General features: G+C 50.4%; 3 protein-coding genes and 2 long non-coding RNA genes across 10 annotated transcripts; 2 read left to right on the top strand and 3 right to left on the bottom strand.

Annotated features, from left to right (window-relative positions):
- Window positions 1–12,333: 12,333 nt before the first annotated feature.
- LOC118355223 (uncharacterized) lies at window positions 12,334–39,728 on the bottom strand. 5 transcript variants are annotated; one of them, XR_007411771.1, is made up of 4 exons: window positions 39,188–39,728; window positions 32,040–38,969; window positions 31,293–31,426; window positions 12,334–12,994 (listed from the first exon to the last, which is right to left on the bottom strand). It is a non-coding gene; the product is annotated as an uncharacterized LOC118355223 (long non-coding RNA). The 5 variants fall into 5 exon arrangements; XR_004817264.2 differs by lacking the exon at window positions 12,334–12,994 and having other exon boundaries at window positions 29,680–31,426; window positions 32,040–32,230; window positions 33,090–38,969; XR_007411770.1 differs by lacking the exon at window positions 12,334–12,994 and adding an exon at window positions 29,680–29,874.
- MAPKAPK2 (MAPK activated protein kinase 2) lies at window positions 24,171–69,611 on the top strand. 2 transcript variants are annotated; one of them, XM_025429740.3, is made up of 10 exons: window positions 24,171–24,844; window positions 64,360–64,499; window positions 64,590–64,654; window positions 64,827–64,906; window positions 65,378–65,504; window positions 66,131–66,206; window positions 66,610–66,734; window positions 67,096–67,181; window positions 67,317–67,397; window positions 67,957–69,611. In XM_025429740.3, the coding sequence occupies exons 1-10, from the start codon at window positions 24,506–24,508 to the stop codon at window positions 68,098–68,100; spliced, it is 1,263 nt and encodes a 420-aa protein (XP_025285525.1). In that variant the 5' UTR covers window positions 24,171–24,505; the 3' UTR covers window positions 68,101–69,611. The 2 variants fall into 2 exon arrangements, with proteins under 2 accessions (XP_025285525.1, XP_025285526.1); XM_025429741.3 differs by lacking the exon at window positions 24,171–24,844 and adding an exon at window positions 39,751–39,864.
- A 29,312-nt stretch (window positions 69,612–98,923) lies between these two features.
- Window positions 98,924–103,530, bottom strand: IL10 (interleukin 10). Its single transcript, XM_025429742.3, has 5 exons — window positions 103,038–103,530; window positions 102,148–102,207; window positions 101,732–101,884; window positions 100,737–100,802; window positions 98,924–99,728 (listed from the first exon to the last, which is right to left on the bottom strand). Exons 1-5 carry the CDS (start codon window positions 103,203–103,205, stop codon window positions 99,636–99,638), a joined length of 540 nt encoding a protein of 179 aa, XP_025285527.1. The 5' UTR covers window positions 103,206–103,530; the 3' UTR covers window positions 98,924–99,635.
- On the top strand, window positions 101,185–115,583 carry LOC112648301 (uncharacterized). Its single transcript, XR_003128898.3, has 4 exons — window positions 101,185–101,878; window positions 102,061–102,485; window positions 109,808–110,091; window positions 114,090–115,583. It is a non-coding gene; the product is annotated as an uncharacterized LOC112648301 (long non-coding RNA).
- A 13,110-nt stretch (window positions 115,584–128,693) lies between these two features.
- On the bottom strand, window positions 128,694–129,897 carry LOC125755389 (39S ribosomal protein L45, mitochondrial-like). The gene has a single exon (XM_049112044.1). The coding sequence runs from the start codon at window positions 129,893–129,895 to the stop codon at window positions 128,942–128,944; it is 954 nt and encodes a 317-aa protein (XP_048968001.1). The 5' UTR covers window positions 129,896–129,897; the 3' UTR covers window positions 128,694–128,941.
- Window positions 129,898–140,787: the final 10,890 nt, after the last annotated feature.

Genomic DNA, 140,787 nt, shown 5'->3' on the forward strand with positions numbered 1-140,787 from the left:
ATGAGGGTGCCCGGCTCTCTCTCCGGAAGAGGGAAAGGGGGGCGGAGGGCCCCCCCCCGGAGACTCCAAACACACCTGTCCGGAGCCGCGGTCCGGAGCCACACTGCATCCGCGCCCCGTGCGCTGCTCACGCGGCCTTCGCGACCCTCCCTCCGCCCACCCAGCTCCCCAGGGGCCAGGGGGTGGGGGTACTTCCACCTGCAGGGCTGGGGGGGCCGCGCGGCGACCGCTGAGACTTGGGTGCAGGGGAAGCCCCGCCCGCCAGCTCTGCCGCGGGGGGGTCGGGGGGGCCCGCATCCCCCGCCTGGACCCCCGAGGGTCGCAGGAGCCCGAGCCGCTTGCAGGGAGAGCCTGGGGCACCTGCAGCTCCAGCGTCTCAATCCCGCGCGGGGCGGGGAGAGGCGGGGAGGGGCGGCTCAGGCCCGAGGGAAGCGGCCCCCGGACCTCCCCCCACCCCGCCACCCCCCCCCAGGGGGGGTACCATGGGGCCCCGCGTCCTGGCCCCGGGAGAGGGCGACAACCCCAGGGGGGCAGAGGGGTGGAGCGGAGCAGAAGACACACACAAGGCTTAATCTGGCCAAAGCTGTTGTTTCCAGGAGGCCTAGGTGCGCTCGCACACGTGCACACGCGCACACTCACCCCCCTCGCGTCTTTGCCGTCGCCCAGTTGTGTCCACCTGCGTGCATTCCCGCCCCGGCTCCAGCCCTCTCTCGGTTCAGACCGCCTGCATTCGATGACCTTCAGGGGTACACCTGACTGCCCCCCCCCCCCCGCGACTCGGGAGGGAACACAGGGCAGCGGCTGCTTCTCCGGTCTAGGACTCAGTTTCCCTTTCAGCGGCTGGTTTTGGATCTGGCTCTCAGGGCCCCCTGGCAATCTAGGGCAGCACGCAGAGAGAGGCTCCCAGGAGGAGAATTTTTCCTGAAGTCGGGGAACTAGGTGAAACGATTCGTCCAGCTAAAGCCCTCCTCGTTCTGATCTAAGCTCCCAGCCGAGAAGCTGGGGACCCCTGAGCCAGGAGACCCGTTCACTCAGGTCCTGCCGGTGAGAAAAGTGCCCCCGTGTATCATGGTGCACCTGTGCGCTGCAGTGGGGGTCTGATGGCCGGCTGGGGGTCACAGGGAGCCAGAAAACTTGCTCCCTGAAGGCTGCCACGGTGCTGAGGAATGGGGAGACCCAGACAGCAGCGAGTCCCCAAGGAGCCTGAACTAGATTCCAGTTTGGGGTTTGGATTCCAAACCCCAAGAAGGTTACTCCGAAGGTCGGGGACAAACGTTCACTTTCTCTGGCTGGAAAACTGAAGACGCTTGGGGGGTGTGGGACGTATGCAGAAGCATGTAAGTTCCGGGGAGGTGATCAATATATTTGATTCTGAGCCAAGGTAGGGCCCAAGCACCAGTGCGGAGCAGCCACCTGGAGGACGCGCCCGCAGAGGATCTGGCTAGGCCACGGGGTAGACAGGACACCGGGTCTAAGCCCCACTCCAGGAGGAGTAATTGGGAGAGTCCGGTGAAGAGGCTATTTCCAAAACTGGGGCAGGGTTCCAGGAAACTAGGAAGGGACGGGGAAGCACCCAAGGGATGGCCACATTGGCCAAGGGAAGGGATCGGCAGGAGGCGGCCGCTCCGCAGAGGGCCTTGGGGAGAGGAAGGCAGGCCAGGCGGGAAGAGGCGAGGGGATGAGCCCGCTGCCCTCTCCGCTGACTCCCACTGTCCTGCTGGCCAAGCCTAGCTCAGAGCCAGAGTAGAAGACACTGGTTGGTGTGCTCCTCAAAGGCCAGACCCAGGGCCCGGGGCCCAGTGGAGAAGGGTGGGAAGTGGAGCCAGAGGGACAGGGCATGCGCAGCGCAGTCTCAAGGATCCTCAGAGGGCCACTCCATCAGCATCAAAAAACAATCTGGAGGCACAAAACGTGCACCAGCATTATGCTGCCCACTGAGGATAAAACCTCAAGGACTGGTGTTCTAGCTGGGAAGCTGGGAGCAGGAGTGCTCCGGGAAGCCTTCCTGGAGGAACTGGGAACCTGAGATGGGGCTCAGAGGTCAGGTGAGCACAGGGCCAGGAGCACTTGCTTTCAAGGTAGCAGAATGGCCCTTGGTAACTGTGTCCGCCCAGCGTCAAGTTTCAGATCTTCCAGGGCAGAGGTTTGACGTAAGAGCCTGGGGGCAAAAACACTGCCTGGCTGGGGCTGTCTCACTCCACACGTTACTTCTCCCCTCACGTGGGAAAGATGGTTTTCCGTGCCTGCCTGAACTTTCTGAACCCTCTTTCCCGCTGCATTGTCGCAAGGGCAGATTCCCTCCACCTCCACCGGTGATGTCCTAACCCAGCAAGCAGATCACCAGTAAAAATTCGCTGGGCTCCATGCAGGGATCTCCCACCTGGATGGGTAAAACACACTCCTTGCTCTCAAGGAGCAAATATTTTACAGAGACGTGTGAAAGGAAAGGAAAAAGAAAAGAAAAAAAGAAAAGAAAAGAAAAGAAATCACTAGAATTTGGTCAGAGGAATGATGAAGGTATTTTCTAAGTTCTAGAGCCTCACAGCAGAGACTGTGACTGATTCCGAGGAGTGTTTTAAAAAAAAGGAAAAAGCAAAAAAAGGCATCGAAGAGGTAAAACACTGCAGTCCATCCGGGAGTCAACTTTGCTAGGCAGAGAAGGGAATTCCTGGTGGAGGACTTGAAACATGTGGCAACAGCAAGAGGTGGGAAAGCGTCGGGAAACACCCAGTGTGGCTACAACACAGGGTGGCAGGAACTGAATCTGGTGAGAAAAGTCCGGGCTGATTTAAAGGAAAGTTAGGGATCCAGTTGTGGAGTTTATTAGTTTAGCAGATAAATAAGAAACTGAAAGGAGTTTTCGTGTAGGGTAGGGGAAAAACATGGTGAGTTTTCTTCTTGGGGAGAAAGTAGTTTTCTGGGAGGACACAACATTTGTGCAAATGCAAGTAAAGGAAACTGAGCCCAGGGATCTGGACCTCTGCTCCACTCCTGCCTCCTCTCCACATCTCACCCCTTCATCCGAACTCCTGTCGTCTCTCTCCAGAATTTTATTCCTTAAAATTGCTTTGCAGTCACCCTTCTGACTTGGCAGCAAAACAAACAAACAAACAAACAAAAAACAAGGCGAAATAGACGAGCTGGTCTCCTCCAGGATGCGTGGAACAAGAACCCCCAGGAGGATGTTTCCCATCCCTCCTGGTTTTACCCCATCCTCACCTTTGATGACCCAGAGACTGGCATGGAACCCTAACTGGAGCAGATGGCCTCTGGGACTTAGGACCTGCCAGTCTTAGAATAACCAGCCAACTCAGGGCTTTTCAGGCTCCCTGGGGTTCTTTCCAAACTTTGTGGCTATTCCTTCAGGTCTTAGCTGAAAAACACCAAAAATAGGCCAGTTCTTTTCAATTTAATTAGCCATTTCTCTGAGGACAGCAGATGGAATGAAGCGAAGACAGATGCATTGGGGGCAAGGAGGATTGGGAGTAGATGCTAAATGGGGTTTCTCATGAGCCCAAATTCACCCCCACAAAGGGTGCTTCTAGAATGAGGAGCTCAGAGGCGGGCTAGGGGGCCCTAGGATGTGGACTCGTAGGCCAGGGGTCTAAGTGTTGCTCTCAGGCCCTGCCTGGGAAGTGGCCCTGAGGGCGGCAGCAGGTGCCTGGGTCTGCTGGGCAGGAGAGAGGAGCCCCTGCTCCCTTGGTAGGGGCCAAAACACGGTCACCCCTGAGGGGGGCTATCTGCCCTCAGGTGGCTCCTGTCTCAGGGATGCTGGGGATCCAGCAGCCAACAGCCGCCAAGCCAGGTGCCGGAGTCTATCTGGAGTTCTTTCAGGGTGGGGGAAACAGGCGGGTGCCAGGGACAAGATGACCCTGCACGCCTCCCTTATCTAAAACGGAGTGATGTTTGCTAAGTGAATGCAGGCCAAGCTGGCCCAGGGGAGGGCCCAAATGCCCCTGAGGGCCTTAGGAGGTCCCTGCCTTGGGAGGCGCCTCTCCACTGGGCAGAGACCACCCCAGGTGGAGCAACCGCCCCCTCTAGTGGTGAGCATGGTATAAAGCTACCCAGAGGCCGCACTGTCCCCTGGCGCCTTCAGTCTCTAGCAATTTCTCTCCCAAAACTTGGGAGAAAAAAAGAAAAGAAAAGAAAAGAAGAGAAGAGAAGAGAAGAGAAGAGAAGAGAAGAGAAGAGAAGAGAAGAGAAGAGAAGAGAAGAGAAGAGAAGAGAAGAGAAGAGAAGAGAAGAGAGAGAAAGAAAAGAAAAAAAGAAGAGAAAGAAAGAGAGAGAGAGAAAGAGAGAGAGAAAGAAAGGAAGAGGGAAAGAAAAGAAGGAAGGAAGGAAGAAGAAAGGAGGAAAGAAGAAAGAAAGAAAGAAAGAAGAAAGAAGAAGAAGAAAGAAAGAAAGAAAGAAAGAAAGAAGAAAGAAAAAAAGAAAAAAAGAAAGAAAGAAAGAAAGGATGGACTGCAAGTCCAGGCTCGAGTCCCTCTAGCTTCCCGGTCTTTCTCCTGACTGCTGCTATGGTCCTGAGCCAGAGCTTCCTCGAACCTTCTGGACTGACACGTTCCGGTGGAAAAAGCACTGGAGCTCCTTCCAACGAGAGCCTGGAGTGAGTCACTTTTCCTTTTTTGCTCCTTGGAGGAAAAGAAACTACCTGTTTGCATCTCTTCGTTCAGACCTAGCCCTTTCCATACCTGCGACCCGGAGCTGCTAGAAGCATGGCCTTTCCTTCCCCGGGGAAGGCCGCTGCCTGCCCGGCGTCGTGTGGCTGGGCAGTGGGTGCTGTCCCCTGTCGGCAGCTGCCCGCACTGTCCCCTGGGCCTGGACCTGAGACACCCCTCGGGGCTCAGTCCCTCGCGGCTGCCGGGCTCCTTCCACCATTGTGGGGAAGTCACCTTTTCCAGCCGCCCAGGGCTGCTGGCCAGGGAGGGTCAGGGTGACCTGGTGACAGTGGCACTCGGGCTGGAAAGACTTGGTCCTAAGCCTGTTTTGCCTTTGTTATCGTTACTTAACAGGCTTTAGGATTTATATTTATTTTTAGGCACCTTACTTGAACATTCCTTTTATGTGCACTGTGACGCTTCAGGTATCAGATGCTGGAGGCTGGGGGCGGGGGGGCAGCAAACCAGGACCATTGTTGCCTTTAGGGAAACAATTTGACTATGGTTTGGGGCTGTTTCCACAGGTAAATTAGGGCTTTTGCTATAGCTTGCTTCCTTCCTTCCTTCCCTCTCCTTCCTTCCCTCCATCCTTCTTTGTACCGATAGCTTAAAACTAAAACACAAAAGGAGTGGGGTGAATGGTCGTCTGCACGGCCAGTGCTTGGATAGGGACACATTGAGGAGCTATGATGCATACTGTGCTTCAAAATTGTTCTCAAGGGGCACCTGGCCGGCTCAGCCTGTGGACTTGATCTCACGGTTGTGAGTTCAAGCCCCATGTTGGGTGGAGAGATGACTTAAAAATAAGATCTTAAAAAAATTTGTTTTCAAGAGTTTATTTTGCTAACTGTACCTTTAGACTTTTTTTTTTTATCGTGGTAAGCTGCATGCAATACAAAATGGACCATGTGAACCATTTTTAAGCGCATCGTTCACCTGCCATCAAAGCGCTTTTGCATCGTTGTGCGACCATGACCACCGTCCATCTCCAAAGCTATTTCACCATCTCAAGCTGAAACTCTGTCCCGGGCCTGTCTTTGACCCTCAGACTTCCCAGTGTCTTCCCCTTCCTCTGCTCTCCCTAGCCTGGCCAGACCAGTAGTCTGGGCCCTTTCCCTGGGGGTGGGGGTGGGTGGAGGTGGGAATCACTTTGATACTGAGAACAGCAGAGAAGGGGGCTGTGGCTGCCTCAGTTTCCTACAGCTGTTGGACTTTCTAGCCAGAAGGGACCTCTAGGGGATCCCTTGAATACCCCTTCCCCAGAGCAGAACCACAGCTACTCCATTGCCTACCTCTGTGCCTGGTCACTCAGCTAAGACTTGTTTAATGAATGAATGACTCTGGGAAGATAACCACTATCCTGGGAAAGGACACTTTCTAGATGGTTGCTCATGGTCATAGGAAGATGACAAGGCATGTCCTTTGGGGTCAGAAAGATCTTTGTCCCTTCCTAAGGATGTGGCTAGATTTTCCTCTGTTAAGCCGCAAATAGAAATAGCCATTCTTACCTTATGGGATGAGGCTTGAGGAGGCAGAAACACAATTCTGCTAGTTGTCTCTCTTCCACCGACTAGGGAATCTCACAGGTGCATCTCCAGAAAGGACTTCTTTCTCAACTCCAGTTCCATTTCTTACTGGCTTTTTTTTGGTCAGATCCTAAGAGAGAGAAGCTTCCCCGTTGTCTGAGCTCTGACCTTTTGCCTTTTAGAGCTGGGGTTCTAGTACTTAGAAGATGTGAAAGGGGAGTCTTAGTTGCTTTAACCTGAAACTGAGCCTCCCAATTTCTATGTTATTGGACGAGGTTGTGGTTTATTGATGTTACGTGTTCTCTTCCCTCCCCTCGGCCCCCATCAACAATTACTCACACAGGAAACTCCTCTCATCCTCTACGCTAAACTATCATGTCTTTTACTATTTCCGAATCTCTAAGAACTTGACTATGTTCCCCTGGGACAGAGGACAGCACTTACTACGGGCACCCAGGTTTTAACAGTAACTGGGTCCTGGCACTCATTCTCCAAAATCCTTCTTTTCATCCATCCCTTCATTCCAATTACTTGGTGTCTTTATTCTCACCTCCAAATTCTTTTATTTTTAAAGATTTTATTTATTTATTCATGAGAGACAGAGAGAGAGAGAGAGAGAGAGAGAGGCAGAGACACAGGCAGAGGGAGAAGCAGGCTCCATGCAGGGAGCCCAATGTGGGACTTGATCCCGGGTCTCCAGGATCGGGCCCTGGGCTGAAGGCAGCCCTAAACCACTGAGCCACCAGGGCTGCCCCCCACCTCCAAATTCTAAGATGAGGCCACAGAGTAAGTAATTTGTGGAAATTAAGTGATCCAGCTAAAATCTATAGGCTGTATGACTCTGTCTATCCTATGAAGTAGTTGGAAAAGTTAAAACCCAAAGGAAAGGAATACACTTCCTTTTAAAATTGATATTCATGGGGCATTGTGTTTACTCAATGATTCTGGGAGTCGCATGGACAGACAAAATCTGCAAACCTGATAACAGAGATTTTATTTTTATTTTATTTATTTATTTATTTAGATAACAGAGATTTTAAAACAGTATTTCAGAATAGCCTCTACCCTCATTTCTGTCATTGCTCTCTTTGACACAACACCTGCAGATGAAACGTCTAAAAATGGTGCTTGTGACTTTGTGGCCAAGCCTCAGAAGATCCCTATCTACTACTGCACTAGGGAGTTTGGTCCATTTCTCTAGGATCTGGGGAGCTATTGAGAGATTTTGGAAGCTTTAGAATAATGTGACCAGCTTTAATAATTAAAAAAAAATTAGGGGATCCCTGGGTGGCTCAGCGGTTTAGTGCCTGCCTTCGGCCCAGGGTGTGATCCTGGGGTCCCGGGATCGAGTCCCACGTCAGGCTTCTGCATGGAGCCTGCTTCTCCCTCTGCCTGGGTCTCTGCCTCTCTCTCTCTCTCTCTCTCTCTCTGTCTCTCATGAATAAATAAATAAAATCTTAAAAATAAAAATTAGTGGGGCAATGTTGAAAGAAAAGATTGGAAAGAGAAAACCAGAAACCAGTGAGGAAGGTGGTACGTGCCATAATCCAGATAGAAGATGGTGAAGGCCCAAGGTAGGGAAGTGTCATGGAAGCAGAGAGGAAGGCAACTGGTGGAGAGGAGGTGGGCAGAGCAGGAAGTGGTCACTGAGTGTCAGGGATGAGAGACAACGAGGACCACCAGCTTCTGCTTTTGGCAACTCTGGATTGTGATGCCTTCTCTGAGCAGCAGAATGAAGCTGTGTGTGTGCATGTGCATGTGTGTAATGAAATCAGTGACGTAGATGATGAATTTAAGGTGTCTGGGAATACCTAGTAATGAAAGTCCACCATGGGTTTGGATTCAAGGGAAATATTTGGGCTGGATTTGTAGATTTAGGGGGCCTGGGAACAGGTTTAGTGGAAAAGTAGTAGGGAATGATTGGGAAACAGTCACAGGAGGAGCCCTAGAGAACACAGACCCCTCAGGGACGGGCAGGGGAGAAGAGCCATTGAGGGCAACTGACAAGTGACCAGGGATATAGAGGTCAGTGCCATGTCCCGAGAAGGAAGGCAGGACAGAGGCTGGGGAAGAAGGGATGGCTTGGAACATCAAATCCAGCCAGGAGATCAAAGTGAGGGTGAGAAGGAGACACAGGGTGGCAGGGACACTGGCATGACCTGGGGAGAGTTGAGGAGACAGGGGATGGAGTGGCCACAGGCCCTGCAGCTCCGTGCCTCCCCACCCCATGAGCCTGCTAGGATAGGGAAGGGGGGATGCAGAGATAGGGGGCAAGGGTAGGCTGGGCCAGAACCCAGGGCCAGGAACTTCCACAGGGTACAGGATGGGGGAAGGAGGGAGGCCACTGGTGTCAAGTTACCTGCTCAAAAACCATCCCTCTCTTGGGGGGCGGGGGTGGGGGGGTGGGATAGGCGCCTTCCCACCCTGGGAATTCCAGGGCCCTTGGTCCATGGTTGGCTCAAGATGGGTGTGTGATCTACTTCTGGTTCTCAAGACGTGAGGGGAAGTCGGCTGAGGTTCTCTGGGAGCTATGCTTTCCCTTGATGGGTACCATAGTCCCAGGAGGGGGGATCCCTTTAAAATGTGTTGGGACTCTTCATGTCCCCCCTGCCTCTTCCCTTGCTCTGTGGCCAGGGGATGGGGATGCCTTGCAAGCGTTCCTGGGCAAGGCCGCGGGACAGTCGCTGAGGACAGCAGGGCAGGAGCACGGGAGGACCGGGATCCTTGGTGGTATTGCTGAGGTACCGAGCACCCTGGAAGCCCTTCCCTTCAGTCCTATTGAGAAACGATTGGCTTCATTACGGACGAAGCCATCACTGGTAACCTGCGCAGCTGGATGCGTCCCCACTGCAGAGGCAGTTGTCTTGTTCTGATCCTGAGATAATTTATATAAAAATTTATATAAATTTTTATTTATTTGTTTTTTTAAGATTTTATTGATTTATTCATGAGAGACACACACAGAGAGAGAGAGGCAGAGACACAGGCAGAGGGAGAAGCAGGCTCTCTGCGGGGAGTCCGATGTTTAGGGCCTGGAATCCCTATTAGGGAGGATCAAAACTTTGTTCATCTTCAGGGTTTTCTTTTTTCTTTTTCTTTTTTAAAAATTTTATTCATTTATTCATGAGAGGCACCCAGAGAGGTCGAGACACAGGCAGAGGGAGAAGCAGGTTCCCTGTGGGGAGCCTGATGCGGGACTCGATCCCGGGACCTGGGGTCACGCCCTGGGCCAAAGGAAGATCCTTAACCACTGAGCCACCTGGGAGCCCTGCATTGGTCTTTAAATGAAATCAAGGTACCGGTAACACTTTTTAAAATAGCGAAGTCAAGCATCTCCGACTAGAGCTTCTTGTCTAAGGCAGCAGTTCAAAGCCATCCCTCTTTAAAACAATCCTGAGCTGCGGTTCCTCTGGGAGGGGTAATGACATTAAGGACATCAAGTCTGTCTTTCTGGTTGAAAGCAGGTCAAACAAGCCTCCGTGCACCCTTTCAAGCAAAAAACACCCATTAGTCCCCTCCGTGGCTTCTCCTCGTTGTTCCCGCTCCTTAGTGATCCAACTGGGAGGCGCATCTCCCCTAATCCTTTTAATTGGGCCACATTGTGACCGTAAGAGAAGGTAGGACTTTGGATGTGGTGCTTCCCTCTGGGGATGTAGGCGGAGGAGCTGTGCTCTCTGGACCAGGGGCTGGAGAGTCAGGGCCGGGTTCCAGACCATGGGCCTGACAGAAAAGGAGAGATGTGCAAACAAAGGAGGCAGGGGAGGAAATACCCACAAGGCCCAAACTGCTTTTCTCAGGGCTCCTGAGGGAGGTGCAGCTGTCTGGGAATGGGGTGCCCACCCTGGAGAAATGTATAGCCTGCAAGAGGGAAGACCCTGAAGTGTAACCAATAAAGACCTAAGGGTAAGAAGCAGAGGATTGGAAACAATAGGGGTTGAAGTGGAAGGGGTGCAGTCAGCAGGTCCGGGAATATTCTAGGTGAATGGAAACCAGGCCAGTAGCTGGGGAGAAGGCAGAGAGGGCAGGATCCAGGAGGCCTTGCTGGGATGGGATCACTGTAGACTGCCAACCTGTGAGACGCAGGCTGTGAGGGATGAACACGAGGACAAATCTAGCCCAGTGCCAGGAGAGATCCCAGAAATCCCCCCGGATCCGGAGTGAAAACTAGCCTTTTTTTTTTTTTTTTTAAGATTTTATTTATTTATGAGACCAGCCTTTCTTTTCACTGTGGGGTACCTTCCTCAAGAAAGCCACACCCAGACACCCAAGGTATTTGGGGGTCAGCTGTGTTTTCCCCTTCCCCTCTGCTTCTTTTGGGAGCTGGGCCCACACCAGGGTAGGATAACAGAAGACAGCACCAGAGCTAGCTGTGCGCCGGGATTCTGGGAGGTTCTACGCAGGGCCAGCTTTGTGGGAGTGCGACCCATAGTCACCGGGAGATCTGGGCACCCAGGACCTGGTGCTTGGCTTAACGCTCTGCTGCTGCTTTTTTGAAATTTTCAGTAAGTTTTTTTTTTTTTTTTTAAGATTTTGTCTATTTATTCATGAGTGACACAGAGAGAAGCAGAGACACAGGCAGAGGGAGAAGCAGGCTCCCTGTGGGGAGCCCGATGCGGGACTCCATCCCAGGACCCCAGGGTCATGACCTGAGCCAAAAGCAGATGCTCAACTGCTGAGCCACCCGGGCACCCCTCATCTTTTTTGTTTTTTTTTTTTTTTTTTAAGATTTTATGTATTTATTTGAGACAGAGAGAGTGAGAGAGAGAGCACAAGCAGGGAGGAGAGGGAGGAACAGACTCCCGACTGAGCAGGACCCTGGGATCGGGACCTGTGCCCAAGGCAGACCCTTAACCGACTGAGCCACCCAGGCGCCCCGACATCACCCCCTCTTACCCTAGTGTAACTAGTGCTTCAAAGTGTCTGTGTGGTGTTTGTGTGTGTCTTTGTTGGTGTCTGAGAGGGATGTAGTTTTTTTAAAAGATTTTATTCATTTATTTGAGAGAGATTGAGAGAGAGAGAGAGCGCAGGGTGGGGATGCAGAGGGAGGGGGAGGGAGAAGCAGACTCTGCGTGGGGCCTCGGGGCTGCACCCCAGGACCCTGAAGTCTCGGGCTAAGACCAAGGCAGACGCTTAACTGCTTACCTGACTAAGGCACCTAGACGCCCCAGAAGGTGATTTTTGAACTTTAATTAATTAGAGGTTCCCTTGTTCTTTTTCCCTTTACCTGCCTTTTTTGTTCTTACAAAAATGACTCTTGAACCACTTGCTTCCGGCCTCCCTCCCTTTCTCTTCAGATCCCCAAGGGGAGGGCAGGATCTAAAGGAAGAGTATGACACTCTTGTCATCAAGATCATAATCTGGCACTTCCCTCCACTCCCATCTGAGTCTTGAGAGCCTGTAACGTGTTCAACCTTTGTCCTTAGAGCACAGCTCTTGACTGGAGGTAAAAAATTGAAACACTGGCCCAACACCTGTATTCCACGCACGCTTTTCCTGACCAAAGTCTGGAAGCTGTTCCTCCTCCCCCTCCCAATCTGAGATGTTCCTAACGCTGTTCTCAGTTAAGAGGACACTCTCTTATAGTCCTAGGGTTTCAAGCCTGCGGGGACTGCACATTTTTTCCTTAGCTGAAATACTTGTGGTTTTTCCCAACAACTTTGCAAGTTCCCTGTAGAGCTGGAAATTCCCTTCTTGATTACAGCTCTTGATGGATGCAGAAGCAGCCTGGCCCGGTCCCATCCTTCCTGCTGACCTGCTCGCTGTGTGTCTCCAGGAGGTCGGCCTAAACTCTCTGGGCCTCAGTTCACAAGGCTTTCCTTAACTGGGGCAGAGTGGAGAACGGGGAAGAATAGCCATTTGGGGAGCTACCAACCCACTTAGATTCCTCCTTCTGGAAAAAAAAAAAGAATGAGCTTAATAATTTCCATTGCTAATTACTGTCCCCCACCCCCACCCCCACGCCTGCCTCCACTCCCAGCTGTGGATTGACAGAGCCGATAAGCCGTACTCCCCCCCCTCTCCCACTCAGACACACACACTTCTGGCAGGCCCTAGATAAATAGGCAGAGGCAAGTGTGCAGAATTATTATTATTATCATTATGATGATTATTATGCTTTCAGTATGAGAAACAGGAAGTGAAACTGACTAAAATGTCCAATGAGAACCGCCTGGCCCTGTCTCTGCAGCCACCCCACAGGCACAGAAGAAGCCAGCCAAGGAACACTGTGGGCTGGCCATAGGCTCTGTCAACCTCCAGCATGTATGTGTGTGTGTGTGTGTGTGTGTGTGTGTGTGTGTGTGTGTGTGTGTCTTACAAGGATCGTCTTTAAATAACTAGTTTCCAGGACTTGTGATCTTTCAACCTTATTCTGATGCCCAAGCTTCCTCCTTCTTGTAGATGTCCTCAGGGGCCTTTCTTACTACCTCCTTCCTCATTTCCTAGAGAGAGCTTCCCATGGCTGTCAGAAGATGTTAAAGAACAAGTCCTGTGATTAATGGGTGCCTCTGTACACACCTTGCCAGCTGAGGCCAGGTCGGAGCCCGACACCTTTCTCTGCAGCCTGTTTTGTCCCCATGGCAGAGACGCTCCCGGGGCCAGAGGCCCTTCTTCCCTCACCCTTTAGGGGAGCCCTGTTTTCTCTCCTGGCCTGGCCATCTGACACTCCATCTGCTTGGCCGATTATTCACATCCTTTGTCTTTTTCGGTAATCGATTGTGAATAAATGGTAGTCAGGAAACACGGCGTCAGGGCCAATGTCATTATCCCACGATGACATTTCCATTTGCAGCACTGTGGTCTCTGGAAATTCTGAAAAAGAGTGAAAATGACCCGATTTTCATACTACCTTGTTAGCTCAACTTCCCAGGGAGAAAAGAGCAGACGGCGACTTGGGGAGGAGACGAACCAAGCTGGTGTTTCAGAAATACCTTCTCATTTGGACAACGTTCTGGAGACGGCCAGAGGGAACAGATGAGGAAAATGCATCAGGGAGAGGGAGCAAAAACAGAAACAGAGCGAGCCGGATGCTGGGCTCTTGTGCTAGCGCTGGGCCCATGTCCTTTTACGGCTTTTGTACCAAGATCTTGAGCCAAATTAGTAGCGTATTGGTTTGGGAAAACCACAACCATCTAAGTCTCGTTAATATTTAATAAGGGCCCAGTGGAGCCCAGCCAGGGGTTGCCAATGAGGTCACAGCCGGGTAACTGATAGTAGAAGAAAACTCTAGGATAGAGCCCTGTACCCCAAGCTCTATCTTTGGGGGGGTCACTTCCCAGCTGGCCCTGCTCCCTGTTCAGGAGACTGTGGTACTTGAGAAGACAGTGTTGGGTCCCAGCTTCCTGTGTTCAAACCCCCATTCCAGACCATTCTTCAGGTCACTAAAATTCACTGGGCCCCAGTTTCCTCATCTGGGTCCCTGGAAGGATATTAATAGCACCTGATTTATCAGCTTATTGTGGGAGTTGATTGAATCAACACATGGAGAGCACTTAGAACCCCACCAGGAACATTCTAGGCATTCAGCAAATGGGAGCTATTATCATGATGGGTCTCTGTGCGCCATCTGCCATCCTCCATTCCATCCACCCAGCAAAAATATAAACGTCATATTCTGTGACATGCATGAGGCAAGTCACTAGGGATGGAAAGTTTGCAGAACATAAGTCTCCTCCATGGCTTTACTGTCTCCCCAGGATTCTGTTATTCTGTTGCGTGCACAGTGAAGAGCACGCAATAGGTGGTATCATATTGGCTCCCATTCTTCCTGGTTCCTTGACCTTGACCCTGTTCCTTGCCTGTTTGCCTTTGTTTACTTCTTCTGCTCCCCTGATCTTTCTCTTCCCAACTTCGTAGGATAGGTCCCAGGTATCTCAGCCAAGGAAGGCCCCCGGAGTCCTGCCAGGCTCTCTCTGACTTGTCCTGGTGAGGGAGGCCTGGGAGGGGCAGGGCACAGGAAGCTTGCTGCTCTTTCTACTCAGCAGTTCTCTCTTCCCAGGCCTGGGCTCCTCCACACACTCTCTGGGGAAGCTGGAGGAGGGCTACTAGGCTTTGTAATAACCACACGTCTTCATGGTAAACAAGAACCAGATTCCTGGGGAGTGACGCGGGCGGGAGCCCTGTGGCCAAGCAAGGGAGCTGTGTGCAAGGGAGCAAGGGACTTGAAGAAACACCTCTACTTGGCCCTGACCTGTCTGTGGAAGGCCCAGGGAAAGGCTGCACACCCCCGCACTTAGCAGGCATACCCTGAGTTACAGGGGCCTTCACACTGAATGGCTCTGCAGACTCAGGTTCTGGCATCCTGGCTCACACTCACATCCAGGGAGCATCTGGCCCTGTCTCCCCTTTGTCAGGATTTGTCCCATCCTCTTTCCCTACTCCTGACCCATGAACTCCTGCCCTTGGTAGTCATCCCCCACCCCCTGACCCTTGTATGAGGGATTGTACTCTTCCTCCCTGATGCCAGGAGAAGCCTCACACTCCAAGGAGGACGGCTTGATCCCAGGAACCCAAGAAAGAAGGTTGCCATGAGGTGAGCTGGCCCACGAGCTGCCCGGGCCTTCTGACTTCAGGCGGCATGGCTGATCCAGGGCTTTCCTTTGAACAGTGTTGACTTTGGAATTTAGGATCTGCTGGGCCAGGATTGAGGCCAAACACCATCCCTGCTAGTTCCTAGGTAGAAGGCTGGACTGGCTTCAATACCATGAGAAGGCTACCCTAGAGCTGAGACAGCTTAGGAGGGCTGAGGATGGGAGGGAGCATTTGACTGTAAGTCTTTCTGAGCTTTTGCATTTCATTCCATGTGAATGTATTAAAGATTCCAACACTTAAAAAAGAATTCTGTAAGTTTGTTAACTTCCTGTATGTTAGGTATTAGAGGAGTCCCTTGGTCCTCTCCTCATGGCAGAAGGGATGGTGAGACACACAACTGCATCAGGGACACTTGGTTTGGATCCGACTTCAGGCTTAGAAGGGGCTGTCACAGGCAGGTGGCTACTCAGGTTTGAGATTTTGAGTGTCTGAATGACTTGGAATGTTACGGTGAAGGAGAGGCATTGTTGAGTGTGCTGGTCCAGGAGCAAGGACGTACCTGTTGCCCCCCTTTGATCCCTCCAGGCCTGGAAGGCCATGACTCTCCCATCTGGTGGACAGCAGGAGGCCTCCTCCACCCAGGGAAGTCAATGGGGCAGGCTATTTGTCCTGCTCTGTTACCTTGGTACCTGGGAGCTCACGGGGAGGGGATGGGTCAGTGCCAGCACCCTGAGGACCAGTGTCTTCTCTGGCAGATGCCAGAAGCCACTTCCATTTTCCAGGTATTGTGTATTTGTCTTAGTACATTGTTTCTTTAAAAACGTTTCTCTCCTTTTTGTTCCTCATCCTTACATTCATATAATATTTGAAATGTGCATAGCACTTTCACAAACATTACCAATGGCTCCCTAGTGCCCCTAGTTCAAAGCCTTAGTGGAATTTCTAGCCTTTGTTTCTGCCTCCCACCTCACAGAATCCTATATTCTGGCCCATACTTAATTCTTTCTTTTTTCCTTTCTTTCTTCTTTCTTTCTTTTCTTTCCTTTCTTTCTTCTTTCTTCTTTTTCTTCTTGTAGTAAGAAATGCCCAGTGTGAACTCAAGACCCTGAGATCAAGACCTGAGCTGAGATCAAGAGACAGACACTTAACCAACTAAGCGACCCAGGCACCCCAACTACCTGTTGCTTCTAAATGGGCCATGCGATTTCTTGTTTCTTTCCATTCTGTCCTTCAGTGGCACCTCTTTCTCCAGTGTGGCTTTCTTCCTCTGCCTAGAGATTTCTTGCCCATCTTTAGATGCCTGAGTCAAATGTCACATCTCCAGTGAGGACTTTTGGGTGAATCTGTCCTGTTCATGAGCTCAGGAGCACCATGCTTAAACCATCTCAAGGGTACACCTGTTAGGATGGCTATCACCAACACCCAAACCAAACCAAAAAACCCTGGAAAGTAACGAGCAATTAGTTACATGGAGAGAAATAAGAACCCTTGGCATCTGCTGGTGTGGATGTGGAAGGACACAGCTGCTATGGAAACAGCACAGAAGGCAGGTCTCAAAAAGAATTAAACGGAATCATTATATGATTCAGCAATTTCACTTCTGGGCATAGACCCCGGAGAATGGAAAGCAGAGGCTCCAGCAGATATTAGCACACGCATGTTCACAGCAGCATTATTCACAACGGCCCAAGTGTGGAAGCAAACAAGTGTCTACTGAGGGAGGAATGGAGAAACAGAAGGTGGTGAGTACACACGATGGTGCATGCATACACAAGAGCCTTAAACAAAGAAGGAAATCCTCCCACAGGCTATCACGTGGATGACCCTCGAAGATGTCGTGCTCAGGGAAATAAGCCAGTCACAAAAGAACAAATACTGTATTATTCCACTTGTATGAGTTTCCTAGAGTAGTCAAGTTTACAAAGATAGAAAGTAGGATGGTGGGTGCTAGAGGCTGAGAGGAGGGTGGGAGTTGGGAATCAATGTTTGATGGGTATAGAGTATCAGTTCGGGAAGATGAAAAGTTCTGGAAATGCATGGTGGTGATGGTTGCACAATGTGAATGTACTTAACGCCACTGAACTGTCCACTGAAGAATGGTTAAAGTTATAAATTTTATGTTATGGGCATAAATAACCATCACCATATTTGTATAGACATATAAAACTCCTCAAGGCACTCAATGTCGGGCAGGGGCCTCTAGGCATTCCCATGCCCAGCACAGTCCTTGGCACTAATTTGTGCCCAGTCCATGTTTACTGATATGAGAGGGGCACAAGGTTGATGGTGGGGGAGCATCTGCAGGCAGCTCTCAGGCTGGCCCACATGCCAACTCATCTCTTCCAGCATATCCAGGTTTCCCTTGCACCTGCTGCTCTAGCTCTCTACCCAGCGCCCTTGGGGAGATCCCTTGCCAGCATCAGTGAGTGAGCCGAATGACAGGGACTTGCCTGTAACATGTGCTATATAGGTCACACAAAAGGAAAAACTTACTTTCAGTGTTATAATGAGGCACCGGAAGTTCTGAGAGTATAAAGTTTTTAGGGTCACACACCTACCTATCTCTATGATGCTATGAGTTGTGGTTGTTGGAGGAAGGAGACAGATTAGGTGATTGCCTTAGGTCCTTTTCATCTCTACAATACTACAGCCTTCATAACCTAACAAGATATGTGGGAAAAAAGAAATTAGCTCTGACCTCTGTCATGAAGTGAGCAAAAACCAAACAAAATATAGTATAAATGCCACATGTGCCTCCTATATTTAGGTTCTTCCCCAACAGCTTATACATGCTAGGATCCCAAACTCATGAGTGTCTCACTGACTTTATTCATTGCCTTTACCTCGCTTAGAGGGAGAGTCTTTGGGAATAAGAGTAAATTGCAGGTTGCAGAGCGTGTTTGCTTCTCCTGAGCCATGCGCACAGGCTGGGATGGCTTCCCCAGAGTGGCCTGGCAGGTGTCAGGTAGCTGGACCACGTACAAGAGCATTTAGGAACACAGACTCTGACATATGTGGGAACAGCATGAGTCTGAGGTCTGGTTCTTTCCACTCTAGTGTGGTGACTCCGGCCGGTAACTTAACCTTCTGAGCGTCATGTTTCTAATGATCAAAATAGCAGAAATAATGCTACTTGCAGCCTTGCTGAGAAGATTGAAGGAGATCCTTGGCATTAGGATCTCTATTGCAGCATCACAGCTCACATTTATAGAGGCCAATTCCTACGTGCCAGTAACAGTTTAAAATACTGCATAGTATTTAGGGAATACTTAAGGAATTATCTATCACCCCCTTTCATTATAGAAATGAGTGCTGAGGTTTAGTTAATGTGGTAAATGGGAAGTGGTAGAGGTGGGATTTGGGCTCAGAATTTGATTCCATGATGCTCTGCTGCCTAAGAATTATGTTCTCATGTGAAGCTAGTATCATTATACCCATTATACCCTCATATCACTAACCATTCCACACGTGCACACACACGCTCATGTACTTCTTCTTCACCTCTCTTATCCTCCCATTTCCATTTACTTAAGTGAGGGAGGGAGGAAAAAAAATCCAGGGGACACAAGATCACCAGGCAAAGATGAAATGACCTTTTGAGTTGACACACTCTGGTTGTGTTCCTGGATGACAAATCCCCTTTTCTTTTCTCTCTTCCTCAATTCATTCTCCAGGCCAAATGAGTATCTGAGTTGCAATGGATGTGCCCAATATAGGTTAGACTGGAGGGACAAAGCTTTTGTTTAAAAAAAAAATATTTGTTTATTCACAAGAGACACACACAGAGAGAGGCAGAGACACAAGCAGGCTCCATGCAGGGAGCCCGACGTGAGACTCGATCCTGGGTCTCCAGGATCACACCCTGGGCTGAAGCCAGCGCTAAACCACTGAGCCACCTGGGCTGCCCAAGGGACAAAGCTTTTAATACAGAGACAACAGCTTGAGGCTGCCTTGAATGTGGTAGATTATGTACTTCTTTCCCCTCCACTTCCCATAGTAAGCTGCAGAATTATAATTAGGCATCTTCTAGTCCTAATTGGCCCCATTTGTAGTCCCTTTGGACGATGTTATATCTGTTGATGTGCAGAGGCTAAGTTTCCATTCCCCTTTGGGTACTTCCTTCTTTCTCTTTCCATTCCCATTCTTCCCCTCCACTGTAGCTGCTCCCTACTGTAGCACTTAACTGTCAAAGGTTGGGGTACAGACAGGGTATGGGGGGATGGGGGAGCAGATAATTTCTTCCCCTCTGGGAAACCCTCAATAGGGCATTCTTTTTAAATTTTTTAAGATTTTATTTATTTATTCATGAGAGACAGAGAGAGAGAGAGGCAGAGACATAGGCAGAGGGAGGAGCAGGCTCCATGCAGGGAACCTGACGTTGGACTCGATCAGAGGTCTCCAGGATCACACCCTGGGCTGAAGGCAGCGCTAAACCACTGAGCCACCGGGACTGCCCTCAATAGGGCATTCTTGGAGGCACTTGCTTTGGGTAGAATTTTTTTTCCATGGATTAGCTCTTAGCACTTTTAAAGATTTCAGAAATTTTTGTGACGAATGATTCTTATATGTCATCCTCACATTGAAGACTCTTTCATTTTATCAAAGAATTCTCACCCTATGATAATTATTATCAGCCTACTATCTCTGTAGGCCCCAAATAATTTTTCTTCCAAAGGGTGAATTTTCAGTGGACAGATCTTTTCCTGTGAATCCTTTTTGCAATATTCTGCTTTTTGCCATACTAGCATTAGATACCAAATCTAGTTTATCTGTGTGCATATGCATATCTAGCAGCCTATGGATGATCCTATCTCATCAAGAGCATGCTATCTGAAAAGTTCCAAGAAATCCACCTCTATAGAGTCCTACCCACCTTCATCCATTTGTAATATCACATCATAGTAAAATAGGAGATCTTTACTCCCTGATGATGTGAAGGCAGGGAAGGGGAAGCTCGGAGAAGAGAGATTGCCATGGAGCCATGATTTATCCCATAATATAACCCAGCTATGCAAGTTAACATAGACCTAAACTAGAAGATTGAAGGAAACTGAGATGTGGGAGACTTAAAGTTTATCAAAAATGGAAAGTATAGCTCATAACTCTTTGGGCCATTCCTGTCCAGAAATGGCGGACACTGTATTTCTGAAAACAAGAAGGATGTGTGGGTATACATTTGCTCAGGGTTTAGACTGGGAGATATGACCGTGGACTTCAGGTCAGAAAAACCTGGGTTCTGTTCTTTACAAACTCTGTGACCCTAGGAAAGCTATTTAATTTCTCTAGGATTCAGTTTCCTCCCTTAAAAAAACAAATAAATGAGAATAACAGTCCACACCCCATAGGGCTGTATAATAGTTGGGATAACTAATAGTTAAGGTTAGTTGTGAATGATAGAAAACCTGGTATATCAGTTACTATAATAAGAAGGACATTTACTACTCTTCTATAGAAAAGTCTGGATAAGTGGTCTAGGGCTGATATGACAGATGTATGCTCACCAGGACATAGGCTGCTCTTATCACTTTGTTCTATCATCCTCAACCCATGGCCTATACTTCATGATCCAAGATGGCTCTTCAGGCTCCAGCCATTAAATTTTCATTCCAGCCATCATGGAAGAGAAAAGAGGAGGAGAAGGAAGAGGACCTACCACTTCCCCTCAACCCCTTCTATTTATAAGTCATTGGAACTAAATCTCATGAATACAACCAGCTTTAATGGAGGCTGGGAAATCCAATTTTTACTCTGAGAAGTCATGTGCTTAGCTAAATATTGGAAGTTCTTTACTATCAAAGACGGGGAAATGGGTACTGGCCCAAAAAAACTAGCAATCTGCCACAGATCTTTATGAGACTTAAATGAGATGATGCAGATGGAGGGCTGAGCACAACGTAAGCACCCAATCATCGTCATCATCATCCTCACGAGAAAGTGGGGAATACTTTGAAACTATCCCCAGCTGTTTCTTTATTTTAACCTCATCTTATTAATAATGTCACTCTTACCGACCTCCCTTCTCAGACACTATCAGCTTTATCTTTTTTGAAGGTCAGACACCTATACCTTATGAAATAAAACGATGTAAAAGGAAAGCAAGGGAACAGCGAACACAGGATTCAAGATAATGGTTGTCTTTGGCTGGGGAAACAGAGGTGGTTGGGGTGGGGATGGAGGAACCACCTAGTCATTTCATTGTCAAAGCCCTAGTCTTTATTTTATTTTGGGTAGGGGATTCACGGGTGCCTCTTGCATTATTAAAAATAACTGATAACCAACTAAAAGTGGAGGTACCTGGAGCCACGATGAGGCTGTATCATGATCAAGGATTCTAATCAATCTGACTCTACGCATATAAGGTCTTTAAATTGTCTTTGCGGGCACGGCATTGTGTGGCTTATGTCCCTGCAGGTCAATGATAGGCAAAAATAGTACTTTCTATCTGCATAGACTTTTCACTTTCGAAGTGCTTCTACACATCAATAAAAACTGCTTAAGAAGTTTATTACACATCATTGAGAACGTGGCATTGTACAAATAGGACTATGGACTTCTGTGTCCTAAGGGAAAATAGTTTCTTTTTTTCTTACGGTAGCTCTATGAGGTCAGCAAGACAAATGTGTTATCACTTGTCATAGATGAGAAAGAAGGAACTGAGAGGGCAAGAGACTTCAGTGAGGTTATGACTAGTTGGTCTGCAAAGGAACTTAAGACTGGATCTCTTGCCCAGTGCTTCTCCCTTTATCCCAGCTCACTCCCAGTTATAATGCCTCCATTAGGCATTTATTCCGTGCCATATGCCAGGCACATTGTGCTGATGTGTTTGTGTTCACGTAGGTGTGTGTTTTCTGGAGGCTGTGTGGTTTATGTAGTCTCTGTGCACACGCACACGGCCATGCCCTAGGAGTCCTTGTGTGCCCCAAGCCTAAGTGGTCCATGTAACTCCTAGAGGAATCCCCAGCTGGGGTTTCAGTTGTCTTATTATTCCTAGCTCACTGGGCTTCAGCATCTCTCCAGAGCCCCAGCTAGTTAGGAAGGTAGTTTTGATATCAGGGACAGATCCCCAGGCAGGGGGGCACGGGGCAGAGGAACCAGCCAGCCATGCTTCAAAAATAATAATAATACTTCCTGATAATTTATAATTTATGAAGAGTTCTCATAAATACGACTTCATTAAATTCTCACTCTGCCCCAAAAGTAAATGTCATTATTTTTGTCATTTACTCAGATACAAAGAGAGGATAGATGGCTTGCTGAGGGTACCTCCACTAGAGGATGGACTTGAGCTCAGGTCATTTGTCTCTAAACTCTGTGCTTTCCTATCTCTGAAAAGGCAGAGAGCTAATCTTCTTTCCAGCCATGTGGAGAGAAGCCAGGTGAAAGCTCAATGCCAAGCAGTAGGAAGCCCCCAGTGACACTCTCTGTGGGCAGAAAAAGACCAACTCAGAGCGTGGAGCAGCCCCAGACCAGACAGGGACCTTCAGTCAGCAGAGAGAGAGACTGAGCAGTTGGAGCTTTCCACCTCCCCATCCCTGGCTCCTTCCTTCTCCGTCCCTGGGCATCTCCCCTGTGTGCCTTGGGGGAGGTGAGAGCCCCACTGCAGCACTGGAGAGGGGAAGGTGGTTTCCAATCTCTGTGGCCTTAGGCAGTCTCAGTGTCTTTGAAGAGTGAGGGGTGGCAGGGCGGGGAACTCTAACCACATCCACGCTCAACTACTGCAGCTGGAGGTGAATCCCTCCCCCTCCAGCTCCCAGACCTGGGTCTGCACCACTTTGGCCATGCCATTCCCTTGCACCCTTCTGTTTTCTTCCCCACACATTAACACTACCTGCCACTGAGAGGCTGAGCATGGAACCTTGTACACAGTCAAGTTGTACACTGAATAAGCCCTGCTTTGGGGCACCTGGGTGGCTCCAAAGGTTAAGCATCTGCCCTTGGCTCGGGTCATGATCCCAGGGTCCTGGGATCGAGTCCCTTATTGAGCTCCCTGCTCAGCGGGCAGTCTGCTTCCCCTCTGCCTCTCCCCCTGCCCCCTGCCCCGTGTGCTCTCTCTCTCTCTTAAATAAGTAAATAAATAAAAATCTTAAAAAAAATTAACGCTGCTTCGAAAGAGCTAATATTTATGTTAGGGGAACTGTTTTCTTCCCAGCCCCACGCGGTGGACTCTGCGGTCCACTCCGGGAGGCCCTCCCAGAAGGCTAGCCTTCTGCTCCACCTCTTGCTCCGTCCCAGCCTGGGGTCAGTCCTCAGGGGGCCCCTACCCTCAGGCTATTCCCTTCTTTTCTCCCTGAGCTGGATCTCCCTGGAAGAGGGAGCTCTGGAGTGTTGAGGGAGGACACATTAGGGGCCACGTGTGGCCACAGCCCAAGCCCTATTTTTAATTTTGCCTTATCAGTAGTAATCAAGCTGAGGCTTTGTCTTCACCTGTCCGGTTCCTTTGTTGTATTTCTCAACTGTCCCACTAGTCAGAGCAGGAGCGGGTCGGCAGGGGGTGTATTTGGTATCATCCCCCACACCCTCAGCACGTGCAGAGGCCCTGGGGCGGCGTATGCTTAGGGCCTCCCCAGCCACCTGCCCTGACCCGGGCTACTGCAGGCCCAGCTAGGTCCTCGGGATCTTTCCCAGAGATCCGACGCCAATCTGGATTCCAACCCGACTTCTGAAAAATACCCGCTTCTCCTAATGGTGTAGGTTCAGCGACTAACTCTTCCCTGCCGGGGATCAGAACCTAGTCCCCAGACCTCCCTTTGGGCCACAGAGTCCTCTCTGAGTCTCCCCCGCCCCCCCCAAAGGTGCTGCTATCCTTTCCGCTGGGTTAGAGGAGCAGGTGGCTTGCTCGGGCCCTCCGGGAAGGCTGAAGGTCAGTCTCTCCTGTTCCCATTCAGTTTCCCTTTTTTTTTTTTTTGTAGCTCATTTACATAAAAGAAGTTCAAAGTTACCATTGCTACATTGTTGGCGGTTACCCCACGATCCACCTTTTAAGGGCAGAGCGATACACCGATGGGAAGAGAAATGCAAAACTCAGAGGCGAATGAACGTCGCGAAGCGATTGCCCGCGCGCTCACCCGGTCCCCGGGACCCCGGGCTTGTCCGCCGCCGCCCCGCCCGCGCCCGGGTCTCCCGCGGCTGCTGCCCGCCGGCCGCCCGCCCGTCCTCCCCCGTGGCTGCTGCTTCCCAGAGAGACGGACGGACGGGGCAGAGCAGAGGGGATCTCGGGGCTCCGGGGCGCCGCTCCTCGCACACGCCTGCCTGCCTTCCGCGCGGCTCCGGCGGGCGGCCAACCGCGGTCTCGGGCCCCGCGCCCCGGCGCCCCGCGGCACCTCGCGTCCTCCCCTTTAAGGCCGGCCCCGCCCCCCGCCCCGCCCCCGCCCCGCCCCCGGCCCCGCCCCGCCCCCCCGGCCCGGCCCCTCCGACCCTCCCCTTTAAGGCCGGCCCCGGACGCAGACGAGGCTGTGACGCGGCCGCCGGCCCCCGGGCTGGGAGCATCGTCGCGCGGCCGCTTCCCCCCGGCCGGGCCCCGCCGTCCCGCGGCCGCCGAGCGCCAGGCCCCCGGGGGGAGGCTGCGAGGGAGGCAGCAGGCCCGGCGGGCGCCAGCGGCGCGCGGCGGGACCCACGGAGCCCCGCGGCCCGCCGAGCCTGGAGCCGGGCCGGGCCGGGGCAGCCGCCTCCAGCCCCGAGCAAACTTGGCCGCCGGGCGGGGGGCGGCGGGGACCCGGTCCCGAGCCCGAGGGGGGGGCGGCCGCCGGGCCCCGCGCCCCCGCGCCCGCGCCCGCGCCCCCGCCCCCGGGCACCATGCTGTCCGGCTCGCAGGGCCACAGCCCGCCCGCGCCGCTCCCCGGCCCGCCGCCCGCCCCGCCGCAGCCCCCCGCGCCCGGCCCGCCCGCCGCGCCGCAGCCCCCCGCGCCCGCCCCGGCGCCCGCCCCCGCCCCGGCCCCCGCCCCGGCCCCCGCCCCGGCCCCGGCCCCGGCCCCGCCGCAGTTCCCGCAGTTCCACGTCAAGTCGAGCCTGCAGATCAAGAAGAACGCCATCATCGACGACTACAAGGTCACCACCCAGGTCCTGGGGCTGGGCATCAACGGCAAAGTTCTGCAGATCTTCAACAAGAGGACCCAGGAGAAATTCGCCCTCAAGGTGGGTCCGCGGGCCGCGGCGGGGCGGGGCGGGGCGGGGCGGGCTCCGAGGGGCTCCCGGGGACCCCCGGCTCCGGAGCGGCCGGAGCGCACCGAGCCCCGCGGGACCCGGCGTCGGCCGGCGGGTCGGGGCGCCCGCGGGGTGCGGGGGGGTCGGGGCGATCGTGGGGGGCGGGGGGGTCGGGGCGATCGTGGGGGGCGGGGGTGTCGGGGCGCTCGCGGGGGGCGGGGGGAGTCGGGGCGCCCGCGGGGGGCGGGGGGGTCAGGTCCGCGCCCGCCACGCCGCCGACCGGGCTTCCGGTCACCTCCGGGTGTGGGTGGCGGGACCGGGAGGGACCCGGGAGGTCCCTGCCGTGGTGGGGTTGCAGCGGGCCCCAGCCGGGGCGCAGGCCGGTTGGCTCGGGGACCCCACTTCTGCCAGCTTCACGCCGGCCCGAGGAAGTGACTTTCGGGGGCTGTGGTTCCCCATCCTCTCCTGCCTCCTTTCTTTCCCTCCGCGGGCACAAAAGGCCCCATTACTCATTGAGCCGGTTGGTCGCGGAGTTTGGAGAAGTCGGATCAGGGGTTGCTTTAGCCTCGCTCCTTATTTGGGAGCCGGAATGTGTGATTTCACTTCCCTGGGCCTCCGGAGCGCGGCCGAGCCGCCGTGGGGCGCGCGGGCGGGGGGGGTGCGGGCCGGGGATTCCGCGGGGCCGCGGGGGGGGCGACCCCGAGCAGCCGCTCCGACCTGCGCCCGCCGCTCCCGGGGCTGCACCGCGCCTGGGCCGTGCTGATTCCGCAAATCGGAGAGGGCGCCGGAGCCCCGGACACGGGATTGGTGGACGTTATCCTCGAGCTGGGGAAACCCAACCTCTTTTTTTTTTTTTTTTTTTTCTAAGGGGGTGTGGTGGTTGGGGTGGGGATAAGGATTTAAGTGAGAATACCCGCTTCAGGAGTTAAACAGAATGGACTTGGAGGTCTTGATGCCACAGGTGGGTCCCCCGTGCAGTGTGAGCCAGGGTTCGGGGTCACTAAGAAGGTTTTCCCCTCCGACAGGTTTCAGATCAAACCACATCTCTAAAGGTGACACATCAGGCCTGTTTCCCCTGGGGCGTCTTAAATGATTGGAGGAGTAGAAAAATACTTCCTGTGTTATATTTTTCTCTTCCACCTACCCCCCCCCCCCCCCCAGCTAGCTGTGTTTAAGTTCTTAATACAAAACTCAGATAGGTGTGATGGGTGGAACTGTTGGAATATATAATTAGATGTAATAAAACTCTGGCACTTTGCAGTTGCAGAGGGCAAGCACAGCCAGTGTCCAGATTTTAAGGCCTCTACGGTGATTTTCTTGCTGCTCGCATCCTCCTTTTCTGGGGGAGGGCTTTCAGCTAGTCTCAGCGTTGTCAGAATTTAGGTTTCGACTCCAAGCTCTTGCCGTGGGCTTTCGGTTGTTGTGCCTTAGACCACTCTTTTCCATACTCACAAGTGGGGACAGGTGGGAAGAGTGGTGGTTTACCTGTGGCTCTGACCTTGAGGAGCGGAGGTGAGTGGAGCTGTTTGACCACAGTTAACCTGTACCGGTGAGGAAGTGACAGACGTTGTTTCTGGGAGAGTTTTCTATTCCCTCTGAGAGGCCATCTGCCCTCACCCGTTGGCAGTTTGGGGACGATGGCTGTTCATCCCCTTGGATAGTTGGAATATTGCATAAAGACTTCAGAACAGAAACTCACAACTTCTTCCTTTATTCTATTTCATGACACGTAAAACCATAGGCTAAAATGTTTTAGGTTGGCGACTCAGATCTCTATCGTAATTCAGGTTTCTATTATTGTAATTAATAGAGAGATTTGGACGTTTCCCTCCTGTAAATCGTTCTGAAAGGAAAAATCCAGCAGCAGTCTAAGTAACACTCATAATTCATCCTGCTCAGGTTAGAAGTCAGTCTGTTTTGACAGGCAGTCTGCTCCCAGATATTATAAGTTGACTCAACTGTTAAATTGTAGATTCCCACACATCTTTGTGTAAAAACTTAATAATAGAGGAAGAAAGAAGGTATGAGGCATTCAGAGAGTGACAGCAGTGTCAACAGTACTTCCATATCCAAATATTGGCTAAGACATAATTACAGCTTGTGGGGGGAATCTGGGCCAAAGAACCCTATTTGAGACATACACCAAAGAGATTTCTAGATCTTGAATCTTGATGAACTTAACCTCAGATGCTGAGTAGTGAAACGATTTTCAGAACCAGGAGTGCTTTGATTATAAAACGAGGGAGGCGGATGTTGCAGGCGAGGACGGATTACCCCACCTGGAAGGTGCCTGAGGAAAAAGGGACCAGACCTCTACTCTACATCCAGTGTCAGGCCGTTCCTGAGGATTTAGGGCAGGAGCTATAGGGCTGGAGCTGGGCCTCGGGGGGCTTCTGATCTCTGCTGTCTCACAGCTCTGAGAGTGGATGGGAGGTGATGGCTGCCCCGGATGCCCTGCTCCTTCTGTGGTCTGATGACCTCTTAGTCCTCTTAAGTGAAATCAGTGCTTTTAAAAAAAAAAGTCCCCACTTAACCCTGCTGCTTCTCTACCTCCACCTCGGAGAGCTAGCATTTCAGGGCTTTTAGTGGGTGCTGTGACCTCACCTCACCATCTCTCCTGGCTGCTCTTGCTAAGTTCTGAGTCATACTCATACTTTGTCAGAGTCGAAAGGGACTTCAGAGGTCATCTCCTCTAAACCCCCTCTTCTTGCAGAGGAGAAAACCAAGGCCCAGAGCAAAAACTTGCTTGAGGTCATAGAGCCATGCACTTGGCAGAGGCAGGATTAGAACCTGGGGCGCCTGACTCCCCATCTCAGACCTCTTCCCACTTCATAACTGCAGTGACGTCCGCAGGCTCGGACCTGGGGTTGGCTGCTGCTCCAGAGCTCCCTAAGCCCGAGGAGCTGCCCTCTTACCCTCGTGGCTCTTGGCGAGGGGATGCCCGGTGGGTATTTATTGCCTCTCCAGCAATAACTCCAGAGTTGGGGTGGCGGGGGGGGGGGGGTGGCAGCTTATATACCAACTCAGCAGGTTCATGAATTTTATTTTATTTTATTTATTTTTTAAAAAATTTTTATTTATTTATGATAGTCACACACACACACACACACACACAGAGAGAGAGAGAGAGGCAGAGACACAGGCAGAGGGAGAAGCAGGCTCCATGCACCGGGAGCCCGACGTGGGATTCGATCCTGGGTCTCCAGGATCGCGCCCTGGGCCAAAGGCAGGCGCCAAACCGCTGCGCCACCCAGGGATCCCGGTTCATGAATTTTAAATTGGGTAATGAACTTTTAAAAAAAATTTTTTTTTTACACCACCTCCACCCCTTGGAGGGAGCGTTTGATAGAAATCGTACTTATTATTTTTTTGTATAAGAATGTGGGAATTCTCCTAACTCTTTCTTTGGTAAGGACACCTAGTCTCAATCCACTTGTGTAATAATTGGTTGTACTCCCCGGGGGGTTCCTCAGCTGCTTCCTGCTGCTCTGTGTCATGGTGACTCTTGGGTATTAGCTGAACAAATTTAATTAAAGCTGGCACCGTTGTCCCTCTCTGCTGTGTGACTCTGATTAGTTGAAGCATATTATTGCCGTACAAAATATAGACTGTTATCATACCTTATCTCTGTTTATCTTTCCATTGCGTGGATTAGAGAAAACAAGGTCCTGTGATGTCGTCTCCTTTCCTTTCTCCTATGGTTCTCCCTCCCTAGGTCACTTTGTGTCACTGTGGTGTGGCTTCCTATGGTGTTCTGAAGGGGAGATAATCGGAACCTCCCGTGGTTGTTCTGGATGCAGAGGGGAACACAGGCGCTCCCACGGCCCCGAAGTACAGGCTGCATCCTGCTCAGCACACCTCATGCTGAGCACCTCCTGGGGAGCAGGATAGGTAGCCTGGCTGTGTGAGGGGCAGTGTCCCCAAATTGTCTTTGCTGGTTGGAATTACATGGGGGGACAGTTTCATTGACTAAATTGGCCTCTTTTCTTTTAAAGAAAGAGAGGTGGGGGAGAGAGAGCCTCAAACAGGCTCCAGGCCCAGTGTGGATCCCAAGGAGGGGATCGATCTCATGACCCTGAGATCATGACCTGAGCTGAAATCAAGTCAGACACTTAACTGACCGACACCCAAATCAGTCTCTTTTAAATCCACTGTGGTTATAGGTTGTTGACATTTCGCTGAGCATCCTACCATATGCTTGGTGGTGTAGAGGATACAGAGATACAGACGTAAAAAATGCCTTAAAATTTAGGGGGTCAAGAAACCGATTTGGAGAAGGCAGGATTAACAGATGGATTCTGCATTGTCCAGTATGGTTGCCAATACCCACGCACAGTTATTTAAGCTAAAATTAATTAATATAAATTAAATAAAAAATCAGCCAGCCAGCTTTCAAGTGTTGAGAAGCTACGCACGGCTGCTGGCTACTGAACGGGATAGCTTGGAAGAATAGATTCATCCTCGTAGAAAGTTCTACTGGACTGTGCTGATCTAGAGGTGAAACTGTGTGGTTGGGGATAGAAGAGTTTTGGAAGGGAAATCTGTGAGGAGCCTAGGAGCCACGGAGGGCTCATTGCTGGGCCTCTGAAGTTTAAGCAGATTTGTAGGAGGGGCTGGTGACCCTGGCCCTGAGGGGAGAACAGGAGACCAGGTGGGCAGGGAGCGTGTAGGGCTGCTGGCCCAGAAATGAGGCGAACCTAGCTTTGTATTAAAAGCAGGCTTTACAGTATTTGTGGGGCATGAAGTAAACTAACAGGCTGTTGTAAAGAAGGGTGACAGATCACAGAGGTTCAGACCAGGGAGGTCTAGTTTCTGGTTTCAGAGACCCCCTCCCTCTCGTGGGGCCTTGGCGCCCGCTGAGGCAGGATCAAAGGTGGATCAACGTAGGGTCCTTTTTCACTTGTGAATTCTGGGCTTTGATGGAGCTTGAAAATAGTTTCCAGCTAAGATCTGGGATCAGTGGCTGATGGAAAGGGGGAGAAAAGCAGCCCCAGGCCTCGGGACCAGATGTTGGTGGGTGCCTGGGAAATGAAGAGGCTCCTTTTCAGGGGGGCATGACGGTATCGGGGCCCACGATTAACATGTTTTGACTGCTTGGGACCAGAGGAGTCGACTCATCATCAGTTGACGATTCTCCCTAAGAAGCAGGTGCAGGGATTCAGGGAGAGGTCTGGAGGGGCCAAGCTTTGGGACTGCAGATTTAATCCCTGGCCAGCTCCTGGGTTGGAGGAGAGGCCAAAGCTCCTGTCACCTGCAAATCCCAGGAGGAATGTCAGCCACAGTGGGGAAGGACAGGGCACTGGTGTCTGCATTGGAGTCCTTACCAGGAGGCCCTCAGGGCTCTGATTCAGAACTCTCCCTGATGGTTGGAGGTCTTGCTTCCTCTCTTCCACTTTGGGCCCTTCCAAGGGCCACATAGGGTCTCTTTTTCCCTGTCTTTCCCGGACTACATCCTTGCAGATGCTTCAGTGTTCCAGGAGGGAGGGGCGGGCAGGGCAGAGTTGTTCTTAGTGTTCCAAGGGGCCGCAGCTGCTCTTGGTAATGATTTAAGGCCCGTGCGGAAGAGTCCCATACCTCATTGCACCTTAGAGCTGATGACACTCCCTGGGCATCTTTCTTGACTCCTTCCATCTCACCAGAGTGGGAGGTGAGGCCAGGCAGGAAGGGTTCCCAGGTCTTACCCTTGGTCTTCATCAGGGATGCAGTTCCCTGGGATCTTCCCTCAGTCTCGGTTCCCGTGATGTTTTGGTTGCTACAGGTAGTAGTATTGGGACTGTGGCCCTTGCAGGGCAAAACTGAGCTGAACTAACTGCTCCCTGGGCTTTTTCTACATAGGTCACCTTAATGATGGGGACATTGGTGGAGAGAAGGGGCCATGCCCCTGGGCAGCTTACCGTACACCAGGGGTAAAACCTAAATCAGATTTGGTACCTTTTCTCATCATTAGCTGGATACTGATATTTTGCATTTTAGGATATATATGGGTACAGATTTATGAAGATGAGTCTGTTATTACTGGTCATGTACTAGCTAAGAAAGGAAAAGATGATGTCCAGTGTATGTGCCCTGCTAACTGGTCATGTGACCTTGAACAGGTCAGTTAAATTTCCCAGGCTTTGGTGCCTGTGTCTGAGGTCAGGCTCCCAATTGCTCCTGAGCACTGGCATGGGTGGGGTGGGGGGGGGGTACGGGGTGGAAGGCTGTGCCCAACCTGCTCCCTGTCGGACCATCAGCAGTGCCGGGGCCAGCGGGGATGCCCCTATGATAGGCTTGATGCTGGGCTCCACGGTAGCTGCGTCCAGTTAATTAATACTCATCGCCGACCAGCTGCTCCTTCTCTCGTGGGAAGACTTGGCAAGCGTTGGCAAGCGTTCCAGCGGGCGCCTCGGCGGAGAGCATGGGCTGTGTAACTCGGGGCGGGGCGGGGGTCTCCTCTTACCTTGAGGGCAGAAGAATCCTAGTGTCGTGGGGTCTCAGGGTGGAGAGCAAGAACTCTTCGTGTTCTGGAACTTTGTTCCCATTTGAGGTGTGGGTCCAAACAAGGCTGCGGGGATTGGCTGTGCAGGCTGCGCCCTGCAAGGGGGCGGGGGTGAGGGCTGTAGTCTGACCTGCTGTCCACTAGTCTGGCTTCGTGTTGCCTTGGGGTGGGGCTCGTCCCAGTGGGTGCCTCCCTCTAAGTCACCCAGAGATATGGTGGGGGCTGGGGGCTGTTCCCAAAGCCCATGAGGAAATCGGGATGTACATCCAGATAGCACTCCCCCCCTCCCCAAGGTTATGTAAGACTAGAGACCAGAAGTCCGGAGAAGCAAGAGGAAAGACAGATGCCTGGGGATGCCTCTTTCCTTCTCTTCCGGCTCACTTGGTGCCAAAGCCGTGGTTTCAGCCCAGAAGCTTTGGCTGTGGGGTCCCGTGGGCCAGGCCACCCTGCGTGGTTGGAGGAATGAGACACCCAGGGCAGAAGGGGATGAGGTTGTGCTCAGCCCCTGGGAGTGCAGCCTTGGGCTCCTGGTTCTCCGACCTAGTAAACATCTCTGGGTGCAAGCTGGTGGGTGGGAGAGGCTGGGACGAGGCCCCAAGGTCAAACCCTATCTGTTAGTCGTGTTCCCCTCCAGCACCGGCCAGGCTCTGTGTTTATTCTGCTAGGAACCTGAGCTGCCCAGAAGGGTCATGTGAAAGGGCATCTTACTCTGAAGGGACGGACGTTCCAGGCATCTCCGTGGCCAGCGGCCATCTAGCGCTCATCTGGAAGGTGAGGGGTGGTGGCCCAAGGCAGACGCTGGGTGGCCACCATTCCAAGGCTTTCCTGTCTCCTAGCAGATGAGGGGAACAAAGGGGGCCTTCTCTCTGCGTGACTCGGCCCCACTGATTCTTTTGAACCTAGAGCAAAGGTGAGGGGGACCTACTGATGAGCCCCTGCTGGGGACCTACTGACAAACCTCTGCCTTCCACCCCTCCGTGGCAGGTGATGGCGTCAATCACCTCCCTGCCATTGTGATGATCCATATTGTCACTAGGCTCCCAGCCTACACACGGGACATTTGCAACCTGGCCTCCCGCCCAGGGCCTAGAATTGTTACTCAGCCCCTCTGTCCCAACAGCTAAAAATAGACCTGCCACTGGTGCAGTCTCCCCTCGCAGCCGGGCCCTGCTGTCCGCCCCAGCCTTCCTGTCCCTGCCACACTGCAGAAGACGGAGTCTCTCTTCTAGCTCGATATCTCCCCCTGCGGCCCCTTCTCTTGCAGCCTGAGCTTGGTGGGTGGTTGGGGCCAACTGCCTTTCCCGAGCCCTGGGAGGGAGGCATGGCTGGGGCTGCTCCAGGTGGCGGATCTCACTCCTGGCACTCGGAAGAGCGATAAAAGTGATTGCCCCCAACCACCTGCCAAGCTCAGGCTGCAAGGGCAGGGGGCCGCCGCTGTACAAGGGGTACAAGGGCCCGGGGAGCTGCCCTGCTTCTCCATCGGGGGGAGGGCTAGGGGGAGGGTGTGGAAGCTCATCAGAGTCCATGAGACTTTCCCCGTGCTTGCCTCCTGCCCTGGCTGCCTGCAAGGTACACTGGCAAGCAGGCCTCCCTGCCGCAAGGTGTATGGCTGAGTTAGGAGGCCCTGCCCCTACGTGGGGCTGTCCCGGGCCCTCCCCCGACTGCCCCGTGACCGCCTGCTACCTGCCCTAGGACTCCTGTCCCTGTCCCGTTGCTCAGCTATAATCTTCCCCCCTGCTGTGTGGGGCTTCGGGTTACCACGCTCAGAGATGTGACCTCATACTGTCCGCCTCCAAGCGTAACTGGGCCCTGGTTACTGGGCCCTGGCTCTTGGGCCCTCCTTCCCGAGTCAGGCATGGCTCCTCCAGCCTTTTCAGCTTTGCCACCTGCAGGATATCACAGAGAACACCGGTCTCTTCTGTCTCCTGACTGTGGGGGCAGGGTTGTTGCTGATCCATGTTCATCGAAGCCCAGTGGGGTGGCCTCTTCCCTTCCTGCCTGGGGATCCTGGGCAGGCGAGGAAGCAGAACAGAGATGCTAGGTGACAGCATGATAGATACTGGGTGGACCATTTCTTTTACCTTGACTTTGACATTCTTTCTGATTTTCCTAATCCTTGGACAGGTGTTGGTACTAACCATGCAAACAAGGGTTCTGCATCTTTTTTTCTGAGACTGAGGTTTGTTTGGGAGAAGAGGTGTGTGAGGGAGGGTAATAGGAGCTGAGGTAGGTCTTGGGGGGCCCTCTGGCTTCAGCTCGAGTTACATACTGGACTGTGTCTCTGTGGACTGCTTTCTCCTGTCTGTCCCCCTGGGGCCTCATTTTCTCTGCGGGGAGAGATTTATCTGCCAAGGCCCATTGGCTTCTGAAGGGAGGAGTTGGGTGTAAATTGCTAAGAGTTTATTTTTAACTCTGACAGAAGGAGCCCCTGTCCTTGGAGTAACCATACCCTCCCTCTTCTCTGTCCCGGGCCTCCTCCTCTGGCTTCTGAAATTCTTAGAGGAAAGCTTGCAGATTCTAAAGGCCAGGCTTCAGGGGAGCTGGGGCAGTGAAGCCTCTCCAAGTGGAGGATCTGCCAGTTGCTGGACAGGCCAGACTTCTGTAGAGCTCAGAGGACCCTGGGGGGAGGGGCAGGGAGGTGGAGGGGGAGCCCTGGGCATTGGAGGCCACAAGTGTGGAACTTAGAGCATCCTAGGAATGCAGGTGGACTGGTGTAGAGGCCATAGGGGCCTTGGACCGACTCGCCAGCAAATGCCAGCAAAGGAGAAGGTAGCAGGGGTCATCTTGCGCCCTTCAGGTGCCTCTGTCCTCATAGGCACCCGGAGCTCTGAAGGGGAGAAGGAATCGGGGACAGAGCCAGTGCATATAGTAGCCTGCTTTGGAAATGCCTGTGTTTACAGAAACACTGAAGTTTAATTATTCCCTCCAACCGCCGGGCTCCTGAGTGTCACATCCTTTCCACTGGAGCTGGTGTGGGATCCTCAGGGACTTCATACAGTCATGTGACCCCCCAATGTCCCCCCTCGCCTGGCAGGGTGCTGGTCACCTGGGCTCCCTGCGGGGAGGAGGAGGGGTACCAGTGACCCTCGGCCCGCATCTGGACCCTTCTGATTTCATGGACTTGTTTTGGTTACCTTGCCTTAGGTTTTTAAAAGGAACAGAGACTGGGGTTTGAGGTGTAATGAGAGCAAGAAGGAAGGGAGAGCCGGAGGTGGGTGGGGTGGGTGGGGTGGGGTAGGGCCAGGCCAGAGAAACGCGTGGCTGCCTCTGAGAACCTCAGCTGGGGAAGGGAGGTCTTGCCCCCTCTGTTCCTTGGGGGATTACTCTGCCTAAAGCCAGCTCTGATCATGCAGCTTCCCCGCTTAAACCCTTCAGTGGGTTCACTCTGCCTGTAAAATACAGGACATTTCCGGATCCTTCCCTGATGTGACCCAATCTGTTTTTTTGTGGGTTTTTTTTTGTTGTTGTTGTTGTTGCTGTTTATTTTCTGAATACCTGCTGTGTTTCAGCTGAAGTGCCTTACCTTTGCTGTTTCCTTAGTAGGGCCCTGCCTCCCTCTCATTCCCCACCCCCATCACCTTTGCTCACGGGATGTATGCCATCTGTCCACCTGTATCATCTTTGCCTCCCTGCCCCACCCCTCTCTGTATCTAGCTACTCCACCCTGTACAAATGCTGCCACTTTCACGAAAGCCTTCACGCTAGAAGTGGCTCTCCCCCACCTTCCCTGTCAAGCTTGCCAAGACACTCTTCCCCTGTTTCAGTCTGTCTCCACGTTCAAGGGGGCTCTTCTAGATACTGGATTGTAAGTCCCCGAAGATTCACATCTTCGATATTTATATATCCTCTTATTTCCATGTGACTATATACCCTCTTTAAAAAAAAGATCATGGAGTATTTTGGCATCGTGCATCATACCTAGCTGCCTAATAAAGGTGTGATCGCTGAGTAATAGTGGGCGCTACCTGCATGAACGTAAGGTCCTGATAGTGATCCTCAGGTGGAGGGGGGACAAGAGGAGCCGATCAGGGCGTGGAGCAATATTGGGCTAGGCTCTCTGAGATTGAGCCAGGGGCCTAGTAAAGCCCCCCGCCCCCCACCCCCCGACCGTGTCCGAACCTGTTCTTCCTCTTATCTGCTAAGAAACCATTCATAGCAGAACAGTCTTCTGGGCATTTCTTCCCTCCACACATTCGGATCTGCTGACTCAAGCTGGCACCTTCTGTTTCTACTAACGGATTTCTCGTTCTTGTAAGGGCCCTGACCACAGTTTCCCATTGATGCCTCTTCTCTTTCTCCTCCCTGCTCCAGAGCCCCTCCTTTTCCTGTTCCACTACGGAGATGATCCTTCTGTCTCTCAGAGAATTTTAACTGAGAGCGGGACGGATGTAGAACTAGCCAGCTCTCCTCCAGCTCTTGGCATCTTCTAGTTAGCTCCAGACAAAGCAGAGACACACAGATGCGGTCCAGGGTGATGTGACGGCTGGCCTCGCTCCTGCGTGTCACAAGGAGATGCGTATTGAGCCCCAAGTTGCCAGGTCTGAGGTCAGAGGTTTGAATTTCCATGGGGCCACTTAATTCCATGCCACAGATTTGTAGGAGAAACAGATTGGGACTGGTATCTGAGCGCCCTGGCTTGTGTGGTCCTCAGCAGGTCCGAGAACCTGTCTGGGCCTCACTGTTTCCTCATTTGTGAATCACAGGGCTCGGGCTTGATCTCAGACTTGATTGTAGAGGACTCCTGCCTTGAATGAAGGGTTTTCTGTATTACTGTTCCCGCACTGCTGGGAAAACAACCCTATGCTGGGAAGAAGGTGGGCAGCCCAGGTTCCGGGCAGCAGGGACCGTTCCTCTCTACCCTCACCTTCTGCAGGCCAGTGTTCCGTCACCTTTCCCAGGGCTGTAGTATTTTTATTCATTCAGCCGTTGAGCCAGTGTTTATAAACATTTATTCTCCTCCATGCTTGCCTCCTGCCTTCCCTGCTGCCTGGCCATCAGGACGCCCAGATGGCAGGATTAGCCTCGAATGGGAGACAGTCAGGGTCATCCCCTTGGGTTTAGACCCCTTTAATACCTCTGCTATATGAGATGAGAGGAATTTGGAACAATGAGGGCTGATTCTTTCTAGCAGCTTAGACTAGACTCCTGCCTTTCTAAGCAGGATTTGCCTTAGGGTGCCTTCTATCCCTCTGTGATCCGAAGCAACTTACTACTCGAGAAAATTAATTAGCAGCGCTGAGGATGACTTCTGCAGCCTCCCTGAGGATAGATCAGAGCGGCACAGGGACCCTGATGCATATAACAGTCCTCCGTCTCCTGCCTCATTCAGATCACTGTTAACCGTTTAGCAATACTGTGAAGGTTTCCCAGATTAATAACAAGTCTTTATTGAGCAGATACTTTGTGTCAGGCATTGTGTGAGGTGTTTTACTTACATTCTTGGTAATCCCTTAAATAATACTGCAAGGTCGAAGTCTTTACAGAACACTTAGACTTTACAGAAGGGGAAAGTGGTCAGACACGTTCAGAACAGTGCATTTGCTAGCAACGATTTACTGAGCACCTGCTAAGCGCCGTCAATTATTTTCGGCCCTGGGGGGATCTGTTAAGTGCACAAACCAGACCAAAAAAAAAAAAAATCTTGTCTGCATGGAGCTTGCATTCTAGCAATGGGAGACTGACAAGACATAATCAATTAAATGATACAGCTTGTCAGATGGTGGCAAAAAGGGACGCCTGGGTGGCTCCGTGGTTGAGTGCCCAAGGCGTGATCCTAGAGCCCCGGGATGGAGTCCCGCATCGGGCTACCCGCAAGGAGCCTGCTCCTCCCTCTGCCTGTGTCTCTGCCTCTCTCTCTGTGTCTCTCTCACAAATAAATAAATAAAATATTAAAAAAAAAAAAAAAAAACATGGTGGCAAAAAGAAAGGAGGCCCTGGACTGCTGGGCGTGTGTGTGGCTCAGGGAAGGTGCACTGGGATTGCACTTGGGAGTCCTGGGAGGGGAGCCATCAGGTACAGAGCCATGAGGCTGCCGGTGCTGGGAGGGTCGGACTCAGCCTGCGCTCCCTCTGGCTTGCCATACTGCCTCTCTATATAGTTCCTCTACGAATCCGTTGTAACTTAGTACTTAGTTGCCCTAGCAGTTTAGGTTGTATCATCAAATATTTATGGAATGCTTATTTTGTGCACATCGCTACACTGATAGGGTATGGGCCCTGCCTTTGGGAACTGATGGTCCAGACGGGGAGTGAACACCTGTGTGAGTATAAAAGGAGTGAAAAAGATGAAAAAGACCCCCGTCCCCCCCCATGAGCCCTGCGATCCGGATTGTGCCCTCTCACACATACTCTCATTTGACGGTCTCTGACACAGGCAGGCCAGGACGTCTGATGTCTGGGTTTAATACAAAGAAAGAGGCTCGGGGAGGCGGCGGTGGGTAAGTGGTGGAGTCGGGGCTGTGTGGCCAGGGACACCTGGGAGGGGGTCAGCTCTGCCCGGAGTGGGCAGAGGACACATCATGGAATCACACCTGTGACACACAAGGTGGGGGGCAGATAAAAGTGTGGCCGGTGGGAGGGATCTTGAGGAATAACGTGAAGAATGACGCTGGGTACTCCCACCTTCCATTCGGCCCAGGGGGGCAAGGCTGACCTCCTCCCAGGGATCTCCGTGGTAATAGGAAATGCTTGGGGTGGGGTGTTGGCGGCCGGCCGTCCAGTAGAGCCGGGGAGGAAAGGAGTCATGAGGAGTTGGCCGGGCTGACCCCGTGGCAGAGCTGACTTTTATGGGCCGCTGGGCCCTCCCGGGACTCCTGTCCGGCTCCGAGGGGCCACGCCGAGCTGCGCGCCTGAGGTGGGGGGGTGGGGGGCAGGCGGCGTGCAGGGTGCCGGGGCGGCTCTCGGGCCCGGGCTCCGGCCACCTTAGGCTCCTGCCTCTCGGGGCCTCCGGAGTCCGGGCTCAGGTCGGAGCCGACCGTTAGCACAGCTGGGAAAGTGAAGCAAGGCCTGGGTTTTTTCCTGAGCGAGTGTTGTGGTGAAGGAAGTTGCAACACGATCTTTTCTTTTCCTTTCTTTTCTTTTTTTTTTTTTTTTCTCTTTTTATAGAAGGGGAAAACCATCTTCCAGTAAACTTCAAACTTCAGTCACAGCCTCTAGTCTTTGATGGAGGGCACTGGCCGCCCCCCTGCCCCCCGCGCTCTTGGTAGAGATCTTTCTTTCCTCCCCCGTCCCTCTCCTCCAGGGCCGTGGCCCTGCAGCAGGCCGGCTGCCTGGTGGGCTGCCCAGCGGCCTCTCCTTTACAGTGGGAGCTGGTGAGGGAGGACAGGTGGTTCCCGACACCCACCTGGCCTCTCCTGCTCCCGCATCCGGCTGTGTTCATTGGGTATTCTAGAAGGCCGAGGCAATACTTCTCGGCTCAGGTAATCACACTCGGTGGTAGATTCAGAGCATGTGCCTAGGCAGGTGCTGGGCAGAGGGCCTTGACATGTGGGAGGCGGGAATCAAGGCTGGAAGACCACACACGTTAATCTGGAGTTCTTGGTCAGGTTTGAATTTGGCCTTTGTACTGTACCTGGGCAGGAATCCAGTTATGTTTGAAAGCATGCAGATGATTTATTTTCCTGATGGGAAATTTTGAGGTCTGGAAAAGTAGTGGGTTTGGGGTTGTGTTTCTTCTTCTCCTCTCCTCTCCTCTCCTCTCCTCTCCTCTCCTCTCCTCTCCTCTCCTCTCCTCTCCTCTCCTCTCCTCTCCTCTCCTCTCCCCTCCCCTCCCCTCCCCTCCCCTCCCCTCCCCTCCCCTCCCCTTTCTTGGATTTCTGTGCCCCCCAAATTTCCGTGGCCAAAACGTTCTCTACAAACCTTTGCGACCCTGGCTTTAGTCAACCAAGGGGTGTTTTAGGTCATCCCTGAGAGTGAGGCCTGCTTGCTCTGAGGAAGCTGGGAAATGCCCCACTGCCTGGGGTGCGTGGTGGCTGCTGGCACTTCTAGTGCTGCTGGCGTTAATTGCTTTCTCCAGCAGAGGAGGGCAAAGTCCGTAGGGGTGAGAGTTTTAGTTTGGGCTGTTTTCTGTACCTGTTGTCTTTGGTACAGCTGACATAGAGCTCCTCTTTTCCTGCGGTTTTCTTTGAATTTAATCTCCCTGTCTAGTGCCCTTCAGGCTGGACATGAGCTCTGAGAGGTGGTGGTGGATGGAGTTTGCTTGTTTACCTGGATCCCACAGTGAACACATCAGCCCTCTTTCACAGGATGCTGCGCTGGTCAGTAGCGTAGCCCTAGCCACATGTGGCTATTTAAATTAAATAAATAAAACGAAACATTAGTTCCTCTGTAGCAGTAGCCACGTTGCAAGTGCTCAGTGGTCTCATGTAGCTAGTGGCCACTGTACTGGGCAGCACAGCTAGAGAACATTCTATCATCTCAGAACATTCTCTTAGACAATGCTGGACTCTAAGGTCATCATTCTGCACCCTGGTAGAGAATTATCCGAGGTGGAAGGGGATTTGTGGAAGAGCACACGGAGAGGTTTTAAGGCCCAGGTAAGGGGTAAAGAGGTGGTAATCATTTAAAAATGGACCTCAGATAGTATTTAGTTTGTCTTGTTTAGGACTACATCCCAGTAGATGGTCAGGTAGCCCCATGGCTCCCGCACTAAGTCAGTTGTCACCTGTGGGTAACATTTGAAAATACAGATGCCTGGGCCTCACTCTCCATATCTTTTTGAGTCTGAGACCACAGAGGTGGCATTCAGGTATGTGTGTTCTCATCTGATCATTATCTGGGTTTGGCTACCACTGATCTATTGATCCTGAGCTTAAATTCCTCCAGTGATGGGGGGAGCTTACCCCTTTTCAAGAAAACCTTACCATTAAAAAAACAAAACAAAAAAAATCAAACAAACAAAAAGCTGCTGTTGTTAAAGTTCTCTGTTTACTGAGTTCAAAATTTGTTCCCTGAACTTGTAATATTCCTTAGTGCTAGTTGCGTTTTCTGGAGCCTCACAGAGTGCTTCAGTTCCGTCTCCTGTACTCCGTCTTCTGCAGATATTTGAACACAGCCTGTGACCTGACGTCATGGCTCATTTTCAGAGTACTCAGCCTGCCAAGGGCTCAAGGGAGATGCAGAGATGAGACATCATTGCCCTGATCCTTCCAATTATCGGGCCTTGCTGAGAGATTGAGGAAAGGTCCGTGTCGCGGTGGACCCTGTCAGTGGAGGCTCCTAGAGGTTGTGCAGCCGGTGTGGACCATGTGTACCCTCCCCCTCTCTGCACACCGTTCCGTAGGAAAGAGTCCCTGTTTCTCTCTGCATGGTTAACGCTTGCTTTTTGGGAGCACTGATCTGTTTGCCTTCAGAGGCATTGGGAGACTCAGCCATCCTTTGCCCATCAGGTAGGACCATAAACATCACTCTGCTTAGAGACCTTCAGTAGCACCCTCCCCTGGCCTCCAGCGTGATGCATGGAGACTCCTAACATGGCCTTCAGACAAGCTGGCTTTGACCTTCCTTCCACCCCCACCCCTCACACACATACACTCCCCTTTCAGAGACCACTACTCCCCACTCTGAGTACTTGCTTAGGCTCCCAGATCTTCTGCTGGGCCTCCCATTTGTTCATCATCTCATGTCCTGGTAGGGTTCGAGCTCTCCTTCGAAGCTTAGATTTCACCTGCTGCCCACCCCCCACCCCAGGTAGATGAGCTCCTTTCCTTATGCTAGTAGGTAGTTCATACTAGTGGTAAATCTGCTCTGAATTTGAATCACAGTCACTCTTGTGTCCTTCTGCCCTGGACTCTGAGCTCCTTGAGGACAAGGACTGTGTCCATTTGTTCGGAATCCCCCAGTGCAAAGCGTAGCACCAGGTATTTAGCCGAGGTGTCGCGTGTGCCCCCAGAAGTGGGGTAGTCTTCCTGCCCGTGTGGCCTCGGGATTCCGATGAGCCCGCCTTGGGGAGCAGGAACCCGTCTCCCAGGGCAGCCTTCTCTCCCCAGTGGCCTCGGGCCCCAGCAGCTCCTCAGAGAAAAGTGCTGTTTAGCAGCTGATAATTAGCACGCAGGGCCTGGAGCCTTGGCTGCCTCAGAGGCAAAACTGGTATTTAAACAATAAAGTTTTTGAAATCAAGAATTAAAGTGTCTGCTTCAGAAGCAGCTACATCCAAACAGAAGCTGCCCGGCTCCGATAAATGGAATAATGAGCGGAGCCAGGGGCTCTCTCTGGCCCTGCGGGGGCCCCGGGGCAGGCGGCCTGGCCGGGTGTTCGGAAAGGGTATTTCCTGTCGCTGCTCTGCCGGGACCTGGGGCTGCCTGGGGAGGGCAGGAGGCTTCTTTGGGAACGGCTGCCGGGCTTCCCTTTTACCCCCAGCCTGTATGGATTAGGCTCATTTTGCCCAGTGGACAAGAAGAGAAATTTGGGGAAACATACTAGGAATAAACGGGGGGGCTTTTTCCGAGGTGCTGAAGCACACTTTTGCATCCAGGGCTAAATAGAGACGGTCCCCTCCTTGCTGCCTCTCTGTGTCTCCTCTTGTTTTGTGCGCTGCCGCTGGCGTGGAGAGGCGTGGAGAGGCGAGAGCTGACGTTCGGCCTCCTCCCTCCCTAGGTCAGAACCGGCGGGAGGAATTCCCCGGCCTCTGGTTGCTGCCCAGATACTAACCGCAATCTCCAGCTCCACTGTTCTAAGAAACTCGCGTACCAGGAACAGCCCGTGGCTTCCGAACAGGGGCAACTGCTCGAGAGGCAGAGGCTTCCTGTGTGTGTCGGGGCGGGGGGGGGGGGGGGGCATTGAGAGGACCCTGCAGCCTGTCACCAGGACACCTGCCTCTGTGCTCAGCCGCAGAGGTCAGTGGGAGGTGCCTGTCCGGAGCCTGCTTTATCGGGAACGCAGCAGAGAGCCCACCCCGGGAAACCAGAGAGCCTCCCGAAGGAGCATGTGGCCGAAATCAGGGTGTCTGATAAACAATTTTTTTCAGGGAGCAGGTGGGGGAAGACTATTGTCCGCTCCTCTGGAGACAACCCGAGATGTAGATATATAGTTTGAATACAAAAACACTGGACTTTCTGGAAACGTTAACATCATCCGTGTCCCGTCTGAGCGTCTGTCACTCATTGTGACCTCTCCATTGGTATCTGGCCCGTGGCGGGAAGAAGCCCGGGTGACAACCCTTGCCTGCCATCCTCTTCAGTTTCTCTGTGGGGATTAGTGGCATCGGTGGCTGAGCTCACCCAGACCATGTGACACTTGGTGGTGACCCCTCACTGACCGCAGGTGTGTACGCTGCGTGCATGACCCGGTTACCCATATAGGCAAATGCAAAACAGTTGGGGTAGTTAGGAGGAGACTTGATACAGGAAGAAAACCCAGTGGCTGGCCTGGGGTTGAGCCCTTGTCCTTGGTGACATAGGCTTAGGTGATTCACAGCCGACGTTGGCTCGGGTGTGTGCAGAGGCTCAGTCTCTCTGCTGAAGTTGTAACGGTCCTTCGGAAACTTCACTAGTTGAACTGAGGGTGAAGATGCCCCAAGCCTGCGTGCGCTCATTAACCTGTTCACCTGTCTGTTCACTGGCAGGTTATCGAAGGGAAAACATGTTTTTCTTATATACTCCCAATAGTAGGAGAGCTATGGTCAGGGGTCAGGGTGGAGGAGAGAGTTACCCATCTCTCCAGGCACCAGACGGTCTTGGAATGTGTTGGTGGAATGCCGGTCCCAAGATGCTCTGATGAGATAAATCTGGGAAATGCTCTGCATGCACATTAACATTTTATTTTATTTATTTTTTATTTATTTTTTCACATTAACATTTTAAAGGCTCTGAGAAGTTCTGTAGCAAAAGAATCCATTTGACTTTGTAACCTAGTGCTCCTGACATTTATGGAATCCCTTTTTTTTTTTTAACCTATTAATTATTAGCATCCTTAGAGTCTACTGTTAGTCTACTGTTAGGGAAATGGCAGTACACCTCCCTGCTCTGGGCGAGCTGCCAGTGATTCGAGAAGAATTCACCTGACTCTAGGTCAGCCCAAGTTGGAGAGATTTTTAAAAGGTGTGTGTGTACATATGTGTGTGTGTGCGTGTGTGCTGGGGGGTGTGGCAGAGAAGGGCCCCTGGCAGGTGGCTTCTATTGAAGTTGGCCCTGTCTGCATCCCTGCTGGCTTTGTGCTTCTGGAGAAGGCTTTTGTCCTGGCTTGAACATGCTGAATAGCAGCTACATCTGTCATGCCTGGGAAGCGGCAGTTTGCAGCGTGGGGGGTGAGCAAGCAGTGAACAGACACCCCTGCTTGAGGCCCCGGCTGCTGAGAGTCTCTCCATATCGAAGGGAGGGGCTGGTGATCCAGAGGCAGCTGCTTGCTAATCCTGGAGTGGAGGGGAGCGAGATTTAGCTCCCTTATCTCTGCATTCTCCTTGTCCGATGGGGGAAGATTGTGTTGAACCCCGAGCTGGTAGCTGGGAAGAAGCAGGTGGGCAGGATATTTTCTCCCCTTCACCAGCCACAAGGCATCTGGAGGGTGGAAGACACTTAGCTCTCCATTACCCAAGGCGGGGAGGGGGGGGAGGGAGGGGCAGAGATGAAGCCATTTTGGTTTAAGTTTAAGGAAGAAATCAGAATTGTGAGGTGGGGTTCATCAAGTTTGTGATGTTTTAAAATTCGAGAGTCCTGGCTAGAATTGCTTTCAGACAGTTGGTGACAGGAGACGGGTGTGAGTGGCCGGCTCCTTAAGAAAGGTCTGGGGGGGCCCTTCCTGGGTTCTTCACCGGGAACAGAGCCAGTTCCAGGGAATTCCCGAGGCTTGTGCAGACTCAGTACCCTCCCTGTGCCGCTTTGCTAGAATGCAAAGGATTTCTAAGGAAATTGGCCACTGGGAAAAAAATGGGACCGTGAGTAGGAACCAGTCACTTCGTGGAGGTTGTACATGGCCCGTGTGGGAAGACCTCTGTATAATTAAGGCGGGCTCAGGATTTCCCTGTTTGTATGGATGTATGTGTTAATATATTTTTTTATGCTGCTTTTCCTCTTTTGACCTTCTCCCACAGGGGGAGGGGTTTGTCTGTTCTTAGGAAGTGGGGTGAGGTGTCCCTTACCTCCCAGCTCCTCTGGCCTTCTCTCGCCTTCCCTGGGTCACAGCCCCCGAGGCCCAGAGTCACTGAGCGGGGGGAACACCCCCAGTCCCTCTGATTGTTGCCCTTGTTAGTGGAGAGAGGGCAGATGCTCCCGTCCGTTGCCCCTGCACAGGAAGTCTGGGTGGGCCAGGTTTTGGTTTGGGAAACAGGAGCGTTAGAGGCTGCTGCCAACTGGGGTTGTGTTTGCAGACTCCCAGGCTCCAGTGTCTCCGGAGGGACCAGCAGCTCTGACCCTCGTGGGCTCGCTCCGGTCCCTGGGGAGGGAGCCCTTGCCAGGAACCTCTGAGCTAACTGGAGGTGGGTGTTGTGTAAGGGTGGCCGAGGACTGCCCGGAGGACTGCCCGGCAGGAGAAGAGTAGGGGATGACTCCCTCCTTCCCCCACCGGCTGGGGATGCATCACCACTGCTGGGAATGCATTCAGGCCACTGATAGACCAAGTGGTCATTATGGAAATTCTTTCTTACCCCAGGGTGGGGCTTTACTTTTTCAGAAGAGTCTTTAGATGTCCGGGCCTTAAGGGACCAAGCCATTTACCTGCTGTCCCCTCAAGGCTACAGGGCAGGGCACTGTCTGAGCCCCCATTCCTGCCCTCTGTCCCTGTTCCCCCTTCTTGTGTCATCAGTGGCCGTAGCCTGGTGAGCAGTGGGCATGGACTCGGGGGAGAGGCTGGCACCCCGCATGCCTGGCCTTCCTTTCCCCCACAGGCCCTAGCCTGGCTGGGTCTCCACTCCTGTCACCCCCACCCCCAGCTGTGGCACATCTGGGCCTATGCAGGGTGTCCGGTTGTCCTGCATAATGAGCATCCCAGACTTCCCCTAGGTGATGTGCCACAGTGATTCCAAGGGAGGAGTGGGATTTCCCCCACCCCCAGGCACTCGAGAGACTTCCTCCAGGCTCCTGGCTCCCATTTCCGAGTCCTGATCTCTGCGCAGTGTGCTCTCCCATTCCTCCCCCACCCCCACCCCCTGCCCTAAGGAGAAAGGCGGGAAGGAAGTCCAGCCAGAAGTTGTTTTCTGGTTTGTGAGGTAACGGTCTTTGGATTGAGAAACACACATGTACCCTCCCCTTTAAGATCTGAGGCCAGAAGCACTAGATTCTGGTTTCCATGGAAACCTGGGTGGGCAAGGCAGCGAGACGGGGGCTGGTTATAGGTACAGAAATGGGGGAAGGGGCTCCCAGGGCCCCCTGTGCCTTTCGGGGGGCGGCCGGGGGTGGATCTGCATAGTCCACTCAGGGCCCTGGGTTGTATCCCTCCCCTGCGTCACCAACCGCAGGGGAACCTTGGCAAATATCTCAAACCCTCAGCACCCTAGTTTCCATGTGCCTAAAATGAGGATCACACCGGCTCCACCTGGATTATGGATTTAAAGGTGACGTTATACACAGAAGGGCTTCGGAATATATACAAATTGAACAAATTTTAAGATAGTATTACTTACCTAGGAAGATTGGAGAATCATGTCAAAGAACAGAGAGTTAGAGACCTCAGGTAGGCTTGGTGTAGCTTAGATCTTACAGGAGAGGAGAGAGAGTAAAAGTGACTTGTCTACAGGTAGGTACTCAGCAGTTAATTGTAGAACTGGGACTAGAACCAGGTCAGTCAGCTTTCTGGCAGATGCTTCTATCCCTTGGCAAACTCCGGGCTGTGTGTCCTTGGGGTAGAGAGCCACAGAGTGGAGAAAACATGACACAGAAAACCTGGCAGTTTGTGTGCGATCGGGTATAAATTATCCAGGCCATTGGGAGTTAGGAGGAGGATAGTAGAGTAGATAATCTTAAAATTATTAAAATTGGATTTTGCAAACTATTACTGATTTGTTTTGCCTCTACCAAATGTATCCCCATAATTCTCTGGGGTTTCTATGATGCCCTGTGTCCCAGAAACCTGCTGTGTGTTGGGGGGGCGGCGTGCTCCTGGTCATTGATTTGGTGTTGGCTGTGGCTAACCTACAGACCCTAGACCCTAGACCCTAGAGGGGAGGGTCCACGTGCAGACAGGAGAGAGCTGGTCACGCCCAATCCCATTCTTCGGGGACACATGGGTACGATGGCCAGGGCATGCCGAAGCTACCGGGTCTCTGCGTCCTCTGGCACCTGTCTAGAAACATGGTTTGCGCAGACACAATGAACAGTAGACTGTCAGAGCTGGAAGGCACGCGAGGGATCCTCTAAACTGGTCCCTTGAGTTTCCGGGGGCAGTACTGTGGCCAGCAAGGGGCAAGGACTTGTCTGACGGTCATGGAGCTGGTCTCGTGGGAACAAGGACTTAGGACCGCAGAGGTCTGAGCACCAAGCTCACATGCGTTCCCTCTTGGCCATGATTGCCTGTCCCCAGGTCGGCCTGACCTTTTGCAGTTCTGCCCTTGAGAGGTCCTGATGTTGGCCGAAACCGTTCCTCTTCGTTCCCTTGCCACCTTCTTCCTGTGACCCTACAGACACCTCTTTTCCCCTTGTGATCCTTACTGGCTGTTACTTCCTTCCGTCTTCCTCTCCTTTTTTGTTATGAAATACTTGAGACATGCAACCACCTTGAAAGAATTCTCTGGGGACTGCCCATCTGCCCAGCCACCTAGGTGGCTCTACCATTGACATTTCACTCTGCCCGCTTTCTCCTATCTTTCTCTATCTTTCCCTCTCTCATCCATTCATCGGCCTTCTTTCGGGAGTGCCTTTTAATTATTTATTTATTCATGAGAGATACAGAGAGAGGCAGAGAAAGAAGCAGCCTTCCCTCCCCGCCCCCCAGGGAGCCCAGTACAAGGACCCAATCCCAGGACCCCAGGATCACGACCTGCACCAAAGGCAGATGCTCAACCACTGAGCCACCCAGGTGACCCTCGGGGGTGCCTTTTATAGTAAGTTGCAGGCATCAGTGTGCTTCCCCTCAACATTTCCACATACGGAAGTATTAATTACAGTTTGGCATTTGTTCGTGCCTTTACTTTTTTGGGTTTTGGTGGTAAAATTTATGTAACTGTGACATGCTCAAAATTTAAATGTATCGCTTGATGAGTTTTGATAAATGTTCCGTCTTTGAATTCCAAACGTCTGTCAAGATACAGAGTCAACATGGGGCTCCTGAGTGGCTCAGTTAGTTAAGTGACCAGTTCTTAATTTCAGCTCAGGGTTTGAGCCCTGCCCAGCCTGGAGCCTGTTTAACATTCTCTCCTCCTCTGTCCCTCCCCGCATCTCTCTAAAAAAAAAAAAAAAAGGGCAGCCAGGGTGGCTCAGTGGTTTAGCGCCGCCTTCAGCCCAGGGCGTGGTCCTAGAGACCTGGGATCGAGTCCCACGTCAGGCTCCCTGCATGGAGCCTGCTCCTCCCTCTGCCTGTGTCTCTGTTTCTCTCTCTCTTTCTCTCTCTCTCTCTCTCATTAATAAATAAATAAAATCTTTTTAAAAAATAATAAAATTTTTTTAAAAATTTAAAAAAAAAGAAAAGACCTAGAACAAACATCTAAAAATGTTTAGTTAAGTTCCCTCATGATCCTTTCTAAACGATCACAGTTCTGGTGTTTCTTCACCATAGATAAGTTTTGCCTGTTGTGGAAACACCATAGAAATGAAACCATCGGCATGAACTTATTTATGTAAGGTTCATCCACATGGTTACCTCATTGGGAGTCTGTTCCTTTTTTATACTGAGTAGTATTCCATTGTATGGATATCATGTTTTTGCCTATCCATTCTCCTGTTGATAGACATTTGAAGTGTCTCCAGTTTTGGACTATGATGAATAAAGCTTATGAACATTCTTGCATAATTCTTTTTGTGGACATAATGTTTTTATTTCTCTTGGGTCAATACCTAGGAGTGGGATTGCTGGGTCAAAGGAGGCTGTTGTTACTTGTTCTGGACTCCGCCCTGCCCTCTCATTGTGTTCTGCACTCAAGTTTGGGAGTAGTGGAAAGTGCCTTCTTGCTCACCTAGATTATTCTCTTACTCAGTATAGGAATCCCCCGAGAGCCCACCTGACAGCATCTGCTTGAATGTATCCAAGGATGGGGAGCTTATTACCTGACTGACCTCTTCTCTTATGAGGCAGCTCCTTATTGATTTCTGCCTCTTCCGTGCGAGAGCCCTATAGAATTTCAGGACCTCTGCCCCATCTCGTCCCTCAGCCATTCCTTCAGGGATTCTCTTCAAGCTAATTGTCCCTATTGGTCCAAATGTTCCTCAGCTGACATTTTCTCAGACCTTTAATGTCCTGGTCATCACCCTCTGGAAGTTAAATGCTCTTTTTCAAATGTGTTGCTCAGAGGTGAGTGCTGAATTCTGGATGTGGTTGGGCCTGGACTCCTGTCTTGTTCTAGGACTAGATCCACCCATGAACTGAAGGTGATATTCACTTCTTAGCAGCCACATCGTGGCATTGGAGGCAGATGAGCTAATGCTTGTGAAAAAAAAAAATTACCACAAATCTCAGGCGATTTTGAGGTTGTCCATTTGAAGTCATCTAGAGCCTCTGGTATTAATGGCATTCACTCTGTACTTTCTACTCGCCACCACTCTATCCTTTGCTACCACCTTCTGAGAAAGGCACCACTAAAATGAACTTAATAAAAACTTTTTGGTTTAAAACAGAGTTTGTCAACTTTGGCACTGTTGACGTTTTGGACCAGGTATTTCTTTGTGGTGGGGGATTGTCCTGTGCTTCCCAGGAATTAGCAACTCCCCTGGCTTCTACCCACTTGCGATCCTGTCCATGCCCACTCCCTGGCCCCTCAAGCTGCAACAATCAGAAATGTCTCCAGGTATTTTCATGTGTCCCCTGAAGGGGAAAATCATTTCAGGTTGAGACCATTCTTAAGGCATAGAACTTAGTCACTGAAAAAATTTTAAATAGTAAAAATAAAGCTCTTCCTGAAGGGTAACCAGTGTTCTTCTTATATATGTATTATATATAATATATTATTTTTATATTTATATTTATATATAAATATAAATTATATATTATATATATATGTATATGTATTTCCATATTATGTCCTTTATGGAGGACCATCCTTGCTTTTCGCAGTTCCCAGTATGCATGGATTTCAGTTAGCACAGCCTAGCTAAGTAACCCCAGGCCCCCAGTACCTCACTTGCTGTGGTGTATTAACTCTGAGTAATTGCACAGTCTAAACTTTGCTGCGCGCTCCGCAATCCACAGATCACTATGTACATAACAGATGTTTTTTATGATCAGCGCCCAATCACTTCCCTTCCTTCAGAGTCTGTCAGTGGTGGTCACTTGCTGCCCATCTGTTGTCGGGTTCACACACAGAGGAAAGTGTGCACTTGTGTTACCTCTGTGTCCCCTAGTGATAACCTCCTGTGACCGTTTGCAAACATGGATAATCAAAAGAGGGAGTTGACCAACAAAGATGCATTTTCACAAAGATTCGGAAAGTAGTAATGCTGGAAGTGAAACTGGAGCTGAACGTAAACGGAGCTTACATGGAATTACTAGCTGGCTGTGGGAATGTCGACACTTCCACCGCTCCACATTCCATGACTCTACAGATGAAGCCAGAGGAACTCTGGAAGGCAAACTCATTGACATGAGTGATCGTGATGGAAGCATGAAGAAGTTCCAGAGGAAGTGAAAAACCCCTCACACTCTTGGAGGTGTCTTGCAACGTCGAAAGCACAAAGGATGGAATGTGGGAAAGTGACCCAGACTTGGGACAGAGTATGGCAGGTTGCAGAGGCGGAGATGAGGTGGATTGTGTGTCCAACGACGAGAAGACAAGCACTCTCCCAGCTACTCTGGATAAGTTCTTCACAAAGAAATGACACACTCATTCTCAATGTCTAGTATTTTTTATTACAGTGTACTAAACACAAGTTTTACTATTTTTTCCATTTCTCTATTCATTTATACCCGACAGAGAGTTTTTAATGTTTTGACAAAAATTTCTAAAGGTCATGGAACAATCTTCATTTTTTCCATTGATGATTAAGATTGCTTTGCACGGTCATGTGTGTGGTTCTATATTAGTGTGCAAAGCAAGTCAGTCTATATTTAGAGAAGTGTAGGTAAATGCACATACACAACATTTCTTTTGCTTTTCCTCTTGTTTTTTTTTTTCAAAATATTTTACAAAAATAGAATGTATCAATTTGCAGTTTACTTTTTTTCACTGCAGGGCACCTTTTTTTGAAGAACTTTGGATCTCAGTATGTCTAGATCCACCTCATTCCTTGTGATAATTGTATCTCATTTTGCCTATCGTTATGGATGTACCGTAATTTATTTGACAACTTTTCTGTTCGTGGACATTTCGTTTCTTTCTAGTTGTCTTTTTTCTCCACGTGAAAGAACCCTGAAGTGGATGTCTCTGGCAGATTCCATCACTAAGCCTCACTGAATGGATGAAGACAGTGGAGATTAGAAAGGAAAGAACCAGAGCACCTGGCTGGCTCAGTCAGAAGAGTGTGTGACTCTTCATCTCGGGGTTATGAGTTCGAGCTGCATGCTGGGGGTAGAGATTTCTTAAAAATATAATCTTGAAAAAAAAAAAACCAACAGAAAAGAAAGTAAAGTGACTGCCTGAGTTCAGGCAGCTACTAAGCTTAGAGCTGACATTTGAACTTAGGACCATCCAGTTCCAGGTCCTCGCTTTTAACCACAGTGCTTTATAGCTTCTCTTCTCTTTTCTTAGAAGTAGCTTTTACCAACCACAGCAGCAGCAGCAGCAGCAGCACCAACGCATAGAGTTTACTGAGTGGGGCACGATTCTATTTGCAAATGCTTCATTATTCCTGTCACCTAACCAATATCCCTACGAGGTAGATGCTGGTGTCATCTCTGTGTTACACTGAAGGACGCTGACAGGAGTTAGGAGACTCTCAGGGCCACAGCTTGGTCAGTGCAGGAACCGAGACTCCTCCGTCCTCGGGCAGCCTGGCTTCACAGCCTTTGCTCTCCCTCCTCGTGTTACACGGGTCAGATTGGAGAAAGGGCTCTTTTATCATGTGCTATTAGAGGCCTTTTTTTGGATGTGTGGCTTTGTTTTGGCTCGTATTTCCACCTACTGTAATCTTTTAGAGATAGTTACTCAGGACACCTCCAGTTTTTGGTTCCCTGCAGGTTTGATGAGCTTGCTGTCTAGTCTTTGTCTTCAGCCAGTCTGTTGGTAAAATACTAGGCCAAGCCACAGAAGGCATTTCTTGGTTTGTCCCTGGAGCTGTTCCCTGGGTTTAGTGAACAAGCAGGTATTTATTGAGTAGGGCCATACTGCCATGTATCCGGCCTACGGTTTGACATCAAAGGTGAACAAGATCTAAGGGAACATCAAGTGTCAACTATACCTCAAAAAACAAAACAAAACAAAACCAAAAAAAACCAATAAGATACAGTTCCAGCCTCTGAGAGGCACAGGGTCTACCCAGCAGGGGCAGAGAAATGGTCTTATAAATAATGCCAATGAGTGTAGAAGTAGGAGTTTAACAAGAGTCTTGGGAGAGCAGAGAGGGAAAAGGGGCTTGACTGGTGGTCACCAGCGAGGCTTTGCAGAGGAGGCAACGCTGCGTTGGTGCTTAAAGGATGTGGACATAGAGACATGACTTGTTCGAGAACGGGGAAGTTCAGGGGAGGTCAAGTCGAGAGAATGTGTTGGGAGGGGAGGGCGGAGATCTTGTAGGTAGGAGCCAGGAAAGACCAGGCTGGGGGTTTAGGTTTTGTCCTGTTAGCCAGGGAACAGGTTCAAGGAAGACCACGTCCTGCTCACATTTGCCTTTCAGGGCCTGACACGGGATGTATCGGAACAGGCTAAGGCTACCATCTAGAAACCGATTAGAAGGCACGGAAGACAGGAGGGAACCAAGCAAGTGGGAACAAGACTGGAAGAAGGAAGATGGAATGTTTTGGAGATCTTTCCAAAGACAAAATCAGATTGGTTCTGTGGGTGAGAGGGTGAGAGGGTGAGAGGGTGAGGATGACGACTTCGAGGGCTATCTGGGGGCCTGGCCAGACGTGACAGCATTGTCACCGAGGCCGAGGAGCAAGGCCGAGGGAGCGTGGAGTTCGGCCCGGCCCCAGATCCGTGGCTAACCCGTTATCATCGTCACGTACAACAGCCGCACGTACTGCGGCAGCGCTTCGCCGTGTCGCCCTTTCCACCTCTGCGAGGTCCGAGGTGCTCAGGTGCGGGGCCGTCCACGGGCTCTGGCCCCTGGCCCCCCGTGGTCTCTAATTCAGTAACCCTGCTGATAAAGGAATCGAGCTTGGGTCTGCTGGGGCTTCTCCGGGAGCCCAGGCCAGGCCGAGATGGTCCAAGTCAGAATCCGTTCGAAGCTTTGTCCGAGACCGACGTGGAGCTAAGCAGCCCTTAGGGACCTCCTGGTGCAGAGCGTTTCTGTTTCCTCCAATCTGTTTCCTTGACTCGTCTGCGAGCTCCTTAAATCCCCACGTGTTTAGCCTGGTGCCTGGGGCCCGGGGGTGCCGAGGGGTGATGCTGCTGAGAAGCGGGCTCCTGCCGTCATCTCCCCCTCCCCGTGCCCCCCGCGCGATCGCCGCCGCCGGTTCTGGCCTCACCCCTGCAGGCGTCTGCACATCCTGGCACGCGAGTCTGGTGAGGTTGACATCTTGTACTTGCGTCCTCCTCGGTGCTCGTGAGCTGGTTCTTGGTCCGGCGCCCATCGGAGGTGCAGACGGTTCAGTGCAGACGGTTCGCTTGTTCCGTCGGAAGAACGTCCTTCTGGACAGAAAGGATGGGACACATCGGAGACGAGCATTCCCGCGTCGTCCAGCGTTCCTGTAGCCTAGAGCCTCAGCCCCCACGACGGGCCCTCGCGCTCCCTGGTTTTTCTCTGGCTTTGCACGTAGGGTGACGACACCCCGAGTGGTTCTCACGTTGCCACCAGCCCTGCTCACTCTCCACGCCACCCTCCTGGGGTCGGTCCTGTCTTCCGTGGCTCCCTGTGTGGTGGACTTGGTCATCTGTGACTGCTTCTGTCCTCCCGCCTTCCTGTTCCGGGAAAATTGGGGACTCTTGTGATTTACATGCTCAGAGTCTGCTTGGGGGAGACCAGACCTTATATTGCAAAATGCCTCCCCCCCCCCCTCGTGGGATCTCTGCTCATACTGTTCCGTTGTCAACATCTAAATACTGGTTTTCTGCGGGTCTAGGCTAAACAATTGTTTTTGTCCCCTGGTTTTTTCTTCCCCTCCTTTGAACTCTAAAATGACAAGGTTACTTCCTCCCAGTGTGGTATTCTTGTTGTTATTGTTACTGCTAACTACGGTGTTTTGTTTTCCTACGCAGTTTACTAGACTTTGCTTCCTGGTTAGCATTGAGTCCAAAGAGCATTTCCCTTCCTTGCACCTCCGGCTTTGTGACAGGTAAACCCTTTAGAAAGGCACGGCAAGAATTTATCAAGTGCCCTGCTCTTAGCAGGAAAAAAAAACCACAAAAAAACAAAAAACCCACCTTGCCTGTCTCTCTCCATCAGATGTCCTCGTGTCCGTGTCAGCTGATGCGAGCTCTGTGTTGCATCTGGACCACATCTGCTAACTAGGGAAGAGGGGCTCCTATTTTCCGCCATCTAGTTTCTAGTTTCTCCAAGGTTTCCCCAAGAACTACTTCTGACTCCTTTACCTTCTCTCTGCACCCTGCTGTCCTCCTGTCTTGGGCATGTGGAATTGTGGAATTGTTGTCAGGGGTGGGGTGTTGCCCTCTTTTGTAGGACCCTCTCTTCTTCCACTTTCTCTCGCTCTACTCTCTCTACGTCCCATTAGATCTGTTGATGAAGGTGTACATGCCATGAATCTCATTCCACTGAAGTGGAGTGATGATGATGATGACATGGCATTTATCACTTCTAATTAAGAATTTGAATCTGCTTTGTCACCTGTACAGGGTCAAGTTGCTGGAGGCAGCACTGGCCAGAACCAGTGTTGCTGACCTCCCTCCGTCTTTATTTTCCTTCTTTTTTTTTTTTTAAACAAGATTTTATTTATTTGAGAGAGAGAGGGAGGGCTTGGGGGTGGGTGGTGTGGAGGGAGAGGGGCAGAGGGAGAAGGCTGAGCAGGGAGCCCAAAACGGGGCTCAATCCCAGGGCCCCAAGATCATGATCTGAGCTGAAGGCAGATGCTTAACCAACTGAGCCACCCAGGCGCCCCTCTTTTTTTTCTTTTTTAAAGATCTATTTACTAATTTTTATTTCATTTTTAAAAAAGATTTTATTTATTTGACAGCACAAGCAGGGAAAGCAGCAGAGGGAAAGGGAGAAGCAAGCTTTCTGCTGAGTAGGGAGCCCGATGTGGGGCTCCATCTCATGGTCCTGGGATCGTGACCTGAGCTGAAGGCAGATGCTTAACTGACTGAGCCACCCAGGTGCTCCTATTCACTTATTTTAGAGAGAGGGAGAGTTTGCACACGTACGCACGAGAACCAGCAGAGTGGCAGAGGGAGAGAGTCTCAAGGAGACTCTGCCAAGGGCGGAGCCCACTGGGCCTCTCTCGACCCTGAGATCATCATGACCTGAGCCGAAGTTGAGTTGGACGCTCAACCAACTGAACCACCCAGGTGCCCTGATCTTAATTTCTCTTGATAATTTGTCCATCTCAGGATTTTTAAAATCCATACCTAGATATTATGAAGAAAATGGCATGTTTTCATCCTTCCACTCAGATTTTATCTTAAATCCAGCTGGGAGAGTTGAGTGTGTTTCCTTCCTACCACTGTCTACCTTGTGTCCTCGGGGAAGATGCCTTGTATCCTGTTGTACTCCATGGGCAGTGAAGTGGTTCCGATCGTACACATATACATTATATCTCTTCAGCATTGAGTGGATGCGGGGCCAGACAGATGCAGAGATAAATGGGGGCAGGCCTGTGAACGGGGCAGGGAAGGCAGCCAGGGCAACAATCAACTACTATTAGCAGCTCAGGATTTGCTTGTCAAAACCTCATTTGCCGTAAAACAAGAGTCTGGAACGTGGAGCATGAACTGGTGTGCGTCTTGGCCCTGGCAGTGACTCGCCGTGTGTCCTCAGGAAGGGTGCTTCCCTCGGGCCTTGGCTGCCACACCTGTAAATGGGATCAGCAATTGACTCTTCCACAGGGCGGTTAGGAGGCTTATGTATAACGTATGTTCTAAATATAGAGTGCACCTGACACATGGATGGTGTGGTTATACATGAAAATTCCTCTTTCTCTTTCAAAGTCATAGTCACCTGCTAGAAGAAAGAGAAATATCTGTGTCCCTCAGTCGTTCAGTTTCCTCCCTAAGACTCCAGAGGGCTTGCCTCTCCCCGCCGTGTGCAGCATTCATGCCCATAGAAGCCAGAAGTGGTTATCACTGGTGGTTTGGGGCCTCGGCCCGTTCTTTATTAACTTGGTAATATTCTCCAGGAAGACACCAGGCCTTTGCATCAGCTGGGTAGCCCTCATACCTGGAGTTACGCTAGGTCCTCATCCCTCCCCTGGTCCGCGTGGGATCCCCTGTCTCTGTCCACTTCCCTCGCCCGCAGGAGGGCCAGGTTGCTATGGGGCATGTACAGCTGTGCCACTTTCCCAGGCCAGGGGTCAAGTAAGAACTGAGATGTACTGCCTCCTGGAATCGAACCCCCTCGGCTTGATTTTTAAAAAGAAATACATGCAGATGGTAAGATCCAAATATAACAGAAAGATATAAAGCAGAAAGGAGAAGGGGGAAAACAAGAAAAATGCACATTTCTCGCTGGAACCTACTCTTAACTGGTGGTTCAGCTGGTGGCTGACATTTTTGTGGGGGAGGGTAAAGACATCCAGAAAAGTGCAAGCCCATATATGTTCTCCTCTCTGCCTTAAGAAACAAAACCACCCAAATGGTATTCTATGTTTCTGTTCTGTTCAGGACTTAAAAAAATTTTTTTTTCGGAATTTAAAAAACACACAAAAGAAGAAAACATTACCACCATGTACAGCGAACCATTAATTAACCTTTGATGTGCTTGCTTGCTTGCTTTTATGAATATACCTTAAAAGTTACTTAAGCGATGCCGGTGCAGGTCCACTAAACAAGCTGGGATGGTAACGATAAAGCCAGAGTGTCGTCCTGTCCTTTGCTCGCCCGTGGGTGGGCACTCTCTTCTCACCACCGCGTGGATGTGTGGCCCTGCCTCTCTCCTGCCCGGGCCCGGGCCCTAAATCCTCTGTTGTATGGGCGCCCGGCCACTTCTCTGACTAGCTCCACAGCGGTGGACGTAGGTTGTTACCAGTTTGAGGCCACTAAAATGCTCTAGGAACCTATTTATTAGGATGGTTTCCTAGGTGGGCAGTGACTTCGTGCAAGGTTTGAACATTTACAGTCTTGAGAGATCCGGCCAGACTCCTCAAACAAGATCTATATCCCTACTGAGTGTATGAGAGAGTGCCCTTTCCTCTCAAATGTTGGCATAGACCCAAGAGTTTTATTTTGCTTTGGTTTTGGTCCAACATGAAAACATGTTTGCCATTCGGGTGAAATTGCTGTCGTTGTTTTTATAAGCATTTCTCTCTTAATGAGTTGCATCAAGAATCATTTGGCCGTCTGTGTTCCTTTCTCTTTGAACTGCCTGTTCTTATTCTTTGGCCATTTTTATATTGGGTTGTTAATCTTTTACAATTGATTTCCCAGTTAGCCTTTTATCCATTATGTGTTGCAAATATATATTTTTTTAAATTGTCATTTATGGTGTGACTTTTAAGCTCCTTGCCTTTTTGTTGAACCTTGGTCTTTTATGGCTGCCCCAGGAAGGTCCTGGAGAGAGAGGGTGGGAACCACAAGAAGGTCCAGCTCATCTTCTGGGCAGTGTGGTGTGGTTGTTGCAAAGCTTTTAGTCTTGGATTCCTCATTGTTCAGTGTGGCTTTGTTCTGGGTGGAGATGTTTCCCTATCACAATAACGAAAGCCAGTAGCAAATAGAGAGTACTACTTTTACCTCCCAGCCAAATATCTGGGAATGTATGCACCAGCCAGGGACCCTGATGCAGCACTTCTGTGTATCTTCTACTTCAGTAACCTTCTTAAGACTTGCGAACCCTGTTGAGATTTCTGCTTAGATCACTTCTAGGGGAAGACCAACAGTAGCTCCTCGCTGAGCTTTGCAGAAACTCTAGAAGGGGACATACTCCTTACCCCAGCCCCACCCCCCCATAGATGTAGAGGAAAACCACTTCAACCAAGACCCATCTGTCATCTCTTATGTTTCTGAGCTCGGCTAGAGGTAGAGACGTGACCACGTCTCCAGGCTGTAAGCAGCTCTCCCTAATTTGAGGGGGGCTGAGGGAGAGTCTCCCTCACCGCCACTGCTGGTTTCTGGCAGCACCCTGTTTAGTTTCTTTATGCACAAATCACAAGATCGAATTAAAACCGCTTTCTCACCGTGTACCTCCTGCATGCACACGGAAGTCCCATGGGGCACAGGCCTTACTTGCTCAGTTCTCTGTTAGATCCCAGCACTCTCCAGAACAGTGTGTGGCGTGTACTGGGTACTCCGGATGTTTGCTGAGTGATGGCATTTCGGGAGGGTGAGCTCACGTGCTGGACCGTGCGTGCTGTGTGTCTCCAACCTGTTTCCCTCCCTGGCTCCGGACCCAGAGATGGAGGCTTTGAAGGGCCCAGACAGAGATCACATGATGTAAGGACAGCGTGTCCTGGGCCTGTGTCCCCGTGACCTCCTCACACCTCCCTTTCTCGCTAGCACAGGGCTGTGGGGTCCAGTTCCCCAGCCAGGCTGGAAGGAGAGGTGTGACCATGGCTGAGCCGACACAGAGGACGGCTGGCTGGGGAGTGGGAGGGCTGGGTCAGAGCGGAGTGGAGCTGGAGAGGACGCAGGATGATGGAACCCCTTGTGCTGTGGTTCCCAGTGTCTGCTCACCACCGCCCCCCCCCCCCCCCCCCCCCCCCCGCCCCCCTGACTGCAGCCTGCACCTGCTGCAGCGGGCTGCCTTCCTGCTCCAGACTCCAAGGTGGCAGCCCCCTGCTGTGGACCTGGGGAGGCTGAGCTGCCTGAGAGCCTGAGCCTCTCTGCTCCCTGGCCGGCCTGGGGGTGTGGATGACAACCTCCCATTTACATTTGGAGAGCTAAGCTGCTTTCTTGGCCTCTTTAAAAGTACAAATGCTAATTGTAAATCACCTAGAAAATAAAGATCTGAAGAAGAAAAAATAAGGCCCTGTAATCCTGCTTTTCAGATGGAATTACAATTAGCATTTTACTGAGTATGAATACTCTTCCTCTTACACCCCCCCCCCCCCGTATAAATAAAAATATAGAACTGCACTAGCCATAATAAGCCTTTGAAACTGGGTTTTTTCACCTACTATCATATACTTTCTGATGAGTAAGTGTAGGGAAACTAAGATTGGGATTTGTGCTGCAAAGAAAGAGCCAGGGTGAGTGCCCCCACTCACGGTGATGGAGGACCTAACAGACTCGGGACTCCGTTCTGCATTAAATGTTCACTTCAGACATCACATTCGTGATTATAGATTATATAGCTAAGTGCACTTTTAAAAAAAGCAATCTCATTTGCTGGTTGCTGGGCCGCTGGCTTCTGGTTGGCATAATGGACTCGGGATTGGGATGTACATACATTCAGGTTCCATCCAGGGTAGTAGCTTAGGGTAAAATTTTAAAAGCAGGATTTCGGGATCAAAGCGTTTGTACTTTCAGGCATGTCTATGTTTTCCGCCCCCATTTTTGGCATTGATGTCATGGATGGTTCTGGAGGATTCTGTGCCTTTGCCTTCCCCCATGGGGCGGTGGAAAAGGAGCGTCAGGAGCAGTGGGGCCCCACATCAAATCCCAGCCCTGCCACGGGCCACTGCGGGAAGGCTTGGAGCTAATTGCTTAGTTTCTCTGAGCCCAAGTCTTCTCGTTTATATAAAGTTGGATGAGGGCAGCCCCGGTGGCTCAGTGGTTTAGCGCCACCTTCAGCCCAGGGCCTGATCCTGGAGACCCGGGATGGAGTCCCACATCGGGCTCCCTGCATGGAGCCTGCTTCTCCCTCTGCCTGTGTCTCTGCCTCTCTCTCTCTCTGTGTCTCTCATGAATGAATAAATAAAATCTTAAAAAAAAAAAAAAGTTAGGTACTTCCTCTGGGGTGGATGAGGGGTCCCCATTCAGAGTAGTTAGCACCCACTTAGCACAGAGCACGCAGGAGGGCAGGGTCCCCCTTCCCCTGCTCCCGGGGGTCCTGCACTGTGTGTGGGGGGGACTCACAGCAGCAGCCCTCCTGCCCACATCCTTCTCTTTAGCCCGCAGAGCACCCAGCACCCAGCACCACCCCATCCTGTAGTGGGGGGTGGGGAGGGGGTGGGTGGCTGGTGCATGACACACGGGGCCTTGGGGCTGACCTGCTATGACCGAGGACGTCTGGTTTAACGACACACCACACACACACCACACACGGGCAGCACAGCCAGTGCCTGACTCAGGTTTTTGCATCACTCTTGGCTCCCTGTCAGGCCTGGGAAGGAAAGGGGTGGCTTCCTTCTCTCCTTACAGTGCACCCCGCCCCCAGCTGTCCGGTTGAGGCAGTGGAGGGAGGCCAGGGGTGCTCAGGATGCCCAGACCGCCTCCCCGCCGGTATTCTGGGGCCCCTCGGGACTACTAATACCCCCTTGACCGAGGGGGGCGTGAGCGGGAGCCCAGCTGCCCACCCCGTGGCACTGCGACAGCGTGGCCGGGAAGTGAGAGCAGAGTGCTAACACACGCGTGTGCTGCTCACAGTAGGTTACAGGGGGAGTCTAGTAGCTCATTTAATATAGCTGAGGACTCTTACTAGTCTGCTTTAACCGATAGGAAACTGAGGCATGGAGGGGTTAAAGACGTCCACAAGTTCACACACCTGGCAGCTGTTAGAGCTTGTGAAGGGCGTGATCCCTTGGGGCCTGGGACTGGCTCCTTCCCGTCAGTCCTCATGTCCCCATTGCTGGCGAGCCGGGCTCCAGGCCCTGGGCTTTGTTTCTTCCCATCTCTCTGGCTCAGCTCAGTTTAGGATGCTGACTGCTCCTGAGTCCTTCCCTGTGGCCTCATGATAGAAGACTTGGTTGGGAGGATGGGAGGTAATGGGGCCACAGGCAACCAGAATTGGGGGCCCCGGTCCTCTTGCCTTCGGGCTCCAGCAAACTGAGACAGGGAACAGCATTTGGGGAGAGCTCCTGTGTCTCCCTCATCGCCGCTGTCATCCTAGAGTTTCCCAGGCCCTTGCCACAGTTGGTAGGGTGGCCTGGCCTATTGCATTGCAATCTAGCACATGCAACGATTAACCTTTTCTACAGTGCAAGAGAATTTCAGACGCGAACTATAGGGGGTGGAGACAAGTCACAGTATCTGCTCCGTGCTTTGCGTGGGCTTAAAATATTTCATAAACCCTTCCAGGCTCTTAATGTCTAAGGGCCTGTGGCTTCTTAGTGAGAAGACCCTCCCCGTCTCCCTCTCTCCAGTCTGGGTCCCTGAGATCTATAGACCTGGGCCCTTGTCTTTGTCCATGCCAGAGAGGTGAGCCTTTCCTACCTCTCCTAGGTGACTCTATTGGCTTCTGGTTGAACCTGCTGGTGGCTCCTGGCAGGACCCCAGGAATCCTGTTTCATTCCCTCTTTCCTCTGGCTTGGAGCTCAGCCCCCCCCCCCCCTCCCGTTCTTTACTTAGCTCTGTACTCCAGATTAGCACATTCTTGCTGTCCTCCCTCCAGGCTCTCTGCACCCCACAGCTGTCCACAAAGCCTCTTTGGCTCTTTAGGCTCTTCCCCCATGACATCAGCCAGCCTGCCTGCCTGACTCAGTTGAAGGTCTTAACTTTTGTTGCTGGAGTTGGTCTTCATATCCATTCAGAGATTTCTCATAACACGTACCTGGATGCCAGTCTCCAGTCTTCATGGGAAATTCTTATGTTCCTTTTAGAATTAAAAAATACTACCCTTTCCAGTTTACTTATTTCACTAAATTAATTCTGTTTTGCAAATGAGGAAATCCTTTTGTCAGAAGGGAAGGTTGGCTTACCTGACCCAAGCTAGGAAGTGCAGAGCTGGGGTATGAGTTGTACACCGTTCCCAAGGCCAAGTGTATTGTACTGGGTCCATCTGGCTCACCTACCAGGTGAAGAATTGCGTGTAGGCCCGGAGGTGGGATGGGAACCCATGCCTCCTGCCCACAAATTCTCCTTTGCCACACGGTCTAACCTGTCCAAGGCAGAAAGAGCAGCATTTGGAGTGGGAGCTCTGAGTTCAGGAGGGACCAAGGGGCACTTGGGTTTGGGCTTTGACGTGTCATCACTCAGCACAGCTCTGGTTGGGCAGGGCATGGAGCTGGTTCCCAGACTGTGGTCACTGGGCTGCCCGTAAACCCAGCCTGGAGTCTTGCTGGTGACTTGGACCGGCTTCCTCAGTGGGCCCCAGCCTCAACTCGAGGTGATGGAGAGGGTGCCTCTGCTGTGGCAGTTGTGCTGCTGGTTTCCAGTGATAACTGCCCCTCTGAGGACAAAGCCTTCTTAAGGGGTGTTCTTTCATTAGATGCTTAGAATGGCTCTGTAAGGAAGGGGGCCCCCCTCACGGATAGATGCAAAACAGGCTTAGAAAGGTAATGACGCCTTCAAGGTCATTGGAGATACTGACCAATTCGAGACCCCGCCCCTGGACGGATGGTAAATCCCGGACCTCAGGTTGCCTCTGAGTAAATCCGCCAACTGTGCTTCTTCTCTGGCCTCCTAGTGATCAGGGTACCTGCAGGGGGCGAGAGAGATCTTTCTTACTCGGCTGCTCTGAGGACTCTTGCCTCTGAACCCTTTGAACCTGCCAGTTGTATAGCACATTGGCTCACTGGGTTATAAATATTTCCTGTGTCGGCCTCCCGTAGTAAGTACCCTGACCCCCGCCAGCCTGAGTTCTTTCAGACTGGGACTGCTCTGTTCCTCTTGGCGCCCTGCACAACGCGGGACCCAGTAAATGCCCGTGGAGTGGAAGTGCGCTCCACAAATGAAGTTGCAAATGAAGTTGGCCGGTGCCTTCTCCTGCGTTGCTTAGAGCGGGGGAGAGGAAAATAAACTTTTTTTCCTGGGCCATGGTAAGGTGGGTGGCCGAGCTCGAACCTGTGCGGTGTCCCCAGATGGCCACGAGGTGGCAGTGTGACCCCGTGGGCAGCTTGCCCCACTTGTTTAGATTGTGCTGCGAGGTCAGCCTGCAGGTGTCTGTCCGGACCTGACCCGTCTGGGCCTCCACCCCTCCTGGGGAAGCTTTGTGGTGACATGGAAAGGCCTGGGCTTTGGGGTCCAGCCCTGGCCCTGCCTTTCTCTAGGGACTTAGCCCTGGACACACTGTTTCCCTGAGCTTCGATTTCCTCATCCCGTAACATGGCAGTTGCACAGTCAGAAAAGGCCTAGTATGTCGTGGCCTGCAGCGTGACGAGGTCTGTCCTCAGGGCTGGGAGTTCCCGTATGTGCCTGTCGCTGCCCTCGGTCACCTGGCTCCGTCCTGGCCGTCCCAGCTTTCTGACCAAGCTTCCTGCACTTTCCAGCGGGTCTCTGAGCCTCAGCTGCTGCATCCCCCACCTGCCCCATCCCTGCTCCCCCCTAGCAGGGCCCCATCCCCCTGCCTTCCCTCTGCCTCACCGTGTCCCTCTCGGCCTCGGCCCTCTGATGGGGACTGCGTAGGGCTCATCTTGGTGGCCCACAGAGATGGGAAGTCTGTCAGGGGCGGCGTCTTGGTTATTTTGGCATCAGTGCTGTGCATTTAGCCAACAGTCCGTGACGAAAGTGACAGCTCTGCTTGTTGGGCATCTGCCAGGGGCTCTGCTGGGTGCTTTGCAGAATTGCTTCGTTTAATCCTTGCGACAGATCTACCCCCCATTTTATAGGGGGATAGACCATGATGCCTTTGGCTCTGAGCAATAAAATTCTACTAAAAGCAGTTTGTAAAAAAATAATAATAATAAAAATAAAAATAAAAGCAGTCTGTAGAGCAAGGAAAGATTATTATCGTACCAAGCACAAGTCCTGAGGGCTGCTCAGTGTCAGCCAGGCCCCAGGTGACTGCCACGCCTCCTCCCCGCCTTCCTCGGTGTGCTGATGCGTCCTCCCGCCAGGTGCTGCGCCAGGTGCCGCGTGCGGGAAAGGTGGTGCTTCCTTTAGGAGGCCGCTAGCAGACTCGTGACCAAGTTCTTCTTGGCCACCGTTGGGTCTTAGGCTTGTTCCCAAGCTCGTCACTGGTAAAGAAATTCATGCGACTGGCTGGGATTAGTCAAGATTCAGCCCCTGAGGCTGGCGAGGGATCCAGGTGAGGGATCCAGGTTCCATTAGGGCCCCTGGCCACCTGGCCCGTGGGACAAGGTGCAGGACTGAGGCTCATGAGTCAAGGAACCTGCCGAGGTTTCACACCTGGTGAGAAGCGGCGTCCCGGCCACATCGGCCGACTCCCGAGGCCATGGGGGGTTGAATGAAGTAAAGCGCAAGACTGAGAAAGCGCGTTGCTCTGGATTTGGTGTGCTGGACCTTGAGGGGTCTTGGAAGTTCCTTTTCCTACTGGTTCTGGAGTCTCTCCTTCCTCTCGGCTCCTTTCCGTGATTGTGTGCCTTCTCCTCAGACTGTGCTCCTCAGGCCTCCTTCAGCCCCTGTGCCCCAGGGCCCAGTTCTGCCGCCCTCCAGGGTAGCCTGCAGGCCCGGCTAGACCGAGTGGCCCCGGGGCTGATTTCAGCCTGGGCCGAGGCCCCGTGGGGTCGTGGGGTCGTCTTGAAGGTTCCCTTTAGAGCAGATAAGGGAGCTGCAAAACTCTAAGTCAGGATTTAGGAGGAGAGGCCAGAGAAAATGCCGGGGGGTGGGGTGGGGGGGCTAGTAGGGGACCAGCAGGAGCAGGTCTGCCGGTGGGGAGAGCCCGGGCGCCCCGGAACAGACTCCCGCCGGGTCGTGCCGGGTGGCCGCCAGCTGCCCGCCTGCGGGGACGGCGCAGTCACGCAGGAGGCCTCTGGGCTTGCAGATGCTTCAGGACTGCCCCAAGGCCCGCCGGGAGGTGGAGCTGCACTGGCGGGCCTCCCAGTGCCCCCACATCGTGCGCATCGTGGATGTCTACGAGAACCTGTACGCGGGGAGGAAGTGCCTGCTCATTGTCATGGAGTGGTAAGCCAGGCCGGACGGCTCCCGAGGGCCAGGGGGCACGGAGAGGGCTGCTGGGCCGGGCCCGCCCCTCTCACCGTGGCTCTGTTTCAGTCTGGATGGTGGAGAACTCTTCAGCCGGATCCAGGACCGAGGAGACCAAGCGTTCACGGAAAGAGGTAGGAAGGGTCTGCTGGGACAGGCCTGGGCGGGCAGGGCCGTCGGGGGGGGCGGGGGGGACACCGGGGCCACTCCTCGGGTGGGTGGGGGGTGGGAGGGGGCTAACTGGGTCCTCAACCCTCCTGCCACATCTTGCGACTCTGCTTCCTATCGCCCACCCCCCTGCCACAGAGGCGTCAGAAATCATGAAGAGCATCGGCGAGGCCATCCAGTACCTGCACTCGATCAACATCGCTCACCGGGATGTCAAGGTGCCCGCTGTCCGCTGCCGTGTGGGAGCCACGGCCCGGGGGGCCACGGTGACCCTTGGGAGGTGGCCGGGCTTGCCCTGCGCCCTGCTGCGCCTCCTGCGGCAGAGCAGGGCAGGGGCCGTTCTCTGCCCCCCGGGGCCGCCCTCTCTGGGCCAAGCCCCAGCCCAGTAGCGAAGCCTTCTGTGGCTACGCCCAGCCCTGTGGTCCTCCTTAGTCAGCGCCACACAGTCACACCTTTGGTTTCTGTGTCCCCGTGGTGTTTGTTGGCGGTTCTCTGGGCTCGTCTCTTGTCTCCAAGTACCCTGTAAGCTCCCAAAGGCAGGCACCTGGCCACGCGCAACGGATGCTCCTGATGGCGTGCCGATCGAGGGCGACAGATGGTTGTTGAAAGGGTGAGGGGAGGCAGGAATCGCTACCCTCCTCACAGGCTCAGCAGCGTTGCTGTCTGTCCGTCTGTCTCCCTCTCTGTAGCCTGAGAATCTCCTGTACACCTCCAAAAGGCCCAATGCCATCCTGAAACTCACAGATTTTGGCTTTGCCAAGGAAACCACCAGCCACAACTCTCTGACCACTCCCTGTTACACGCCGTACTATGTAGGTAAGTCCAGAGGGGGCCCGGGGAGCTGGTCTTTCCCCAGAGCTGTTGTCAGGTGCTCTCTATAGCTCTCAGGGGCCACTGGTCCTGGGGGGGTCGTGTCCTTTGAACCTTCCCGGAGCTGGTTCTGCTGTGACCTGCCCAGAAGTAGGGCTTGAGCGAGTTAATCTGGAATTGAGACGTTATGGGAGATGGATCCGTCTGGGAGTATAGGCAGGATTTGGTGCACGCAGGTGCGCTTCCCCCAGAAGAGCAGCCATTGCCATCAGATGCCCAGCAGAGCCCGGGACACAGATTGGGTTCCGCAGCTCCAGCCAAGTGAACTCACGTTTATCCAGAATAAACTCATGTTTGTCAAATTAAGTGGGCAGCATGGGTCGGGAAGGCTCTTCAGTCCAGGAATCGTCTCATCTTAAGATTCTAGCCCCGGGGTTCCTCTTGGAGGAGGCTCTTCTGCTCTCCCCCACGCAGCCTCAGCATGGGGTTATGACTGTTCCCCCTCCCACCCCCGGCCACAGTATCATCACGATGGGCTGAAGGGTTGGGATAGGGAGCATGATCCGCAGAGAAGCTGGGGTATATCAGTGTTCCAGGGGCCGGATCCACCCACACTGACCTTTGGTTTGCAGCTCCAGAAGTGCTGGGCCCCGAGAAGTATGACAAGTCCTGTGACATGTGGTCCTTGGGTGTCATCATGTACATCCTGTGAGTGTGCCAGGGAGGGTGTGCGGAGGAGGCTGGGCTGGGCTGGGCTGGGAGTAGGAGGCCTGTACCTCTCTGGGACAAGAGGAAGGAGCAGAGGTCCACATCCCCTTCTGGATGGGGGATTCCCTGGGAATCCCCTGCATGTCCCCTTGTCTCCATGCTTATTGGATTCTGATAGCTAAGCGGCAGGTATAAACTAGCTCACAGGCAGGAAAATGTGTGGTTTAGATGCTGGGTGTGTTGGATTTCTGGGGCCTGTTCTTGATTTCGTATATTGTGCCTGAAATCCATGAGTGCATTTCTCTGTGACCTTTCTAAGAAGCCTGTTCCTCACTCTGTTCCTGGTGCAAGTCCCCCGAATAACACCCGCACTGTCCCCCTCTCTTCCTGCTTCTTGATTCAGGCTGTGTGGGTATCCCCCCTTCTACTCCAACCATGGTCTCGCCATCTCTCCGGGCATGAAGACTCGCATCCGAATGGGCCAGTATGAATTTCCCAACCCAGAGTGGTCGGAGGTATCAGAGGAAGGTAAGGACCCCCTCCCCCACCCTGTGCACGTGCACATGCGTGCGCACACGTGGTACCTGCAGGATCCGGCCCCCAGGAGTGGTGTGGCAGTGGGTCCATCCCTGTGCTCACACCTGCTGGGCATGTCCTGTCTGCGTGAGGGACCCACCCTGGGCCACGGGTGTGGGGCTGCATGTAACCTATCAAGAGGTGTAACCATAATGCCCCTCGGGACCGGCTCTGTGGGCAGTCTGCCTCCAGGCAACCCCCCACCCCCACCCCCCTGTGCCCCTAAGTCTGGTTTCTCCCTGAAAACTTTGGGAAGAAGCAGAAGAGAGAGGGTGGCCCCTGAGCTGTCTCTGTCCCCTGCCCCACCCCACAGTGAAGATGCTCATCCGGAACCTGCTGAAAACAGAGCCCACTCAGAGGATGACCATCACGGAATTCATGAACCACCCCTGGATCATGGTAAGCCTGGTGGGCCGGAGGGACCCGGGTCAGTGGAAACCGACCCTCAGGGCGAGGGCGAGGGCGAGGGCGAGGGCTCAGCCACCACTCTGCTCCCCGCCAGGCTTTCCCTTGAACTCCTTTTCTCCCCCACAGCAATCAACAAAGGTCCCTCAAACCCCACTGCACACCAGCCGGGTCCTGAAGGAGGACAAGGAGCGGTGGGAGGATGTCAAGGTGAGGGGACCGCTGGCTGCGAGGGGCCCGGGGTGGGGGTGGGTGCCCGGGGGTGAGGGGCGGTGCTGGCCGGTGGGGTGGGGGGGTGTGAGTCTGCATTCGCTCACCCCAGGGATTTCTGTTACAGCGAGAGCAGTGACTCTGAGCCCCTTCCCTGGCCAGGCTGGGCCTGCGGTGGTTCCCTATAAGGAACCCGAAAGGCTATCTGGTACCGTCTCCTCGTTTTGCAGATGAGGAGCCCGAGGTCCAGAGAGGGAGAGTGACCTGCTCAAGGTCACACAGCTAGCGATGGGCTGGGGTGGACCAGAGCCCAGGTCCCCTGACTCCTAGTCCAGTGCTCTTTCTGCTTCCAGTGGGGTCGCTGGGGGCTCTGGGAACACACCCTACGGTTGTGAGCAGGCTCTGGTGACCCCGGCGGGGGTTGAGGCTACTGTCAGCCTCGGACCCACTGACCAGCCTGTCCTTTCTCTGCTCCCACCCCCTGTCGCCCTCACCCTGCCCTTCCCTGTGTCTCTTATCTCCCCTGTCGCCCTGTGGGGTCACCCTGCCCCCTCCCCAGGAGGAGATGACCAGTGCCTTGGCCACAATGCGTGTCGACTACGAGCAGATCAAGATAAAAAAGATCGAAGATGCGTCCAACCCTCTCCTTCTGAAGAGGCGGAAGAAAGCTCGGGCCCTGGAGGCCGCGGCCCTCGCTCACTGAGCTGCTGAGCCCGTCCCGCTCCACTGGCGGACAAGCAATAACTCTCGACCTGAATATATTTTTTAAACGAAGAGACCCAGGACTGCCCGCTTCACCTCCCTCCTCGGCGGCGTGGAGCCCAGAGCCCGTCCGAGGCCGCATCCCGCCTGTGGTTCCCACCACCTCGGAGAGGGAGAGGCTGGGAGGCTGCGGGCGGTGCGGAGAGAAAAGAGCAAGACGCTCTGGAACCTGTGCTCATTTTGCAATTTTATCAGTAATTTGACTTGGAATTTTTATGAAACTTCTTTTATTGTTCTTTCCCCCACTCGGCCTCCTCTTGCCCAGACCCCTTCCTCTCTGGATGTGTAAGGGCTCGGGGTTGGTTCAGGGGTGTTTGTGGCAACTGTCCGAGGGAGCGTCCCTGCGTCCACCTGGCCTCTCCTGCCCCATCCCGGCCGGGGGCCCCTGCGACTGAGGCATTCTGGGAGCTCGGGGCCCTGCGGGGCCGGGGCCAGGATGCCACCCGCCTCTGCGGGAGCCCTCAGACCTCACCGATGTGCCAGACAGACAGAGGCGAGTGTGATTGTGTGTGTGTGTGTGTGTGCGCACGTGCCCGGATCTGTGTCTGGGACTGTGCATGTTCATGGGGCCAGGGGCAGGCAGGGCTGCAGAGGGAGGGCCCCTGCTGTGGCTCAAGAACCTCACCCCTCCTTGGGCCTGCCGTGCCTGCGTCAGGTCTGCCAAAGTGCCTGAGAAGCCTGCCCCGACTCAGCCCGGCCCCGCAGCCTGCCCGGTGGTTCTGGGAGGCAGAGAGGAGCCACCTGGGCTCCGGCCCAGCGGTCGGGAAGGCTGGACCACCCTCACCCCCACCCGTGGGCGCCCGTGCAGTGCTGGTCCTAGTCTTCTGAGGCGCTTCCCTACCCAGTAGCCTCTCTCCCCCTTCCTGCCATGATTAACCCGTTCTTGATGATTTTTCCTATATTTTGAGCCACTTCTCAATGGGCCTCCTCTCTGCTCCCATGGGGGGAGCCTGGGCTGTTTAGAAGTGACTTGGAGCTTTTGCATTTTGCCGCCTCTCCTGGGCCCCTGGGGGTACCGGCCGGCTCCCCCTCGAGGGCAGAGGCGGCACCCCTTGGGTGGCCCCGTGGGTGGGTGGGGGAGTCTTCACACCAAAGATGTCCCGACTCTGCCCCTGCCTCCGTTAGCCACTTCACCTCGACCCCCAAGCAACTCAGCCTTGTGTGTCCAGGCCAGTGGGGGAGGGGGGGGCGGGAAGGGCCCTCCCCCCGGTACTAGTGAGCAGCGTGGGGGGAGGTCTCCGGGCCAGGGGTGGGCACTGATTCTCCAGCTCTCGTCTCCCTCGGGGCCGAGTTGCTGGAGGAGCACCCCAGATCTTCTCCGGATGTGGGCAAGGGCTCTGAGGGCCCCCAGTGCCTCCCGGTCCCTGACGGCGTGGCCAGCACTCAGATTGTTGTAAACTGTTGTTTTGTATGAGCGAAACTGTCTTTACTAAACGGATTTAATAGTTGAAAGGTTTTCTTGCTCTTCCTTCGTGGGACGCAGCCTGTCCACCCCCCACTTCTCCTCTTTGCACCCCCGTGGAGAGTGCTGGTATATGCTGGGAGGGCTCCCTGGGTGTGGGTGCGGGAGCACCTGGCCTGGCCGCAGGCTGGCCAGGCTGTGTCTGCTGTAGGGGCACGAATGCTGCTCTTTCTTCTCTGGAGCAGGGTCGGGGGGCAGCATGGGGTGGAGAGCCCTTGCTCTCTCGTCAAATACCGAATCGGGAGCCCGCTGGCTTCTCAGCACATGATCCTTTGACCTGTTTAGCCACAGCCAGGTGCTGGACGCCTCAGCCCGCGGTGGGGTGTGTTTCTGGGTTCAAATCCTGGGAGAGACCAAGGGAGCAGGGTGGTGTCATTCCCGAAAGTTCCAGGAGGGGGCAATAGGGGTTAAGCTTACACTGAAAGAGTCTACACTGACCTGAAAGAGCCCTGCCATGGTCACCTGACCTGTTCCCCCCACTGCACAGATGGGAAGAGCAAGGCCCAGAGGTGGGACGTTTGGGATCACACAGTGGACCAGTTTGCGGTGGGGTCTAAGGTGGAAATCGGTCTGCTGGCCCCACTGCTCTTCCCTGCAGTCAGATGGAACAGCGATGCACTAGTTCACATTTTCTCACGTGGTCCCCGGGGCTGACTGGGGAGAAGGGCAAGGCAGGGTGGTTCCCCCGGCTGCATGAGTCAGGGAGCTGACTGAGGGCACGTGAATGTGCTGCAGGTCACATAGCAGCCTGGTTTGGACTAGAACTCAGGATCCAGAGGCCTGGGGTGTTCTCCATCCTCACACCTGGCCTTCTGCCCACAGGAGAGGCCTGCTCGTGCCCCTCAGTCGTTGGCAGGATCACGGCTCCACGGCTCGGGCTTGTGGGCACAGGCAGGGCGGCCCCTGGTGGCCCCCGACCCCCCTTTATGGCTCCTGGGTGGATTGGCAGGCTCGGGGCCCAGCGTGAGACCACTCACCCGTGTAGAAACCACGGCTCGGATAAGCCCACGGGCGGTTTTGCTCCCCGGGAAGTCCAGTTGTGTTGGCTGCACCGAGACAGGTGTCAGAAGTGCCGAGAACATGGAGGAAGAGGGAACGAGGGCTGGGAGGAGGGGAGCCAGGGTGAGCGTGCCCGGGGGCGGCGCCCGTGCTCTGCCGTCTTTGGAGGCCACATCCATTTTCCATTTCTGGCCTAAAACAGCGCAAATGTAGTGGAGTTCCACAGGTCAGAGGTCTGATGGGGTCTCACTGGGCTAGAACCAAAGTCTCCGCAGAGCTGCGGTCCTTTCTGGAGGCTCTAGAAGATTCCATTGCCTTGCCTTTTCCAGCTTCAAAAGGCTCCTGCATTCCTTAGCTCATGACCTTTTACCTCCCTCCTTTTTTTTTTTCTTTTTTAAGATTTTATTTACTTACTTGAGAGAGAGAGAGAGTATAAGTGGGAGGGAGGGGCAGAGGGAGAAGCAGACTCCCTGCTGAGCAGACCCCAGAACCCCGGAATCCTGACCTGAGCTGAAGGCAGATGCTTAACCGACTGGGCCACCCAGGCGCCCCTCTTCGTCCATCCTTGAAGCCAGCAGCGTCGCACCCTCTGACGCTTCTGTGGTCCCATCTCTGACCTAGCCAGGAGCGCGGTCTCCACGGTTAAGGACTTGTGGGATTAGACTGAGCCTCCTCAGATGATCCAGGATAATCTCCCCCATCACCAGGCTCTTAACCTTAATCCCCCTGCAGTTCCTTTTGCCGTGTAAGGAACCATGTGCCTATGTCCGGGGATCAGGACGTGGGCATCTGCGGGGTGCTCGCTCTGCGCAGAGGCCTGGCTCAGCCTTCTCAGCCTCCTGCCCCACATGTTGACCCTTGTGTCTGCTGGGTCAGCTCGGCTCAGCACACTTGTGCCCAGGGACGATCCCGCCTGGATGTGGTGTTCAGGGAGGATGGCTGGGGGGAAGGGCCAGGAGGGGCCCTGCTTGGCCCATGGGATCTTGCCCTCCCTTTGTGCTCCTCCTCGTGCCCCTGACCCACGCACGAGGGGCTCCGTGATTCCCTGTTACTGAACTTCCTCCTGCTAAATTCCCAGACAGGATGAGAAAGAACTTGGACCTAAAGGCAAAGGCTGGGGCAGGAGGCAACGGGGTGTGATTCCGGAACATGCCAAAGTGGTGTAAGGTGTCAAGAGGGCTGGAGGACTAGTCTCCAATTCCCCTAACAGGAAACACAGCCTCACAGAGGTAAAACGACTCTCTCAAGGTCTCACAACTAAGCAGAGGTGAATCTCGCCTGGAGCTCCAGCTTCCAAGTTGATAGAGTTTCTTGAAATAAAAAAAACACAAAAAATCGCTAACGTCTTCTAGATAAGGAAGTGGGCCGAGGGGCACCCAAGGTGAGACAGAATGGATTCCTCTCCACTGAGTGCAGTTGTTTCCTTTTCTCTGAAGTGGGGGTGACATTCCTGCACCCCGTGGCTACTGTGAGGAGCTCCATGAGCTCATGAATGTCCCTGCTCCGGAAGGTGCCAGGTGGCCTTGTGCCGTGGCGAGCCCCACGGCCCAGAGGGCACAGGGAGCCCTAGGATTGGAGTGGGGCAGCGGCCTAGGCGGATCAGTCTCGCCCTCAGTTGGAGGGCCTGTCTGTGCTTTGGGTTGGGGAGGCGTTGGTTAGATAAACAATAACAGTAAATTTGGGGGTTTCCTTGCCTTGGTCGGAGACAGGAAGTGCCTGTGGGGGGCTGTGAGTGACGAGTGGGTACAGTGGGTAGTGCCTGCTGGGGTGTGAAGGAAATTCAGTTATTCAAGGGAGGAGGAAGGCGCTGGTGCGGCCGGGGAAAGTGGGTGTCCTAGCCACCCGGGGATGTAAACAAACCGGTGGGGCCTGAGTGGGGCCCGGAGGGCAGCCTCTGCCCGGCTCTTGGAAGTGCTCCGTCAGCCTGGGGGGGGGGGGGCAGGTGTGGAGGTAGCTTCTCTTTGAAAGGGACACCAAGCTGCAGCTCCGAGAGTCCTTTTGGCAAGTTCACCCAGTCACCCAGCCGTCCCCTCCCTGTGCTGTGGGACAGGTGTGAGGAGACGCCCCGCATCCTACATCACGGGACACCCGGGCGCTTACTGAGCTGCCTTTGGGGACCAGGGAGCTTAGACGTCGGAGGGATGAGTGGGGTCCAGAGCTGCACAGCCTGGATCCTTCTGGACGAAGCCCTCACATGCTTGCCTTTCTGGGGCTCATACCAGTTCTACGCCCCAGGCGGCCTCACCAGGACTCTGAGAAGCAGGGGGCACGGTCCAGGGCCTAAGGGGCGCTTCCCCCCCCCAAGCTGCAGGCCCCCACCCCGTGAGGGGGTCAGTGCTTCGGCCTCCTTGACTCACCGGCCGAGATGAGCCCGCAGAGGTTGAAGTGGCTCGTTCAGGTTCAGCTCCTCCGCGGCACCCGGTGCTCGGGCCCCAGGGGCAGGCGAGCTGGGACCCCGGGGCGCCCCCTGCACGGGCAGTCTGGACGGAGACGACGAGGGGAGGGCGCAGGCGAGCTTCCACGCCTGTCCCTGCAGAGCCCTTCCTCCCTTGGGGCACAGGCTCCCCCTTCTGTCTTTCTGTCTGAACTGCTGTCCGTGCCCCCTCCGCCCTCCCTTCAGCTTGACCTTTGACCCCCAGCAGGTCCTCCGAGGGAAATCTGATTTACCGCCCTAAGAGGGCGTCCTGGGTGTGTTTCTGCCCACTTTCTTTTTTTCTTACCTTTGTTTTTATTTATTTTATTGTTATCGATTTGCCAACATGCAGCATAACCCCCAGGGCTCCTCCCATCACATGCCCCCCCATCACCCAGTCCCCCGCCCCCCCGCCTCCTCCCCTTCCAGCACCCCTTGTTCGGTTCCCAGTTAGGAGTTAGGTGTGTCTCCCTCTCTGATTTTCCCCATTCAGCTCCCCTCCTTTCCCTTATCCCCTTCACGGTTTCTTATATTCCCCGTATGCGTGAGACCCTGTGATGATCGTCCCTCTCGGGGGACCAGCTCCACTCCGCATCAGACCCTCCAGTCCATCCACGTCAGTGTCGGTGGTGGGGATCGTCCTTTCTGATGGCTGGGGAATCTTCCACGTATCTGTAGGCCACGTCCTCTTCATCCATTCATCTGCCGAAGGACATCGAGGCTCCTTCCACAGTTTGCCTCTCGTGGACATTGCTGCTGTGAACATCGGGGTGCAGGGGTCCCAGGCGTTTCACTACATCTGTCTCTTCGGGGTAAATCCCCAGTAGTGCGATTGCTGGGTCCTAGGGTAGCTCGATTTCTGACTCCTCGAGGAGCCTCCACCCTGGTTCCCAGAGCGGCTGGGCCAGTGCAGGAGGGCCCCCCTTCTCCACTCTGTCTTTCCAGCCACTCCCACCTGGATTCCTCTCATTCACGAGGCCTGCACCCCCCGCCCCCCATCTATACCGAGATTTGGGAACAGAGCCTGACAGGGATTTCCCCTCTCGACTTCAGTTCATCAATTTTGAAAGACGCCTTCCACTTAGGTCAGTTTTCGTTACACATTTGACAAGTCAGGGCGAGAAAGGATAACGTTACCTGTAGCTGGGGGCTCCTCTGGAGCAGTGGGCCGAACGGCTGTCACAAGGCTGCCCTGCTCCCCTCCGAGGGCCACCCAGAGGCCCGGCCTCTCTGCAGGAGCCTCGTGGGCCTCACACCGCACGTCGGGCACCGGGACAAGGGCCCCTGACAGCTGCCCCAGAGCAGATACAAATTCTAACATGCTTCACCTTCCACCTGTTTTATTTTTCACAAACCAACCAACATCTCAAACCTAGGGTTACACCGGAATGGACATCCACCCCGGGTGAGGGGTGGTGCATACTTATTGCTGTGGCGGGGAAATTACTACCCAGAGCCTCTGGCCAGGAAGTCTCGTCTGTGGCTTGCAGGCGGCGAGATGTGGGGTGGGGGGGACTTGAGCGGCAGCTGCCGAGAGGCAGAGGCACGAACCTGTGTGTGGTAAAGTCATTTTTAGGGGCCAGGGCTGCCATGCAAATGCATTCGTTTGCATAACTTTCTTGCTCTATGGGACAGCGAAGTTTCCTACTCCATGGGACACTGCCAGCAGGATTTGCAAGTGAAATATCAGGACTGTCCTTCCCCCTTTGCCATTCCCCTCCCCCTGGGTTTTGTTTCTGTCCCTCAGGCCCAGTGTGACCAAGTGCTGGTCCTAACCTTTCTGATCGGTTGCTGGGGCCCTGAGAGGCCAAGGACCTACAAAGGCTATGCAAATGAGTCCCTGGGCCCAGTCCAAACCGGTGGCTCGCGCAGGCCGCTGCTGCCTGAGCCCAAGGGAAACGTGACCAAAGTCCCTCTGGCAGTCCAGGCAGCCGTGGCATCTTGTTCCTCAAAAAGCAGAGCCTCCCGGGGCTCAGGGGCCTCGAGTTTCACAATGAGCGGAGTGCTCCCAGGCCTTACCCTCTGATTTGGAGACCTGTGGTTCCAAATTCACCAGTCAGAGGTTTACTTTTCAAAGAAACCACGATCACATCTAAGTCTGAACCCCAGACCTCGGTTAGCTGTGCCTAGAGCCTGCGGTCCAGGGAGCCCCGGTATTTGCAGGAAGACCTAGAAGGGCCGATGGTTTTCTGGCACTCGGCTGTCTCCTTTTCTGGTCAGAAGCCTGTTCTAAGTAACGGTCCTCATAGCGAGACTCTGACCCAACTCACCGCACCCACCCCCACCCCCTGCAGCGGGGAAGAAGGCGGGAGGGAAGGGGACAGGGGCAGGCCGTCCCCTGAGCCAGTCTGCAAGAAAGAGAAAGAGATGAGAAATCCAGGCTGATCAGGCTTATTCCAAGCTCTGAAAAGGGCAGCTGAGCCGGCGTAGCTGCTGAGGACCTGTCGGATGGATGAGCGCAGCGCAAGGATAATTAACACAAGCAATTTTAGTAATTCAAACAGCAAAGAAACGCACACTTGTGTATACACACAGAATGAAATGGGCAAGTTCTTCACAACCTCTTCCTCCTCACCCAACCATGCCAGCCCCCCTCTCCACAAGTAATTTTGCATAACACTCGGGTGTGAATTTGATAGTACCCAGCCCTACAAAAATTTCTATTACTGTATCTACACACATATATGCTTAAAACACAGGTGAGAAATTTCTTTGAGGGTAATAACCGGTACTAATGGGATCACTGGGCATATGGTTCTACAACTTGTTCCTTAAAAGAAATTGTGGCCGAACATCCGTACGTAAAATTTCCCATCCTAACAATTCTGAAGTGCAGAGTTAAATAGTGTGAAGTATCTTCACATAGTCGTACAACCCCTCTCCAGAACTTTTCCATACCCATCAATCAGTGTGCAGCTTGCTCTTTAAACTCAGCCTTTTTAAAAAAAAAAACAACCCAGCCTTTCTTTTTTTGTTTAACTCAGCCTATCTTAGTGTGTGTCCATGACTGAACTCAGAATTATCAAATTCCCCCCGCACCGTATTTTAAAGTTGTTTTTGTTTTATTTTTGTTTTTGTTTGTTTGTTTTGTTGTTGTTGTTTTTAGTAATCTCTGCACCCAGCGAGGGGCTCAAACTCACGACTCCGTGATCAAGAGGCATAGGCTCTACTGACTGAGCCTGCCGGGTGCACCAAAACTATGATATTCTTAATAGCTGCCAAGAATTCTGTAACATAGATGAGCCCTAATTTATTTAATTATTTGCTTTTGATGGATGTTTTATTTCCTCCTTTTTTTTAAATATTAGTATTAATGTTGCAATGATGTAAACATCTTGTACAACATCTCTGTGCACATGTGTACGGATTTCTGTAGCCTAGGTTCCTAGAAGTGGAAGTAAGATTAAGGGGCACGTGCATTTCATGTTCTGGGCGGCACTCCCAGGAAGACAGTATCGATTTATGAATGAATGCATTTTGCATATTGCTTTCTGAATGACAGGTCCATGAATGGATTCGCTGTCAGCAGTGGGGCAATCTGGGGATAGACGAAGTCAGCTGAGAATAAAAGGACATTTGAAGCACTTCCCAAAACATAGATGTGTACCCTTGGTTGCCTAGTGGGAGACTGGAAGAATCAGATGTGGAGGGGCAAGGGGGATTCCTTGAGCCTCCCCTCGGAGTCGGTGGCCCTGCTCACTCAATTACAGTTATTTGCATATCTTTGGGGCGTGTATGCAGAAGGGCTCAAAGACTAATCTGAGCTCCAGCCTTGTTCAGCCTCCTGCTGGCATTTGGTCTTGAGCATGTTATTGATCGGCTTCCTGGACTGCAAAGCGCCTCGTGGGAGATGACAGTTGTGCAAAGGACTTTGACATAAGGCAGACTGGCAGGTGTTGGAAGAGAGGCCCAGAGGGCCACGGGAGCTGAGAAAGGGGCTCCCCTCTGGTTAGGGCGATCCTGAAAGGAAGGCTCGTGCTGAAGGACTTGACTCTGCCTCGGGGTTCTAGGCGTTACCGGCGACACAGGAGACTTGCAAGCATTTTTTCTCATTGTACAGGAGCTCAGCCACACTAACCCCTACAACCCCGCCCCCCTTTTTTTTAAAGATTTTATTTATTTATCCATGGCAGACACACAGAGAGAGGCAGAGACACAGGCAGGGGGAGAAGCAGGCTCCATGCAGGGAGCCCAATGTGGGACTCAATCCCCAAGCCGAAGGCAAATGCTCACCCACTGAGCCCCCCAGGGGTCCCAACCCCTACCACCTTATGGGACACTGAATGTGTGCCCAGCCCTCTGCTGATTACGGAGTCTGAGGAATCAGGCTTGAGGTGTGGTGGTCGATAGCTCAGATGCACACTGCCCCGGAGAAAGCCTTGGAGTCACATAGTAAACTGGGTTCAAAGTGTGTGCAGGTGACTTCACGGAGCCTCGGTTTATCAGCCAGTTCAGTGAGAATAATTGTGGCACTCCACACACACAAAATGTTTTTAGGATTGATTTATTTCAGAGAGAGAGAAAGAATGTAAGCAGGGAGAGGGGCACATGAAGGGTGACACAAGCAGACTTCAGGGAGCCTGATATGGGGCTCCATCCCCGGACCCAGAGAGCCTGGCCTGAGCCCAAATCAAGACTTGGAGGCTCAACTGACTGAGCCACCCAGGCATCCCCACAACACATGCAAAAAATTGCTAATAATATTTAGGATTATAAGTATTAATTATGGAATGTGCTGCAGAGACCTGCAATCACAGCTAGGACCCCAACCGCTGTGCTCTCAAACGTACTGCTGCATCTGCGTCGGGCCCACATTTCCTCCATCTGCCCCCAGCCAGTTCCTGGGGGCCCAGGCCTCTAGTGACGGCTGATTTGGGTTTGAGGATTCCCTGGCCACTGTGCAGAAGCTCCTTTAGACCATACAGTAGTGCAGGACACGCTCACGCCCGACCCTCTCGCCTGTGCCCCTCGGTGGGCCCCCACAGTCTGATGGCTCCCCCCGGCTTGACCGGCCTCCTTCCTTCTCTCTGGAAAGACCTTTCCCCTCAATAAGCCCCTTGCCTGTCCACTGCGTTTCAGCATCTGCTTCTCAGAAGGCCCAGCTGCACGATGATGACACGGCTTCCCCTACGGGCTTGCTGGCGAGGCACACGCACAAGGCAAAGCTGGAGCATGAGGCCCGGCACGCAGGCAGCACTCCTCATCGCCACGTATCACAGCAGCCCGACTGCAGCTGTGCGAGCAAACCGATTCCAGGAAAAAGGAGAGGAAAGGGGGTTAACCCTGCATAGCTTTGGGTGAGAGAGGAGGCCGCTGTGCGTCTGCTGCAGGGGTGTCCTGGGCCTGGGCTGGTGGCTCTGTAGCCCAGCAGAGAGGACCCCCACTCACGTGGGGACGGGGCGGGGGCAGCTGGGTGCCTCCTGGGGGCAGGTGGGGCGGGGTGGGGTGGGGTGGGGTGGGTGTCAGTGCCCGGCAGAGTGGGGGCCAGGGGAGAATGATGGGAAGACTGTGTGCCTTCATGTGAAACAGGGGCCATGGGAAGCGAGGGTGAGTCACAGGGTTTCTCTCGAAACCCCCAAGCCCATGGCATCTAGAATGTGCTGAGCGTGGGGCCCGCCTTGGTTCTAAGAATGCGTCTCTTGCCTCCCCTCCCACAGCTGTCAGAATTAATCAGGCCCCTGATTTCAGCAGTATCGCTCTCTTCTCTTAGAAGAATTTGGCAACGAAAACTGGGTTATATCCCCGCACGGGCGGCCGCAGAGATCAGGGCTGATGGGGAGGAAACGTGAGAGCTGCTCTGGTCTCCGGCGTGGGTTCCAGAACCCACCTGCTCGCACCTGCAGAGAAGACGGGCTCCGGCCTGGCCTCCGCAGGTCTATCCCGCCTCTGCCTCTGGCGCGAGCCGCCTGGGGGCCTCGGACTTCTCGAAGCCTCCATCTGCCCCTCGTGAGCGGTGACAGGAGAGCATCTTCACCGCAGCGTTTTGGGGAGAATTAAACAGCCAACCTGTGTACACCCTCAGCCCCGTTCCTGCCCAACCCTGTTCCGGGAGCCTGGTCCCCTTTGGGATCATCCCTTCTCTTTTCTTTTGAATTCGGGCCTCCCGCAGCCCTGTAAGGTAGACGTATTGTTATCCCCATTTTATAGATCGATAAACTGAGGCTCAGCTTAGGCACCTAGAGAACAGTGTCTCGTGGAACAGGGCCCGGATATAGCCTTTCGGGACACGTCCCCCTGGAGCAAAGGGGGGGGCAGTGGAAGCCACCCAGGCCAAATTAGAGGCCTCGGCCTTCACGGACCTGAAGGGCTGGAGGGCCCAGCATGGGCTGTCTCCTCCCCTCGCCCAGTGCCCCCCTCCCGGGTGAAACGCTGCTCCTGCAGCTACCAGCTAAGCTCATCTCCCCTTTGTCGGGGTGTTGCGCGTCTGCCAAGCCTACGCTGCTCCAATTAAAACTGCAGTCTCCCCGCCTCCCACCCCGACTCCTCCCTCTGGGCACTCTCCACTCCCTTCCACGGCTTTATTTTTATTTATTTTTCATTTTATTTATTTATCTATTTATAAAACGATTTTATTTCTTTATTCATGGGAGACGCAGAGAGAGAGGCAGGGACCCAGGCAGAGGGAGAAGCAGGCTCCATGCAGGGAGCCCGACGTGGGACGCGATCCCGGGACCTCGGGGTCACGCCCTGAGCCAAGGGCAGATGCTTGACCGCTGAGCCCCCCACGTGGCCCCCAAGGCTTTATTTCTAAACATCCTTTTTTACTGAAATACAATGTCCCTCCGCAGAGCTACCCGACTTCATGTTTTCCCCCAAGATCTGATCACCTTCTACAGATCTAGATACCGAGCCGATCACCAGTGGGATACAAACTCCACCAGGGCAGGCATTTGCGGCTGCTCTGTTATGGCTCCACCCCACCCCCCACCCCGTGCCTGGCACCCAGGGACCCAGCAGCACCCAGGGCCCCCCCCATGCCTGGCACCCAGGGGCCCAGCAGCACCCAGGGCACCCCCCCGTGCCTGGCACCCAGGGACCCAGCAGCACCCAGCCCCCCACCCCCGTGCCTGGCACTCAGGGACCCAGCAGCACCCAGTGCTCCTCCCCTCCCTGTGCCTGGCACCCAGGGACTCAGCAGCACCCAGGGCCCCCCCCCTGCCAGTGCATGACACCCAGGGACCCAGCAGCACCCAGGGACCCAGCAGCACCCAGGGCTCCCCACCGGCGAGGAGGATGTGCAGACCCAGCGGTGCCCCGACGGTGGGGGTGCGGAGCCCCGCGGGTGCCGAGGAGGCAGAGCAGAGGCCGCGGCAGGTGCGGCAGGTGCAGCCGAGCAGCCCCAGGAGCTGAGGCCCAGGAAGGCCTGGTTGGGGGGCAAGGTCTCTGGAGGGGGGGGGACGGCCACTCCTGTGGCCTCTCCTGCCGCCGACACTCTCCCCCTCCCTGACAAGGGGGCGGCTTCCTTCTGCGCCTGATGCCCCCGATGCCCCCGGGCGCCTCAGCCGTGGCCTCCTGCGCGGCCGCCCGACCCCCGACCCCTCCGACCTCAGGCCCGGGCCCGGGGAGAAAATCAAAGAAAGGAGAAAAGAAAGATGAGAAAGTAGGGAGAGGAGTGGATGCCCCCTGGGCTCCTACCCGGTGGCCCCGAGTGGAGCTGACACCCAGGGCCACAGGCTTCTCACAGGCATGGGGCCTCCAGGGGGAGGGACGGGTCATGATTTGGGGGGGCCTAGCTCTTCCCTGGTTTATATCCCGGGCCCTCTCCCAGGCAAACCAGAAAGCAGGCTGCGTGAGGGACGTTTGGGCGGCATCCCTCAGGTGGAATCTCCAGGCTGGAGGCCTGCAAAGGGATACTGCTGTTCCTCAACCCTGCTGAATCAGGGAACACCACATTTTTTTTTTAAAGATTTTATTTATTTATTCATGAGAGACACACACAGAGAGAGAGAGAGAGAGACAGAAGCAGAGGGAGAAGCGAACTCCACTCAGGGAGCCTGATGTGGGACTTGATCCCGGGTCTCCAGGATCATGCCCTGGGCCAAAGGCAGGGGCCAAACTGCTGAGCCACCCAGGAATCCCAGGGAACACCAAATTATAGTTTTCCTGTTTCACCTCCATAAATGTTTTGCTTTGAAACTATGCCTGCCCCGGGGGGGCCTGGCCAGCTCAGTCCGTTGCACGGCCGACTCCTGATTTTAGCTCAGGTCAGGTCCCAGGGTCGTGAGATCCAGCCCCACATTGGCTCCGTGCTGGGGGTAGAGCCTGCTTAAGATCCTCTCCCCCTGCTGGTGCTCGCTGTCTCTCAAATAAATAAATAAATAATTTTTAATTTTTTTAAACATTTTTTAAAACATTTTTAAAAAAGTATTCTTGCTCCAAACCGCCTAATAGCTACATATAGAGCAAAACCCAAGGGGATGGAATTTCTTAAGGTATCGCAGTCCCAAAGGGGTAACACTTTACCCATTTTCACTAACTGCAAATTTATAACATTAAGCTCTTCCCTGGTTCTCACAGCACGTGTGCCTTGTTTCCACCCGCTAGGGACTGGAGTTCTATGAACTCTGTGGCTGAAGGCACCAGTCCAGGGAGGTGCTCCCTCCCAGGAAGCAGTTCCATAGCTGTGTGACACTGTGACCACAGCCCCCGTGCACCAGAAACTACACCCCTTCCTTTGGCTTGTCCCAGCTGATCCTGGAGGGCCTCCCTACAACTGCACCAGAATGACTTGCAAGAGAGACCTGTACATAGTGAAGCTGGTGAAGCTTCAGCCTCCGCGTCCTGATTGCATGCACTGCTTTTCTAATTTGGGGTCTGTAAGCTCTAATTTATCTTTTCTGAAAGCCTCTAAGTTATTCAAGCTGTGGGCCCCACACACCTAGATCCATGGCTGCTTGTGTTCCACCGTGGCAGAAAAGGCAAGCTCTATGCTAGAGGTGCTTGCACCTTCCGTAGAGGTTCTTTTTATTTTTTTATATATTTTTTAAAGATTTTATTTTATTTATTCATGAGAGATGAGAGACAGAGACACAGGCAGAGGGAGAAGCAGGCTCCATGCAGGGAACCCGACATGGGACTTGATCCCGGGACTCCAGCATCATGCCCTGGGCTGAAGGCAGGTGCTAAACCGCTGAGCCACCCAGGGATCCCCATTCAGTAGAGTTTCTTGCACCTTCCGTCATTGTTGCTGGGAAGTGGCTACCAGCCAGGGACTAACACTTCCAGTTCTTCGGTCACTTGGTTCTAATCAGTGGATTGTGGCTGGAGGGATATGACCCGACCTCCTAAAACCTTTTAAACATGCTAAAACCTATAAAAACCTGTTAAAACCTACAATCCTTTTCCCCTTCCCTTGCCTTCTGGCTGCACCCAGGACAACAGAAGCCATGTGTGGAGGGCAGGAAAGTGTAATTAAGAGTTTGGCTCCACCTTTGATGTTTGCTCACAGTTTTCAAGCCCTTTCCCTTTCTGCCCCTCAGAACTGACAGGAAAGCTTGAGTCCTCCCTCCTTTGGCCCTGGCTGGAAGTTCAAACCATGAGAGTCTCAGCCGGGGCCTGGGAATCCTTACCCAAGCTCCACCACCTACCTATCACCGACTCAAAGCCAGTAACCACTCCCTGCTTTCTCTCAAGCCATTTTTGGAACCAGTCCTCTTCCTTCCAAGAAAGCCTCATTATGAGAGTAATAAACCTCCTCCATGCCTTCCTGGTGGGTGTGTGTACACGTGGTGTCATCAGTCTTGACATCCAAACCACATTTTTTTTTTTTTTTTTTTGTGAGGGGAATCCGTCCTGTCTCAGGACTAGAACACAGAACCTCCATCAGCACCAATGGCTGTAAAACAGACTTCTTGCCTGTTGTCTCTCACTGCTGTCTCTCCATACACATTTTTCCATGGGTGAGGAATAAACTTCTAAGTCGCTGAGATTTCAGGACTTATCTGTTACAGCAACTAGTGTATCTTAACTAATATACCCAAGGATAAAGCTGTCTAGTTCCAATAATTCTAATTAATCCCAATATCCTAAGTAGATTTGGGGAAATCTAAAAAATAAAAAGACGGGGTGCCTGGGTGTCTCAGTCGGTTAAGCATCTGACTGTTGATTTGGGGTCATAATCACAGGGCCGTGAGAGTGAGCCTGCATTGGGCTCTATGCTGGGCGTGGACCCTCTCCCTCTGCCCCTCTCATTTTCCCACCCCCTGCTAAAAAAAAGAAAAAAAGAAAAAAAAAAAAGACTGATTATTTTCCTTTCTGGCTAAACAGAAGATGCCAAGTCTTTATCTAGCAAAGAGCCTGTGGGTGACAAGGCCATTTGATTCAGAGTATAGGGATAAAGATAAAGATGTTATGATTTTAGAATGATGGATTATTTATTTCATAATGTTAATATGACTTTATTCATCTTTAGTATTTTTCCATAGAAAAAAGAGGGGAGGGAGGAGAGTGTTATCATGTGTTATGAAACAAAAGGAGAAGGGGAGGAAAGAACCTAGTACAGCAAAATCAACCATCAAATAAATGATTCCAGTCATGGGGTTGCCAAAGTTCAAGGGAGATGCAGGTTGGGAACTTCCCCACCCTCTTCCCTTTCTAGGCATTCAAGATTTCACCCAAGCCTTTGGTTTCTGGCAATAAACATGGAGTTGCATTTGTCTTGCCTCCTATTTACCAAGCTTCAGCCTCTGTGACACATGCGGACCCTGTAACACGTGAGCTTTCTCAGTTGTTTTCTCATTCTCAGTTTCTCTGTGAGAGCCTCCCCACTGCTTCTCTTCACCTTAGGAGTGGAAAGAATGGCAGATTACGAAACCTATGGTGTGTGAACAAGTAGAAAAGAAAATAACAGCTGCCAGGATCCAGGTGTTCAGGTCCCACCTACGAGGCTCTGGAAGCCACTTGTCGGGATTGAGCTTAAGGAGACACTTGAGTCAGGAAGAGTCTGTGGGTGCGGGTGCAGAGTCAGATTTGAGGGGACTCTCCAAGTCATGCCTGGGAGACAAAGTGCCTTGAATCTGAAGGCCGAGGCCAGAACAGAACAAGTAGCATAGAGTCAGTAGGTCAGATCGCTGATGCTGGAGAATTCAACTTACTCAAAAGAATTAACCAAAGTTTTTACACGGCGCCTGTCTTGAGTGGAGAGGTGGCTCTAATCTAGACAAGCTGCTTGTTTTGTACAGTTGCTGCACTGGTGGCTTCGGACATCTGGTAGCCTTGGTGTGTTCTGGATTTCCCTGAGGCATCTGAGAAAGTCTTATGTGATGATCGATCTGTGGATAAGATATAGCTGTCTAGGGGATCCCTGGGTGGCTCAGCGGTTTAGCACCTGCCTTCGGCCCGGGGTGTGATCCTGGAGTTCCGCGATCGAGTCCCGCGTCGGCCTCCTTGCATGGAGCTTGCTTCTCCCTCTGCCTGTGTCTCTGCCTCTCTCTCTCTCTCTCTCTCTGTGTGTGTGTGTGTGTCTTTCATGAATAAATAAATAAAACCTTAAAAAAAAAAGATATAGCTGTCCATCCATTGTTTCTAGCTAGGAGAAGGACCTTGACTGATATCTATGGTGCTATGGCCTTGACCCACCGTATTTAATATTCCATCATCTTGGACAAAGATAAAGAAGTGAAGTTTATCGAAAGCTAGATCAACTGCCCCAAATATCTAAAAGTAAAGCAGACAGAGATAAGCATGAGTCATACATTGAATTTCAAAAACTTCAATGTAAAAACAAACAAACAAAACACAAAAACTTCAATGTACAACCCGGAGTGAGAATGAAGTAATGGATCATTAGTAAAATAAAAAAGACTTGGAATTGTAGCTGACCCCTGGGTATTTAATTTCCTACGACTGCTGTAAAAAACTACCCCAAACTAGGGGACTTGAAACAATGGAAATGTATTCTCTGAAATCCAAAATCAAGGTATCAGTAGTGTCATGCTCATTCCAAAGGCTCTAGGGAAAAAACCCGCTTTGCTTTTCCAAGTTTCTTTTTCTTTCTTTCTTTCTTTTTTAAGATTTTATTTATTTATTCATGAGAGACCCAGAAAGAGAGGCAGAGACATAGGCAGAGGGAGGAGAAGCAGGCCCCTGCAGGGAGCCTGGCGTGGGACACGATCCTAGGACTCCGGAATCACGCCGTGAGCCAAAGGCGGACGCTCAAGCACTGAGCCACCCAGGCGCCCACCTTTCCAAGTTTCTGTGGTTGTAAACAGTCTGTGGTGTTCGTTGGATGGTGGCAGCGTAGCTACAACTCTGCCTCTGTGCTCACACGGCCATCTGCCCTGTGTGTCTATGTTCTTATATCCAAATTTCCCTTCTTTTATAAGGACACCTGTCACAGGTTTAGGGCCTACCCTACTCCCATATAACCTTACCTTGACCTGATTACATTGGCAAAGACTCTCTTTCCAAATAAGATCACGTTCACAGGTACTAGAGGGTTAAGACTTGAACGTAGCTTTTTGAGAGACACAATTCCACATGCAACACCTAGTATGGCCAGCAGCGTGTGGTATGGCTGGTGGTGAAGGATCTGCATGACGGTGGTGGGGCTGCATCATGATGAATGATCCGGGGCAAAGGGGCAGAAGTACTAACCTGCCCAGGGAGACTCATCAAGTGGACTCTCAGCAGTACCTGGCTCCTCCTAGCTCCCCTGGTCTTCCTTGCATCGCACTATTTTCCCTTTTATTTTTTTTCTGGCAGTTTCTCCTTGCTCTCCATTGTGGATACCTCACCCATTAAATGATTGTATTCCTCAGTGCTTTAAACTTTCTCTTCTCCATATCTTCTTCGGAGTGAGTTGGTGTCCTTCCTCACGACTTCAGTTATCATTTATATACAGAAGACTCCAGAATCTGGCGGAGGCATCTCCTGAAATCTAATTAGACATCTCCACTGAATACTTCCAACATTGGGCTCTTCATCTTCCTCCTTTGTTAAAACCTGGGCCTCGTCCAGGGTCCAGTCTCAGTCCATCGCACCACCATCTGCTCGCTTATCTAACATCCTTGATTTCTCCCTTGCCTCGCTCTCCTTGTCTAGGCAGCCATCACATCTACTTGACATGACATGTGAACTACTGCACAAATAGATCTATATAGTTTTCTTTTTATTTCCACTGCTGCTACCCTTGTGCAGGCCACTCTCTGATTTCCATTTTATTTGATTATTTTATTTTATTTTTGCCTGGATGACTGTAACAGCTTCTGACTTGGTCTTCCAGTCTCTGGTCTTCTCCGTTAATCCACTTTTCACGTGGCAGCCAGAACGCAAATATAATCATGTTATTTCCCTGTTTAAAACCCTTCGATGGATTCCCACCCTCTTTAGGATATGAGTCAACCTCCCTAACATGGCTAATAGAAACTGGATGACCTGACCTCTGCTTACTTCTCAAGTCTCATTCTCTCTCTTCCATCTTATTCTCATACCTTCCCCCTTTTCCTCTGCATCTTTAGGCCTGCAGTTCCCTCAGCCCAGCACACTCTTCCTTTCTCTCATTGCCTAATTTATGAATATTCATATTTTAGGTCTCAGTTTAAATGTTCTTTTCTTCTAGAGAGGCCTCTCCTGACCCAGTTTTCTTGCTCCCATCAGTTACTGGTTTACCGTGTTGTGCAACTCCAAGGGGTGACATTTGTATCATATTGAGTGTGAATAGTACCCTTGAAATTGTGCAATGCAGTAACCAGGCACCCTTCGTTCCTCACTGTCATTGGTTTAATTGTCTTCCTTTCTGGGGCTGCAAGTGCCACAGCTGATGCTCTGCTGTACACCTGGAACACAGTAGGGACTCAATCAGTATTAAATTAATAAGTGAAGTTTAAGAGAGAAAGGACTCTCTTAGCAAGCACATACAAGAAAAAAAAAATGCAGGAGTGGAAAAGATTATGGAAACCATACATTTTAAATGATAATTTGAGTAACTGAAGGTAGCTGGCTTGCAGAAATTAAGGCTTAGAATAGATATAATAGCTGCCTTCAGTGTTTGAAAGGCTATCTATATGAAAATGGAATATAGTGATTCTATTTTGTCCCAGAGAGTAACTAAAAGAACTGAAGGCAAGTGAAAGCAAAGAAAATTTGGGCCTGATAAGAAAATCAAAAGAACTTTCCAATCATGAGAGCTATCCAGAAATGAAACGGATGGCACATCGTGTAGAGTTCTGTTTCACTGCAAATATTGAAGTGTAAGCATCACTGTTCTTGTCCATCTGTTAGAATGATTGCAGATGGCATGTGGATAAGAGAGCCGTTGAGTGTCAGACTCAAAGTGTCTGATTTTATAACTGTAAGGAAAGTTTTTTTTCTTTTTCTTTTAAAGAGTTTTGTTTATTTCAGAGAGAGAGTGTAGAGGGAGAGGGAGAGGGAGAGGGAGAAGCAGACTCCCTACTGAGTGGAGAGCCCAGTGCAGGCTTGATCCCAGGACTCTGAGATCATAACCTGAACAGAAGACAGACATTTAACTGACCAAGCTACCCAGGTGTCCCAGGAAAGTTTTCTTTTCTTTTCTTTTTTTAAGATTTTATTTATTTATTCATGAGAGACACACGCACACAGAGAGGCAGAGACATAGGCAGAGAGAGAAGCAGGCTCCTCATAGGAAGCCCAATGCAGGACTCTATCCCCAGACCTCGGGATCATGACCTGAGCTAAAGGCAGATGCTCAACCACTGAGCCACTCAGGGGTCCCGGAAAGTTTTCTTTTTAATTGAACTCAAGCATTTATGTATGCCTTCTCTGTACTTGACAGCAAGGCACCTCCCTGTGCTCAGGGATGCATTCCAGTCCGAGGGGCAATGTCCAACTCATAGGAAATGATTAAAAGGTAGAACTTTCCAGAATATCATCAATTGTCTAAATTCATGGCCCGGGGTTTGGTCACTGAGTGGAGATAACTGGTCTCCCACTGTGGTGGAAGGCTTTGTAGGAAAAGAGGCATTTGAAAAGGGAAGTAGAAGAGGCAAAGGAAAGTCCACCTCAGGAGAAGGGGGTGAGAAGGTAAGCCCTGTGAGGAAGGCACATGTGGGCTGGATGCATAAGCAAGTGTTCCTCACACATTTCATTCAGCACATCAGTTTGCACGCAGCTCTACAGAGCTCTGGTTTCCTTAGATGAAACCAAAGAGGAAGACGGGATGGGGGCTGGCCTGAGAATTGGCTGAAACTCGTGGAGTCACGTCCTGTGGTGAAGGGATGTGAACTCCTTGACTATCCGGAGCTCCCTCAAATATTTGGGGTTCAGTGGATGAGTCAGAAGTGACTCAGGCACTCGGAAGGAGGAAGGGAGTAGGGGAAGCCCCAGGATTGAAGTTGTTTAACCATTTATGGCTCAAGGGCTCAGGTAGATTTTTTTGTGCATGCTTTTGGCTGCGAGGAACCTGAAACTCAATCAACAGTGACTTAGTCAAAAGGAAAATTATTATCTTTTATATTGGAGATTCTGAAATAGTCCTCCTCTAGGAGTGGTTAACGCATGGATTTGGCAAGGTTATCAAGGACTTTCTTCTCTCCATGACTCTGCTTGCTATTTTCCATTTGTTGATTTATCCTCTCCGGCCGAGTCCCTTCATGGTCTCAAGGAGGCTTCAGTAATGCCAGGCTTCAAGCGTGGAGAACATCCAGAGGCAGAAGAAGAGCCCAGTTTCCTTGCTTTTAAGAATAAAAAGACTACTTGGGTAGCCCCCATCAGCCAACCTCTCCTCACATCCCACTGTCCAGGTGACATGGTGAACCCATTCCTAAACTAGTCGCTAGACAGGGGAAATGTGATTACCTTGAGAAGGGTCCAGCTCCCCTGAAGTGCATAGATGCGGGATACTTGAAGAAAATCAGGGTTCTTTGTTGTGAGAGAATGACAGCCAAAAGTGGTTGCAACATTTCCTTCCTGGGGAGGATCCTAAATTCTGTAAGTATGATAGAGACAGGGGAGAGATGACCTGGCCCATCCCACCTGCCCTGCCTGAGCTGGGGTCCTTGTCAGGATGCATGGCTTGTGCTAGGGTAGCTGTGGTTAGTCCTTCGGTGGGGCCTGAGATTCTCACCGAAACACTAGGTTGTGGGTTCAACCAGATGGTCTTTAAACACAACTCACAGTCTTCATGGGCCTGATACTGTGCTGGGCCAGTAGCATGGGGTCTCCTGTCCTCCTCCTCTCAAACCTACAACCGCAGGACTATTATTTCTATCTTCGTATGAGGAATTCAAATTAAGTAAGTTACCGAAGGTTAATCGTAAGAGGTAGAGGGAGGGTTTGAAATCAGGTGAGTCTAAGGTTACGTGTCTCTACCAATGGTATCTCATTACCTCTTTCTTCCAGCTTAGGGTTTACGTGAGTCTGGGAATAAAGCCTGGCAGTGTGATTTAAACCTGTGTTTTTCAAACTATCTTTAGTGAAGAACCAGATTTAAAAAAAAAAAAAAAAAGATCCAATCCATTGTGGATTAGCATTTTCATAAAATATAATAAAAATAAAATAAGGAAATAAAATTTTAGGCAAATAAAATTTTAAAAAAGGAAAAATATACAGAACACAACCCCTTGTCTTCAATGATTCAATCTAACAACAACAACAACAAAATACTCTATCAAATTGCTGTAAAGTTTTTTTAAACTTCGTTCCTGTGCTGCCCCTGCCACAGACTGAGAACAGTCTTTAGGCTGGTCTTGAGGCTGCACTGAGTGGCACTGATTTAGATGATTTTCTGTCTCCATCCCCTTCCCTAGACCATAATTCAGGACACTTGGTGCTTGGATAGCTCAGCTGAGAGGAGGGGGAGAGAATTATTCATTATAATTATTGAGGCAGCTATCACAGGAGAAGGTTAGGTGGCACTGCTGTTTCCTTGGGGACTTTAATTGTCATCAGCAGATGTCTCTTATACTCTCTTGATGGTAATGTTCTCTCCTCCCACTTTGTAAGAAAAGGATTGAGGACAACAGTAATGCAGTAGTCACCCCTTACCTACAGGGGTTACATTCCAAGACCTCCAGTGAGTGCCTGAAACTCTAACACTGAGCCCCATGTATGCTATGCTTTCTCCTATAAATCCATACCTATGAAAAAGCACAATTTAAAAAAAAATTATTTATGTGCTTATTTGAGAAAGAAAGAGAGTGTGCGAGCAGGGCGAGGGGTGGAGAGAGAGGGAGAGAATCCTCAAGCAGACTCCCTGCTGAGTGTGCAGTGTGACATGGGGCTCGATCCCAGGGACCCCGAGACCGTGATCTGAGCTGAAATCAAGAGTTGGACCCTTAACCGACTGAGCCACCCATGCATCCTAAGAAATGTAATTTGTAACTTCGGCAGAGCAAAAGATTAACCACAGTAACTGATACTAAAATAGAATAATTGTAACAATGTGCTGTGATAAAAGTTACACGAATGCGGCCTTTCTCAAAATATCTTACGGTACCGTTCTTCTTGGGATGGTGTGAGATGATGAAATGCCTACATGATGAGGTGAAGCGAGAGGAATGACACAGGCAGGTGACTGCTGTGCGCTGGGCTGCTGCGTGTCAGAAGGAGGATCACCTACTCCTAGGCCAAGGTGGGCCGTTCACAACTGCAGCCGGGGAGGGCCCAAGGGCGGATGAGAGGGAACCGCTGTGAGTGGAATAGAAGAGGCTCGGGATAGAGAACCTGCACGTCCCCGAAAGATCTGCTCGTTCATTTGCTAGAGGTTACCAATGGGATGTGTCATTGGATGATGAATCATCTTGGCAAAAATTATAAACGTCTTGATTTGAGTGACTCGGGTTGCATGTGGTTAATGCCTGGACATTTGTTGTTTTCTGACGTAAAAATGACTTCAATCTGCTAAGTTATATTTACGACTCTATGGGTCCCTCTATTTGTTATGAAATTCCCAACAGTCTATATTAGGGAGTCTTCTAAGAAATCCAGATCTGCACTCCTCTAAGATTTTGGAAACTTAAAAATGGTAATCTGTCAAGTATATGAAACTTCTAGAGCTCTCCATATGTGGGAATTAGAATCCAGCAGAAGCTCCAGGATGCTCAAACATCGACCTCTGCCTTTCATTCACAAATGATGTGAGCACCTACGTCATACTCTTCTTTTGCGCTGCCTTCCACGGGGCCTCCTTCTCCCGCCGCAAGCCCGAGGGACTTCACTGCCCTTGTGGGTGACTTCTCCAAAACGTGGCTCTTCAATTCCATGACCTCCCTGCTGAGGGCTTTTCCCTCTGTCTTTACTCAGCCATCTACTCCGATGGTTGTAGCCTGGAACGCATTGTCCCTCAAAACTGCTCACCTCCAGAATCTCTTCATTCCGCCTTCTCCCTGCCTGGCCACCACCTCCTCTCCTTGGTGATTCAGCTCTTGCCACCACAACTGTTCCTTGACTGCATCAGGACCGTCAGTCCGTTGGCTTATCTTCACTGCCCTTTTTCATCAGCTCTCTCTTGTCTGCTCTTCCTTCATTATTCAACTTTGAATCCTGGGTCCATCTTTCTAGTCAGGCTCTGACTTAGACTCCAACTTCCTCTCCCCCTTGTCCTTTTGTCATATTCATGGGGCACAAACAATTCTACTTACCGTATGTTCACTTCAGGCTGCCAGGAGAATCCTGAGAAAAAGTGTGCAACCTGGCGGACTTCAATTCGTGATTACCTACCTCAACTGGGCTCAACACGGCTTGGAAGTCTGCTATGTTTCTTTAGAGTCTTTTGCTTTCCATATATCTGCAAGCATCATTTCAAATCTTTGTTCCTCTCCTCAAACCTTCTTGCATTCTCTCTTTCTTATTCACTCTTTTCAGAGAAAATAGAAACCATCTGATGAAACGACCTCAACTTCCTGCCAACAAATCTTCAAACCAACTTGCTTTTGTACCCACTGTCCTTCCTTCCTTCCTGTTACTACTCAATGAAGGTGTTCCTTCTCATCTCAAAGGTCATCCTGCATCTTACCCCCTCCCGCCTTCTGAGGACATCAGTTCTATCTCATTCATCTATTTTCAAATTCTTTGTCTCCTCTATGGACCCAGGGTCCTGTCGTCCACACTTGTCATCCACTTTTTCGCTTCCCATTTACCATGCAATCCCATCAATCTCCCATCCCTTGCCATTCCCCTGCACTCTTCCTTCTCCCCCCTGCACTCTTCTCCTTTAAGTCACCAGTGCTCCCACTTGCTATATCCCGTGGAAGCTCTTTTGTCTTGATCTCACTTGACCTCCTAGTAGTGTTTGATTTAGTTGGCCATTCCCTCCTTCCTGAAATGGTTGCTTTCCCTGTTCTCGGGGACACCACTCTCTCCTTGTATTTCTTTTTACCACTCAGGACATTCTTTACAAGTTCCTTTGTCAGGCTCTCTTATTCTGACTTATAAACACCTTGGTTCGCCAGGGCTTGGTTCTCGGCTCTTTTCTCATTCAACACTCTTACCCTTGGTGATTTTCTTCACTCCCATGGTTTCACTCACCAGATCTACAGCAATGGCACCTATATCTTTATTTCAGATTATATCTCTGTGTCCAACTGGCCATTCTAGAAAAACTCACTCCAATTTCAGAGGCACCTCCAACTCAGTGGGGCCAAGGGAGAATGTATCACCTTCTCCTCTAAACCATCTTTTTGTTTACCCAGTTGTTCAGGCCAGATCAGACGGCTTTTTGGCCATCACCTACTGTCACCATTCTCATCTAAGTAGTTGCTGAATATTTGAAAGCTTGCACTTCTTTCAATTCCTATTTATTACCACCTTAGTCCATACTACAATTTCCTCTTATCTGAATTGGAAGCAAATGGACCCTAGAGTGTCTCATTCAGAAGATGTATATTCTCCTTTCTACTTAATAGCCTTTCAATGGCTTCTCTTAGCCTTGAAAGTCTAAACATTTTGCCTCTGCCCATTTCTCCCAGTTTATGTTCAACCTCTCTCCCTTATGTATAATATGCCTCATTTATTGTGTGTCATCTTTTAGTTCCTTTAACAGTTTAAGTCCCTTCTTATTTCAGATACTGGGATATGAGAGGACATGGAGAAGCCAGGGGGCCCTGAAGAGGGCCCAGAGCACAGCTATGTTGAGCAGCAGTACAAATCTACCCTTGCTTCAGAGACATCCCCTCCTCTCGTTCTTTGCCATTCTAAGAGGTCTTTAAATATGTGGCTCTTTCTGCTTGAGGTTCTCATCACCTTCTTCTTCATTTGGCCAACTCCCACTCATCCTTCATGCCCAACTGAATGTCACCTTCTTGTGGAAGTCCCTCTAGCCCCAACGCCCAGAGTCTAGGTTAGTTGCTCCATTAAAACTTCCCACTTCTAATTTAGTAGTTTCATAATTAGAGTAATATAGTGTAGTTAAGTTTGTAATGTCTTTTTTCTGCCCAGATGGATTTAGTTGTTAAATCCATGAAGGCAGGCACTATGTCTGCTTTATTCACTGTTTTCTCCCCAGCACCCAACGTAGTACCTAGAGCATGATAGATTCTGAGTGAATAACCATGCATCTCATAAAAACTCCAATTTGGGACAGAGATCAGGGAGCAGCCGATTTGCCTCTGTTTTGATTTGAGTCTCGTCCTTGTTAGATATGAATGTAGAGATTTCTGTGACGAGGCATGTTAATTATTTATGCTGCATACTAGCCACAGTTACTGATTTGGCTCTGGTAGAGGTATGATAGGGTTCAGCTGGGGAAATAACATCTGCTTCTTGTAAATAATCCAGAAAGACTTCTTCAAACAGACATGAAATTCTGGGTTGCATATTGGATGAACTATAGGCTTTGTTATATAATGACTTCTTCAAGTTGTTTTTCTTGAATAACGTAAAGGAAGAAGCACTGTGGTAGACTGTCTCATTTTTTAGGTTGCTAATAGGTAAGTAACAATGACAGACAGTGAGCGAGCACATATGAACAGAGCTCAGTGTTGTAATCAATAAAAACTTCCAACACAGTTAACCTAGTATTTATGTATGGTGTTTGTAACTATTATTGCCCTGGATGATAGTCAAGCACCTCTGTTTAGCCTCTGTCCACTGAACTAATGCAACTCTAGTGGCTATAATATAGCCAAGTATTTCCTCAGGCACTCAAAAAAATATCATTTCCTTTCTGTCTTTCCCAAGCATAGGGATTATCGATTTTCTCTTTCCATCCAGAAATGGTAGGTGGAAAGGAAGAAAATAGTATAACGAAAAGTCCAGATTTAGTGATGAGCACATCACTAAGTATGTCCAGCTGTTTTTTTTATGGTGTTAGCACTGATCTTAACATCTGGTCTCAGGTGAGCATTTTCCAAGTGTTGAAGGAAAGAGCTGCTTTTACTAAGCATTTCCTCTGTGCTTTCCACGTATCCATGCCTTTATTTCTTCTGACAACAACACCGTGAAGGGACAATTATTCTCTCCATGTTACAGGGGAGGATACTGTGGTGGGTATTGTCTCCAGGTCATGCAGCTTGGAGTCAAGGTTTGGCAGACTCCGGAGGCCGTGCACATCATCCCTGCACTGTGGAGTAAGAAATAAGCTGCGTTACTTTTCCTTGGGTCTTTTATCTCTTTCATATCCTCTCCAGACAGAGTGTCAAGGAGGCTTCTGGAAGCTCAGGGCTCTGTGACTGCTCAACCCTGCTGGGAGATGGTGGTTGTTGGTAGTTCCTAACAACTGGAAAATTACCAGTGCAGACTCTGTGGATAGGAATGTGTCCCAGAAGAGGGCTTAAGTGGGAATAGGCCTGGCTGGCTGAAGGAATTGGATGCTAGAATTAGGAGCTCTGGGCTCAAAGGGCATTTAGAGGTCATCAAATTTAGTGGTTTGGAAGCTTTTGACCACAAAGGACTGCTGATATTAATTTTCCTCAGAGACTCTCTATTTTAAAATATTTTGGCTGTAGTGACAGGGAATAAAGGGGAAAGGAGAAAAAATGAGTGGGAAATATCAGAAAGGGAGACAAAACATGAGAGACTCCTAACTCTGGGAAACAAACTAGGGGTGGGGGAAGGGGAAGTGGGGGGGGGTGTGACTGGGTGACGGGCACTGAGGGGGGCACTTGATGGGATGAGCACTGGGTGTTATTCTATATGTTGGCAAATTGAACACCAATAAAAAATAAATTTACAAAAAAAAATAAAAATAAATAAAATATTTTGGCTGGTTAAAAAAATTCAAAGAAATAATTCAATTCTCTGTTTTTATTAATCAAAGATATAATAGGTGACTAGCAAACAGAGCTTCTGGCCAGCATAAGGTGACTTATCTTTCCATACAAAGTGGCTATTACTCTAGCCAACCACATAGAAGTGCTTTTTAATGAGCCTGTGCAGACTTAGGGGAGGTGGAAATGGCAAACGTACAATTTCATTAGACTTTTTCAAGTTTTGGAAATTGTTCAAAGACAGTCTCTCCACCATGAGTACTTTCAGGAATGTACCTGTGTCTAGTGGTCCCAGTTGGAAATCATTGGTCCAGACTTATTTCTTTGTTTTATCATTGAGGAAACTGAGCCCCAGACAGGGAAAGCAAAATTTCCAAAGTCACCAAGTGAGTCAGTGTGTAGAAGAAGAATTAAATAATGGAACACGTATGTCACCTGGGACCCACTAACCAATCAAAGGTGGAGTTGACTGGTTCATTCTGTAGCCAGTTCTGTAACTTCTGAAAGTTCAAAGATCTTCCTGCCATTTTAAATTCCGCATGTTTGTTCTTATGATCCAGCTCCTATTTCCTTAGAGTGTTATTCCTGCTTCTCCCTAAATCACTCGAGGCCTAAAGCTGGTCCTTATGTTTCACAATTAAATCCATTCCTACAAGTGCTTGGAGGGGTCAAGATGCCATAGAGAGGGTAGCTTCTGGCATCAAGCAATTCTCTTTCCTCTTTCTTTATACCTCTGATATCATCCCCTTCCTTCCAGATTGTGCCTTCCAGAACCTTTTGATCTGTCTGATTTCCGTCAGTGGCTAGGTAGGGTAACCACACTGTCATCACAGATTTTGGGAGCTTCTTTCACTGGTCCCACCCTCCTCACCTCAGCAGCTGGGACCACAAGCAGAGATTCTCATTCTCCACTGCTATCCAAATTCTGGTGTGAGGAGAAGAGGGACATAGGAGATAAGGTGGTTGTTCTACTTAGAGAATAAAGGCTTGTTGCCAAAAAAAAAAAAAAAAAAAAGAAAAGAAAAAAATCCCCATCTAAACCTTATCTCTATATTTCCAATCCAAAACACATATATATCTTCATACCTGACATTCTATTTGACCTTTATATCAAGTGTGATCTATTAGTCAGCTCAGGCTGCTATAATAAAATATGTAAATTGCATGGCTTGAACAAAAGAAATTTATTTCTTAGTTTAGAAGCTAGAAGTCCAAGATCAAGGTGCCAATGGCCAACAGGCCATTCTGAGGCCTCTTTTCTTGGCTTGTAGTGACTGCCATCTTTCTATGCATGCTCAGTAAGGATTTTATTTATTTATTTATTTATTTATTTATTTATTTATTTATTGATAGATTTTATTAATCTATTCATGAGAGACACAGACAGAGAGGCAGAGACACAGGCAGAAGCAGGCTCCCTCTGCAGAGCCTGATGCAGGACTCGATCTCAGGACCCCACGATCACGCCCTGAGTTGAAGGCAGATGCTCCATCACTGAGCAACCTAGGCATCACAAGGATCTTTTTATTGTGCACATGTGGAAAAAGAGAGAGAGAGAGCTCTTTGGTGTCTCTTCATCTAAAGGCACTAATCCCATCATGATGGCCCCACTCTCATGGCTTCATCCAACCCAAATTATCTCCCAAAGGCCCCATCTCCAAATATCATCAGAGTGAGGGTTAGGGCCTCAACATATGAATTTTGAGGGAACACAAGCATTTAGTAGATAACACCTGGGTAAAAATGTTTTGATAATTTTCCAGATGAGAAACTGAAGCTCAGAGAGGTACATATATTAGTCTGAGTCCACAGGAGAGAGGACTGGAGGAGGGTAGTGTCCATGATGATGGCTTCTCCATGCATCCTGATGCTTACCTGACTCTTCCTTACCCCCACCAACCCAAGAGCCTCATGTGCCATTTGAGCACAGAGCTCTTTATTCTAAGTTCTTAGAAGGGTGTAGTAGTTGAAAAAATATGTCCACCGACTCTTTGAGACTCCTCCCTTCAAAAGGTGGATTCTACTTTATCTCCCCTTCAATATGGGCTATACTTGCCAACTCTCTTCTAACAAACAGAATGTGCCAGAAGTGTGAGATTTCTGAGATTAAGTCAAAAAGATACCGTGACTTCCTCCTTGCTCTCTCTCAGATCATTGGCCCTGGGGAAGACAGCTGCTGTGTGGCGAAGACATTCAAGAAGCCCTACAGAAAGGCCCATGCAGCAAGAAGCCAAGGCATCTTGCCAACAGCCACGTAGGTGTGCCATATTGGATGAGACTTGTCCAGCCCCAGCCAAGCTTCGGATGACTGCAGCCCTGGCTGTCATTTTGCCTGCAACCTCATTAGAGACCCTGAACCAGAACCCACAGTTGTCACTCTCAGATTCCTGACCCACAGAAGAAGACAAGAACGTGTGTTGCTTTAAGCTGCTAAACTTGGGGGACATCACCAGATAATTAATACCGAGGGGAAAAAGGAGAGGCATTTTATAGTTTTCTCAGTTCTCCATTCTCCCTACCACCCACGGGGCCAGGCCATACCCTCATGTCTGAGCATCTGCTGCCTCTTACGGGAGACCACAATAATAATCCCATACCCTATGGCTGACATGTACAGAACTAGCACCGGCTGGCTCAAAATAAGTGCTCAGTAAACTGTGACTGTTGTCAACATCTCATCGGCTGTGTGGCTTCTCTAGGTGAGCTTCTGTGTCTTGGTTTCAGATGCCCACTTCCTTTACCTGAGGTGCCAACCTCAACCTTAGGTTAGTACGCATTGCCCAACAGAGAACCCTAACGGCCTCAAACCTCACAGCTTCTCCAGTATAGACAGCCTTGGCGTAGAGAGCCTCAGATCTTCTGCTTGCCTCCTTTCTTAACCTTAACCTTTCATCTCAGAATTTCAGCTTTGATGCTTCCCACTTCCTTCCTAGGGTTACTTTAACTGAAGTGAGTCAGGTTTTACTGAAAAACTGACCACAGCCTGTTAGCCCCCAGCCTCCCCCAGACCAGGGCTGCCTGAGCAGAGTGTGAGGGTGATCTGTGTTTACTCAGACCAGTTTCCCTCTCTCTCCTCCAAGTCACGGGGCCCTGAGTAGGGCTTCCCCAGCCACTATGCCCCTCCCAACAGACCGCAGTCAGAAGCCAATCTCGTATTGGTCTGGTGGCTGAAGGAGGGAGCAGAGGGCATGACAGCACTTGGATCCTTGGGTGTTCTATCAAGTGGGCTCATCTGTTTGTGTTCTACTCTATTGAGTGGGCCTCTGATCTCAGCTCCAGGAGAATTTGGTAGGAGTTTTGGGGTGTGCGTATCAATAACCACCAAACACTTCTAGGGACCATCTCCATGTTAGCTCCTCATCTGAATTTTCACAACAACCCAGGTAAATTAGTATTCACCTAAAACCCAGGCCATACCCTCAAAGAAACAAAGACCAAGAAACACTAGAAAAGTCGTCTCCCGGTCTTTCTAATGCTGGTATCCGAAGAAACTCAACCTTAGTCTTGAAAACCAGCATGATCTTTTAGAGTTTAAGGATAATGTCTTAAAGGACTGAGTTTATAGGAAGACTATGGCGTCTGTACTATAGGCTTTTGAAGTGAAAATACAGTTTTTGCCTCTGATCAGATTTGGAGCTTACCTCTTCTTGGGGAGAGGGTAGCTGGCTTTCTTTCTCTGGAATGCAGAATTCATTTATCTGCTTTCTTCTATCTTGGAAATGTTGATGGAGCAATTTTAGTCACACAGAAGTCAACTGACACCATAACATGATTTTAATGATTCACTTATTTATTAAAAATTAAAATCTGCTATGAAAACAGACAAACAATGTAACATTCCCAGAGGAATTAAATTGCTTCTAGTTAAAACTGAGTTCTATTAGAACCAACTTTAAGTTGTTATAAATAACAAGCAGGCCACAGCTTTCAAGAATGAAGTGGTTGGGGAATGAGGTCAAGGGAATCCCTCTGAGCCACTGGAATATTAATTATCTTACCCTTCCTGAGAGGATAAGAGTCTTTATAACAATCTAGGAGCCCCAGACCCTGGGACAAGAGAAATTATAGGGAGGTCAGGGAAAATAGCTCCACAGCTATACAGTATGGTCAGGCTTGGAATGGAAGCTTCGGTAGGCTCCCCAAGAAACACTTTTTTTTCTTATAATTTCTCTTAAAATACTCAAATACCATAGGGTATCACCCTATGAGAACAGCTTACACTCAGGTGAAAAAAATAAATACTGAAAAAAAATTATAATATTGGGCTTCTTTCTAAGTAGTTCACAGAGAAGCTCAGTAAATAAATACAAATGGGAGTTGAGGTATCAGAGTAATAAATATTCTAAGAGAGAGGTATGACGGGGTTCTCCAAGCAGTTGGTCGGCTCTCCTACATCCCGGGATGGTATTTTGCAGATCTCCAATTCATGTCCTAGAGTCGAGAAGAGTTGCCATCCTGGGTGTTTTGTTCTCCAGCACGTTTCAGATTTTCATCCTCATTGTCATGTAGGTTTCTATGTAGTTGATGAAGATGTCAAACTCACTCATGGCTTTGTAGACACCTTTCTCCTGGAGCTGTGTAGGGAGATAGGAAACGTGACGTGAAAGCCCCATCTGAGTGAGTAGACGGGTCCCTGGCTTGGGTGGGTGTGACCCTGGGGCCCAGATGGGTCCCTGACTTGGGTGGGTGTGATCCCGGCGCCCCGGGCGCCACACTGGCTCTCGTGTATGGGGAGGTGAAGGATGGACCCAGGCAACCCGAGGGTGCACCCAGTGCCTTGGGAGAGGCGATGCGGGGTTGGCCTAAAAAGCGTGGCTAGCGAGTGGCAAGAGGAACTGTCACTTTGTAGAGCGCAGTCCTTAGCAATTTAAAATTGATGCCTTAACAGTTTTAAAGGTCGTGTGCTCACATGACGCTTATTCAGAATTTGGAGAAAAGACAGTAGAGGAACCACGTTGAAAGTGGGACAGTGAGGGGAGGAAAGGACCCTTTGATGGTTATGCTCATCCATCGGCGGGGGGAGCAGGCCCTGCCCGGGGCCCAGGCCTGCAGCCAGGGCTCAGCCCCGCAGAGGGCGGAGGCCGCCTGTTCTGGGAAGAGGGTGCGGGGGGTTGCGGACAGTGGGACGCGTGAAACCCCACTTGATCTGAGAGCCCACGTTCGGAGGCAGCCCGGCAGGTGTGAACGGCAGCTGGAAAGGGAGTAGGGCCCGAGCCCGATCGCCGGGGGGGCTGCCTCCTGCTCAGAGTTTTGGGGTGCCCAGGCCGAAGCCCTGGGTGTGTGTGCACGCTTGCGTGCTGCCTTCCGGCACGTGTGGCTCTAGCCTAGATTCCCAACAGGCTCCTTTCTGTTTCCTTTGTCACTCTCGCCAGCATCTGGCTCAGCCCACAGGCCTGCAAAGCGGGGAACAGTCATTTCGAAAGCCCCAAAGACACTTCACAGAAAACAAATAGAAGCGAGGCAGCAGCTCCTCGCTCACACCGGCCGCCGGTTCCCACAGCCCCTGGGGGGAGGACAGCGTCCCTGGGCACCTGCGCCCGGGCCGGGACAAGGCGGCGCCAGTCCCTGGGGCGGCCACTCACCTTACTAAATGCGCTCTTCACCTGCTCCACCGCCTTGCTCTTATTCTCACAGGGCAGAAATCGGTGCTGTGGGGGGAAAGGGAAAGTGTTAATGCCACGGCTCCCAGCTCCCGTGTCCCTGGCACTTGGGGGACAGCTGGGGACCTGAAAAAGGGCCCAGACTCATCTTGGATACCTAACCCTCCCCAGGCCCCCCGGCAGCAACTTCGGGAGCCCTGAGCCCTGTGTCACCCTTGCCCACTAGACAGAGAAGAAATAGCCCAGGGAGGTGACAAGTGCTTCTCCAGAAGCCACTCTGCGAGCTCTGCAAAGCTTGCATGAAAGCCCAGGAGCTGGAGCTTGGAGCCTCCTCCCCAGTGACAAGTGCTGAGCCAGCGCGCTGTCCCCTCCCGCTTTCCAGTCCCTCCTCCTCGTGGGCTCCAGCCACCAGCACCCTTTGTGGGTCCCTGAGCGCTAGAGGTGCAGCGTGGGCATGCAGACCAAGGCCTTTGGTGGGCCCGTCCTAAAACCAGACCAGCTCCTTCCCCCCTTGGAGAAGGCGGGGGAGCGGCCGGGGTTCGTCCAGTGGGGAATCCTTTGCAGACCCCACTGCAGTCCGGGGGCGAGGGGCCCCCTGGCCCTACAATGCCCCGCTCCAGAGCTCTGCCTTCAAAAGGTGGAGGCCGAGGGGGAAGTGGGGTTTCTTCTCCACGGGACCCTGCCTGCCAGCGGCCCCTTTTGCAGGGTCCACAGGGGACAGAGGAACCCCGGGAATGAAGAGTGGGGCCCCTTTCACCGAGGGAGAGGGGAGTAGCTAATAACCCACAAATGACTCACAAATAACAGGAAAGCTGTTTGCAAACATGTAAATGCCTCGCCGCCTCCCCCACTCCTCGCTTAGAGAGAGCGATGAGCAAGCGATGGAGCTGCAGCCGCTGCCGGCCTGCCCTGGCCCTGAGCGGAGGTTCTGGAAGGCCCGGGAGCCACCAGCCGCAGGGGAAGAACTCTGCACTCACACAGCGTCGCAGCCTCAGCCTGAGGGTCTTGAGCTTCTCTCCCAGGGAGTTCACGTGGTTCTTGATGTCTGGGTCGTGGTTCTCAGCCCGGGGCATCACCTCCTCCAAGTAAAACTGGATCATCTCCGACAGGGCTTGGCAACCCAGGTAACTCTAAAGGCAAGAGCGTTGGGGGGGGGGGAAGGGGGGGTGACTGGGCGGAAGAGCTGCTGCCCTAGCTTGAGAGGACAGCTTTGTCCCCAGGGACCTTTCTTAACCAGCCACCTCCCCCCAGGACAGCCCTTTGGCTGTGTGCTGAGTTAAGATCTTTCCACTTCTCCTTTTCAAAGCAAAGGAAGCGGACCCAGCTCCCAGCGGCCTCCCTGCTCTGAGTCACGCTGCTGCCTCCCCTCCCGCACACCCAGCCGGGCTCTCACCTTAAAGTCCTCCAGCAGGGACCCGGTCAGCAGTATGTTGTCCAGCTTGTCCTTCATTTGCTGCAAGAAGAACAAAAGGAGAATGAGCCGGAGGACGGAGGAAATGTCTTTTCCGATGCCCTCTTATTTATAGAGCTTCTGATGTTTCATCAGCGCAGCCTGGCCCCAAAAAATGGAAAGGAGATTTTCAACACAGGACATTCAATAGCGCTGGAACCCTTAGTTCAATCGGGTCATTTCCCCGAGGATCCAGTTGTTTTTTTAAAAAAGGCTGCCGGGCGTTGGAACCACGAGAAGCTTGCCTGGGTGCCGGTGTCCTCTCTGCAGAGCCCGATCAGGTTGGAAGGGTCCACCCGGGCCCACCCACCCCTCAGTGGTCCTGGCTTTTCTTTCTCCCTGCTGCAGACCCCCAGCTGCAGCTTTGAAAGCTGTCTGGAGGTGGGAAGCATCTCCTAATGCAGGCTTCCCCCCTGCAAGGCGCTTTCCCAAACCAGCAGGCTTCCAGGTTCTGGAAATGCACTCCCTGGAGACCCTATATGTTTTCCCCGCCACAAGGGATGGGGAGTGCATTGTCACCTTCAGGCAGACCCTTCATGACTTCTCCCAGCCAACTGAGCTCCAGAGAAATCTTAAAAAAAGTTGCTAAGCATAGGAGTCCTAGTGCATCTCCCCGGGAGGTGGCATTTTCTGCACATTTGCTGCATCACCCGGGCTTAGCTTAACTCACTGAACCTATGGCTTGACCTGGGACTCTTTTAAGAATTTAAGTTTGAAGGAAGTGAATGCTGGAGAGGGAGGTGGACAAGAAGGAAGATTCTTAGAGCTCTAGCAGGATGCCTGGTGGAGGCAGTGCCAGCAAGGAAGGAAGGACAGGAAGGCATCATACTCACAAAGAAAGTCTTCACCCTCCCGAAGGCAGCTCGGAGCTCTCGGAGCATGTGGGGCAGGCTGGCTGGGAAGTGGGTGCAGTCGTCCTCAGGTAGGGTGCTCTGGTGTCGGCTGGCTCCCACCCCGGCCAGGAGGACCAGGCAGCAACAGAGCAGTGCTGGGCTGGGCATGGCGAAGCTCTGCCTTCTGAAGAGTCGGCCTTGTGGTTTGGTTTTGCAAGAGCAAGCCCCTGATGTGTAGACCTTCACCTACTGTGTCCCCCTTTTATAGTGTGGGTGCGGTGAGGCCTCCCCATTCATAAAAAGCCACAGAGTCACAAATTTCCTGGCAAACGTTTTCTTGTTTTCTTCTCATTAAACCCCTCCCTTCTCAAACTTTGCATTATTTAACTTTTTAAGGTTCTTCGCTTTTTTGCACTGTAAGCAAAAGGGATTGTTGAACAATGAACTTTTGCATTACAGCTATTTTAGGATGAGCTACCTCTCTCTCTGTTTTAAAATAACTTTCCAGCTTTTCTTAACAAAAAAAAAAAAAAAAAAAGTTGATTTCCTGGGGTGAACAGCTGTTCTGTGCATAGAGGCCAGCAGTTGTGGGTTCTATGCGCGTGTTCCTAGGTCACAGTGACGTGGACAAATTGGCCGTTCCAGAATGCACTGAGATTGAGAAATAATTGGATCCCCTCCCCAACCTGGATTGAACACCCAAGGCTTTTCCTTGCTGAACTGGGAAGAGCCTCAGTTTCCCCAAGTGAGAACCGGGGTGAGTTAAATATCCTCATAGATCCCTCTGGTTCTTGCATTTTATGTTCCAAGGTGGTCCCTTGCAGAGGCCAGCTTCCCACTGGCTGTCCCAGTACTTTGGGAAAGTTCGTGAGAGTGGTCCATACTTCTTGATAGCTTGGCACCTGCCGGTCACTGTGACCCTTATCATCTCCATTTTACAGTGAGCAAACTGAGGTACAGAGATGCTAAGTAACCTGCACAAGGTTACATGGGTGCTGAGTGAGAGGGTCAGACTTTGCACCCAGGCCTGCCTGACAGTAGGGCCATGCTCCTTACTCTGTCTACACGGTCCCCAGGGTGTAGAATGATAAGGTTTAGATTGAAGAGTCCTCATGGTTTCTTTTAGTTGTGAGCTTCTGTGGTTGGACACTTAAGCTTGAAAGATGGGGGGTGAGGGAAACAGGAATAATAAGGAAGTTAAGTCAGGATTCCATGAAGACTGGACTGCAGGCCCCCCCCCCCCCCGCTTTTTTTTTCTCTTACCTGTCCCTTCCCTCCTTCCGAAGAAGTCTTAGCCATCTGGTCTTGGATTTGCACATGTGATGTGTGTGTGTTTGAGGGTGGGCAGGTACGGTAGGCAGGTGCAGTGAGGAAAGTTGCTCTACCTCTAATAAGGAAAGGAGAGGGGGAGTGACACCCCCTCTTCAGATATCTGGAAAGTCTCTGGGGGTCCCTTGATGTACCTTGACCTTCTCCTTCTATAGGAGCTTTTCTTACCTCCCCAGTGAAGACAGTAACTAGGAAGAGCACTGACCTGGTCTCTGTCCTGACTCTGTCAGTCTTTAAACCTCAGGGAAAGTCGCTTGACTTTCCATCTGTCCCAAGAGGGCAACAGAGTACCTGCCCTCCTGCCTGCCAGGGTCCTTTGGGCTTCACAGGGGAGGGGCTCGGGAAAGTGACAAGTGGACTCAGATACAGGGTTGTCACCAGTGTTTCTGTTATTTCGTTGCCCTCCTGTGTCAGCCCTAGGACACCTCAGATGGTACTGCATCCTGAGCCTGCCCCATTGCTCTCACTGTGCCAGAGCAAATGGGGCAGACGTACTGGGGCCAGGCCAACCTGGAATGGGCCTGGGGGAAGAAATGACAGGGTCCAGCTCCAACCTGTGGGTACACCTTGTGGGTCAGGATCAGGGGGGCCATGGCCTCCCCTTCCAATACTTTGGGGAATGTCAGTGCAAAAACCTAAGAATTGTGAAGGGAGAAAAGAACCTTTTAGAAACAAGAGTGAAGCTAACACAGGAATTTTTGCTCTTGCTGATTTACCCTGGGCTTATTGAATATTACTGCCAGGATGCAGAGAAAAGAGGTGAGGAGCTGAGTTTTCACCCCTCTACCCTTGTACTTCCCTCTTGTCTTCTGGGTTTCCTGGGCTGTGCCTGCTTTCGCCCATCGGGCTGACTGCCTTTCTGAGTTGGGTGTTCTGGGTGCAGACTTAGCACGGAGGGAGTCAGGCCAGAGGCATCAAACCCCAGGCAAGGATCTGAGGCCCTTCTCCCTGACCCATGCAGCACAGACCCCTCCTATCTTTCTCTGCCACCACGCCCTGTTCTTGCCTCCACTGCTAAACCTACCATCTGACATTGCTGTCACCTTATGTGCACACCTTGCCTCCCCCCAGTCAGCTGTGAGCTCCCTGAAGTAGGATGTTGTTTTATTATTCTGTGTACCTGATACCAAGCATAGGGTCTGGTCGATGGAGGAAGGTGCTAGCTCTACAGCTTTCTCTTTTCTTTTTGCTCTACAGCATAGCAGAGTACATGATGAGCCTGTACAGGCTGGAGGAAGTAACATGAAGGAGGCTGGTCTGGGCACAGGCAGGCACTCGGATAGATAGGGAAGCAGCTCAGGGAGCCAGGCCAGCATCTTTTCCACTGTCTTCTTATAACTTGAGATAAGTGTGTAAATGCACACACACAAATATGCACATGTGCAAGATGGCAGGAGGAAGGGAGGCGGGCCAAAACCATTTCTGCCTTTCTTTAATGCATAAGCCATTAGGTAGGGTGAGGTACAGGAGCATGTAGCCAATTACTTCAAACCATTTGTTGAATAGTTGATCTTTCCCCCGCTGATTTGAAGTCATGGTCCTCTCCCATCTCAAAATTTCAGAATCTAAATGATCAAAGGTAACCACGGCAAATTTTTTGACGCAATTCCTTACATAACAAATGGAGATACCAATATCTTTCCTACCAGCACAGAGGGTTGACATCAGGCTGATAGAAGAAAACAGGGATGAACATTTTGAGGAAAGTTAAGAGCCTCTGCTTTTATATTGACAAAACCATGAGAATAGTAAACGTGGGCATCATTCTATATCTCAAGGCTGTGACGATATTCATTCATTTGAAAAGTCTGGTCATAGGATCCATCAGGAAAAGTCTCAAACTCATAGTCACATCTGAGACGTAAATGTCAGCAGTCTGCCCGGCATAGGAAGTTTGAGTTTGGGTTTTAGTACAAGGGAAGAGCCCTTGTAGGGGAGGAAGTGAGAGACCGGGCACCTACGGATGGTAGAGTGTCGGTCTGGGCACCATTTTGTTCTGTGGATTTCCAGAGGACTCGACTGCCGCTGATCACTGTGAGCTCCATGGGGGTAAATGGCCTGAGTCTAGTCTTCCCTCAAGTCCAGATGCTTAGCAGGGATCTATGAGATGATCACGAAATTGAATTTAAATGACTTTCTCCAGTGAGGAATCTCTGGGGAATCAGAGGAAGGTTGTGGGATAGGAAATCAATTTGCCTTTCCACCCCTGCTCCAGAATATTCCCGAATTTCTGCATTCAACTGCAAATGAAAGAAAATCTGATTAATCGTGGCTTAAAAAAGAAAAGGGTATTATTTTTTGGCCTCACTTAACATGAAGTCAGAGGCAGGCAGTCTGAGGCCGGTAGAGCACTCGTCATCTAGAACCTGCTTTTTCTTGTCTTCCTGCTCTCCTCTCTGTTGTTGCAAGATGTCAGGGAGAAGGGACGTAGGTAAAGTCTTAAGGCATGTCAACCCAGGAGATCCTAACAGTCTTTCCAGAATAGACTCTCCTCAGTGAGTTTCACTAGTTTAGCTGCAGAGGGGTCCAGGCAGATGAGCACTATAAGCATGTGTGTGTGTGTGTGTGTGTGTGTGTGTGTGTGTGTGCACTGTGTAAATACATTGTGAGAGTCCTATCTAAGGGCACAAGAACTCATAAGGAATCTTCTCCCAGCTACCCCTGTGCTCAGCAAAATGGCAGGCTTCCTGGCATCATTGCTCTGCACGTTGCTGAACTTCTACAGCTCAGACCCAAGAGGAAGGAGCTGCTCTCTGGGGGTCCACTGGAGCCACAAATGGAAGGCTAAGGAATGGGGGCTTGCCAGACCCAGGGTTCAACTAGCTTGCCTGGCAACAGGGCCACTCGGGAGGGAGCAACGGGTTGGTGATACAGGCAGAGAAGATGGGATGGCCCCCACCCAGGATAGGCAAATGATGGTCCTGATGAAGAGTCTTCTTGGGACTTGGCTTCTACTCACTCATTCATAGTTCTTAGTTTAGGGCTGATAATGGGAGTTTCTTTTCTTCCCATTTGGGACATCTAGTATGTACAATGGTTTTCTCAGCTCGAAATTTCTAGTATTCCCTTGAATAACCTTCCTTAGCATCCTGGACAGAAACTTCCTCAGCCACTATGCCGCAATAGGCCTGTTCAACAGCACAGAGGCTGACAGCAAAACCCCAAGTGTGGCTGGGCAAGGGGTCTTGGGTGACAGGGCTCTGTGGCACTGTCCTCCTCTGGGCTTCTCTGACTTTGGCCTTGTGGCTGGAGTGCTTCAGAATATGAGCCAGGTGGATTAGAAGTTTCAAAGAGCCCAAGTAGGGGCCACCCCTAGGGCAAATCAAGCAAGGGTTATGCAAACTGGATTGGGCGCCTGTCCTAGGATCGTGGCCGGCAGACACTGCAAACCACAGCGGAAGGGCTGATCTTTGGACAGCCAACGTGGAATTCCCCTTTGTGCAACTGGGGCACCAAATCAAGCAATTCGGATTTTCCTTAGGGGACAGACACTGTGATCTGTGACTTCTCATATGAGAAATTTGGCGTACGGGGGCCAGGACACCAGGTGTTGGAGCCTTTGCCACCCGGAGGACACAGCTGTTTTTGCTCTGTCTGCATGACTACCGGGGATAACTAGTGTAGGTACTAGAGTCCTAGTGTAGTTATTATCACTACTAGTGTGGAAGAGCTGTGCAGGCGCACAGGGTCCCATTCTTAGAAGGGCTCTTACTCAGCTGTTCCTGCCTTGAGATTCTTAGTAATTGTTGAGCGAGTGGCCCCCAATTTATATAGCTGGTTCTGTAGAGGAGGCTGAAATCATGTCCATTCCCTGGTCTCACCTTCACCTTGTGTTCCCTAATGTAGTAGATGACATCACCATCTAACCCAACGTACAAGCTAGAAACCTAGAAATAACTTGCTGGTTCCCTCCTCTCCCTTGCCAATCATGACCAATGTATTAGAAGGCGCTCCTGACTTTCTTTCTTTCTTTCTTTCTTTCTTTCTTTCTTTCTTTCTTTCTTTCTTTCTTTCTTTCTTTCTTTCTTTCTTCTTTCTTTCTTTCTTCTTTCTTTCTTTCTTTCTTTCTTTCTTTCTTTCTTTCTTTCTTTCTTTCTTTCTTCTTCTTCTTCTTCTTCTTCTTCTTCTTCTTCTTCTTCTTCTCCTTCCTTCCTTCCTTCCTTCCTTCCTTCCTTCCTTCCTTCCTTCCTCCCTTCCTTCCTTCTTCTCAGATTTTATTTATTTATTTGAGACAGTGAAGTGGGTGGTGAGGAGCAGAGGGAGAGGAAGAAGCAGACTCCCTGATGAGCAGGGAGCCCGACATGGGGTTCAATCCTGGGACTCTGGGATCACAACCTGAGCCGAAGGCAAATGCTTAACCATCTGAGCTCCCAGGCACCCCTGGGTGCTCCGGATTTTTCTTCACAAACATCTTCCTAATCTGCTGACTTTTTTCCAATTCCATCAGCAGCAGCAACAACTGTCTGATTCAAATCTAATCTAATCTCTCCTGGGCTTTAAAATAAAGGCCTAATTGATATTCTAATATCTATTTTCCAAATTGCTCTCTACTTGGTAGGTAGAGTGATTATTTGCAAGCAACAATCTGATCATGACTCTCCTATTTAAACCCTTCTTTGGCTTCCCATTTTCTTTCTTGGTAAAATACTCACATTATTCACACTGTCTACGACTCCTTTATCATCTGACCCTTCTTCTGCCTCAAATTTCAGCGCTCCTCACTTCCCTCTGCCCTCTAGCCTCATTGGCTTTCCTCTTTTTTTTTTTTTATTTTCAAATAATCCATGCTTTCTCTCTTACTACAGAGCCTTTGCACATATAGTTCCCCCTTTCTGGATTGTTCTTCCCCTTTTCTTTATCCTTCAGTTCTCAGCTCAGATGTTACTTCCTCAAATGAGTTCTTCTTTATTTCCAGTTGGATTTTCTGGGTATATCTTCTCATAACACCTTGCTCCTTTCCTTTACAGTACTCACACCAGTTTATAGTTATACGTGGCTTTGTGACCATTTGACTGAGCTCCATCCTTGCCATCACACTGTCCTCCCCAGGGCAGGGCCCTCTCTGTTTTTGGTTATCATTATTTGCCTAGTGCTTGGCACAATTCTGGGCACATCCAAGGTCCATGCTAAACATCTGTGGACTGAGTGACTGAGTATGTGCTTCCTAAACTTTTGGTAGCTATAACTGGCTGCATTTGTCTTCCATCTCATAGAAAGTAGAGGATGAATTCACTTGGGGAAGCAACTACCCTCACAAACTATTATGCCTGTTCCCATTTGGCTGTTAGTTTTGAAAAATCAATCTCGCCACTAATCAACACTCTTCCAGGCAAGTGTTAACCAAATCCCTCGCGGTTCCGGAGTGTTTAAAATATCCTCTGTCATAGGGTGTCAGAAGAAGAACCTTAACCAGCACGTAATCCGTCTCTCTCATTTTACAGATGCACAAACCGAGGACCAAAGAAGAGACTTTCCTAGGGACAAGAAATAGTAATGGCAAAGGTGGAATCTGATGTCAATTCTCTTCTGGTTGTTCTTCTCCAATCAGCACCTAATTCCTTGACTCAGATGAGCATTAATAACTCTCAACTCTCAGGGCCAGCACCAACGACTAGAGGGCGCTAAGACGTGAGCCCTGTGTGGAGTTGCAATGGTGAGAAGTCAAAAGTCATGGAAATGAGTTTCCATTTACAAAGCTATCGTGAATCTATTACGTGCCTGTGAGGTATGTAGCCCTGCACTGGCGAAGTGGCGATGGGGAGAAGGGTTGCTTAGGTACTTTTGTCCCAGGGAAATACTGGAAGCTTTAGAATATTTGCAGACAGAAAAGGGTTTCTATGGTATTTTACCTCTGAGACGGGACTGCAGTAGTGTTCAAAGGCATAGTTTGGCATTCCTTCCCACCAAGGAACCCCTCAAATACCATCTCTCTCCAGAAACCTGATTCAAGAGAGCAGAGAATTGAGTATTTCCCTTCATCTTGCTGGCTCTGATTTTTTTTTATCTCCAAAACAAGTCCCTGACTCTAAAGCCTCAGCCCCATTCCACATATTTTTGATGTGTGCTTTAGATGCACATCTGTATCACATGTGTGAAGAGCCAGATGCTTTCTCCATCCTGGTTCCATGCCACTTCTGCGGTGACTATGCCATTTACATGAATCCTTAGGTAATAAACTCTTTGGGGAAGGGAGCAGGAGGGTGCCACCGTGTCCAGTGTGGTCTAGTTTCACTAAGTCCCCTGTTCTCAAGCTGTTTGGATTCAAGACCCCTTAACATTCTTCAAAATTGTTGAAGATCCCAAAGAGCTTTTACTTATGTGGATTCCATCTATCGATATTTCTTGTATTAGTAACGACAATGGAGAAATTAAAAATATCTATTTATGACTTTTAAAGTAATAATAAAGACTACATGTTAACATAAATAACATATTCTGTGAGAAAAAGCTATGTTTTCCAAATCAGAACGCATTTGGTGAGAAGAGCGACATCGTTTGACATTTGTTCCAAATATTTTCAAATATCTGGTTTAAAAGAAGAGTTTGTCTTCTTACAACTGTTTCTACACTCAATCCGTGGCAATCTGCTGTTTAGTTGGAAGTGTATGAAGAAAATCCAGCCTCTTGTACCTTGTACTTGAGGGGGTCCTTGGACCACCTTTTGAGAATCACTGGCTTAAGTGTTTTAACTAAAATCTCTGGGTGAGGATGAGTGGGAGGAGGGTGATCAAAGTTTGGCCTCAGAGGAAGATGTGGGGGATACCAACAGGTCACCTGCCCTGGTCGGAGAAAGGAGAAGCCCACTGCTTCATAGTTGTCTTTCTTATTCAGAGTTTCCGAATAGCCAGTGTGGTCCTCCAGTGCAGCAGCTCCTGTGAACATCAATGTATGTCATGGAAGCTGAAGTGCCTCACACGCAGTGTTTGTGGTTTCAAGTCAGAACTCACGGGAGTTTTGGGGCTGATCTGCAGTGCCCTACTGATTACCGTAAATCCCCTTCTCCAAGGGGCCCCAGGTCTAGGACCAGCTCATAGGGGCTGGGTGCAGTCAGGGGGCACGGGGCTAGTAGAGGGACTCCACTGTGGGCTTATTTGGGGTTCGACTTTCCACTTCCACTTTTAGTTCTTCTCTCTCTTTCTGCCTCTCTCTGCTTTCTCTTTGGTTAGCTTGTGCTTTCTCAGTTTTCAGAACCAACTGAAAATAACATCAGATGTTTTCCAGTCTGCTGGTCGGGATTTATCCAATCAAAACAATAGATTTTACTTTCCAGTCTCTTCTCACTCCCTGCAGGGTTGAGCGGCATCTATGATCAGTGGGCTTTCTCTGATCTGGCTAATTTAGAAATCACTTTAGCAAGGTGGGCACCCTCTTAGGAACTGGGTCAGACGTTGTGGGTTCAAATCAAAGCGCGATGACTAGCCGCCCATCTGACTGTGGGAGACTCTTTATAGAATGAGTGGAAGAAGAATTTCTCTTTTTCACAGAGCTAGACTAAGAACTCCCAAGGCCCTCTCAGATGCTTCAACCTTCAAAAATAGTTTTAAAATAACATATCACTGAACTGTAAAATGTATTTAAGAAAGCCCTACAAGGTTCTGATACTTTTGATGTATCAATGCTTTTGCAATTCTATCAACACTTTAAAAATATATATATTGTTCTTTCAAAAAATTAAGGAGAACCTGTTTATGCCTTGGCTTTTGGGTGATCTCAGACTGTTCCTGGGAGTAAGGTCAGGAGTCTCAAGCAGGAGATTAGATATAAATCGGGATCAAGTGGTTGATTGATGGGTTTCAGGGTTCCCCGATTGGCCAGGGATTGTGCACTCACACTTCTCTTACACGGTACATGCTGTCACATACTTCCTCATACAGCAAAGGTTGGGTCTTTGTCAGCAAAACACACGTCTTCCCCACTTCGCCACACCCCACACCCGTGGGTCCAAGTGGTGGGTTCCTGGAAACGACACGATGCACCCTGCCTTTTGGGCTAGTCTTTGCAGTGGGGTGTGATCGGTTGAGTGTGTGGGTCCCAGGTCAGACTAGAGGTGCCACCCAGCTCTGCCCCTTCCTGTCCATGGCACCTCTCGTGCCGCAGCATCCACAGCTGGAGATGGTAACTGGCACTGCAGGGTTGTCATAAGGGTTGAATGAAATGGTGCATGTACACAAGGGCATCATGAGTGCCTGGCATGTAACGAGTAGTCAGTGCATCTGAGTTGCGGTTGTTGCTGCTCTTCCGTGGGCGTGCTCAGCTGCTAGGGCCAGGGATATCTCTTCAGGGACCTGCCTCAGAACAGGACTAGGTTCTCTGTCCCAGTATTCCGGGGATGGTACAGAAATGTCAATCCAAGTAGAAAGAGCTCTGGCTCCGGTGTCCAGGAGAAAGTCTACCAGCCCTGGGCCTCCACTGTGAGATCCTGGACCTGTCCCCTTCCATCCTTTGGCCTTGCTTTCTGCATCCATAAGTGGGGGGGGGGGGTAGACAGAACTATTTTTCCTTTTAAAGGTTATTTATTTATTTATTTATTTATTTCAGAATGAGAGAGAGAGAGAGAACAAGCAGGTGGAGGGGCAGAGGGAGAGGGAGTGCTGAGCAGGGAACCCGACGTGGGGCTCGATCCCAGGGCCCCAGGATCATGCCCTGAGCCCAAAGCAGACACTTAACCGACAGAGCCCCCCAGCAGGGGCCCCAGAGTTCTTTTCCTAGGATGCTTTCCTTCCTGGAGGGAGCCAGCGGGCGCCAGGCCCTGGCTCTGGGTCCGAGCTCTAGGCAGGCCTGGGAGCGCCCTTCGGTAAGAGAGCCCGAGCCCTTTCCCCGGGCGGCCCTGTGTGTGTTCACCTGTATTTCCTTCTCGCAATCCTAGCCCCAGCCTTCTTGAGGTTGCAGTTTCATTGTGAGTCAGGGCTGCTGAGAGCAGTGGAAAGCCGAGGGGCCTCTGCCTGGCGGGGAGGACGTGATGCTGCCTTTTCCTCAAGAGCGCGGTTGGCGGGGGGACGTCGGGGGCGTGGGAGGGAGGTGATCACCTTCAGGAAGCGCATTTTCACATTGACTGTGTCTGGGAGGAAAGAATATTACTGGAAAGCCCTCGAGGTCACTTCACAGGTCTTTCAGAAGGGCCTGCACGCTCCCCGGCACTAAAATGTCTGTGCCATTTGGGTACCTGCTGTGAGGCAGGTGGCGCTAGGAGGGAGGGAATGCTCCATCCTTGTCCATCCTTGTCCCCTGCCCGGGGTGTGGGGGGGAACCTTGGCTCCTGGACCTGGGGAGGTGACCCTGGGGCTGAGGCCGGGCCAGGCACAGTGGGGCCGGCGGGGCCGGTGGGCCCAGTGCTGCTCAGCCACCACAGGCCTGGAGACAAAGAGCCGAGGCCCTCCAGCCCTCGGCTGGGTCTCACAGGGGACAAGCAAGGAGGGGGGTCAGATTTAGAGAAGCCGGGAGGAAGCTATCTAAGAAAAGCTGGGATCCCTTAGGTGTGCTGACCCCAGAGGCTGAGTTCTGCATGGGGCCGGGGGTGACCTGGCGCAGGGAGGAAGGTGCATGGGTCATCGGGAGCTCTCGGCCAAGCTGGGCAGAAGGTTTCAATAGAGGGGCTTCGATTTGGGGTGTCAGGCGAGGGTCCCCTTGCAGGGGAAGGTGGACAGACACCTCCCTGAGAGAGATCCCAGGGAGAGGGAGTACCGGGCGATAGAGGGTGACCCGAGATCGCTTTCTCTATTTCAGATGTTGCCCAAAGCTGGTCAACTGCGCAGCGAGAGAGCCGAACCCTCCTTAGACGGCCAACAAGCACAGGAAGATTCGGGGAGCATCATCATCAGGGAAACGCAAATCAAACCCACCCCGAGCTAGCACCTCACACCGGTCAGCACGGCTAGTACTGAAAAGACAAGAAATAACCAGGGTTGGCGAGGCCGGGGAGAGAAAGGACCCTCCGTGCGCTGCTGCTGGGAATGCAAAACGGGTGCCGCCACGATAGAAGGCAGTGTGGAAGTTCCTCAAAAAACTAAAAATAGGACTAGCATATGATCCAGCGATCCTGTTTCTGGGTATTTATCTGAAGAAAACAGAACTAACTTGAAAAGATCTGTGCACTCCATGTTCAGTGCAGCATTATTTGCAAGAGCCAAGATACAGAAACTACCCAAGTGTCCAGTGTCCGTTGAACGGATAAAGAAAAGGTGCTATATATGTATTATTCAGGCCTTAAAAAAATGAAATCTCGCCATTTGTGACGACATGGGTGGACTCTCGGGACATTATGCTAAGTGCAATAAGTCAGACAGAAAGCCAATACCAAAAAAAAGAAAAAGAAAAAGGAAAAAGAAAGAGAAAAAGAAAAGAAAGCCAATACCTTACAATCTCACTTATATGTGGAATAAAAACAAAACCAACCCGCCCCCCCAAACCCAAGCTCGTAGATACAGAAAACAGATTGGTGATTGCCAATGATGGGGGGGTGGGGAGGCAGGTGAAATGGGTGAAGGGAGTCAAAATGTACAAGCTTCCAGTTATAAAATAAATAAATCACACACACACACACATAATACACAGCATGGGGCATATGGTGACTAATATTGTATTAACGTTTATGGTCACAGATGGTAATTAGGTTTATTGTGGTGACCATTTCTCAGCATATACAAATGTTGATTCCCCATGTTAATAGACTTGAAATTAACATAATATTGTATGTAATTATGTTTCGATTAACAAAGAAGAAACTAAAAAAAGAAAAGAAAAAAAGAAACTATCGTTGATACATCTTGTAGACCCCAGCTCCCAAAAACCTGAACTGAAGTTGGTGCTATTTATATAGAATACCCCAGTTGCATCGTAGGCTACCAACAAAGCCGCATTTATAAAATGAGTATCTAGGGAGACATTGTTCCAGGTTCCGAAAAATGACTCAAGCATCTGTATATAAGCCGAAAGCTGCCTGCACTGAGGTGAGCAAACATGTACCCAGTCAAGGGAGCTGCAAGGTCCTCCTGTGTGTTGGGGAGAGGTGCTGACGGGGCTTGGGCCTGGGGATGGGGAAGAAGGAGGAGAACAGGACATCCTTAGTGGGATGTCACCGGCCAGCTGGCTTTGACATAGCTCTGTCATTGGCATCCAGGACCCCACCTATGCTTCCACCAAGGGAACCCTATCATAGATAATAATATTATTATTAATAAAAATAAAAATAATAGCCACCTCCTGGATATGAAAAGAAAATAGGCTGAATGCTTGTCTCAGTGCCTGGCATATCGTGAGGACGCAGTGACTCTTACCTGGCCATCCGTGGCTTCCAGTGGGACTACTGTGTCACTACGCTACAGTTACTACAACCACCAGGGCCACTGTTGTCAGCACAGCTCTGACTGTTGATGCCACTGCAATCTCCTTTTCCCTCCTGGGGCCCCTGCAATGACTTTGAACACCCAAAGGATGGTGCGAGTGGAGGAAGAGTTGGTCTCCTCTCTGAGCCCATCCTGCACCTTGCAGGGGATGGGAGGGGGCTGCAGGGTACGAAAGAGGCAGGGCCCCCGAGGAGGCAGATGGGGGGGAGCAGGGCACAGGGGCTTCTGGTCACTCTAACCACAGCTGGGGCTTCTGTTTCATTTCATGTAAAATCAGAGGGCTTTTGAGAAAACTGGAGGAGAGGGGGAGGGCCTGGGTTGCACCTTGGAGGCCACATAGGCCAAAAAGGTTGCTCCTATCTTGGCCACAGTGGCGGGGAAGTTGAGGTTGAGGTGCTGGGGCAGTGCGGCTGAGATCTGGGGTTGCAGAAATGGTGTGAGGGGGGCTGAGTTCTTCGCGTCGACCCCACCCTTGGTCCCCTGTACTTCCCCTCCAGCCAAGCTAAAGGGCACGTGAAGGTTCAGCTAGAGCTGCCGGTTCCTGTCATTACTTTTCTAAAGACAACAAGGTTAACTCTTTATGAGCATTGTTCCCTCGGACCCCCGCCCACCAGAGAACAGACTGCATTCCTTAATTCGTTTTGGATTTTTCCAGACCATAGGCCCATCTTCCTAGTGCAGCCATGTCAACACCCAACTCCTACTTGTACGAATGTCCAGAGCAGAATCCAGCCATCCGAGCTCAGTATGCACACTCCCGAATGTCTTTGCAGCCTTCTGGCCCCCAGATTTTCGGCCCCGGGTCTTGACCTGAACAAGAGGGCTCTCCCCTGTGCTCAGAACACAACCTGTTCTCTCACAACAACTTTGCCTCAGTAGCTCATGGTTTAGGGACCCGCAGTGGCCGTACCCCCCACCTTCCATCCAGCAGAGTCCTTCAGTGTCACCACCTCCGGGAGCCTTTCTTCACCAAGCTCATCCCACAGAGCTTTCTTGCTTTTTCCAAAACGTTCCAGCGCTTGTGACCCTACATGGCCCTAAGTACTTGGTGCACACCACCCAGGGCTGTGAGGCATCCTCTGTGTTTGTCCACATGTGTGCGCACGCACACGTCATCCATGTGTGCATGTGTGCATTTTGTCTTCAGAACCTGGGCCCATGCTCCACGTATGCCAGGGATGGAGGAGACACAAGGTAGCCCAATGTGAACATGCTCATTTTGGCTACTAGATGGGGTCAAGAGCCTTAAATGGCAAAGGCCTATGCCCCCCGAAGAGGACACGTGTGGTGGTTTTGTCTCTCTTCCGTGTGGCTGTGGAGATGCCCGCCGACTTCGGTGAACCCTGGTTTCTGTCTCTGTGAAATGGGGGAGACTCCTCAATGCTTTTCCTCCCTTGGAGAGGATCCTAGAGGCTTGTGAATAGGTTGAAACGCTTTGAGGCCCCAGAATCGCTAAGGACATAAAAGAGCTCGCTTGTGGTCTTATCCTTGACTCATGGAGGAAGGCCTTCGTGGTTTTTCCCAGAACCACCACAGGAGGATGCTCTAGGAATTTCTCGTGCCTCGCCACGCCATGAACCACCGAGGCACGGGAGCGTTCCCTAGGCTCATCCTCCCCCCCTCCCCTGCTCCATGGGGTCCAGTCTGCGGACCTCACCTTTCTTCCTGCCAACCGTATTACGGCCGTGGGAATCTGAACTTTTCAGAAAGCTTCCTTCTAAAATCCCCTTCTGCCCTGGGTTCACAGGGAGCCTGCAGACCTTCCTTCCTGTGACATGTCTGGGGAAACACACATCCCCTCAATCCAGAGCTGGCGAGCTTAAGCAATCAGCTCTGGTGTGTGAGGGTGTGCTTGTGTGCGCGCGACGGTATGTGACTCTGCAGCTCCTAAAGCTCTTCTTCGAGTCACTGAGGCTGTCTGTCTGCTACCACGTGGCATGTGCCTGCTGCGTGCCGTGGACTCGACACAGCTTGGCCCAAGGCTGAGAGCCCACAGACCCTTGCTGATGCCCGCATTAGACAGCTAGTTGGCTTAGGTGGTTTACTTCGATCACTCTTTGATTTCTTTTTTAAGGTCTTATTTCTTTATTTGAGCAAAAGACAGAGACAGAGAAGGTGAGCAAGGGCGGCGGGCAGGGAACCAAACTCTAGGCTCTATCCCAGAACCCCGGGATCACGACCTGAGCAGAAGGCAGACTTCAACTGGCTGAGCCATCCAGGCGCCCCTTTGATTTCTCATTATGTGGCACATTGAACCTCCGACCTTAACCACTTCAAAAGACTATGCCATGTAGCTTCCTATAAGCGCGAGACTTTTCTAAAGTAGCCATACCTGTTCACCAGACTTTCCTTCCTGGAAACTACTAAGCTATTCCTCAATATTCTTCTACATTTCATTTACTCAAATTCCACCCATCCTTCCAATCCAGTGCTTCGGAGCACAGAGCCATGCACTCACCCTCTACAAGCATCTTCCAAGAAGCCACCCTCAGGTTCCAGAAAGCCTTAGAGATCAGAAATGGTCCAGTCTAAATCCAAAGGGCTGTCGTCCATGCAGATCATCTTGCCAGTCTAGCTCTTCCATGGGAGACCTAAAAGACTTCTTTCTAACCTAGAAGAGAAGTTGGAGTAACGTGGTTCCGGTCCTTGCTTTCCAGACATGACCACACCATCTGGCGCCAAGCTTTGTCCTGAAGCCTTTTCGGAAAAGGCCCTGACGTCTAATGATTTGGCAGGTCACAAAGTTTTCTTCAACAAAAGCCCCGTCCTGCTTTATTCTAATTCTTCTATTGGCTCCGGGGAGCACCCAGAGTTCCAGATGGTCAAAACCTTCTTCCATTACCATTTGGCAGTAAAGGGAAATTATACAAATAGTTTCCGCGTGTCTGGCGCGTCAAGGTTTACCCGGAGCCCTGATGCACACCATGTTGTTCTTCTCCCAGTCATCCTGGGAGGTAAGCAGGGTCCACCTCACTGTGGTTTTGCAGATGAAGAAACGGAACTGAGAGAGGTTAGCCAACCTGCCCAAAGTCAAGTAGCCGCGATGCGTGGGGTGAGACGTGAACCCCAAGTGCTTACAGCCATTGGAGCTGGGAGGGATTTGGGAGGGATTTTTTTCCCCAGGTAATTTCCATATTAACCCTCCCTTTTTTCCCACGAGGAGACTAAAGTCCTGAGCCTTTCAAGAACTTGCCTGAGCGTCAGAGTAGGAGTTAGAACTTCGGTCTCCCGCTAATCAGTTCATCGCTTTACCTGTATCACCATACCAAGACGAACGACGGGACTTCGATAATTTTTAAGACGTCAAAACGTGGCATTACACCTCAATGGTATCTCAATCAAATGTAACATGTCAATTATAATGTGATATGTCAATTATAGCTCAATTTTAAAGAAAGGCACTGCAAGGCTGTGGTCCTCCCCTCATCCTCTTAGTGTCCCAGAAGAAAACCTGAGGCCCCTGAGATGCCATCATTGCAGACACTGAGCCCCTTTTCCTGCCTGTAGCCTTCCCAAGGGCGTGCAAAGAGAGGAAAATACTGTCACTTCCCAGATAAAAAAAGAGGAGAACCACCCCCCCCCCAAGCCTGGAAATCATAGAAGATAAACAATATTGACTCTCAATATGGTTCATTGGCAAAAATTTCCCCAGAGCCTGTGTCAGAGCTATATTTTCCACTCTGGCTACTATGATTTGGTTGTGGCACACTTGCTTTCTTTCCTTTTGATTGTGCAGACTCTGACGCAGGTTGATGGCTCTGGCAGGTGTCTGGGGGTTTACGAGCCCATCGCTGGCCTCTGACACCTCATCTCCTCGCCCCCCATCCCTCCCTTCCCCTCCTGAGATGACCAGACCAACTCGGGCAGAAGCAGTTGGAGGAGTGGGTAGGGAGTTAGGGTTTGCCCTCCTCAGAATCCCCTTAGCACACGCTGCAGCCTGAAGGGAAAGCAGGCAGGACACAAGGCAAGCACTTGGATTTTATAGGGGTTTTTCTCAGAACAAATTCCAGAAAGTTTAGGATGACTTGCTAGATGACATTTGATATGTTCTTCCTTCATTCCTTCTTGTTAAACTGCTCTCTCTCATACAGCTCATGTGTGGGTGAGAGTTTTGTGGACAGCAGGGCTTTCCCAGGACTGGTTGGACCTACGGTCTCATCTACGAACGATGCCTGCCTGTCACATCCGCTAATAATCGGATTCCAATCAGAGGGCCAGGGTGACCTCTTCGGGAAGGACGTTGTTTCCAGGGATGGCTGTAGGACTGGATAGAGAGAACTAGTCGGTGAACACAATCCATACATTATGAGGCTGGGACAGGTTCCAGAGGCCTTGCTCCTGGCTGAGCCCAGAGGGACCCCAAGGATTTGAGTCTGGCTCTCTGCACACCGTGCCCAGCCCCATCTCTTCCTGTACCCGTTGATCCGTCCTCCAGGGCCCCGTTATCAGCTGTTTGGCTCTTAAAGCTTCAGTGTGGTTTCCTTCACCAACAGCTTCACCCTTACCAGGTGCTCTCTTCCCCACCCCCTGGAAAACACCACTTTCTTAAAGGCAATTGGCCAACTGAATACTCAAAAGTAGGTCATAACTGCAATTTCCCACCCTCTCAAGAAAGCGTCTCGAGTTTTCACTGGTAATGCTGCAGATAGGGTGTCTCCATAAACCAGAGCATTGCTGCTTCCCCTCCTGCCTGCATGCGCGTACATGCGTGCACTCGAGGGCAGGGTCGGGGCAGGCCCTGGGCCTCCCCAGACTGGTTGGATTTATTGTCTCACTTGGCCTTCCCAAGATGAAAGATAAATAGTGCCAGTCATAGGCAGATGCCCACTTCTCTGGAATTACCCTATCCTGGCAATATCTGTGACTGCTAAGTGCTGAGTTTGAAATATCTTCTCTTTGTCCTAGGTTACCTAGGAGCCCGGGGAAGAGCAGAAAAAAATCCACCCTGGAAATAATATATAAACATACCAACCGCCTACCCACTTCCTGAATAACCATGGCTGGGTATTCCTGAGGCCGGGGGCAGGCCTGAATTCCTCACGCCATCTCCTCCTTCCCCAATCCCGACTTGGGCATGGTCTCCACCCCCCCACCCCCCATCCCATTAAGGGTTGGATTTAGTTAGCGGTGGTTTATGCCCCTCAGGCAGGGTCACCCGAGGAAAAATTGAGCAATGACAAAACACGATTGCCTTGTTTGCCCCTCTGGGGTTCAGCATATTCATGTTCCTTCCCTTTTTAAGAGCTGTTTTGAGGACAGATCCTGATAGGAGTATTACATATTCTTGAAATAATAGAAACAGAACGAGAGCTACCCGTTGGAACGTATCAGGCACTGTTGTAAGTGGTGTGCAGGTAGTAACTGCTTTAATGTTTACAGCAATCCTATCACAGATCTGTGGAATTGATGCTGGTGCCCCCACCGGCCCATCCTACAGCTGGGGGGACTGAGTGTCAGAGAGCTCAGGTGCCCACTCCAACCTCACGCGGCTGCTAAGAATCAGAAGCAGGATCTGAACCCGAGCCTTGTGGCCCCAGAGGCCACACACTCTGGCGTCCTCCCCAGGACAGAGCTGCCAGCGGCGTGTCAGGAAAACCACTCGGGCTTTGGAATTGAAGATGTTTCCAGCCCTGCCAACTTCTGCGGAGTGGCCTTGGGCAAGCTGGAGCCACTGAGCCTCTTTCCAATTAAGGAGTCATGATTATCCATTCCACAGGGCTGTGTGAAGAGGCGCTGAAACCAAGTATTTCAGGTTCACCAGATGGTGCCCAGCCCGTAGAAAGTCCCCAAAAAATGTTAGTTCTCTCGTTGCTTTTTCTGTCCCTCCATAGAAGATGGTTTGCACTTTATGAACAGCGGAGTGAGTGATGTTCAGGACCAGTCGCCGATGGCAGACTGGAAGCATTCATGGGCAGTGTCTCTAAGATCCCCAAACGGGCCACTGACTGTGACCACCCAGGGGTGGTCCTGGGGTTGCCTCCCACGGAGAACTCTTAGAGTCGCTGATACTTGGGTGTCTCCATTTCAGGTGGAGTATGTGTCTGAGGAATTTAGGGGAGCAGGTGGGGGGCGTATGGGGTGGCAGTGGCTATTTTTAAAGTGACGGGAGCGTTAGGGGCAGCACGTGAGCCAAGTTCCATGAATCAGGACTCATGTAGCAAGACAGGGTTTTCCTTCAGGCTGGATTTGGTCAGCACGGGTCCACGGTTCCCTTGAGGGATTCCCCGACTACTGAATGCCTGGGCGGCCACGCTCGGGTATCAAGCTTCTGATTCCCCCTTCTGGCCTGACTCACCCCAGCCCCCAGATTGCTCAGCGACGCTGGCCTTCATCAAGGTGCCGCTGGGAGAGTCAAATAAGACCCCGGCAGGCATTCCCCTCACCCACTGCGGGCCAGGTGGGAGGCTGAACCAAATGGTGCATCTTTTCAGTTCTGGGAAAGGTTGGGTCTTCCTTTCACTCTCCAGCTCACACCTGGAACCTCAAAAATCGGAAAAATATGAAGACTGGAAAAATAATTATAATAGTTATCAATGCCTTCTGAATCTCTGACACTAGTCAGTTAGTCATAGCCGCAGGTTGGTGGCTGTGATGATAACACCTCGTTGGCCTCATTAACAGTTAGTGATGATTAATTACCTCATCCAATTGCCGGGCCGGGGAGGAGTGTGCTTGTTGACAAGATGGAGAAGCCGAGCATCAGGGGAAGGAGAGTGGACATAGCTGACACACGTGTGGAGAAAGGCACTTGGGGCAGAGGCTAATGTTAGTGCACCTGAGTCATGAGGGTGACTCCTCAGGTGTGAGATCATCACTCAAGGGCCCATAGCCATCTAGAGGGCTTCAGGGTCGTGTCTCTTCTTGACCCTTCAGGTGACAGATAGACAATGTTTTCCACACCCTAAGGGCCATGGCCGGGCCGGTCTTACTCTGTCATCATTACCACCAAGCTACTCCCCAGTCTGGCCACTGGCAGAGACTCCTCATGGACCACCAGGTCAAGGTCAAGGCTAAATTCATATCAGCGCCTCAGTTTCCCCATCTGCAAAACGGAAGTAAAGACACTACCACTTTTGTTGGGAAGATAAAATGAAATAACAGATGAAAGTGCCTGGCACAGCAAGTGGCATACAGTAGGCACTCAGCAAACGGTGGTTATTTCACTCCAGTTTCTCTCAATGGGCTTTCCCCTCAAATGTGCCAATGTTCTGTTCCCTGCTCTCTAGACCACTCCTCCTGCCTCCTGTCTCCCACATGGTCACTGATTGTCCTGTGATTGTACCCTAGAAGTGCCTCCCCCGGGGAAGCCTCCTCCCACTGCTTCGATTCTCACTGATATTGAGCTTCTTCTCTGAGCTGTAGCACTTCAGTTTGCCCCGTGATAACTGTAGACCCTTTTGGATCCTCCCTACTTGGGATGTGGATACGAGTTTCATGTAGGCTGTAGTTTCTCAAGTTCAGTAACTGGGCTCATTGCTTCATTTAATTCCCATACCCAACAGGTTACTAAGTGAGCAATAGATTTTTTAGAAGAGATCTGGGGGTGCGGGTGGGTGTGTGGCAATGGAAAGTTACCCAAAGTGATGGGGAAACCAGCTGGGGCACTTCTGTTCGGGGATTTCCCTGGACCATGACCTGTACCAAGCCCCTTGCTTTGTAATCCTGCCATACCCTTTGTTTTCTATACCTATTACTTCCCATGACACCTATTTGAATCGGCAAAGGTGCTGTGGGATGGAGAATGTTGGGGATCTCAAGGCATAGGCCAGTGAGTACATCCCTTAGGACAGGATGACGGGCCCTAAGACCTTGTGCTCTGCAGATCACTCAAGGCCTCCCAAACCCTACCCCTATGTCTCAGTGGTCCTGCTCTTGGCTAGGCAAGGCCCCTCTCTTGCAGGGGGCAGGGATGTGGAGAAGAGGTCTCTTTTCTCTCTGCAAATAGCTCAGGCATAGGGGCCAGTCTAGATCCAGGCACATGGGCCAGCTGAAGGATCTGAGAACACCTGGCAGCCGAGGCTGGGACTGTTCAGTCAGCCAGCAACAGCCTGTGAGCAGTGGTCTGTTGTTAGAGGGGACAGGTGAGTCATCCTAAGGTTTTAGAACCTTTCTAGACCCAGCCCCATTTTCTTGACACATCTTACTTTCTTTTCATCCATCTGGGTTTATTCTGTCGCTGAAACAGCTTGCTTCTACTCTGGGGCTGCTTTTCAAGGACCAGTCCTGGATGATGCTTGGTCAGGGGTAGGCTCTGAGTTTGCTCAGTCCACGCTGATATAACTGCATTAAGCTCAGAGTAGCCTGGCCTATCTCTTCTTACTCACCTCCTATTTTCTACTCTACCCAGGCCAACTCACTCTTGAACTCTTCCCTATACTTCAGGACTGTAAAGTGTAGAATGTTAGAGTTGGAAGGAGCTGGAAGGACTACCTAATTTACCTTGTTTCTCTCTCTAGGGATGGGGAGATAGACTCAGGGCTTGGGGGCAACTTGCTGTGTGCTCATATGGCCTCTGCATATGAATGACTGTGTGCTTGCCTACCCCAGGATCAGAGCCTACCCTCAGAGTTTCCCCCCATAACCCACTCTTTTATTTGTTCTGTTTGAATCAGTGACTCCCTTCTTATTCCTTCTACTACCAGTCTTAAAGATCATCTTCCCCATGAAGCCTTCTCTTGATTAATTCAGCTCGCTGTTCATCCTTTAGTAGTGGGTGGTTTGGGCTATGTTAATTTTCACTTGGTATTTTTTTCTTCACAGGTTCCTTTGGGATTATTTCAATATGTTCATTGTCATCCCCATTAGTCTGGCAACTCCTGGGGGTTGAGTCCATTCTAGGGGTACTTGAAGGCCATCATCTTTTTCTTCTGGATCATCATCCTACAGCTCAGGGCTATAGACGCAAGGATGCTTAATGCAGGAGGTGGGTAGCATTGCCCGATGACCTAGGTTACAAAGTCTTTTTGTGCTGAGGGTGTGGCTGGGTAAGACTTCGAGGAAGAAGAACTTTCTGTGACTCCTATGTTGGGATCGGTTTCTAAGGGTCAGGGCTCACCCCTTGCAGTTCAGAGGCTTTGTTTCTGGACAGGATATGAGCATCCTTGATCTTTGCATGGTCAAATTAAGTAACTTGTCTGGGGTCACACAGTGACACATTCATTGCCAAACCTGTTCTTTTTGCCAAGTCAATCCTCCTATGTGCTTTCTTGCTCAACCCATGCAGAATTCTAGAATTCTCAGGCAGAGAGGGGATCCATGGTAGTGGGTGGGTGGGACAGTGGTCATGTTATACATTCTCCTAAGCAGAACACATGGAAATCAGAGACACCGAAGAGTTTGCACATTTACCTGTGGTCATGCATTTCAGCATTCCGTACCTCGGACACTTCAGCTATTCTTGGAAATGTCTAAATTTCCACCACTGTTATTTGTTTCTGAGCCCCTTCCTCTGTTTTCCCTGTCCATATGGGAATGGGCAGGTGTCTATGCTCTCTTGCCTAAAAAAAATATTCCTGGAAAATGTCTCTCCAAATGGAAGCACCATGATTTCTTGACTGTTTTTTCCTTGCTCAAGGCCCAGCCAAGCTTCCTGCTGCCACGTCCAGACCCATATAGTCCTATCACTCACAAACACTAGTGGTCCACACCCAAAGGATGACGACGGCTGGCCACTGGGGGCCATGGCCTTTCAAGGACCAGGGCGTTCTGGGACATGATGGAAGCCCAGAGAAGATGTAGTGATTTGTAGGAAGAACAACATTCTGGGATAGTGGCTCTGGGTCTTTTTCCAAGTGACTTTAAGATAAAGCAATTTCTGAAGAGGTTTAAGATAAGTGCCAAGGTAATTGCCATTGTGCCCGATCTCTGATTTTCGAAATGAAAGAACCGAACCTCAGAGCTAGTCCTTAGGCAGAGCTAAGGACTGATCAGGGCCACAGACCTCTTGACTGCTCAGGAACCCAGAACTTTCTATGTTCAGTTGTGCTGAGTTGGAATTGAAGGAGGAAGCAGAACACACCTGTTGTAAGTTGTGGGGACAGCCGACCTCCCCTGGATCACTTGCTGCCTACAACTTTCTTCCCAGGAAGGTCCCGGGCAGCGTCATTCCCTAGGCAGAGTCCTACCTTGGTTCCCAATCCAGAGTCCTGTATTAAGGTGAGGCTCTGATTTCACTAGTAGATGTGCCTTTGCTTTTTCGGAAGCTTTGACCCTGCCCTTACCAGCCCTTGGCCTTACCTTGGTCAGCTATAAAATACGGAGTATCAGCCCAAGTTCCTCGTCTACTGCTCCATGGCAGTACATTTGAGAAATGCTTTGAGTTCTTAGAGAGAGGGGTGAGGGAAGAGACTGCTCTAACGAGAAGGCATGATTCTTCTGAAGGGAGACCAGAGTGATAAAATCCAAGAGTTGGATTGTAGTACTGGTCAGTTAGAATGCAAGGGAGTCAACCTTCCGAGCATTCACTGCGTCAGATATTTCTCTCAAGTTCTTTGCACAATAACCTGATGAGGTGGGGTTCAATTTTATCTCAGTTTTACTGAGAAGAAACTGGAAGTCATAAGGAAAGCTGAAATAACTTGCCCAAGGTCACTCAGCTAAGAAGGAGTGGAACTGGGCTTCGAGCCCAGGCAACATGACTCCAAGTTCACGTTCTTAGCTATGTTGCTTCCCTAGAGCCTGGCTTGAAGTGACGTCACGAGATGAATGTTGAGTCTTCCCCATTCCCCAAAGGAAGGGATGGCGTGACCCAGAGGTTGAGGAAGAGAGAAGATCTGTGAGAGGGTTAAGAAAAGGAATCAAGATGAAAGCGTTTAGGAACTGCCAGCCAAGAGGAGTGGCAGCTGCTCATTTCTCTCCCTCTTGAGCTGCCCAGCTCCCGTTCTTCACCTGGCCAAGTGTTGCATCCAGGTTTTCCCTCTCTGGCCTGCAGGAGACTTGCACAAGCCCACATGACAGCCCTGGCATCACCTCTATGAGCGAGGTGGCACTCTGGTGGAACTACAGTCCTCTAGGAGCTTCAATCTGTATGAAAATGATAAGGACAGAAGAAGGAAAGTGAAGTTTAAGTCCAAGATCCCATTGCCCCACTCCCAAGTCAATTTCCTATGAAGCTAATAAAACTAAAGCTTCAGTCTCCCACTTGCACCAGCCTTTCCCAAAGCCCTGGACCTAGTATTACATCAGTAATTACACACACACACACACACACACACACTCACTCACACTTATATATATTTTTTTCTTAGAGAGCACTCCTTCCAACTGTATATGACTCAGGGCTCCATCAAACCTCACTGTGCCCCTCCCGACCTGATCAGCTAAATGTCAGAATCCCACAACCCCTTGAGAAACACCAGTGATGCCCCTCTCCTTCTGAAGCCCTCCCACACAGTTTGAGCCTTGATTGAAGGTGTGATTCAGCTCAGAGTAGCTGGGTTAAGTTTTTGTAAAGAGGTTGCCATGTGTGCACTTTAGTAGACCTCAAAGCCACCAGAAGGTAGGAGCTTAGTGTACTTTCTTCGTAATGATGACTTTATGATTTTTCTCCATAGATAGAAACAAGTATGCACTGATATGATTCCACAAAGATACACAGAGGGATCTTTTACATATGAATCCATGTGTTCCTCACCACCCACGTGTGTGGACGTATGTAAGCATGCATGTGTGCACTCTTCTTAGGTCTGTTCCATCGAGTGAGTTACTTTTGCGACAGGGAACTTGGATGTAGAGTCCTTCCCTGGGACCGAGGCTGCCCAGTTTATTCCAGGGGTCTATAAGACAACTGGGAATAGCCAGGACTGCTTTAGCCTGAGCCACGTAGGACCTTCACTACTACGTCGCAGGACAGGTAGAGAGGAGATGGAAGGGCCTACGGACTGAGATGCTGAAGGGGAAGGAGGGAATGTGAAATGGAAATGAAGACCAATAAACTACACCTTCATGTCTCTTCCCCATTAGCCCCCATTCTGGACCTGGCCCATTTCTTCACACCTACCCAGGTTTCATGAAGGTTTGCTGGCTGTAGTGATATAGTCCAGCTAAGTGAAGCAGAAAGGGGGTATTTACTACAAGGATCTTGGAGTGTTCTAGAATATCCATGGACTGATATGCTGCAGGTCACTGAGGTGCTGGAACTAGGAGCAGGAGTCATCAGAAAGCCAGGCCACGCGGCCACTCCTTTCTGCTTTCCTCCATTCCCCTGCATTCTGCTCTCTCCCCAGGCCTGATTTTTCTTCATCTCTGAGCAGTTTGTAAAAGACTGCAACTACACAGCTCCAGGGGCTACTTGTCTTTAAATTGAAGGACCAACAAAAATTGATTAGTGCTCTAAAGCCTCTAATCCCAGTTCCTGGGACAGAGACTAATGGCTCCAGCCCGGGTCAGGTGTCCGCTTCCAATCAGCCACATCCAGTAGACCAGGGTCACACTGGAAGAACATCATAAATGGGGTCCCAAGTCAAATTGATTGTCTTCCGTGAAGACCTCCAACTTATCCTGTAGAAGTCCCCTCTCCCCTGGGTTCTCATAGCACTTTATCTGCCCCTCTTCCATGGTACTTATTGCTTCTTATGGTGTGTTAATATTCCTGTTATAAAAAACCTATCCACCATCCTACATATCCATGAGCTTCTTGTTCATTTATCTTTAAATATCTTACACAGTTTGTGTGAACAAAAATTTGGACATGCGCTCAATAAATATTTTTTTTTCCTAAGTCTGGATTTATTGGAAGCCACATAATTCACAGTTCAGCCCATCTTCCAATTCTGCTCTCTGAAGGCTGGTCTACTTCTAGCCTAAGCTGGGGAGAAGTACATAACCCACCACAGTGTGTCCAATACCCTGACAGTGTTTTATTTCAAACTCTGATCCCTGCCTATAATTAAAAAGAAAATTCTGCCAGTTTGCTCCTGACGGTCTCTGCTACAGGAAAAATAGGTATCTGAAACATACTTTTGTTGAGACTCAAAAGCTAGATATACAATTTAAATAGGAAGAAGTGGGCTTATGGCTGTATGTATTAGCCAGCCACCCACCTGGACCCAGCCATCAGCCATGGTTGCGGAGGAGACAGCTGGAAACACCCAAGCAGGAGAGGAAAGGTCAAACATAGATGCTTCTACAGCATGATGGAGAGATGACTGACTTCACAGCTTCCAGACTCCACAGCATCCAGCCACCTCATCACCATGCTTCACATCCAAGGAGTCATTTATGCCACCAGGATAGCTAAAGTTTATGGGCCTCTCCTTGTGGCTCTTCATAGTCTTCCCAGGGTTTCAGCTGGGGCCCAGGGATCATCACCGTCTTAAGGATGGGCTGCTTATGGGGTGCCCATGGAGGGGTGATCTTGCCATGCATTCTCCAGCTCCCATAGGGATTTACCAGGTGCTTTTCAAACACAACATACTCCAGGACATCCCTGGGCACATCTTCCTGTCCATACATTAGCCGGCCAAACCGGTCATAGATGGCCAGAGTCTGTCGGATGTGCATGCGGACAGTGACCTGGCCGTATATGTTGCCCTGGTTCAGCAGATTCAAACAGCGAACCTGAACCACCTGGGGTGGCTCTAAAGATTCTACGAAGCTCCAGCGGACCGTCTTATACTTGATGTCCCAGACCATGTCCGGAAAACAGTTTTCAGTTACCAAGGTATGAAGCCGGTCATGGTCTGAGTTGTTTAGACAAAGGTGAGCTTCAATAAAAATATCCTTAGCTTTTTCGGGGAAGTCCTTTTTTTTTTTTTTTTTTTTTTTTTTTTTTTCGGGGAAGTCCTTTATTTTAAAATTAGGATCATGTTCTCTTATCTTCTGGATTGACAATTGTGATGCCACCTTCTTCTTCAGTTGTTCACTTCTCTGTGCCAGTCCTTCCTTTGCAAGAGATGACAAGCGAGCATCACCCTCTGGAGGAACATAGGCATCAAAGATACCAGCTGTACAGGCCAGATGTAGTGGACACTCCAAACGTTCTGGAGGAATGACCAGTCCTGCTTTCCGGGCATATTCCATGAACTCCATTTCTGATTTGTATTTGGGTTCATAAGTAGGAGGTGTGAAACGTTTTTTAGTTCTCACTGGAACTACAACTGTGGACTGAGTCACCAGGACAGGCTGCCGAGACCACCATCCTAAGGCTTTGGATAAACAATACAAACCCCGCGGTGTGGGGGCTGCCATTTTGTTCCTCAATAAATATTTGAAATCATGATCCTCTCCAAACAAATACTCAGGAAATTTAATTTGGTCAAGTCTTTCATGTCATCTACTGTCTTGAGTTGATTAAATATAATTAATTCAACCGATTAGTTAATTGAACCAATTTTAATTGAGGACCTTCTATATACCAGGCACTGTCTTGGCTGTGTAGAAGCTACAGCACTACACAAGGCAAAGGGAGTCCTTGCCCCACTGAGGTTCCAAGTTAGTAGTGGGGACCATCGACAAACAGTGTTTACTATGGACTAGACTTTATGTTGGGTGCTAGGCTAGAGATGGGTAGTCCCCAGCACTGCCCTGAGGGAGCCCACTTTCCCTAGGAATCACAGATTCCTCATCCGATCTCATCAGATCTGTTGCTGCATGACAGGGTAGTGCTGTTTAAGTTTGGAGAGAAGAGCTGTAAGAGATCCAAGAGAGAGTGACCTACCACTAGGGGAGAAGGAGGGGCCTGAGGGAGATTTCACTGAGATCAGTGACACATGACTAAACTTGAAGGGTGAATATGAGTCTGTTAAAGAGAATGTGAGTTAGGTATGTATGTTTGGGGATTGGGGGGCAGGGGAGAGTTGCTGGGAGTGATGATGGTCAGAGCCTTTCAGACAGGCACATGCAAAGCAGATTCCAAGCACTGTGAAAGGGCTACTGTGTCTGGAGCATAGCGAGACATTTAATGTGTCTGGAGCTCAGGAAATGTGGGGGAAAAGAATGGTAAAGTTGGCCAGGGACCTTGCCTGGCCTTGTGTGCTAAGCCCAGGAGGCGATAAGTTAAGTATCAGCAGCCAGCATCTGGAGGGCAATGATTGCCGCTGCAGGCATGGAGCCAGGCAGAGCCTGGAAACCAACAAAAATACCTGGCCAAGAACATATTCTAGAAGGCCCTAAGATGAGGCATTGCACCAGTGCTGTGGTCATTGACCTCTGGCTCATAGAGAGAGATGGTTGAATGGTGAGTTGAAATTTTCACTCCCAAATTGCAATCTTCCTCAGAAAGCACCGAATCGTCCAACTTTTACTCCCTCGTGAGTAGAGTGGGATTTTCTAAATTTTGCAATTGAATTTAAGAAATCAAAAGAAAATCTGTTTGTAGCTAAAAAGAAAAACAAAAGGCCAGCAGAAAGGGGCCTCTATACCCACATGTCTTTTGAGTTCCAGTCTTATTGCCCATGGCCTCTTAGCCAATGATATGATGATGGGCAGAGAGAAGTGATTTCCAGAGACTGCTCCTGGCCTGGGAGGCTGTTCCTTATGGGACTGCAGGTCTTTTCTCTTGTCCTGTTATGCCAAGCGGGGTTAGAATGGAGCCAACTTCTTGGGAGCTTTCCCAGGTCAAAGTCAACACTGTTCATACCCTGGTCCTCATCCTACTTCCCTAGCTCTGTGTCCATCCTCTCCCCACTCTCGATGAGCCTCTCGCCATGCTGGCCCTCCTCCCTCTCTCAGATGTTCAGGTGTGCAGGATAGTCTTAGACAACCTTTTCCCTCTTCTGTGCCTGTTAAACACCACTCATCCTCCTGGTCAAACCCAAAGGTCCTATGTCTGCAAAGACATCCCCAATCCATTTGATCCAGGAGCCCCCTCTTCTGTGTTCTCCCAGCACCTTAGACTTAACTTCCATCACTACCTTCACCTCATAATATTACAGCTATTTGTTCTTATGTTAAGTCAACTGAATTTGTTGAGTTTAGGGACTAGACCTCAGTCATCTCTGCACCCCTAGGCGCTTGCAACAGTGCCTGGCCTGTAACAGATTCTCAGTGAGTACTCTATTTGTTAATATAGAGTGGCTTATCTGGGCATCTTGTCTGTTGGGATTCAGTAGTAGGAAGATGGCTTTGGGAAGAATTCCAACAAGCAGAAAATGGGGAAGGGGCACTCTAGGTGGAAGAAATAGTTTGAGCAAAGACACGGGGGTGGAGAGCATGGACCAATATGGGACCCTGGAGGCAAAGAGAGAAGGAAGGAAGGATAGAGTACAGTAAGTGCTAGGCATGGAGCTGGGATCCATATATGCCTTGCTGCACTAGGCCTTTACAGAAACATGGTGAGGTGACTACTCTTTCCATGAAGGTCATACAGCTGGATTTGGTGATGGAGACAGTATTGGAGCAATCTGTTAGACTCTAAGGCTCATGGCTTATCATGGCTCTAGAGAACAGTGAGTAGTTCAACTTGGAGCCTAGAGTAAGTGGAAAGAAATAAGGGGAGGGAAGTGCAGAGGGATGTACAGTACAGAATTATATTTTTAAATAATATCTAGGGCCTTTTGAATGCCTATCATGGGCCAAAACCTGTGCTAGGAACTTTAAATATGTCACCTCATGAAAATGAATGGCAGCCCTATTAGGGGATTACCCCCACTTTACAGATAAGGGAACTAAATCTCAGAGAGGTTCAATAATCTGCCCAAGGTCACCTAGTCAATAAGTGATTGAGCCATGACTTTTGACTTTTGATTTTCCACAACCCAGGCTTATTGGGAAAGAACTTAATAGATGAATCATCACTCAATAATTTGATTCTAAGTAACATAATAGGGGTATGGATTTCTTTCTTCTTCTCCTTCTTCTTCTTCTTCTTCTTCTTTCTTCCTCTTCTTCTTCTTCTTCTTCTTCTTCTTCTTCTTCTTCTTCTTCTTCTTCTTCTTCTTCTTCTTCTTCTTCTTCTTCTTTCTCTTTCTCTTCTTCTTCTTTCTCTTTCTCTTCTTCTTCTGCTTCTCCTTCTTCTTCTCCCTCTCTTCCTCCTCCTCCTTCTCCTCTTCCTCCTCCCCTCCTCCCTCTTCCCCCTTCTCTTCCTCCTCTTCCTCATTTTTTTCTTTTTATTTTGACATAGGCAAGTCCCAAGCCTGGGCTTTTCTTCCAGCACTGTCCTTCACTGCCTGTACATTTCTGCCCACTGTCCTGTCTCCTTCTTCTGTCCCCTCTGCTCAAATGGATAGAACAGGACCGCATGCATAGTTAACTGCTAACCTTAAAAAAAGAAAAGATGAATCTTCTGATAGATAAGAACTTTTCTTAAGGAAGAGAATGGATAGGAAGATGAGGGGAATGTCTGGTCAAGATCTCAAGAGGAGACGCAACAATGGCCCTCAGAGGGAAAGAAATTGCTCTCTTTTTCTATATACTTTTCCTTTCATTTCTCCCTAATTCATACTGAACAGATGAAGTTCAAAATCAGCCTTGGTCAGATTTACCTGGGTTTGCTTGTTCAGAAGGAGGATTTCCTGGCCCCACCTCAGATATTCAGAAGGTTTTTTGTGGGGCCTGAGAGTCACCTTTTTTCAACAAGCACCCCAGAGATTCTACAACTTGAGAATACTGGCTTTCTGCAGTTACAATCATAGGCTTTAACTATTAGTGCCAAGAGAACTTGAGATGCCAGGAACTTGGGACTGGATGCCTTTCAGGTGCCTGCCCCAATCAGGAGCATTGACCTGGAGACCGTGTGTAGGAGTCCCCATCTTTTGGAATTAGTGATGTGGTTAGAGTAGCAACGTGACTCTCTGTGGACGGAAGGTAGGTCGGATGTGAGAGTCTCCCTCCATGAACATGTGTGCGTCATCTCAGTCATCGCTTGTATCTTTATTCTCAAAAACAAGTCATTTTTGTTCCTGTCAGCATCTTGGTTGGCCCGAAACAAAGAGGGCAAGCTGAGATGGAGAAGCCCAGTCACAGGCCTCAGGTGATGCTTTGGAGAATGACTGCATTGGGGAGAGCAGGAAAACATTACTCAAACTGCCTTCAGTAGTAAAAAAATATGATTTTAACAAACACTGCCGGAGGATATAAGAGCTATTTGCTTGCAAGAGTTTTAGGAATTACAGCATTTGGGATGCCTGAGTGGCCCAGTGGTTGAGCGTCTGCCTTCGGCTCAGGACATGATCCTGGTGTCCCGGGATGGAGTCCGGCATCAGGTTCCCTGCATGAAGCCTGCTTCTCTTCCCTCTGCCTATGCCTCTGCCTCTCTTTGTGTGTCTTGTGAATAAATAAATAAAATGTTTAAAAAAAAGGAATTATAGCATTTTTTGTTTTTGTTTTTTATCACCAGGAATGGGATGACCCGGACTCTCTAAGGAAGTGAATTTCAACCTAGATGTACTTCAAAATAATCTGAAGCCTTAAAAAAGAGAGATGCCCAGGCCTCACCCCCAAACTACTAAATTTAGGCTTTTAGTGGTTGGACTTGGAAATCTCCAAGTATAAAGCTCCTTGGGGGTTCTGGAGCAGCCAGTCTGGTGTTGCTCCAGGGATTAGCATTTGGAAGCCACTCCACTAAGGTGAGAGGGAAAATCACTTCAGCTGAGCACTATAAGTCATCTTTTCTCTCCTTGCTCCATCTTTGTCTCCCCTGCCATTCCCTTCCCTTCCCACCACAACATGGCAGGAGGCTTGGAAAGATTTACCTCTCATCTCTCTTGCAGAGCAACACAGGGATTTGTCTAGCTGTAAGGAATTCAAAAAAGCTTTATAAATTTAACTATATCACATACATTTATTTTCATTTTATTTAAATAGGAGTTGCTTGCCATTTACACCTGCCTATTGAGTTTGCAAATGGCAATTGCAGGATGTAGGCTCCCAGACCACGGAAGTCATGAAGGTGAGTTAGGTGACATCTGTCCAAGTCATGGCAATAGAAAATGGCTCTGCTGGGAGAGGTGAGACCAATGCACTCTGAAGTCCTTCTCAACACAAACATTCCCTGGCATCGGTGTTAACCATTTCAACTTGTTCTTTTTTTGATTTGCATCTGTTTGCTATACCTCCTTAGAGTCCCTGCCAGTTTGGGTATCTTGAATCATATAGGTAGTGAGAAGCTGAAAGTGACTAGAGAGAGGAGGAATTAGGGCACGTTTTAGTCATAACAGAAATGCCCAGGGCAGCTGTTCAGTTGTACACTGCACAATTCTAGGGGCCCCATTCAAATTGTAGGTAGTGATGATAGGCACATTTATTACTACAAGTATGCATTATTTGAGTCAGAGGCTGCATCCTTACTCTCAGTAACCTTTTATTGATGTCAGTATCTTTCCAGGCACAGTACAGCCCAATAAGAACATTTGGTGCCAAAAAGTGCTCCTGATCAGAGATACCTGCCATAATGATGCAAGAATCAAAGACAAAAGAGAGAAAAGACCTACCAAACCAACCTCCCTCAACTAGTCTCCTTGACTGCACCTTCATTTAGGAGTGAAATAGAAGAGGGACTGGGATTTTTCAGTCTAAAATTCTGTATTTGTTGGAGTCCTGAAATTCCATCCCATTATAGGAAAAGTAGTTATGATTTTGAAGGACTGATTGGCTGCTGACTACAGTGGACAGACTGGTATGAATCCCAGAGGAATACTTTTTGGAAGAAAATGTCACCAGATCATACCCCTTCTTCAAAGTTCCACTCAATCTTTGGCTTCTCTGTGGACACTCTTCTGATCATTCAAAGCACTAAATGATGTTCTCTGCCCACACCTGGCTCTCATTCCAGAGTATACCTATATCTGTATAATTTTTTTGGCTTTTAATCATGTGTGTATTTCTAAAACTCTCCATTAGTTGCCCTGGATTGTTATTTATCTTTTTGTGCTAGTTTACTTTCTCAAGGATTCTATGAGCAAATTAATGCATTTACATTATTCGTTTACGTGTTTTTCAAATTGTTCTTTTTTTTTTTTTTTTTTGATCTGGCAAATCGTTCTTGAGTGCCAACTTGTGTCAGGCACTGTTCAAGGTCCTGGGAGATTTTCTCTCTCTCTCTCTCTTTCTCTATCTCTCCCATCTACCATCTATCTCAGGTAGTAGATGCTGTAAAGACAAAGTAGAGTAAGGGAGTTAAGTAATAAAATATGAGAAATCATTGACCAAGAAAATGAATGACAGTTCCATTCATTTTTTTCTGTTTATCAAAGAACGCCATATGTTAAAAAAAAATTACACTTTTGTGATTAGAAAAAGCCATTATAAAAAGGAAATAGTCCAAGAGGAAGAAAAATGCTATTTGACTGGAAAATATAGTTATTGAATTAAACTCTAAAATGGAAGCCATGACATGCAAATGGACACTGTAGAGAAATTTGCATGTCATTAGTAACTGATAAGATAAAGATAAATTTCCTAGAACACAAAAGCAAAAGACAAAGAAATGAAAACGAAAGAATAGAATAATTGTGAAAGACGGTTATCAAAGAGCCGACCCACAAATAACAAGAGTTCTTAAAATAATTAACAAAATCATTTGTAGAAGATGCCATAGATAGAGCATTTGTTGGCTTTAAGTAAAATTCTATTTTAAAAATGAAATATAGTTCCTGTATTAATCAGGGATCTTCGGGGCGTGTCAGGGTCCCAGCTCAAACTGGCTTAAGCAAAAGAGGGATTTTATTGGCTCATGATTGGCTCAAAGGTTCACTTGGATTCCATCTCTTCAGCTCTGGCTTTCTCTTGGGTTGGCTTCATTCTTAGGCAGGTTGTTCCCATGGGATGATACCCAGTCACTCCGGGCTAATATTCTTCTAGCTTTCAAGCCCAACGGGAGTAAAGAGTTCTTCCTTTCTAATAATACTTGTGTGGCATTAACTTGGGTTAATCCTCAGACTCCGATTGGTTGGGCTTGGGTCAAATGCTCACCATTGAATCAGGTTAGGCAGCTAAAAAGGGTGGGAGCATTGGTCTCATTGGCAGCACTCTCTTACTCTTGGAATGAGTGGCTGTTTGCTTCATTTAGTGTCCACATGGACTGTAAGGGAGACAATGTTTCCCAGAGGATGATGAGGCTGCTGGCCCCAGAAGAAAGGGGAGTGAATGTGGCTAGGCTAAATAACACCATGTTGGGCAGATTAATAAAAGAGCCACCCCCAGACCTATTCATGCTGAATTTTTAACTCTAAGAGGTTACCAAACCCTATAAAGAAATATGCAGCAAGAAGAAAAAAGTCACATGTACCTAAGATTTCTCCTCCAGAACTCTACATGCTTGGAAGACAAAGGTACAAAGTCTTTTGCATTGCAAAGGAAACAGGTTCTGTGACCTAAGAATTCTTGATGCAGGCAAATTGTCCCTCATAATATATACACTCAGAAAATATAATTCCCAGCACTCTCCTTGAATGAACTAGTAAAAAACATGTTCCAGAAAATAGGGATAAAAAAGTAGGTATAAAGCATCACCAATTCCCATGATTCCACCTCTGAAACTGGTTCCTTTCTGTCACCTCTTTTACTGTCACCATCATTGTTCATGTGGACCATTGTCACAGCCTCCTAACTTGCCTTTCCCTTCTAACTCTCAACTCTTCTAAGCCATCCCCACATATCATCCAATGGTCTCCTAATAAACCAAATCCTGTCAATTCTTTGCCTGAAGTAATTTATGGCTTTGTACGGCATGTAGAAAAAATTCAAGCTCCTTACCATAGCTTTTGAGACTTTGCATGATTCAGCCTCTGCCCATTATTCCCAACTACAGTGTCCTTTGCTCACTGGAGTGCAGTCATGTAGTTACCTATCAGTTCTTTCTGTGAGTGTGCCAAGCTTCTTCCTCTTTCGGGGCTTTCACACATGCTATGCTGTTCCCTCTACTTGGAACTGTCTTCTCTTGATTCTTTCTTTGTCTGATTCCTTCTCTTTTATTACATTTGTTTGTTTACACCACTTCCTTAGATGGTCTCTGATTTCACAATCTAAAAATAGACTTCCTTCAATTTTTCTTGGCACCCTTATCTCAAACCACCATCACAGCCTGTAATTATATATTTACTTGTGTTCACTTGTATTGTGTCTGTCTTACCCTAGAGTGTGAACCCTATGAAGGCAGGAACCATATATGTTCTGTTCACCACTGAATTCCCAGGTCTGGGCACTGACCTACAGTGTTAAAGCAATGTAGAGGTGTAGAGGGCAGATTTTAAAGTTCTAGATTAAATGCACAAATCCAGAATATAGTTCTTTTGGTTCCTACTTTAGTCCCATAAGGATTGATATAAACTGATATGATGTGGAATCTCTGAAAGCAGAATTAAAGCAGACATAACAATGCATGCAGAGTGACTGTGACCTTGAAGGAAGGAACAATTCAGTGAATTAGGGAGAAGAAGTAAGAGGGCATTTCGTGTGTGCACGTGCATGCATGCATGTGTGTGTGTGTATGTGTGTGTGTGTGTGTGTGTGTGTGTGTGTGTTGGTGTTGGTGCAGGGAAAGGTAGGAAAAGACTAATATGCAGAGGTCTAGGACCGAGACGGATTAAGTGTAGTGAGGTAAGGTTATGAGGAGCACAGCAAGGCTGGCATGTACCACAGGACTCACCGTAGGTTAAAATTCAGAGGAAATCCAGAAATTGCTGCCACAAGGCTAAAGCTTTCTCCTTGGAGGGGATTGGTGTTCTGTATGTATACCTATGTGGGCCCTAGACTTTTGATCTGTGGACTACAAGGACACCTTGTGGCACAATAAGGAAGGGGCGAGAAATATATAACAAAGAGACTACAGGTGCTAGAGGTACTGCTCAAAAAAGGAAGGCCAGGGGTGTGTGTGGGTATCATAAGTGAAGAGGTGCAGGAAGATCCTGGATGGTAGAAAAGGAAGACAAAAGGTTCTGGAAACAAACTTGCATGACTCCCCATGAACCCCATAGTAGGTCTTATTTAGGGGAAGCAAGCAATGTTGTTCTCCATTCCTGGAAAACAATCTTTATGTATGTTTTCTTTTAAAAAGTAAAGTCTACCCTCAGTGTGGGGCTTGCACTCATGACCCCAAGATCAAGAGCCGCCCAATCCTTATGTATGTTGATACAAACGTCCCTCAAGGTGGCCCCATGGCTGTTGCTGCATGCAGGTTGGGGTACCTTAAGCAACAATGAAGAGGGGCAGATGTAGCATTCTGAGGCAGGGGATCTGGGCTGGTTTAACTGTCCCTGCCATTTTGTGTTTATTTAACCTCGTGCTAGCTCAGTATCTGAAGACTGCTTTCGTTGAAAGAAAGGGTTGATGAATGATCCCTGCATCCTTATGTGTGATCCCCACAGGCTTTGTGATCTGTAATGCCAGCTATCCTTGGTCCTGGAGAATGTGGGCATGGTGCAGAGGGTGTGAGCCTCTGGAAATGCTGTCTGTGGCCTGATCTCCATTGGCTTGTCCTGCCACGTCTTCACTGTTGCTCACCCTCAAAGAAAGACTATTGGTCAGCTGAGTAGAACGTTCTTCTGTTCAGTCCTCCAGTGGTAGGGACTTTAAGAGATGGTATTATTCTTCACCTTGTCTCCGAGAAAGTCTGCAACATACCGATGCCAACCTCTGAGCATCTATCTAGTTTAGGAGACTCACTAGAAAATGTAAATTTGTGCTTTCTTTACCACCTGTTAAAAGTAGCCTGTGGAAAAATAAGGTTCAATGAGCAACTGCCACTAGGTGGCATCATAGTAGCCTCGGTGCACCACAGGAGAGCTGCTTCAGACAAAAAATATGGTGGCCTCGTGGAAGCAACCCAAGTGTCCATCCATAGATGAGTGGATAAAGAAGTTGTGGTATATATATATACACAATGGAATATTACTCAGCCATAGAAAGGGATGAGATCTTGCCATTTGTAACAACATGGATGGAACTTGAGGGTATTATGCTAAATAAAATAAGCTGGAAAGGGAAAGACAAATACCATATGATTTCATTTATATGTGGAATCTTAAAAAAAAAGACAAACGAATAAACAAATAAAAAGCAGGAACAGACTTATAAATACAGAGAACAAACGTATGGTTGCCAGAGAGAAGAGAGGTGGGGGGTGGTAAAATGGGTGAAGGGGAGTGGGAGGTATAGGCTTCTAGTTATGAAACAAGTAAGTCACAGTGATAAAAGCATAGAGAATATACTCAATGGTATTGTCACAGCATTATATAGTGACAGAGGGTAGCTACACTTGTGTGCACAGCATAATGCATAGTTGAGTCACTACCTTGTACACCTGAAACTAATGTAACTTATGTACCAATTATACTTTAATTTTAAAAATATGGTAACTCTAGGCATGGGTTGGTGAAAGGATATATTTCCCTTAGATGACTTGCAAGATACGTTCCTTCATTTCTAATGATATTGAAAAACTTCCTCAGATCGATCAGTGGATGATAGGTTCCAGCTCAGCAATTTCCAGGGATGGAATCAACCATCCCATCTATAGTTCTGAAAACCTTATAGCAGCTTCAGCCAGGGGCAGTTGCCTTCAAGGGAATGCACAGTGTTCTCAAGACCCATCACAAGCATCCTTTGTTGCCACTAGACCTCTAAGTAGAGTCAAATATCAGCTTTCTTCAGGGAAGACTAGTACAACATCTGACTCAGAAGAAGTCATTTATATGCTAAAAGAATTGCAAGATTGTATAATACACATTGACACAAACCTGGGACATGCGTAGAAGCATGTTCTACGGGTGCTAAACTCGGGATGATGGAAGATAGCACTGGATCAGATCAAATTTATTTGGCACATTTATTAGATATTTTGGGTTTAATGTGTTAGTTTTTGCAACTGTAAGTGGCTCTAAAACTTTCTTGGTTGGCTTACTGAACCTTGGACTCAGTATTGGTATGTGTTTAATAAGGTTGGAATGCTAGAACTTCCCTGACAGGATATAGGAGAGGCATTCAAGACAGAGAGAAAGGAATGATAAAATCACTTTATCACATGAGATCTGCACACCTACCCCTACCCTCTAAATACATCAACCAGAGGCCGCAGAGGACAAAACATTGAGAAATACATCACTGATGTGAGCACTTGCATCTCTGAAAAACTCTGTAATAGTGGCTGTTTTCTGTAAGCCAGAGATAGTAGTGGAGACACTTTCATTGAGTTGGGCTCACAGATG

The sequence above is a fragment of the Canis lupus genome, chromosome 7, assembly GCF_003254725.2.
Source record: "Canis lupus dingo isolate Sandy chromosome 7, ASM325472v2, whole genome shotgun sequence".
NCBI lineage: Eukaryota > Metazoa > Chordata > Mammalia > Carnivora > Canidae > Canis > Canis lupus.

Bases quoted from the DNA above. Each gene is read 5' to 3' on its own strand.
- LOC125755389 (XM_049112044.1), bottom strand. From the start codon at position 129,895: ATGGCAGCCCCCACACCGCGGGGTTTGTATTGTTTATCCAAAGCCTTA.
- MAPKAPK2 (XM_025429740.3), top strand. From the start codon at position 24,506: ATGCTGTCCGGCTCGCAGGGCCACAGCCCGCCCGCGCCGCTCCCCGGC. The intron at 64,500-64,589 runs GTAAGCCAGGCC...GCTCTGTTTCAG, and splicing joins CTGCTCATTGTCATGGAGTG to TCTGGATGGTGGAGAACTCT. The intron at 66,735-67,095 runs GTAAGGACCCCC...CCCACCCCACAG, and splicing joins GTCGGAGGTATCAGAGGAAG to TGAAGATGCTCATCCGGAAC.
- IL10 (XM_025429742.3), bottom strand. From the start codon at position 103,205: ATGCCCAGCCCAGCACTGCTCTGTTGCTGCCTGGTCCTCCTGGCCGGG. The intron at 100,803-101,731 runs GTGAGTGCAGAG...TTCCCCCCACAG, and splicing joins GGCTGAGGCTGCGACGCTGT to CACCGATTTCTGCCCTGTGA. The intron at 99,729-100,736 runs GTGAGTGGCCGC...CTCCCTACACAG, and splicing joins TGAAGAGCGCATTTAGTAAG to CTCCAGGAGAAAGGTGTCTA.